The sequence below is a fragment of the Lissotriton vulgaris genome, unplaced genomic scaffold (genome assembly GCF_964263255.1).
Source record: "Lissotriton vulgaris unplaced genomic scaffold, aLisVul1.2 SCAFFOLD_945, whole genome shotgun sequence".
Classification (NCBI taxonomy): Eukaryota; Metazoa; Chordata; class Amphibia; order Caudata; family Salamandridae; genus Lissotriton; species Lissotriton vulgaris.
The window spans coordinates 48,576-192,754 of record NW_028255629.1 but is presented as its reverse complement, the minus strand read 5'-3'; the positions used below and the strand labels follow the sequence as shown (position 1 = coordinate 192,754).

The 144,179-nt window shown below is 47.5% G+C and overlaps 1 protein-coding gene across 1 annotated transcript; it reads left to right on the top strand.

Annotated features, from left to right (window-relative positions):
- Positions 1–63,793: 63,793 nt before the first annotated feature.
- LOC147659047 (NF-kappa-B inhibitor beta-like) lies at positions 63,794–123,646 on the top strand. Its single transcript, XM_086952011.1, has 6 exons — positions 63,794–64,369; positions 82,226–82,331; positions 84,702–84,918; positions 99,505–99,593; positions 101,013–101,246; positions 121,943–123,646. The coding sequence occupies exons 1-6, from the start codon at positions 63,969–63,971 to the stop codon at positions 122,003–122,005; spliced, it is 1,110 nt and encodes a 369-aa protein (XP_086808137.1). The 5' UTR covers positions 63,794–63,968; the 3' UTR covers positions 122,006–123,646.
- The last annotated feature ends 20,533 nt before the right edge of the window (positions 123,647–144,179 follow it).

Here is a 144,179-nt window from a genome sequence, read left to right as displayed (position 1 = left end):
GGTATCCTGTCATAAGGAGGTGTGACTACCTCTCAGACAGGGTTTAGTGTATTGGGGCTGGGTGGGAGCGCTTGTCAGCCCCACCCAGTCTGCTTGAACAGCATCTTTGGTGCCTTCCTTGCATAGTCCAGTTCAAACCAGCTCAGGTAGCCCATGGCTCCCGCTTAGGCACAAAACTGGACAAAGGACATGGGAGTATCCTCCCCACTGCATGGCCCCTCCCCTGGGAGGGAACCCTGAATTGTCCCAACCCTTTCCTTAGGGTACTTAAGGGCTTACTTGAGGGTGGGTCCCTAGATTCGTTGTGGGACAAGATTCATTTCAAGATGCCACTTCTTCTTTGACCGTCTGTGCACTCTGAACTTCGCTCTGGGCAACAAGGCTGCAACTGGGAAGACTCCTGCTGCTCCTGATCTCATAGCCCTGCTTGTCTACTGTAATTTCTGTGCCTGTGCTCCATACAGAAACTTCCCAAGGCATGTGGGCATCCAAGATACCTGAATGAATCTCTCTTGAAGTGAAGAACTCCGAAAGGCTCAGCAACACAGGTGGTGGTTCTTCACATCCTCGAGGCCTGCCCTATCCTATCTCCATGTTTGAGGCCAGTATACCTTGTCAGAGCTGCAGGAACCAAACCTCTGTGCACTGCAATGACTTGCTGTTGCAAAGGCTTGTTGGCTTCCTTTCTCCAAGAAATGCAGGCTCCAAGTAGCCCCAACCTCAAGCACCTCTTGTGACCAAGATCTTTGTCCTCACCACATCACTTGCACTATGGGCATGCATCTTTTGTGCGCTGCTGAAGGTCCTCTTGTGACTCCAGTGCCTCTGGCCTGTGGTTCCTCCGGAGGGTCCCCTTTGATTTCTACATTCTCCCCAGATTGCTTGGGCCTGCCCTGACTCCCCTACTTGTGGTGAGTCACCTGGACCTTGCTGGTCCCGACACTGTACCTTCTTCACTGTCCACATTGGTTGCACTTGCAAAGGCTTGTTGGTGCTTCTGACAAACACTGACCCCTCAACTCTTGACATCTAACATGGGACAGCTCATGCACGGCTCCTGGTTGTCCACTGCATCACCTAGTCCGCACAGATGCAGTTTCAAGGTCACCTTCAGCTCTCCTGCAGCACTCGACTTTGGTGGGCATTCGTCTTCCAGGCCTCCTGGTCACTTCTAAGTGGCAGAGACTCTGTCCCTTCTGCTTACAGATACTTCTCATCTTGAATCCACCTTTGGGGTCCACGGGACACTTTCACCTTCACCAGCAGCTGCGTTTTCCTGAAGTCCTCCTTTGAGTTTGATGGCGGTTTCTGACGCCACTTCACACCTATGCACCCAGCTTCCCTGGTGTAGGTGTCCTGGTTCCTAGGGTATCCACGGGTGGGGTGGCTCTCCAACCTTCTGTCTTCCACAGGGTTGCTTCATGGTCCACTGGGAAGAGTCCTTCTTTAAAACTGCAACTGCTGCTTACCCATTGACTTGTATTGAGCCTGCGGTCTTGTTTCCGCTCTGCACACGGTCTGGTTGCTTACCTCTGGAGTCCCCAACACTTCTATGTCTTCTGTGTATAGTCTCGACTCGAGTCCTGGTTTGCATACCACTATTTTAGTATATGGTTTGGCCTCCCTTGGCGACCACTTTGTATTTGGGCTACTTATCTGTTTCTATCGCAAATTATTGTGTGCATTGTGTATATCTCCAGCTAGGAGATATCTGTATCTGTTACAGAGAGTCTTATAATAAATACACATTTTTATAAATATACTGTGCGGTTCTTTTTCACTTAATCTAAACCAATAAGATAATGCTCTGGTAAAACAAGCTGTTTACACTCCTTCTGGACTAAGCCTGAAGGCTGCTCTCCACAGCTACCACTTAGAAAACTTTCTACGGTTGTCTAAGACCACGAAAATCACCACGAGGGTTGTCTGGATTGGTGCAGGTTTAGTTCCTATATTCCCAATAGGCTCTGCGCATTGGAATAACATATACTATAGATTTGACTTAGGACTGAGGTCTACTAGGTCTCTATCGAATATATTAGACTTAATTGTGAGTGCCTACCCCGGTGTACCTAACCTAGGTCTAGTACGAGGGAAGAAGTAAGTGAGGGGTAGCTTAAGTTTAGTATTCTTTGCCAAGAATCTCTCCAAGGGCAGCCTGGAAACACTGGAGCTGGATTTCTCGGCAGGAGAAGAGACAGCGTCTCTCAGTGCGTCTGCTGGAGGGGTCTGCATTCTTCTGCACTTGCTGCGGTGAGCTGTGTCGTGTAGGTAGATAGTCGAACTGCTCCAAACCACCGTGCGTTTGACTGAGCAAGTGTGGGCATATTTATACCTTGAAGGTGCCTAGTTTGACGTAAGGTTGGACATAATAACGTCATCAAAGACTCCGTTCTTTGAAAACTCCATGTTTTCTTGGATAAATTTAATATTCACGCAAGGGGAAGTCCCTGACTGCTGAAGGCAGGTTTTTCCAAGAAATCGTTGTGGATTTTCGGAACTAGTGGAAGTAGCCATGCCGTATTTGGACTGCATAGGCTAAGTCTAAATATGGTTATGATTTATATGCCTATATAAGGATAGGTTGATTTATACCTACATATGGGCATGAATCGGGAAAATTACACTAGGGTCCTAAATTCATATACAACACAGGGTGCCCACTTAAATAAGTGTGCACCATATACCAAGCCAGCTTCTCACACCTACTTTGACCCCAAGTTACATACCGATTACCAGCCGACGGGAGCCCTGTAGGGCTGGGCCCAATCCTTGCTCAACACAATGGCCATCCGAACTCTCAGAGACATTTCATGGCCTATGCAAGTCGCAGCCTGTCTGAAACAGAACATGCCTACTTTCAGCTTGAGAAGGAGAGTGGCTGTGGTGTGGTCCTGCGAACATTTTCAGGTATTCCTTAATAGAAAATAATTCACCATCATCGTGGATCAGCAGGGATTGCTCAAAATGTTAGGAAACCTGAATGCTAAGATTCCACCTCACATAAGACTGCAAGTGTACAATTGAGATCATTCACATAGAGGGGATGGATCAAAACCTGGCAGATTGCCTTTCACAAGTGCCACTATCTCATCAAAGTTCGACCTCAAAGACAGCTGAAGCAAATCTCAACTTTATTATGAGATCCAGCACACCAGTGGCTCTGTCTGTGAAACAAATCATTGCTGCCTCCAATGCAGATAAAGACATGCCTGTCATCAGAGAACTTACTACCACACACTCCTGGAGGAGAAGTACCCGGCCCCTTGCCTATGATGTGGAATTCCAAAACTTCAAAAATGTACAGGATAAGTTAGCAGTCACCCAAGAAGGCGGAATACTGCGAGGCTTCAAGAATAATCATACCTGGAAGCCTAAGACATCGGGTCATCTAGCTGGCACATGAAAGACAACGCAGTATTGTAGCGATCAAAAAAACCTTAAGGGTTTGAGTATGGTTCCCTTGGCTAGATGAGCCAGTCGAGAACAAGCCGAAAGCGTGCCACATTTGCAACTTTTTGTCTCCCAAGGTGACATAGCACCCAGTGACAATGTCGGACTTTCCTGCCCATGCTTGGGAGAGGGTGGCAGTTGACTTTTCTGGGCCTATAGGAAATGGGCACCACCTTATGGTAATCCTAGATGAATATTCACATTTTCTTTGGAGGAAGACCAGTCTTCGACAACTTATGACAAAGTCATACAATGGCTTGATAACATCTTTGCAACGTGGGGCATCTACGAAATTCTCAAATCTGATAATGGCCCGTCCTTCAACAGCAAAGTGTTTCTTGTCTGACTCAATGTCAAACACCAAAAGAGTACACCCATCTGTCTGTAAGACAATGGTGTAGTTGAACGATTCATGTGCACCATCAGGAGGGTCATTTAACGAGCATTCATGGAGGGAATTGATCTGAACCAAGCTATGTGTCAGGCCCTCCGGACCTATTGATCAACTCCTCACTCCACAACTGGTGAGAGTTCATCCACCTTGCTATTTGGGAGAGCCATCAGAACTAAACTACCTCAATGGATCCTGGATTGATCAGTGAATACTGACAAGGTTCGAGGCACCAACGTGACTCGGAAAAGGAAAATGTATGCCGATAAGTATAGCCATGTCCAGGAGCCAGTCTTTGACAAAGGAGACTGGGTAGTGGTTAAGCAGAAACTAATACGGAAAATGGACACTCCTTTACTGCTGATCCTCTACAGATAGTGGCATGCAATCGTCATTTGGTGACAGCACATCGTCCTGGACAATCCGTCACTCAGGACTCATCACATTTTAAACACCTACTGCGACACCTGTCGATTCCTGAAACCACGCTTGAGGCGACCCCATGAGCAGATCGAGCTCAAATGCCTGAGCCTATGTCACCATTGCCCAATCAGGGTGGACCTCAATCACCTGAGCTGGCTGACAAATGGGAGCGTTTCGCCAACTAATTGAGGTTAAAGTGATTTTAGTGATGTCTGCCACTTTTTATTTAACAAAGGGGGGGGGTGTAGCATATTAATGCCATGCGCACTTGGACCCTTGTGGTTCTAGTGGACTCTGAAGAGGAAATACGTAATATGCAGGGATGTGTTAGAGTGTGGTTACTGTAAAGTATGATGTAATGCTCAGTGTTTGAGTGTATGCTGAGGAATAAAGTAACGCTTGATAGCAGCTCTGGCGTGGCATATCTCCTCTGCATGTTCCTGGACTGGGAAGAATCTACAATGATGAACCCATATTTCTATTCCTTAATCTAACCAGAAAATGTGTTTTAAAATTCACCACTTGACCTAGTTTATAAATATCATGTTTCAAAATAAAGTTCCATGAGAGAACCACCCTTCAAGCTTTCTTGATGCTAGACCCAGTTCTGACCAATTGTATTGCTGACCGCAATTAAAATGCACAATTAGCAAATTAATCTACAATAGGTTTCTTGGTGGAGACCACATAACACCTCTGCAAATCAGCACTTAAACCATACCTGTTTAGACTAATATTATTTCCCCAATTTATTTTAAAGTACTCTATTTCACACAAATTATTAAAAGTTCCTGGGGGAGGTCCTTCAAACATCCATGTAAATTCTCTGAGCATAGCAGTTCTAATCAATTTTAGAACAGTTTTTCCATGATTTACAAAGAAATTTTGGCAGAAATGTTAAAGATCCATTGACCATGAAAATTGTCTATTTTCCACTGAAGTTGATTTTAAAGTGATCCATCAGTTGTATCTAATGCATACATGCTAACATTTTAGGGCAGGCAAGTGGGAGATTTTAAAAAAATAATCTGGATAATGTATGTCGCCCCCTTGCTCTCGAGAAACATGCTGCGAACCATTGTTTCAGCAACCATAGTGTCTAGAATAGACTATGGCAATGCACTGTACCTCGGCCTTCCAAAAAATACCATCAACCGTCTTCAGGTTATCCTGAATGATGCAGCACGATTGATCTTTGGATTGCCGAGGAGGACTCATGCCTCCCCTTTGCTCTATAGGCTACATTGGCTGCCTATAGCGCAGAGAGTCGAATTTAAGAGTATGTGTATCTGCCACAAAGCAATCCACGGACAGGCGCCAGCCTACATAAAAGAAAGGCTCAAGATATACGAACTCAAGCGCGCCCTGCGATCGTCCGGATCTTTTCTATTATCCTGTCCACGCTCCAAGTTAGCGACAAAAGGAGGCAGATCTTTTTCAGTTCAGGCCCCTACCATCTGGAATAAGTTAACGGAGGCGCTTCGCAGAGAACCTAATCTTCTCCATTCTAGGAAGTCCCTGAAAACCTTACTCTTCAAAGACGCTTTTCCATCTCAATAGTCGGCTACTAGATCAGACACCTTTATACTTTTATTCCATCTTTGTTGCTGTACTTGGTCAGTAGCGCTTTGAGACCTGTCGGTGAGTTGGCGCGATACAAAACACAGTTACAAATTGACAACAAGGGGTGGTGAGGGACAGAGTCTCTGAATTAAGCAGAAAGCTCTCACCCAGTCAAGAGATCAGGGCTAGATCCAACACCGTTTTTTAGCTCACTGCACCATCCCAGTTTCAGAACCTGGCTGTATGCAAATTAGTCTGTTCCTGTCCCAGTGCATGATGGGAACAGGGCAAACCAAACTACAAAAGCCAATTCTTACACTGGGAAGGAAACAAGCTCCCGGGGACCGGTTTCTGGCATTACAGCCGTCTTCGGCCCGGTTTGCTTGAATCCTGATGGTGCAATGAGCAAGGGTCTCACATCTGAGAATACCCTTCCACGCTTAGGGTGGACAAAAATATTTACAACAAGGGGTGGTGAGGGACAGAGTCTCTGAATTAAGCAGAAAGCTCTCACCCAGTCAAGAGATCAGGGCTAGATCCAACACCGTTTTTTAGCTCACTGCACCATCCCAGTTTCAGAACCTGGCTGTATGCAAATTAGTCTGTTCCTGTCCCAGTGCATGATGGGAACAGGGCAAACCAAACTACAAAAGCCAATTCTTACACTGGGAAGGAAACAAGCTCCCGGGGACCGGTTTCTGGCATTACAGCCGTCTTCGGCCCGGTTTGCTTCAATCCTGATGGTGCAATGAGCAAGGGTCTCACATCTGAGAATACCCTTCCACGCTTAGGGTGGACAAAAATATTTACAACAAGGGGTGGTGAGGGACAGAGTCTCTGAATTAAGCAGAAAGCTCTCACCCAGTCAAGAGATCAGGGCTAGATCCAACACCGTTTTTTAGCTCACTGCACCATCCCAGTTTCAGAACCTGGCTGTATGCAAATTAGTCTGTTCCTGTCCCAGTGCATGATGGGAACAGGGCAAACCAAACTACAAAAGCCAATTCTTACACTGGGAAGGAAACAAGCTCCCGGGGACCGGTTTCTGGCATTTCAGCCGTCTTCGGCCCGGCTTGCTTGAATCCTGATGGTGCAATGAGCTAGGGACTCACATCTGAGTCCCTGGCAGGGTATACTCAGACATGAGTCCCTTTCTCACTGCTCCATCAGGATTCAAGCAAGCCGGGCCGAAGACGGCTGAAATGCCAGAAACCGGTCCCCGGTAGCTTGTCTCCTTTCTGGTAAAGAATTGGCTTGGTAGTTTAGTCTGCCCTGTTCCCATGATGCACTGGGCCAGGGACAGACTGATTTGCATATAGCCAGGTTCTGAGCTGGGATGGGGCAGTGAGATAAATAACGGTGATGGATCAAGCCCTGATCTTTGGACTGGGTAAGAGTGGTCTGCTCAATTCAGACACTCTGTTCATCACCACCCCCTTTTGTAAATCGATTTTGGCCACTATAGGTGTGGCAGGGTATACTCAGACATGAGTTCCTTTCTCACTGCTCCATCAGGATTCAAGCAAGCCGGGCCGAAGACGGCTGAAATGCCAGAAACCGGTCCCCGGTAGCTTGTCTCCTTTCTGGTAAAGAATTGGCTTGGTAGTTTAGTCTGCCCTGTTCCCATGATGCACTGGGCCAGGGACAGACTGATTTGCATATAGCCAGGTTCTGAGCTGGGATGGGGCAGTGAGATAAATAACGGTGATGGATCAAGCCCTGATCTTTGGACTGGGTAAGAGTGGTCTGCTCAATTCAGACACTCTGTTCATCACCACCCCCTTTTGTAAATCGATTTTGGCCACTATAGGTGTGGCAGGGTATACTCAGACATGAGTCCCTTTCTCACTGCTCCATCAGGATTCAAGCAAGCCGGGCCGAAGACGGCTGAAATGCCAGAAACCGGTCCCCGGTAGCTTGTCTCCTTTCTGGTAAAGAATTGGCTTGGTAGTTTAGTCTGCCCTGTTCCCATGATGCACTGGGCCAGGGACAGACTGATTTGCATATAGCCAGGTTCTGAGCTGGGATGGGGCAGTGAGATAAATAACGGTGATGGATCAAGCCCTGATCTTTGGACTGGGTAAGAGTGGTCTGCTCAATTCAGACACTCTGTTCATCACCACCCCCTTTTGTAAATCGATTTTGGCCACTATAGGTGTGGCAGGGTATACTCAGACATGAGTCCCTTTCTCACTGCTCCATCAGGATTCAAGCAAGCCGGGCCGAAGACGGCTGAAATGCCAGAAACCGGTCCCCGGTAGCTTGTCTCCTTTCTGGTAAAGAATTGGCTTGGTAGTTTAGTCTGCCCTGTTCCCATGATGCACTGGGCCAGGGACAGACTGATTTGCATATAGCCAGGTTCTGAGCTGGGATGGGGCAGTGAGATAAATAACGGTGATGGATCAAGCCCTGATCTTTGGACTGGGTAAGAGTGGTCTGCTCAATTCAGACACTCTGTTCATCACCACCCCCTTTTGTAAATCGATTTTGGCCACTATAGGTGTGGCAGGGTATACTCAGACATGAGTCCCTTTCTCACTGCTCCATCAGGATTCAAGCAAGCCGGGCCGAAGACGGCTGAAATGCCAGAAACCGGTCCCCGGTAGCTTGTCTCCTTTCTGGTAAAGAATTGGCTTGGTAGTTTAGTCTGCCCTGTTCCCATGATGCACTGGGCCAGGGACAGACTGATTTGCATATAGCCAGGTTCTGAGCTGGGATGGGGCAGTGAGATAAATAACGGTGATGGATCAAGCCCTGATCTTTGGACTGGGTAAGAGTGGTCTGCTCATTTCAGACACTCTGTTCATCACCACCCCCTTTTGTAAATCGATTTTGGCCACTATAGGTGTGGCAGGGTATACTCAGACATGAGTCCCTTTCTCACTGCTCCATCAGGATTCAAGCAAGCCGGGCCGAAGACGGCTGAAATGCCAGAAACCGGTCCCCGGTAGCTTGTCTCCTTTCTGGTAAAGAATTGGCTTGGTAGTTTAGTCTGCCCTGTTCCCATGATGCACTGGGCCAGGGACAGACTGATTTGCATATAGCCAGGTTCTGAGCTGGGATGGGGCAGTGAGATAAATAACGGTGATGGATCAAGCCCTGATCTTTGGACTGGGTAAGAGTGGTCTGCTCAGTTCAGACACTCTGTTCATCACCACCCCCTTTTGTAAATCGATTTTGGCCACTATAGGTGTGGCAGGGTATACTCAGACATGAGTCCCTTTCTCACTGCTCCATCAGGATTCAAGCAAGCCGGGCCGAAGACGGCTGAAATGCCAGAAACCGGTCCCCGGTAGCTTGTCTCCTTTCTGGTAAAGAATTGGCTTGGTAGTTTAGTCTGCCCTGTTCCCATGGTGCACTGGGCCAGGGACAGACTGATTTGCATATAGCCAGGTTCTGAGCTGGGATGGGGCAGTGAGATAAATAACGGTGATGGATCAAGCCCTGATCTTTGGACTGGGTAAGAGTGGTCTGCTCAATTCAGACACTCTGTTCATCACCACCCCCTTTTGTAAATCGATTTTGGCCACTATAGGTGTGGCAGGGTATACTCAGACATGAGTCCCTTTCTCACTGCTCCATCAGGATTCAAGCAAGCCGGGCCGAAGACGGCTGAAATGCCAGAAACCGGTCCCCGGTAGCTTGTCTCCTTTCTGGTAAAGAATTGGCTTGGTAGTTTAGTCTGCCCTGTTCCCATGATGCACTGGGCCAGGGACAGACTGATTTGCATATAGCCAGGTTCTGAGCTGGGATGGGGCAGTGAGATAAATAACGGTGATGGATCAAGCCCTGATCTTTGGACTGGGTAAGAGTGGTCTGCTCAATTCAGACACTCTGTTCATCACCACCCCCTTTTGTAAATCGATTTTGGCCACTATAGGTGTGGCAGGGTATACTCAGACATGAGTCCCTTTCTCACTGCTCCATCAGGATTCAAGCAAGCCGGGCCGAAGACGGCTGAAATGCCAGAAACCGGTCCCCGGTAGCTTGTCTCCTTTCTGGTAAAGAATTGGCTTGGTAGTTTAGTCTGCCCTGTTCCCATGATGCACTGGGCCAGGGACAGACTGATTTGCATATAGCCAGGTTCTGAGCTGGGATGGGGCAGTGAGATAAATAACGGTGATGGATCAAGCCCTGATCTTTGGACTGGGTAAGAGTGGTCTGCTCAATTCAGACACTCTGTTCATCACCACCCCCTTTTGTAAATCAATTTTGGCCACTATAGGTGTGGCAGGGTATACTCAGACATGAGTCCCTTTCTCACTGCTCCATCAGGATTCAAGCAAGCCGGGCCGAAGACGGCTGAAATGCCAGAAACCGGTCCCCGGTAGCTTGTCTCCTTTCTGGTAAAGAATTGGCTTGGTAGTTTAGTCTGCCCTGTTCCCATGATGCACTGGGCCAGGGACAGACTGATTTGCATATAGCCAGGTTCTGAGCTGGGATGGGGCAGTGAGATAAATAACGGTGATGGATCAAGCCCTGATCTTTGGACTGGGTAAGAGTGGTCTGCTCAATTCAGACACTCTGTTCATCACCACCCCCTTTTGTAAATCGATTTTGGCCACTATAGGTGTGGCAGGGTATACTCAGACATGAGTCCCTTTCTCACTGCTCCATCAGGATTCAAGCAAGCCGGGCCGAAGACGGCTGAAATGCCAGAAACCGGTCCTTGGTAGCTTGTCTCCTTTCTGGTAAAGAATTGGCTTGGTAGTTTAGTCTGCCCTGTTCCCATGATGCACTGGGCCAGGGACAGACTGATTTGCATATAGCCAGGTTCTGAGCTGGGATGGGGCAGTGAGATAAATAACGGTGATGGATCAAGCCCTGATCTTTGGACTGGGTAAGAGTGGTCTGCTCAATTCAGACACTCTGTTCATCACCACCCCCTTTTGTAAATCAGTTACAAATTGAGGCAAATACAATCTGCCTGAATCTGGCCTATTGGTATGTATGGTGACAAACAATCATCATTTCATTTTTGACAGTTTAATAACTTAGCGCAACCAAAACTGAGTTCTAAACTCTCTTTTTGTTTGCGCTATGTTAAGCTGCCAAAAATAAAATTGTTGAGGCCTGTCTCATGCTCTAATCTGGGAAATAACCTTACAACAAAACCATTACAACGCACTACACTTACAAAGCAGGCATTACATCGCAAATTCCTTTACAACGCAGGCATTACAACGCATACCATTACAACGCATGACACTACATTGCATGTCACTACAACGCAGGCATTACAACGCATACCAATACAACGCATGCCATTGGAGTTAGAATAGTAATTTTTAACCCCTACATTATCCTACACTTACCCTACTGTTGCACCCCCTGGAGTTTGAATAGTAATTTTTACTCCTACACTATCCAACATTTACCCTTCTGTTGCACCCCCTGGAGTTAGAATAGTAATTTTTACCCCTATACTATCCAATACTTACCTTAAATGCAATGTAATGGTATGCATTGTAATGGTATGCGTTGTAAAGGTAGTATACAATGTAATGGAATGACTTGTAAAGGTAGTTTTTTAAAATGTGATGTAGTGTCATGTGATGTAATGGAATGCGTTGTAGTGGATATTGCGATGTAAAAACTGTGTTGTAAGTGCATGCGTTGTAAATGTATACATTGTAACATCATACATTCCTCTAATCTCCCCTCCAAGAATTAAGATAAAGTATTAGTTAACCTTTGATGTCAGAGGTAATTCTTTGAGGGGGGATTAATTACCTTGTCAAATGGTGTTTGTTGTAATTTCTCTTTAAGGTTTGTATTCTGTGTTAGGAATGATGTGACATCAGCGAGAACATGTTGCTCGAGCTGAGTCACAGAGACTGTCAGTTAATGGAGGCGCAGCCACAAGCTTATCGGTGGGTGCAAAATAAAAGTGAATATCTTCTCTTCCACAGCATCTTTCGTTTTATTACTGGCGACGGGATTTAGACGCCCACCGAAGAACCCAGCGTGACAAGAAAGAAAGATTTACATGAAAAAGGATCAAGGTTGGTGAGAGTTTCACATTTCAAGTCGAGTTAATTGTTTATTTAACGGAAGACTTGCGGAATAGACTAAGTTAACTAAGCGTTAACTGGATTTGCTTGTGGCTGAAGGGGAAGCTATAAATTATAGCGCTAGCAAGAAGTTTACGATTTACCTTTGGCAGCTTGCAGCATGCGCGTTAAAGCAGCATCTTTTGAAGTATGCGCGTGAAATAATTACAGAAGATTCTTACCGCACATTGATGAGAGTTTGGCATTGTGTTCTCTGTGAGTGCCGTTCTTTGAAGTGAACGCGAGACGGGAAGTATTTCCAGATTATATTCAGTTAAAAAAACGTCAGTTTGTAGTAGAACATTCAAAATTTGATAACATTCGTGACAAGAATTTTCAATTCTATTAAGGACAAGGAGGCGAGGATTATGCTAGTCTCATTTCTTTATTTAGAAATGGCCAGCAGCCATGTAAAACTACAATACCCAGAAACACTTGGGTCATAACCATAGAGTCTGTACTATAAATAGCCATGAAGACAATCCCACTTCCTCTTTCTTTGGTGAGAAGTTATTCCAGGATACCAGAAAATAGTACATGAAAAGTCAATGCAAAACAGCAAACCCCGGTCCAGGGCAACGAAGGAAAGTTCAGCACTGCAACGGCCGAAGGAAGAACAGGAAACACAATCCTCAAAGAAGAAGGCAGGAACATCCACGCCGCACTGTAGGGACGTCATTTGGGATCAGATCCTGAAAAGAGACACAGAGCCGTAATACATGTCCAGCATACCCAGGAACATGTTAAAGAAGGGTGGGTAGAAAAAACAAGTCAATGGTAACATTTGAACATGAATCAAGCCTTGAACATTTATCAGTAAGAATAATGTACATACAATGGGTGGGATAATCCTCGCCTCCTTGTCCTTAATAAAATTGAAAATTCTTGTCACGAATGTTTGCAAATTTTGAATTCTATTTCAGGACAGGAGGCTCCGATTATGCTTGTTTAAAGCTTATCCACCACAACAGAAGCAACATTAGCAATAGGTTTAAAGTAAAAGGTCTTTAAAACAGAATCCGATGATCATAATGTCAAACAAGGTGACTCCCAAAGAGAAGGCCTTAGAAGCCATGGCACCTCGTGCAGAATGAGCCTCAAACACAGACACATCAATGCCAGCTTCCCCCATAAGCCACCGTACCCATCGAGCCAACGTAGCCGGGGTAACGGGGCGAAAGGGCTTCTGCAACGCAATCAACAATTGACCTTGCATATCAGAGCGAAGAAGCGACTTACTCACCTCATAATCCTTAAGGCATTGGACAACACAAAGGTTAGGACGAGCAGGAAAAGACAGGTATGAAATGACCTCGGTATTGGTCTTGGTGCGCCTGGAGAGACGAAACGTAGCGCCCTCAGGAGTGAAACTACGTCCGGCTAAATCTAAAGCTCGGACATCCGACACCCGTTTGCAAGAAAGCAAACACAGCAACATAGTAAGCTTGGCCGATAGTTGTTTCCGAGATAATAAAGAATTGAGCGGCCAGGCTTCCAAAAAACGTAAGACAACCGAGACGTCCCACAATTAAACATATTTGGGACGTGGAGGAGTGGCCAGACGAATACCCTTGAGGACCTTAGCCACTAGAGGATGTTCTCCGACAGGTTTACCGTCCACTGGAAGGTGACCTGCAGAAATAGCGGAACGGAAATTGTTCACTGTGCGGTACGCCAAACCAGAAGAGGATAAAGATGCCAAAAAATTGACCATCAAAGAGACATCCGCTGATGTTGGATCAACTTGCCGTTGAGCACACCAATCCCTCCAACATTTCCAGGAGCCTCTGTAACGTTTGTGAGTACCAGGGGCCCAGGCGTTGCTGATGAATCTGGCAGCGTCCGCAGAAAGGCCTGGGACCACCCATCGTTCCCCGAAATCCGCCATGCCAGAAGAAGGAGAGAGCCTGACTGAATCAGGGGATGCGGATTCTGAAGCGGATCTAGCAGGAGATTCCACTTCTGAGGAAGAAGGAACGGTACTGCACAGGCCATCTCTAGTAGAACTGGGAACCACAGCTGAGCCCTCCACAGAGGAGCAATCAGAATCAACTCCGACTGGTAACGTGTCGCGTAAGCCAGAACCCTGGGGATCATCATGAATGGGGGAAACGCATAACACAGGGATTCCGGCCACGGTTGAAGGAAAGCATCCGTGGCAAGAGCCTCCGGATCCGGCCTCCAACTGAAGAACTGGGAAAGTTGGATGTTGAGGCGGGACGCAAAGAGGTCGATCTGACAAGGGCCCCAAGCCCGGTTGAGCTGGCGGAACACACGAGAATGGAGCCTCCAGTCGCTGAAGTCCTTCAGATACCTCGAGTTCCAATCCGCCACAAGATTGCGACAACCAGGAAGGTACTCCGCAATAACCGTGATCTTGTGTTGCAGACAATAATGCCAAAATTCCTTGGCAATCTCCGCCAACAACCTCGACCGAGTCCCTCCCAGTTTGTTGATGTACCGTCCTGCTGATACATTGTCCATCCGGAGAAGTATGCAGCAGTGGGACTGAAGAGGTGATAGGAACTTGATCACGAATTACCCCGCCAGTAACTCCAAACAGTTGATGTGGAGTGAAAGTTCCTGGGGAGACCACCGACCCCTCGTCGAGATCGGACCGCAGCGGGCCCCCCAGCCCCAACGAATGGCATCCGATTCGATCACAATTTCCGGTGTGGATCCGAAAAGTGCCCGACCGTTCCAGGCCTCCAAATGATCCAGCCACCATTGCATTTCCGACTTTGCCTCCTCTGAAAGAGGAATCTGATCCGAATATCGGAGGCCTTGCTGGAGATGACGAATCTTCAGACGCTGCAACGCACGGTAATGCAGCGGAGCCGGGAAGATCGCCTGCAGGGAAGAAGCTAAGAAACTGACAACTCATGCTAACGATCTCAATGACACAGTCTGACTCGAGATAACGGAAGTCAATTCCCGTTTGATGTAACGAATCTTCTGATGGGGCAAAAGAAGCTGACAAGTGAGGGAGTTGACCCTGAACCCCAAGAAATCGATCACTTGAGTTGGATATAGAGCAGACTTGGGAGCATTCACCAGAAAACCGAGGGACTGAAGAAGGTCGACAGTCCATGCCAGATGGGACATCAGCTTGATTGGACAATCCGCCAGAAGGAGAATGTCGTCCAAATAAATAATCAATTGAACCCCGCGACTGCGGAGCGACTCCACAACCGGCCGCAACAGTTTTGTGAAGCACCAAGGTGCTGACGACAGGCCGAAGGGTAGAACCTGATACTGATACCAAGTCCCCAGCCACTGAAACTGAAGGAAGCGGCGATGGGGACGGAAGATCGGAACAGAGGGGTAAGCGTCTTTGAGGTCCAGGCGAACCATCCAATTCCGTTCCCGCAGGAGATCCCTCAACAGATGGATGCCCTCCATCTTGAAGTGACGGTAGATCACTCCCGCATTGAATTCCTTCAGATTGAGAACTAACCACGATCCCCCTCCCTTCTTCTCCACAAGAAGGACCGTGCTGACAAATCCCTGAGGATGATGCACGGTCGGCACAATCGCCCCTTTCAACACAAGTGACTTGAGTTCCTCTGTGATGAACTCTTGATTTTGCTTTGAGAAACAAAGGAGAAATGGAGGATGGGACTGACTCAGGGGCTGATAGAACTCGATTTTGTACCCCTGAACTGTCTCCAGCACCCATGCATCGCTGGAGATTAAGTGCCAATTGTCTAGGAAATGGCGAATCCTGCCCCCCAGAACAACACTGCATGCAGGAATAAGTCTCACCTGAAATGGCAGAATCCTGATATCCGCCGGAAGTGCCACCGGAGCGTTCTTTCTTATATTGGCCACTGCCTTTTCTGGAAGGGTAGAAATTGGAACGTTGGGCGTAGCCAGAATCCTGTTGACCTCCTCTATGGGACTGAGACCCTCGTTGATTGGGTGGCTGTTGACCACGGCCGGACGAGCGTCCCCTGTATCGTCCGGCCCTGCTGAAAACAGGACTCATGGCCCGCTTCAGTAACGCTTGGGCTTTGTCAATGCCGCTAAAAGTACTGACAAATTGTGTAAGCTCCTTCAAAAAAGGCTGACCGAAAAGCAGGCCTTGAGCCGCAGCCCCGACTCCGATGCTGAAAGCTCCGCCAGTTTGGGATCTAACTTGAGGAGAATGGACCTACGTCTCTCACTAGAGAGCTCGCAGTTGGCGTTTCCCAGCTGGCAAATTACCCGCTGCGCCCATTCAATCAATTAATCTGGGTCAACTGAGGAAGAGGATTCCTTGGCCACGAAACCAAGATCTAAAATCTTTGTAAGTGGGCCAAGGAGATCCAGGACCTTGTCCTGGCAAGCCCGCCAGGACCGATCCAAACCCTTCTTAGGGTCCTTTGCAAATTTCTTTAAATAGGTCACCATGGTGGGGTCCACCTCTGGCGTGTCCGCTAGGTTATCCGCCAAATCAGGTCTCGGACACTCTGAGTGCAGACATGCACGAACCTCTTTATCAAACGGTTGACGGATAGGTTGCTGTACATACTCCGCCACAGCCGGGGAAGGAAGCCACGCAGTGGAATGCGGATGCACAATGTCAGCAGGCTCGAAAGTTAAAACTGGAGGATGACTAGGAGCATCCACAAAATGCTCTTTGCATTTCCTCTTCTTTGGCGGCGGAGGGAGAACCCAAGAGGATAACGATGAGCGTTGGTCATCACTGTCCACTTAAACCGCAAAGGTCTTAGATTTAGAAGAGGATAAGGTCTGTGCTAACCTGCGAAAGTCAGAGGTATGGGGGCCAGGAGATGATGTGGATTTCTTCGACGCAGGCCCCCAACCCTGTTGCTGCGCATATTTTGTCAAATGGCGCTTAAGGGGCGTGATGGCGCGAACAAGCGCCTTATTCATTGAGTGTTGAACCCCTTTGTCCAGGGCCTCTACCAAGTCCTGCTCAAGGAACTCCGGCCCCTCTTCCTCATAGTCACCTTCCTCATCATAATAATAGGAATCACTCATGGCACACTGGTAGTGTGAAATCAAAAGCCCACTTGGTGACTGAAATATCCTGTTTGCCGAAAGCAAAATTCTGAGGGAGTGAAAAAACCTTGCAGCAAGCAAGACAAGGCAGACAAAACTGCACCAAAAACTGTTAGAGGGTGGAGGGAGGGCTTGCCGCCAACAAAAAATTGCTCACTCTCGGCAAAGACTATGCAAATTATTCAACCGGGACCTTTTACCAAGCTCAGGTGTCTGAAGGGAACAGCGTGAGGTCGTGGCCGTGTGCGTCCTCTAGACGAACTCTCTAAGCCGGCGTCGCACTGGAAACAAACTCCAAAAGCAATTGGAAGGCGAGCCGCGCATGCGCGGTGACCGGCGTGCCCCACAGTCCGGGAACAGCGCGTGCTAGACGCGCGCGAGGCAATTCAATCCCTAAAGCTCCTCTCCACAAGAGCGGAACACAGGCGACACGCGCCCTGACCCCGGGAGGTGACACACGCTCCCTGCCGCGAACGCCGCAAATACCGGAAAGGAAGCGGCGACAACAAACTGAAGCGGTAACGGCGCGAAACGAATCACACAACAACGCGGCAGGCAGCGCGAGCACAGCGCTAATGAAATAAGCACAATACAATCATCAAGTAAGTAATATGGAAAGAAAGCACTTCTCTGGCTGCGGAGCAGCAAAGAAAGAGGAAGTGGGATTGTCTTCATGGCTATTTATATTACAGACTCTATGGTTATGACCCAAGTGTTTTTGGGTATTGTAGTTTTACATGGCTGCTGGGCATTTCTAAATAAAGAAATGAGACTAGCATAATCGGAGCCTCCTGTCCTGAAATAGAATTACTACGTGCTACTCAAAAGGAAAGAAGGAGAATATTCTATACTTATTAAAGAAAAAGGACCAGCATTTTCAAGATAAGTTATTTGTTTTAATTTATTTTGTTAATTATTATCTTGACTCTTTTTAAAAAATGTAGCTAACATGAGGATTGTGACAACTAAAGGAAAAGAAATATAATTTTCAAATATTTGATAATGATATGCTGAACAACTTTTCAAAGGATCTAAGTTAGCTTGTTATTTTATTCCTTATGTTGAATTGTTTTTTTAGATTCTTTTTTTAGTCTGTTTTATTAGTTTGTTAAGTTAATTTTCCTTACAGGATGGCTATGACAAGCGGAATGAGTCAACCCCCTCAATTCTTGAGCGAACAAGGTGAACCTGTCCTCCCATGGAAAAAGTGGAAACCACTATTTGATGCCTATCTGATTGCCATTGGTGGGGAAAAAATTTCTGCTGTAAGGAAGAAAGCTGTTTTGTTGCACAATCTTGGCATCGAGGGTAGTAATATCTATGACAGTAGATCCTATACCTATCGGTAGAGGGGGCAGGAGAACCTAATGATGTTTATGAAATGAGTATTCATTTGCTACAAAAACATTTTGGAGCATGTTTGAATGTTGTTATGGAAAGACATAAATGTTTTATGCGGGTTCAAGGAAAAGGAGAGAGAGTTGGAAATTACGTTGCAGCTCTCAAGTCTTTAGCACAAACGTATGAGTTTGAACAATTGACAGACTCCCTTATTCGTGATCAACTTGTTCGATGCACTAATGACCCAAAATTGAAGAAAAATTGTTGTCAATAAATCCAAATTTAAAAGAGGCAATAACTGTTAGACCTGGCACCTTGGCGTGAGTCTCCCTTCCACTTTTTGCTGATGTGCCTCCGATGTTTTGCTGGTTTTCCGATACTCAGGGCACTGCGCCACGGCTGATCCGTGCCGCAGTGCAAGTGCTCCCTACTGTAAAACTGTACATACGATTGGTATCCATGATTGGTGCATTGGATTTACTGTCAGTCCCTAGTAAAGCGCACTAGAGAGTGCCGGGGCTTGTAGATGCCAATACTGCTGGTGGGCCTGCAGCGCTGGTTGCGCCACCCACCAAAGCAGCCGTAAAGTTGTGTCTGGGAACTGCGACCGCAGAACCCGCGTGCGGTCTCGTACTGTCACGCTAGCTGGGCAAGTACACCCACTTGCCAGCCCCTGAACCTTCCCTTGACTACATATTAGTCACCCCTATGGTAGGCCTGCGGGCGGGGTGCGTTGTAGGTGTAAGGTAGGACAAGCCCTGATGTGTGTGGCCTTTCCTAGTAGTGACTTACAACCAAGACCGTATTTCACTATTGAAGGCTACCTGCTCCCTTAGGCCAGACTGAGCTGCGAGAATTATTACACCCTATAATTCCCGCAGGCTCAAGGAGCATGGTAGCGAGTCATGTTTAGTATGCCTGAACTCAGGATGATAAAGTATTTCTTGTAGTCAAGTTTATTTTAGTATCCTGGGCTTGCAAATGCTACTTTTAGAAAGTTAGCATTTGCTTGCTTAACCATTTCAGCCCGCCTATGCTGGTATGTGTATCTGAGTGTCTGGGATGTGTGAGTGACAGGGCTGGAGGGATGACAGGTGGTGAATGCGCAGATTACACCTTAGTGGGAGGTAGGAGTGCCTCTTGACTCGAACTGTAGCTGTGCTCGGCCACCACAATGCTGGCTCCACCCTCCTGGGGAGCGGCGGATGACTCTGCCGGCACCTGGCCCAGGAAGGGCGAAGCCCCCATCAACAAGGTACTCTGGCCGCCCCTGTCCGCACAATGCTGGCTCCACCCCCTGTGGGGCGTCTGATGCGCCTGCCCCTCACACTGAAAGCAGAAGCCGGAGTACACCCGCCGGGGTACTCAAGGACTGAGAGTGGCTATGCAAAGGCCCCCCTGGCCTGCAAGAACAAAAGAATTGGCCTATAAAAGAAGGAGCCCTGCTCCTTGAAAATTAGATCCTGTTTGGGCCACAGAAGGACTCTGCCCTACGAGAAGGACCGTGAGAGACAAGGAAGGGTGCTGACTCTTGCCTGTGTCTGGTGCCTTGCTGCTGAAGGAGAGAAAGAAGAAAAGACTACGAGAAGACTTTTGCTTTACTTTGTGCCAAACTCTGCTAAAGAGATCTCCAAGGGCTTGCTGTGAACTTGCCCCCTGACCAGCGTCCCAGGACCAGTGGACGCTACCCCCTGAAGGAAAGCGACTGCGGGTGCTGACCATCGCCGCAGCACCGACGGAGGAATCTCCTCCAAGGCAACAACATCCACCTGACCACCGTGACCGGGGCCCAAAGCAACAGCGAGAGCAAAGCAAGGACCAGCCGCTGCTGGCCCGAACACCGTGACCGCACTTGCACCGGGAGCCCGAGAGCAAAGCGAAGGAGGACCCGTCCGGTCCGAGCTCTCGAGGTGACTGCATAACGAGCAGTCACTCACCTGCAAAGACGGACAGTTGCCCTGTGAGAATCCGCAAAGTCGGTAACCTGCCCGACAGCCCAGCTGTGAGCGCACAGCTGCACCGGCACGTGGCTGGGTACGTCCTGCACTTGGGGACCGTACTGCCACCTGCCACCACGCACAGCCGCCGCCGCCAGGGTCGGAGCGGACGACGAAGAGAGGACCCTGCCGCCACAGAACACCGCTGCCCCGGATGACCAGTGACCTGCCCGGCTGAAGAGCCGCAACGATCAGCGACCCCGGGAAGGCAACGCGACGTGGGACAGATCCCCTGGAAGCCGCCGGCTCCACAAGAACTTTGGTTAACACCGGCCTACGGGCCCAAAGAGAACTGCTATAAGAACTGTGGTAACCCGAACTGAGTAACTTGCAACCGTTATCATAAAGTACGTTGACTGTATTCACAAGCCTGCTTAAAATCTATATAAAGATATATATTTTTACAGAATACAGTCTGGTCTCGTTGTGTGGTAGGTTGGTTGTAAAGGTGTACTATTGCAAGTGTTTAACCTATATGCCCCAAAGATTAGCCTGCGACTGCTTAAGCCACACTACCTAGAGGGTAAGCAGAGGTTGTCTGGAAGGTAACCCTCAGCCCTGACGAGGAAGAGGAGAGTCCCTGCTTGTCGCTAGTGTTGCACTGCGCCAACTAGAGACTCCCCCTTCCTACATTGGACGCAGCGGTGAGGATTTTTCGAATTTACACTTGCGATATCTATACCTGAGCTTCTGACCACTACACAAGGATTACGGTCCGGTTACTTAGCCACAGACTTTGCTTTTTGAATTTTGCCGAAAGAAGATTCCGAGTGCGAAAACCATGCCGGGCACAAAGAGCCTGGATGGAGCGGAGTCCACGACCTCCGAGGTGTTTGAGGTCGAGTGGGACGCCGCGAAGCTGGATAAATACTCAAAGAACGAGCTGAAGTTTTTCTGTAAGAAACTCAAGGTTCCGCACGCTGGTTGCAAGAATAAGCCAGAATTCTACAAGGCCCTGAAAGCCTGGGTAGAGTCCAGAAAGGCCCCGGAGGATCAAGATGCCCTCGCGGAGCAAGATGCAACGGAGGAGCAGAATGCACTTGGGGATCTGGTGGATCTCGAACGACAAGACAGCGTGCACAGCTTTGGTAAAGGCCTGTCGCCAGAGGAGCTGGCGGACAAGAAGGAAACAAGGAATCACGAAAGAAAGCTGGCAGAATTGAAAATCCAACTGGAGCTTGAAACAAAAAGAATGGCGCTGGAAGAGCGAAAGCACCAAATGGATTATGAAGTAAAAATGAGGGAGATAAGTCTCAAGGAGAGAGACTTGGATCGTCCTCCCTCTGGTGGCAGCACATCGCCAGTGCAGGTAGAGTCAAGAGTGCACATCCCGAAGGACGTAGTCAAGGAGTTCTTTAAGGGGGATGACATAGGACAGTGGTTTAGGGCATACGAGGTAGCCATGTCCTCCCACCGGGTCCCTGACAAGGATTGGGGAGCGGGGTTGTGGGGAAGGTTCCTTAGCGAAGGGAGAGATACCTTGCTAGATTTGCCCGTTGAAAATCAGAGATCCTATGCCCACATGAAAGAAGCTTTAATGAACAGGTACGGGCTTACCCCTGAAATGTATAGACAGAAGTTTAGGGGATGTACTAAGCGGCCTGGGAATACGTATGTGGAGTATGTGACTTACTTTTGCAGAGCACTGGATGGTTGGGTGAAAGGTAACGAAGTTAATGATTTTCAAGGTCTCTTTGATTTAATTGCATGGGAGCACTTGTCTGATCACTGTTTTCCTGAGTTACGCCAACACCTGATCGATAGCAAGCTGTCCAACCCGAGGAAGCTTGCTGAGGAGGCGGACCGCTGGCTCAGCACCAGGGTCCACAAGGGTCCCGTGGGAGACTCCGCCAAGAGTGGGCAGGGTCCCCAGCAGAAGAGTGGGGGGGACAAAGGGGGAAAACAGAAAGGGTTCCAGAAAGACCCCCAAAGTAGTTCCCAAGGGAGCCCGCAGCAGGGTTCTCAGCCTCCCCCACCTCCGAAGCAGAATGGGGCCCCGACAGGTAAACCTGTTCCAAAGGGGCCCTTCAATTGTTTCAAATGTGGCGAGCCTGGGCACATATCCAGTGACCCCAAGTGTCGCCTGTTTGGAAAACCCGCACCCACTGGTGCTCCGCCCCGACAAGTGACTAGCGTTCACCTGGGAGAAGAAATGATGGTCCCGGGGGGGCGGAGATCCCGTTCACATGACCCTGGTCTCGCTAGGAGACAGTGAGATGATCCCTACGAACTACCTGCCCTCTAACACTAAGAAATATGGGCAGGTGGTGATCATCAATGGTAAGGAAGCTGAGGCTCTTAGAGACACAGGAGCCAGTGTGACTGCAGTGAGGCAGCACCTGGTGTCTCAAGAGCAGGTTGTACCCCATGCCTACTGTAGGGTTATCAACGCTGATAATTCAGAGAGTCAGTGTCCGATGGCTCAAGTTCCCTTCGAGTGGGGGGGGGGTCTCTGGTACTCTGCACAAGACCAACGCGACAGGGTTACCTTCTGCTGCACGCTGCATTGTCTGCTTCCCTGCTTGCCTCCGCCGCCGCAGGACACACGCGGCCGCCGAGAGGGGCGAGCAGCTAAAGACTACACTTCCCAGCGTCCCCTGCTTCGCGGGGACGCCGATTGCCAGCTGGGGCTTCCGCCGGGAGGGGTATAACACCGAGCCCTTCCTCCGGTGGAGCGGGGGACAAGACCAACGCGACAGGGTTACCTTCTGCTGCACGCTGCATTGTCTGCTTCCCTGCTTGCCTCCGCCGCCGCAGGACACACGCGGCCGCCGAGAGGGGCGAGCAGCTAAAGACTACACTTCCCAGCGTCCCCTGCTTCGCGGGGACGCCGATTGCCAGCTGGGGCTTCCGCCGGGAGGGGTATAAAACCGAGCCCTTCCTCCCGCGTCGCGGGACGCGCGCGGGCAGAGCCCGGGCAGAGGGCGGGCCGTCTGTGGCCGTCAGGGGACGACAGAGGACATGACAGGCCGGTCCTCTAACATCTACAGTCCAGAAATGGGTAAGAGAAAACTCCAGACATCGCTCACAGGGGGAACCAGCAAAGTTAAAATTGCACGTAAAACTAGCGCTCCCGAAAGTATCTTGACATACCTTACATCTGCTGTTGGGAAACTTAACAAGGAAATTGCCGAGACTGAACGGGAACTTGGTTTGGAGGGAGCTTCGATTGAACACAATGAGTTAAGGGTACCCTTAGAACCCAATATTGTTATTAATAGTGCCTGTGACAATCTACCCAATGCTCAACAGTCAGCGCATCAGGAGCACTCCACTGGGGTATCTGACCCCCCTGTGCGTGCCCAAGCACTAGTGGGGGATGCCAAGATATGTAAAACCAGGAAAAGAGCAAGATCTTATAAAACTCTACCCTTACAATATAGAGCGACAACCAAATCACGACAATCCTCAACTAAACTTGAAGGCTCTATTAAGGACATGATAGAAAGGGTATTAACTGATACTATTGAATCCACACTCATTAAGATCTCAAGTGACATAGTAGAAACCCTGAAAGATTGTGTAGCAGGTATTATAACCCGATGTGAGAGGATGAACTCCCTGTTGCTCCAAAAAGTGGCAGAGCACCTAGTAAAGGATCCACAGCATCCCACAGGGCATAACAGCCAACCCATGGAGGTGACCAATACTGGAAATACAATGCCCAAAACAGTACACCTGCCGCTCATTCCACCAGTGATTCCTGCAAATAATCCCAAAGCTGCCGGAAATACTCTGCACCCCAGCAGACAGAACAACCTGGTCTCCAATACTTGTGAGGTAAATGAAGGGGCTACAGACAACACATCACACAAGAGAACGGGGCATGGACTGTATCCGAAGCCCATGGTGAATCTACCCCCTGAGGCAACTCCTTTCGTGGCAGTTCTGGTGAATGTCCCAAGACTAACTCCGGGAGAATCAGAAACTCAACTAACTCTTATGGAAAACGTAAAGAGTTGGTGCGACAAAAACTGCACAGGCCCTAGTGATGTTTCTGCACATGTTAGCTTGGCGAGAAGGGTCACTTGGCTGGGCCCGACGGCCAAACGCTTCCCTGATGATTGTGTCATCATTAACTTTAGGAATCCACACGTCTGCTCAAGACTCTTTTGGGATGCAACTGATATTATCAAAGGGCAAATACGTGCAGTCCCACTGGGCTTTTTCTATCCTCGCCCAACACAACATACCTCCCGGGACTTAGCTCTTGGGAAAGATACCCCAAGACAAAAAGTGCATTTAGCCAGCTGGGCTACTCTACCCCTTAGCTCACATCTTTCCCTAGACAGTCATCACCAAGCAGCTCTGACCCCAGGTCTGGAGCTTAGTAACCGTTTTGATGCTCTCACAAACCTGGACACAAACATCTGACTGGGCACCAAGATGGGGCAGCAGGAACCTTCTGGGTCCATAGGGGCTGTAAGAACCATGAAGCTAATGACTTGGAATATCTCTGGCCTACAAACTAAAAGAGAAGACAAAGAATGGCTTGAAATCATTAAGCAACATGAAGTGATTGCACTCCAAGAAACATGGGACACCGAAGGCAATTTTTGGGTAGAAGGATACGTATCGCACTTTAAAGCTGCACAAAAGTCTAATAGAGGCAGAAGTAAGGGAGGTCTTGCATTATTAACCTCAGTAAATCATATGGGGGTGATGAAAATTATTTTTTTTTTTGAAATATCTTTATTCGGCAATTTTATCACCATAAAAGAGCACATATACATATACAATTCACATTTACCAATAAAAATTTGTAAAATACATAAGAACAGGGAGATCTCATTTTGATAGATTTACAACACAACCAGATTAGTATCGACCAGTAGGGCCCCCCGGGGTTTTAATAAACGGGAGCGTATCCGCCATGCATTTCCCAAAAATTTGGCCACCCCACAGATCATGAGGGCAGACGAAGAGTCTGTAGAGAGGACACGGAGTGCCTGTTTATGGCACCTCAGCCCTAATTCCCTACAGACCGGTTTCAGCCAAAGCTTCCTCGCCCCTTTATAGGCTGGGCATGCAAACAACAGGTGGGCCACCGATTCCTTGGGGGCCGCACAGCCGGGGCATGTACGTGAGAGGGCATCAGAGGCCGACCAACTTGCCGTGAAATCAAGTACTGGAAGCGTCCCATAGCGCAGTTTCAGGTACAGCGATCGATCCCACGGTTTAGTTATTAGGTCTAAAAAGGGTTCCAATTTCCTTACACTCTTAATTGATAAAAATTTGTCCGTAAGTGAACCCACATTCGTAGCCCTCGTGGCCTCACTCTGGACCCAATCCCAATAAAGTTTTTTAATAACGGCTTTGGGTGGCGGGGATTGAGACTCCCATGCCTCTCTTAGACCCAGGTTGATGGCCAAATCCTTCAGTTTTTTTAGCCATCCTATTTTATTACCTGTGTCCAGCAAGAGTAGATCATCCATCCCTTCTGCATACTTAGCCAGCTCCTCAGTTCTTCTTAGTCGAGACCAGAAGAGCAGCGGGCGAAGCCTCACCAGGTCTTTTAACGTTCTTCTGCCCAAATCTAGTCTTAGGGGGATCATTGGTGTTGAAGCAGGGAGAGCAGCCACTTTCCTAAAGAAATTATTTTCTGCCACCATCAAATCTGTAACCCCTTCAAACCCCCAAAGTTCGGAGCCATATAATGCTGAAGGAAGAATCTGACCCTCATAGATGGCCATAACTGGAGAAACCGGTTTACTAGAAGATTCCCGGAGTTCCTTCAGCGTCACCCCGGAAACTCTATGATGACTAAGGAGCATTTTGGAAAGATGATCTTTCCAGGTCATACGGCTGTTTATCCGGACTCCAAGATAATCAAAAGATGTGACCAGCTCAAGGGGGGCACTATTGAGCACGAGGTGATTTTTAAATCTTTTGGAGGGGGCAAAAGCCATCAATTTGGTTTTTGAAGTGTTAATGGTTAAGCCTCGAGTAGTACAAAAGGAGCTAAACAGGTTCAAGAGTTTTTGTAAGCCCACCGGGGATTTAGAGATTAATAGGGTATCGTCCGCGAAGAGAAGTGTGGGGATTTTCTCCCCCGCCAGGGATGGGGCATCCGTCTCTTCCCCCTTCAGATGATCCACAACTCCGTTTACAAATAGGGAGAAGAGGGTCGGAGCCATAACACAACCCTGGCGTACTCCTCTCCGCACAGGGATCTTATCTGTTAATTGTCCCTGCGATCCCCATCTAACCCGCGCATAATTCCCCTCATGCAGCTTCGTTATTATATGCAGAAGGCTACTGGGAAACCCCATTTCGCCAAGTATTTGCCAGAGTTTTGCACGAGGGACCAGGTCGAAAGCAGTCTTGAGATCTATGAAGGCCATATACAAACTGCCTTTCTTGATGGTAACCGCCTTCCAATAGATTGCAAAAAAGCGAAAGACCTGGTCCATCGTGCCAACCTTCTTTCTAAACCCCGCCTGCAAGTGGGAGAGAACACTAGCCTCCTCTATCCAGTCGTCAACTCTCGAGATGATGACCCTGCCAACCACTTTCTGGATGATGTCAATCAGACTAATGGGTCTGTAGTTCGCAGGGTCATCTCTTGCCCCCTTCTTGTGCACAGTAACTACCTCGGCTCCTTTCCAGGAGTCTGGTACTTGATGACCCCTCGTGATCAGATTCATAATACTGACAAAAATTATAGATATCAACTCCCCTAACTGTCTCATTTTAGAGGTCCTGATGAATACGGGGGAGAAACTCCTATATGTTAATTTTTATAATTCAACAGAAGGGTTACAAGGAGGTGAAAACATCCTAATGTTGACTGATTTTTTAAACAATTATAAGAAGAGTCAAACTACTCTGGTTTATTACATTATTTTTGGTGATTTTAACATTCATCTTTGTCAGCTTAACTGTTATAATGGGAATTTCTATGATGATGACTATTTGACTCACCCGCACTTTGAACACTCTGCTAAGGGGGGCACTTTAGAAGAATTGCTGATTGATATGGATATGTCTGAACCCGCTTTTGCGAACCCGAAAGACAGAGTACCGACATATAGTGCGAGAGGTAGTAACACTATCATTGACTATATCTTTGTGTCACCTAGCATCCTCATGAATGTTATTTCATATAACGCCATTATAACAGCATTTAGTGACCATAACCCGGTCGTCATGGAATTATCTAATATAAACCCTACTGTAATAAATTATGACCAACAGTCAATATACCCTACAGTAGTCCGGGCCCACGACCAAGGTAGACGGGTTAAATGGTCTAAGATTAATGCAGAGGAATTTTTTACTAATTTATGTGACGAATTAAGTGTTGAACTTAACATTTGTAGGGATCCGCTGTCAACGGGAGGAAATGTTACAAATGCTTTTGGTACCATATGTAAAAGTGTTGCAGAGTTTCTCACAATCAAATCATCTGATAAACCACGATTGGCACAGGGATGGTTCAATGCCGATTGCTCAAAGGCGCATAAAAAACTTCTAGAAGCCCTTAAATGTAAGCCTCGTAATATAACTGAAGTGGCTCTATTGAGGAAAGATTATAGGAGGACGATTGAAGCTCGTAAAAAAGAACTAAAGCATAAGGCCTGGGAAGCACTTTATGATAACCTTACTTTAAAGGACAGTGCAAAATTTTGGAAAATAGTGAACTCTCCTTTGTTTAGTGGTAATGAAAATGAGATATTAGAGGCTAACATCACCGAGAAACAATGGTTAGATCACTTTGAAAACATCTATGGAAGTAAGTCCATTACTATCCCTTATACCCCTATAGATTCTGTACTTACAGACATGCCATTAAGGGTCTCGGTAAAAGAAGTCTTAAATGCAATCGAAAATACTGCCGGCGGGGAAGCCCCAGGCCCGGATGGGGTACCATCCCCACATATGGTCTATAGTACTCGCGAATGTTTTTAATTTAGCATGTATGAATCCGACTGACACTCCCACCACTTGGTCACACTCGGTTATTATTCCAATTTTTAAGAAGGGGCAAAGGGGTGACCCCAGGTGTTATAGACCTATATCGTTACTCGATTCTTCATTTAAGATTCTTGGCAAAGTCATTTTAAATAAAATCAACTTATGGGAAAAGGAAAATGAAATTTTATGTGATACGCAATATGGATTTAGATCAGGGAGGGGTACTGAGGAGCAGTGCCTTAACTTGTATATGACTGTTTCTAAATACACTGCTGCTTCCAGCGGGTCAATCCACCTTGCTTTTATGGACCTGTCCACAGCGTTCGACCTAGTAAATAGGTCGAAGCTGTGGTCAATTCTCTCGGAGTTGGGACTAGACCCTGCTCTGATAAATTTCTTAGCCTTTTTGCACAGCGACCTGACGGCATCGGTTCGGATGACTACAGGTGGCAAGTGCACCAAGGGGTTTAGATCAGTTAGAGGTGTGAGACAGGGGTGCATTTTGGCCCCCATGTTATTCTCCTTGTACATTAATTCCCTGTATTCCGTCTTAAAAATTGCTACCCCAGATATACCTATGATGGGAGGATCACCGTTGCCCGTACTGATGTACGCCGACGACACGGTCCTCATCGCCAGAACCCCTAATGGTCTACAACTGCTCCTTGACTCGTTTGGAGCATTTATGAAAAAACTAGACCTGGTTGTAAATATGGATAAATCACACGTTATGTCCATAGGGAAAGGAAAGAACACCACCAAAACCCTGTTATGTAATGGAGTGATTTTAACCAAAGTTAAAACATTTACATACCTAGGAGTCATTTTTGATGATACGGGCACCTGGACTCCACAGGTGGTTAATAAAGCAATGGCGACCCGGCGGTCATTTGGAGCGATACAGAGCTTCGCTAAAAGACTGGGGGGTAAACCAACGGAAGCCATCCTCAAGTTGTATAGAGCCAAGACCCTGGCTCTGGCTAGATATGGGGCTGGGATTTGGGGTTTCAGGGATCTGGCCCTGATACAGAAGGAGGAGAATAGGTCCATGCGTTCATTATTAGGCTTACCACAGTCCACACCCATCTTTTCTGTTTTAATAGAATTAGGGCAAGGATACATTGAAGACACCCTTAACCTGGCCCCACTACTTCTTTGGGTGAAAATGTGGTTGAACCCGAACCTGACGTTAAATCGTCAAATTATTACTGATTGCATGGGGAGAGACAGAGCTAATGATATTAAATGGCTGAGATATATTAAGTCTGCTGCTACCCTTCTGGGCCGTGTTGACTTGTATAGTAACCCCGAGAGGCTGTGTAAGGAAGATGTTACATGGATTAAAAAACAATTTTTAGAGTTTAGGAATATGCGGCGAGAAGCACAAGAAATAGAGAAAACTACTGTGAGGGCTCACTATATTGTTGTATCTACCATGTCCATCCAGCCTTATTTAAGGGTGGTGAACAGGCCGTATCATCGGTGGCTTCTCACCAAATTCCGATTCAACCAGATGCACTTTCTTCTGGGAGAATACCAGAAATGGAATAAACCAAGGGATAACATCCCATGTAAATGTGATTCCTTTTCAGACCAAGACCTGACCCATTTTGTATTTTTCTGTCCCTTTTTTGCGGAGGGGAGAAAAAAATACATATTACCACTGATGAGAAACAGGGGATTTATGCAAGTGAAACCCGCATTGCTGTTTTTACAAATTATGGAGTCCCCTGTTGTGATGTATGGGGTCGCAAGTTTTTTGGTAGCAGCCATGAGAGCTAAACGTCTCAGATCAATGAACCCCTTAAATATCGATTGAACCTCATAAATATAGGTGTAGTATATTACACAATCTATGTCTGTAGATTTGTATAAATAACTTGCACCATATAGTTTTTAAATGTTTTCTGAAATTGCCAATGAATGAATTTCTTATTGAATATAAATGTAATGTCTTATCAAGGGGTTTGATTTACCGTAAAAAGTAAATGTAAAAAGTATAAAGTAAATGCAAGAGTAACACCTGACCCTGATTTCTGCTGCAAAATTGTTCTTTTTAAATGTTTTTTAAAATATTTTTTATATGTATACCACATCCCTGAACCGTATTGTTGAAATAGGAATGAAATGCCATCCCCATCTCTATATTTCTTTATATGTTCATATGCCTTATATGCTTTATATGTGCTTATATGTGTTTATGTGTGTTTGTAGTATACTTTTATGATTTTAACTAATCGAATAAAGTATTTTTGACTCACTCTGACTCTGACTCTGACTCTACTCTGCAGGTCTGTGTGAGAAAAACCATGCCTGTTGACTGTTTGCTAGGGAACGACTTGGAGCACTCCCCTTGGGAAAAGGTGGAGAAGACGACTCACCTGCGGATGGTGGGTCTGCCTGACTGGGCGTGCGTGACCACCCGGTCAATGGCAGCCAGTAGGGGTGATCGAGAGGTCCTGGGGCCTGAAGGAGAGGCCCAGGAACCGGCCTTAGGGAGAAGGCGCAGGGGGCGCGGGAAACTGGCTCCTGAAGTTCCCATGGTCCAGGAGGAAGCAGACCTTGAGGGGGATGCCCTGGAGCCTACAGGGGAACAGATCGCCGAACTGGGGGACCTGCCTGAGCTGACCCATTGGCAGCAAGAAGGAGGACCCTCCAGGGAGGAATTCTGCAGGGAGCAGAAAGAATGCCCTTCTCTCGTGGGTATGCGGCAGCAGGCTGCAGACCAGGCCAATGGTGTTCAGGCCAAAACACATTACGTGTACTGGGAGAACGACCTCCTGTATTCGGAGCCTAAGGCTGCTGAACCTGGGTCAGCCCGTGTGCTGGTGGTACCCCAGAAGTTCAGAGCCTTCCTACTGGGTCTGGCTCATGATGTGCCTTTAGCAGGACATTTGGGGATGGACAAGACCTATGACAGGCTTGTCACCCACTTTTACTGGCCCCAAATGCATAAGAGTTCAGATGCTTATTGCAGAACCTGTCCGACTTGCCAGGCAAGTGGGAAGACGGGAGGGAAGAACAAGGCTCCCCTCCAACCCTTCCCTGTGGTCGGTACGCCATTCCAGCGGGTGGGTATTGACATCGTTGGGCCTCTGGACCCCAAGACAGCCATGGGCAACAGGTTCATCCTGGTCTTGGTGGACCATGCCACCCGGTACCCTGAAGCCATCCCTCTGAGGACAGTGACGGCTCCCGTGGTGGGGCGTGCACTGATGGGAATTTTCTCACGAGTAGGATTCCCTCTACAGGTGGTGAGCGACAGGGGGACCAATTTCATATCGAAGTATATGAAGTCCCTTTGGCAGGAGTGTGGCGTGACGTATAAGTTCACCACGCCCTACCTTCCCCAAGGTAACGGGTTGGTTGAAAGATTCAACCGCACCCTAAAAGGCATGATCATGGGCCTGGAAGGTCCGATGAGGCGTAAGTGGGACGTCCTCTTACCATGCCTGCTCTTTGCATATCGCGAGGTGCCACAGAAGTCCCTAGGGTTCAGCCCCTTTGAACTACTGTACGGTCACCCCGTGAGAGGACCGCTGAGTTTGGTAAAGGAAGGCTGGGAGCAATCTCCCAGGAAACCTCCCCAGAATGTATATAGCTACATGCTGGCCTTCAGAAACCAGACCAGACGCTTCAGACAACTTGCCGAGGCAAATCTGGAAGCGAGCCAGGAGGAAATGAAGCGGTGGTACGATCAGAATGCCACTCTGGTCGAGCTTCAGCCTGGACAAGAGGTGTATGTCCTGGCCCCAGTGGAGCCCTGTGCCCTTCAGGATAAGTGGACAGGACCATTTGAGGTTGTGGAGCGCAAGAGCCCCGTGACATACTTGGTGGACATGAAGACGCCCAGGAACCCTTTGCGGGTCCTACATGTCAACCGCCTCAAGCCCCACTTGCGAAGGTCCGAAGTGGGCATGTTGTTGGCAACCGATGACGGAATGGAGGAGGAGTCGGAGCCTCTTCCTGACTTCTTGGTGGCCTGTGAGAAAGATGGGTCAGTGGATGGAGTTAACCTCTCACCCACCCTGACCGCCGAACAACAGGAGGACTGCCGCCAGTTGCTGGGGCAGTTTCCAGACCTGTTCTCCCTGGTTCCGAGTGTCACAGATTGGTGCGTCCATGATGTGGACACTGGAGACAGCTTACCTGTGAAGCATAAGGCTTACAGGGTGACTGACAGGGTCCGGGCCTGCATCAAGGAGGAGGTCTCCAAGATGCTTGCCCTCGGGGTGGTTGAGTCTTCCAGCAGTCCTTGGTCCAGCCCCGTGGTCTTGGTTCCGAAGGCTGCTGCGCCGGGAGCCACACCCGAACTCCGGTTCTGTGTGGACTATAGAGGACTCAATTCAGTCACGAAGACTGACGCGCACCCCATCCCCAGAGCTGACGAGCTCATTGATCGGCTAGGGGCTGCCCGGTTCCTCAGCACGTTTGATTTAACGTCTGGGTACTGGCAGATCGCCTTGACCGATGGGGCAAAGGAGAGGTCGGCATTCTCTACACCAGATGGGCATTTCCAGTTCCGGGTTATGCCATTTGGAATGAAGAATGCCCCTGCCACCTTTCAGAGATTGGTCAACCAGGTGTTGGCTGGACTGGACGAGTTCAGTGCCGCCTACCTGGATGACATCGCAGTGTTCAGCGGTACCTGGCCCGAACACCTGCGACACCTCTCGGAAGTGTTGATGGCCCTGCGCAGAGCAGGCCTCACAATCAAGGCAAGCAAGTGCCAGATTGGGCAGGGTTCTGTGGTGTACTTGGGACACCAAGTTGGGAGTGGCAAGGTAGCCCCCTTGCAGCCCAAAATCGAGACCATCCTGGCTTGGGAACCCCCCAAGACCCAGACTGCAGTGAGAGCCTTCCTGGGGCTCACTGGGTATTACAGGAGGTTTGTCAAGGGCTATGGCACGATCGTGACCCCCTTGACAGAGCTGACTTCGAAGAAGCAGCCCAGGAATGTGATTTGGACTGACACCTGTCAGAAGGCTTTTGACACCCTGAAGACTGCCATGTGCACGGCGCCCGTGCTCCTGGCCCCTGATTTCTCCAAGGAGTTCATTGTGCAAACAGACGCTTCAGAGCATGGTGTAGGGGCTGTTCTTTCACAGATGACTGAGGAGGGCTTTGACCAACCCGTAGCCTTCATAAGTAGGAGGTTACTTCCACGGGAAAGTAGGTGGAGTGCAATAGAGCGTGAAGCATTTGCTGTGGTCTGGGCGCTGAAGAAGCTAAGACCCTACTTGTTTGGGTCTCACTTCCGAGTTCAGACGGACCACAGGCCCCTCAGATGGTTGATGCAAATGAGGGGTGAGAACCCAAAACTGTTGAGGTGGTCCATTTCTCTACAGAGTATGGACTTTACGGTGGAACACCGCCCTGGCACCGATCACGCCAACGCTGACGGTCTGTCCAGATTTTTCCGCCTTAGTGATGTGGAACTCCCTGGGGAAGGGTAGTTCCCCCCACATTTCAGCTGGAGGGGACACATGTTAGACCTGGCACCTTGGCGTGAGTCTCCCTTCCACTTTTTGCTGATGTGCCTCCGATGTTTTGCTGGTTTTCCGATACTCAGGGCACTGCGCCACGGCTGATCCGTGCCGCAGTGCAAGTGCTCCCTACTGTAAAACTGTACATACGATTGGTATTCATGATTGGTGCATTGGATTTACTGTCAGTCCCTAGTAAAGCGCACTAGAGAGTGCCGGGGCTTGTAGATGCCAATACTGCTGGTGGGCCTGCAGCGCTGGTTGCGCCACCCACCAAAGCAGCCGTAAAGTTGTGTCTGGGAACTGCGACCGCAGAACCCGCGTGCGGTCTCGTACTGTCACGCTAGCTGGGCAAGTACACCCACTTGCCAGCCCCTGAACCTTCCCTTGACTACATATTAGTCACCCCTATGGTAGGCCTGCGGGCGGGGTGCGTTGTAGGTGTAAGGTAGGACAAGCCCTGATGTGTGTGGCCTGTCCTAGTAGTGACTTACAACCAAGACCGTATTTCACTATTGAAGGCTACCTGCTCCCTTAGGCCAGACTGAGCTGCGAGAATTATTACACCCTATAATTCCCGCAGGCTCAAGGAGCATGGTAGCGAGTCATGTTTAGTATGCCTGAACTCAGGATGATAAAGTATTTCTTGTAGTCAAGTTTATTTTAGTATCCTGGGTTTGCAAATGCTACTTTTAGAAAGTTAGCATTTGCTTGCTTAACCATTTCAGCCCGCCTCTGCTGGTATGTGTATCTGAGTGTCTGGGATGTGTGAGTGACAGGGCTGGAGGGATGACAGGTGGTGAATGCGCAGATTACACCTTAGTGGGAGGTAGGAGTGCCTCTTGACTCGAACTGTAGCTGTGCTCGGCCACCACAATGCTGGCTCCACCCTCCTGGGGAGCGGCGGATGACTCTGCCGGCACCTGGCCCAGGAAGGGCGAAGCCCCCATCAACAAGGTACTCTGGCCGCCCCTGTCCGCACAATGCTGGCTCCACCCCCTGTGGGGCGTCTGATGCGCCTGCCCCTCACACTGAAAGCAGAAGCCGGAGTACACCCGCCGGGGTACTCAAGGACTGAGAGTGGCTATGCAAAGGCCCCCCTGGCCTGCAAGAACAAAAGAATTGGCCTATAAAAGAAGGAGCCCTGCTCCTTGAAAATTAGATCCTGTTTGGGCCACAGAAGGACTCTGCCCTACGAGAAGGACCGTGAGAGACAAGGAAGGGTGCTGACTCTTGCCTGTGTCTGGTGCCTTGCTGCTGAAGGAGAGAAAGAAGAAAAGACTACGAGAAGACTTTTGCTTTACTTTGTGCCAAACTCTGCTAAAGAGATCTCCAAGGGCTTGCTGTGAACTTGCCCCCTGACCAGCGTCCCAGGACCAGTGGACGCTACCCCCTGAAGGAAAGCGACTGCGGGTGCTGACCATCGCCGCAGCACCGACGGAGGAATCTCCTCCAAGGCAACAACATCCACCTGACCACCGTGACCGGGGCCCAAAGCAACAGCGAGAGCAAAGCAAGGACCAGCCGCTGCTGGCCCGAACACCGTGACCGCACTTGCACCGGGAGCCCGAGAGCAAAGCGAAGGAGGACCCGTCCGGTCCGAGCTCTCGAGGTGACTGCATAACGAGCAGTCACTCACCTGCAAAGACGGACAGTTGCCCTGTGAGAATCCGCAAAGTCGGTAACCTGCCCGACAGCCCAGCTGTGAGCGCACAGCTGCACCGGCACGTGGCTGGGTACGTCCTGCACTTGGGGACCGTACTGCCACCTGCCACCACCGCACAGCCGCCGCCGCCAGGGTCGGAGCGGACGACGAAGAGAGGACCCTGCCGCCACAGAACACCGCTGCCCCGGATGACCAGTGACCTGCCCGGCTGAAGAGCCGCAACGATCAGCGACCCCGGGAAGGCAACGCGACGTGGGACAGATCCCCTGGAAGCCGCCGGCTCCACAAGAACTTTGGTTAACACCGGCCTACGGGCCCAAAGAGAACTGCTATAAGAACTGTGGTAACCCGAACTGAGTAACTTGCAACCGTTATCATAAAGTACGTTGACTGTATTCACAAGCCTGCTTAAAATCTATATAAAGATATATATTTTTACAGAATACAGTCTGGTCTCATTGTGTGGTGGGTTGGTTGTAAAGGTGTACTATTGCAAGTGTTTAACCTATATGCCCCAAAGATTAGCCTGCGACTGCTTAAGCCACACTACCTAGAGGGTAAGCAGAGGTTGTCTGGAAGGTAACCCTCAGCCCTGACGAGGAAGAGGAGAGTCCCTGCTTGTCGCTAGTGTTGCACTGCGCCAACTAGAGACTCCCCCTTCCTACATTGGACGCAGCGGTGAGGATTTTTCGAATTTACACTTGCGATATCTATACCTGAGCTTCTGACCACTACACAAGGATTACGGTCCGGTTACTTAGCCACAGACTTTGCTTTTTGAATTTTGCCGAAAGAAGATTCCGAGTGCGAAAACCATGCCGGGCACAAAGAGCCTGGATGGAGCGGAGTCCACGACCTCCGAGGTGTTTGAGGTCGAGTGGGACGCCGCGAAGCTGGATAAATACTCAAAGAACGAGCTGAAGTTTTTCTGTAAGAAACTCAAGGTTCCGCACGCTGGTTGCAAGAATAAGCCAGAATTCTACAAGGCCCTGAAAGCCTGGGTAGAGTCCAGAAAGGCCCCGGAGGATCAAGATGCCCTCGCGGAGCAAGATGCAACGGAGGAGCAGAATGCACTTGGGGATCTGGTGGATCTCGAACGACAAGACAGCGTGTACAGCTTTGGTAAAGGCCTGTCGCCAGAGGAGCTGGCGGACAAGAAGGAAACAAGGAATCACGAAAGAAAGCTGGCAGAATTGAAAATCCAACTGGAGCTTGAAACAAAAAGAATGGCGCTGGAAGAGCGAAAGCACCAAATGGATTATGAAGTAAAAATGAGGGAGATAAGTCTCAAGGAGAGAGACTTGGATCGTGCTCCCTCTGGTGGCAGCACATCGCCAGTGCAGGTAGAGTCAAGAGTGCACATCCCGAAGGACGTAGTCAAGGAGTTCTTTAAGGGGGATGACATAGGACAGTGGTTTAGGCCATACGAGGTAGCCATGTCCTCCCACCGGGTCCCTGACAAGGATTGGGGAGCGGGGTTGTGGGGAAGGTTCCTTAGCGAAGGGAGAGATACCTTGCTAGATTTGCCCGTTGAAAATCAGAGATCCTATGCCCACATGAAAGAAGCTTTAATGAACAGGTACGGGCTTACCCCTGAAATGTATAGACAGAAGTTTAGGGGATGTACTAAGCGGCCTGGGAATACGTATGTGGAGTATGTGACTTACTTTTGCAGAGCACTGGATGGTTGGGTGAAAGGTAACGAAGTTAATGATTTTCAAGGTCTCTTTGATTTAATTGCATGGGAGCACTTGTCTGATCACTGTTTTCCTGAGTTACGCCAACACCTGATCGATAGCAAGCTGTCCAACCCGAGGAAGCTTGCTGAGGAGGCGGACCGCTGGCTCAGCACCAGGGTCCACAAGGGTCCCGTGGGAGACTCCGCCAAGAGTGGGCAGGGTCCCCAGCAGAAGACTGGGGGGGACAAAGGGGGAAAACAGAAAGGGTTCCAGAAAGGCCCCCAAAGTAGTTCCCAAGGGAGCCCGCAGCAGGGTTCTCAGCCTCCCCCACCTCCGAAGCAGAATGGGGCCCCGACAGGTAAACCTGTTCCAAAGGGGCCCTTCAATTGTTTCAAATGTGGCGAGCCTGGGCACATATCCAGTGACCCCAAGTGTCGCCTGTTTGGAAAACCCGCACCCACTGGTGCTCCGCCCCGACAAGTGACTAGCGTTCACCTGGGAGAAGAAATGATGGTCTCGGGGGGCGGAGATCCCGTTCACATGACCCTGGTCTCGCTAGGAGACAGTGAGATGATCCCTACGAACTACCTGCCCTCTAACACTAAGAAATATGGGCAGGTGGTGATCATCAATGGTAAGGAAGCTGAGGCTCTTAGAGACACAGGAGCCAGTGTGACTGCAGTGAGGCAGCACCTGGTGTCTCAAGAGCAGGTTGTACCCCATGCCTACTGTAGGGTTATCAACGCTGATAATTCAGAGAGTCAGTGTCCGATGGCTCAAGTTCCCTTCGAGTGGGGGGGGGGGTCTCTGGTACTCTGCACAAGACCAACGCGACAGGGTTACCTTCTGCTGCACGCTGCATTGTCTGCTTCCCTGCTTGCCTCCGCCGCCGCAGGACACACGCGGCCGCCGAGAGGGGCGAGCAGCTAAAGACTACACTTCCCAGCGTCCCCTGCTTCGCGGGGACGCCGATTGCCAGCTGGGGCTTCCGCCGGGAGGGGTATAACACCGAGCCCTTCCTCCGGTGGAGCGGGGGACAAGACCAACGCGACAGGGTTACCTTCTGCTGCACGCTGCATTGTCTGCTTCCCTGCTTGCCTCCGCCGCCGCAGGACACACGCGGCCGCCGAGAGGGGCGAGCAGCTAAAGACTACACTTCCCAGCGTCCCCTGCTTCGCGGGGACGCCGATTGCCAGCTGGGGCTTCCGCCGGGAGGGGTATAACACCGAGCCCTTCCTCCCGCGTCGCGGGACGCGCGCGGGCAGAGCCCGGGCAGAGGGCGGGCCGTCTGTGGCCGTCAGGGGACGACAGAGGACATGACAGGCCGGTCCTCTAACATCTACAGTCCAGAAATGGGTAAGAGAAAACTCCAGACATCGCTCACAGGGGGAACCAGCAAAGTTAAAATTGCACGTAAAACTAGCGCTCCCGAAAGTATCTTGACATACCTTACATCTGCTGTTGGGAAACTTAACAAGGAAATTGCCGAGACTGAACGGGAACTTGGTTTGGAGGGAGCTTCGATTGAACACAATGAGTTAAGGGTACCCTTAGAACCCAATATTGTTATTAATAGTGCCTGTGACAATCTACCCAATGCTCAACAGTCAGCGCATCAGGAGCACTCCACTGGGGTATCTGACCCCCCTGTGCGTGCCCAAGCACTAGTGGGGGATGCCAAGATATGTAAAACCAGGAAAAGAGCAAGATCTTATAAAACTCTACCCTTACAATATAGAGCGACAACCAAATCACGACAATCCTCAACTAAACTTGAAGGCTCTATTAAGGACATGATAGAAAGGGTATTAACTGATACTATTGAATCCACACTCATTAAGATCTCAAGTGACATAGTAGAAACCCTGAAAGATTGTGTAGCAGGTATTATAACCCGATGTGAGAGGATGAACTCCCTGTTGCTCCAAAAAGTGGCAGAGCACCTAGTAAAGGATCCACAGCATCCCACAGGGCATAACAGCCAACCCATGGAGGGGACCAATACTGGAAATACAATGCCCAAAACAGTACACCTGCCGCTCATTCCACCAGTGATTGCTGCAAATAATCCCAAAGCTGCCGGAAATACTCTGCACCCCAGCAGACAGAACAACCTGGTCTCCAATACTTGTGAGGTAAATGAAGGGGCTACAGACAACACATCACACAAGAGAACGGGGCATGGACTGTATCCGAAGCCCATGGTGAATCTACCCCCTGAGGCAACTCCTTTCGTGGCAGTTCTGGTGAATGTCCCAAGACTAACTCCGGGAGAATCAGAAACTCAACTAACTCTTATGGAAAACGTAAAGAGTTGGTGCGACAAAAACTGCACAGGCCCTAGTGATGTTTCTGCACATGTTAGCTTGGCGAGAAGGGTCACTTGGCTGGGCCCGACGGCCAAATGCTTCCCTGATGATTGTGTCATCATTAACTTTAGGAATCCACACGTCTGCTCAAGACTCTTTTGGGATGCAACTGATATTATCAAAGGGCAAATACGTGCAGTCCCACTGGGCTTTTTCTATCCTCGCCCAACACAACATACCTCCCGGGACTTAGCTCTTGGGAAAGATACCCCAAGACAAAAAGTGCATTTAGCCAGCTGGGCTACTCTACCCCTTAGCTCACATCTTTCCCTAGACAGTCATCACCAAGCAGCTCTGACCCCAGGTCTGGAGCTTAGTAACCGTTTTGATGCTCTCACAAACCTGGACACAAACATCTGACTGGGCACCAAGATGGGGCAGCAGGAACCTTCTGGGTCCATAGGGGCTGTAAGAACCATGAAGCTAATGACTTGGAATATCTCTGGCCTACAAACTAAAAGAGAAGACAAAGAATGGCTTGAAATCATTAAGCAACATGAAGTGATTGCACTCCAAGAAACATGGGACACCGAAGGCAATTTTTGGGTAGAAGGATACGTATCGCACTTTAAAGCTGCACAAAAGTCTAATAGAGGCAGAAGTAAGGGAGGTCTTGCATTATTAACCTCAGTAAATCATATGGGGGTGATGAAAATTATAGATATCAACTCCCCTAACTGTCTCATTTTAGAGGTCCTGATGAATACGGGGGAGAAACTCCTATATGTTAATTTGTATAATTCAACAGAAGGGTTACAAGGAGGTGAAAACATCCTAATGTTGACTGATTTTTTAAACAATTATAAGAAGAGTCAAACTACTCTGGTTTATTACATTATTTTTGGTGATTTTAACATTCATCTTTGTCAGCTTAACTGTTATAATGGGAATTTCTATGATGATGACTATTTGACTCACCCGCACTTTGAACACTCTGCTAAGGGGGGCGCTTTAGAAGAATTGCTGATTGATATGGATATGTCTGAACCCGCTTTTGCGAACCCGAAAGACAGAGTACCGACATATAGTGCGAGAGGTAGTAACACTATCATTGACTATATCTTTGTGTCACCTAGCATCCTCATGAATGTTATTTCATATAACGCCATTATAACAGCATTTAGTGACCATAACCCGGTCGTCATGGAATTATCTAATATAAACCCTACTGTAATAAATTATGACCAACAGTCAATATACCCTACAGTAGTCCGGGCCCACGACCAAGGTAGACGGGTTAAATGGTCTAAGATTAATGCAGAGGAATTTTTTACTAATTTATGTGACGAATTAAGTGTTGAACTTAACATTTGTAGGGATCCGCTGTCAACGGGAGGAAATGTTACAAATGCTTTTGGTACCATATGTAAAAGTGTTGCAGAGTTTCTCACAATCAAATCATCTGATAAACCACGATTGGCACAGGGATGGTTCAATGCCGATTGCTCAAAGGCGCATAAAAAACTTCTAGAAGCCCTTAAATGTAAGCCTCGTAATATAACTGAAGTGGCTCTATTGAGGAAAGATTATAGGAGGACGATTGAGGCTCGTAAAAAAGAACTAAAGCATAAGGCCTGGGAAGCACTTTATGATAACCTTACTTTAAAGGACAGTGCAAAATTTTGGAAAATAGTGAACTCTCCTTTGTTTAGTGGTAATGAAAATGAGATATTAGAGGCTAACATCACCGAGAAACAATGGTTAGATCACTTTGAAAACATCTATGGAAGTAAGTCCATTACTATCCCTTATACCCCTATAGATTCTGTACTTACAGACATGCCATTAAGGGTCTCGGTAAAAGAAGTCTTAAATGCAATCGAAAATACTGCCGGCGGGAAAGCCCCAGGCCCGGATGGGGTACCTGCCGATATGTATAAAGCACATCCCCACATATGGTCTATAGTACTCGCGAATGTTTTTAATTTAGCATGTATGAATCCGACTGACACTCCCACCACTTGGTCACACTCGGTTATTATTCCAATTTTTAAGAAGGGGCAAAGGGGTGACCCCAGGTGTTATAGACCTATATCGTTACTCGATTCTTCATTTAAGATTCTTGGCAAAGTCATTTTAAATAAAATCAACTTATGGGAAAAGGAAAATGAAATTTTATGTGATACGCAATATGGATTTAGATCAGGGAGGGGTACTGAGGAGCAGTGCCTTAACTTGTATATGACTGTTTCTAAATACACTGCTGCTTCCAGCGGGTCAATCCACCTTGCTTTTATGGACCTGTCCACAGCGTTCGACCTAGTAAATAGGTCGAAGCTGTGGTCAATTCTCTCGGAGTTGGGACTAGACCCTGCTCTGATAAATTTCTTAGCCTTTTTGCACAGCGACCTGACGGCATCGGTTCGGATGACTACAGGTGGCAAGTGCACCAAGGGGTTTAGATCAGTTAGAGGTGTGAGACAGGGGTGCATTTTGGCCCCCATGTTATTCTCCTTGTACATTAATTCCCTGTATTCCGTCTTAAAAATTGCTACCCCAGATATACCTATGATGGGAGGATCACCGTTGCCCGTACTGATGTACGCCGACGACACGGTCCTCATCGCCAGAACCCCTAATGGTCTACAACTGCTCCTTGACTCGTTTGGAGCATTTATGAAAAAACTAGACCTGGTTGTAAATATGGATAAATCACACGTTATGTCCATAGGGAAAGGAAAGAACACCACCAAAACCCTGTTATGTAATGGAGTGATTTTAACCAAAGTTAAAACATTTACATACCTAGGAGTCATTTTTGATGATACGGGCACCTGGACTCCACAGGTGGTTAATAAAGCAATGGCGATCCGGCGGTCATTTGGAGCGATACAGAGCTTCGCTAAAAGACTGGGGGGTAAACCAACGGAAGCCATCCTCAAGTTGTATAGAGCCAAGACCCTGGCTCTGGCTAGATATGGGGCTGAGATTTGGGGTTTCAGGGATCTGGCCCTGATACAGAAGGAGGAGAATAGGTCCATGCGTTCATTATTAGGCTTACCACAGTCCACACCCATCTTTTCTGTTTTAATAGAATTAGGGCAAGGATACATTGAAGACACCCTTAACCTGGCCCCACTACTTCTTTGGGTGAAAATGTGGTTGAACCCGAACCTGACGTTAAATCGTCAAATTATTACTGATTGCATGGGGAGAGACAGAGCTAATGATATTAAATGGCTGAGATATATTAAGTCTGCTGCTACCCTTCTGGGCCGTGTTGACTTGTATAGTAACCCCGAGAGGCTGTGTAAGGAAGATGTTACATGGATTAAAAAACTATTTTTAGAGTTTAGGAATATGCGGCGAGAAGCACAAGAAATAGAGAAAACTACTGTGAGGGCTCACTATATTGTTGTATCTACCATGTCCATCCAGCCTTATTTAAGGGTGGTGAACAGGCCGTATCATCGGTGGCTTCTCACCAAATTCCGATTCAACCAGATGCACTTTCTTCTGGGAGAATACCAGAAATGGAATAAACCAAGGGATAACATCCCATGTAAATGTGATTCCTTTTCAGACCAAGACCTGACCCATTTTGTATTTTTCTGTCCCTTTTTTGCGGAGGGGAGAAAAAAATACATATTACCACTGATGAGAAACAGGGGATTTATGCAAGTGAAACCCGCATTGCTGTTTTTACAAATTATGGAGTCCCCTGTTGTGATGTATGGGGTCGCAAGTTTTTTGGTAGCAGCCATGAGAGCTAAACGTCTCAGATCAATGAACCCCTTAAATATCGATTGAACCTCATAAATATAGGTGTAGTATATTACACAATCTATGTCTGTAGATTTGTATAAATAACTTGCACCATATAGTTTTTAAATGTTTTCTGAAATTGCCAATGAATGAATTTCTTATTGAATATAAATGTAATGTCTTATCAAGGGGTTTGATTTACCGTAAAAAGTAAATGTAAAAAGTATAAAGTAAATGCAAGAGTAACACCTGACCCTGATTTCTGCTGCAAAATTGTTCTTTTTAAATGTTTTTTAAAATATTTTTTATATGTATACCACATCCCTGAACCGTATTGTTGAAATAGGAATGAAATGCCATCCCCATCTCTATATTTCTTTATATGTTCATATGCCTTATATGCTTTATATGTGCTTATATGTGTTTATGTGTGTTTGTAGTATACTTTTATGATTTTAACTAATCGAATAAAGTATTTTTGACTCACTCTGACTCTGACTCTGACTCTACTCTGCAGGTCTGTGTGAGAAAAACCATGCCTGTTGACTGTTTGCTAGGGAACGACTTGGAGCACTCCCCTTGGGAAAAGGTGGAGAAGACGACTCACCTGCGGATGGTGGGTCTGCCTGACTGGGCGTGCGTGACCACCCGGTCAATGGCAGCCAGTAGGGGTGATCGAGAGGTCCTGGGGCCTGAAGGAGAGGCCCAGGAACCGGCCTTAGGGAGAAGGCGCAGGGGGCGCGGGAAACTGGCTCCTGAAGTTCCCACTGTCCAGGAGGAAGCAGACCTTGAGGGGGATGCCCTGGAGCCTACAGGGGAACAGATCGCCGAACTGGGGGACCTGCCTGAGCTGACCCATTGGCAGCAAGAAGGAGGACCCTCCAGGGAGGAATTCTGCAGGGAGCAGAAAGAATGCCCTTCTCTCGTGGGTATGCGGCAGCAGGCTGCAGACCAGGCCAATGGTGTTCAGGCCAAAACACATTACGTGTACTGGGAGAACGACCTCCTGTATTCGGAGCCTAAGGCTGCTGAACCTGGGTCAGCCCGTGTGCTGGTGGTACCCCAGAAGTTCAGAGCCTTCCTACTGGGTCTGGCTCATGATGTGCCTTTAGCAGGACATTTGGGGATGGACAAGACCTATGACAGGCTTGTCACCCACTTTTACTGGCCCCAAATGCATAAGAGTTCAGATGCTTATTGCAGAACCTGTCCGACTTGCCAGGCAAGTGGGAAGACGGGAGGGAAGAACAAGGCTCCCCTCCAACCCTTCCCTGTGGTCGGTACGCCATTCCAGCGGGTGGGTATTGACATCGTTGGGCCTCTGGACCCCAAGACAGCCATGGGCAACAGGTTCATCCTGGTCTTGGTGGACCATGCCACCCGGTACCCTGAAGCCATCCCTCTGAGGACAGTGACGGCTCCCGTGGTGGGGCGTGCACTGATGGGAATTTTCTCACGAGTAGGATTCCCTCTAGAGGTGGTGAGCGACAGGGGGACCAATTTCATATCGAAGTATATGAAGTCCCTTTGGCAGGAGTGTGGCGTGACGTATAAGTTCACCACGCCCTACCTTCCCCAAGGTAACGGGTTGGTTGAAAGATTCAACCGCACCCTAAAAGGCATGATCATGGGCCTGGAAGGTCCGATGAGGCGTAAGTGGGACGTCCTCTTACCATGCCTGCTCTTTGCATATCGCGAGGTGCCACAGAAGTCCCTAGGGTTCAGCCCCTTTGAACTACTGTACGGTCACCCCGTGAGAGGACCGCTGAGTTTGGTAAAGGAAGGCTGGGAGCAATCTCCCAGGAAACCTCCCCAGAATGTATATAGCTACATGCTGGCCTTCAGAAACCAGACCAGACGCTTCAGACAACTTGCCGAGGCAAATCTGGAAGCGAGCCAGGAGGAAATGAAGCGGTGGTACGATCAGAATGCCACTCTGGTCGAGCTTCAGCCTGGACAAGAGGTGTATGTCCTGGCCCCAGTGGAGCCCTGTGCCCTTCAGGATAAGTGGACAGGACCATTTGAGGTTGTGGAGCGCAAGAGCCCCGTGACATACTTGGTGGACATGAAGACGCCCAGGAACCCTTTGAGGGTCCTACATGTCAACCGCCTCAAGCCCCACTTGCGAAGGTCCGAAGTGGGCATGTTGTTGGCAACCGATGACGGAATGGAGGAGGAGTCGGAGCCTCTTCCTGACCTCTTGGTGGCCTGTGAGAAAGATGGGTCAGTGGATGGAGTTAACCTCTCACCCACCCTGACCGCCGAACAACAGGAGGACTGCCGCCAGTTGCTGGGGCAGTTTCCAGACCTGTTCTCCCTGGTTCCGAGTGTCACAGATTGGTGCGTCCATGATGTGGACACTGGAGACAGCTTACCTGTGAAGCATAAGGCTTACAGGGTGACTGACAGGGTCCGGGCCTGCATCAAGGAGGAGGTCTCCAAGATGCTTGCCCTCGGGGTGGTTGAGTCTTCCAGCAGTCCTTGGTCCAGCCCCGTGGTCTTGGTTCCGAAGGCTGCTGCGCCGGGAGCCACACCCGAACTCCGGTTCTGTGTGGACTATAGAGGACTCAATTCAGTCACGAAGACTGACGCGCACCCCATCCCCAGAGCTGACGAGCTCATTGATCGGCTAGGGGCTGCCCGGTTCCTCAGCACGTTTGATTTAACGTCTGGGTACTGGCAGATCGCCTTGACCGATGGGGCAAAGGAGAGGTCGGCATTCTCTACACCAGATGGGCATTTCCAGTTCCGGGTTATGCCATTTGGAATGAAGAATGCCCCTGCCACCTTTCAGAGATTGGTCAACCAGGTGTTGGCTGGACTGGACGAGTTCAGTGCCGCCTACCTGGATGACATCGCAGTGTTCAGCGGTACCTGGCCCGAACACCTGCGACACCTCTCGGAAGTGTTGATGGCCCTGCGCAGAGCAGGCCTCACAATCAAGGCAAGCAAGTGCCAGATTGGGCAGGGTTCTGTGGTGTACTTGGGACACCAAGTTGGGAGTGGCAAGGTAGCCCCCTTGCAGCCCAAAATCGAGACCATCCTGGCTTGGGAACCCCCCAAGACCCAGACTGCAGTGAGAGCCTTCCTGGGGCTCACTGGGTATTACAGGAGGTTTGTCAAGGGCTATGGCACGATCGTGACCCCCTTGACAGAGCTGACTTTGAAGAAGCAGCCCAGGAATGTGATTTGGACTGACACCTGTCAGAAGGCTTTTGACACCCTGAAGACTGCCATGTGCACGGCGCCCGTGCTCCTGGCCCCTGATTTCTCCAAGGAGTTCATTGTGCAAACAGATGCTTCAGAGCATGGTGTAGGGGCTGTTCTTTCACAGAAGACTGAGGAGGGCTTTGACCAACCCGTAGCCTTCATAAGTAGGAGGTTACTTCCACGGGAAAGTAGGTGGAGTGCAATAGAGCGTGAAGCATTTGCTGTGGTCTGGGCGCTGAAGAAGCTAAGACCCTACTTGTTTGGGTCTCACTTCCGAGTTCAGACGGACCACAGGCCCCTCAGATGGTTGATGCAAATGAGGGGTGAGAACCCGAAACTGTTGAGGTGGTCCATTTCTCTACAGAGTATGGACTTTACGGTGGAACACCGCCCTGGCACCGATCACGCCAACGCTGACGGTCTGTCCAGATTTTTCCGCCTTAGTGATGTGGAACTCCCTGGGGAAGGGTAGTTCCCCCCACATTTCAGCTGGAGGGGACACATGTTAGACCTGGCACCTTGGCGTGAGTCTCCCTTCCACTTTTTGCTGATGTGCCTCCGATGTTTTGCTGGTTTTCCGATACTCAGGGCACTGCGCCACGGCTGATCCGTGCCGCAGTGCAAGTGCTCCCTACTGTAAAACTGTACATACGATTGGTATTCATGATTGGTGCATTGGATTTACTGTCAGTCCCTAGTAAAGCGCACTAGAGAGTGCCGGGGCTTGTAGATGCCAATACTGCTGGTGGGCCTGCAGCGCTGGTTGCGCCACCCACCAAAGCAGCCGTAAAGTTGTGTCTGGGAACTGCGACCGCAGAACCCGCGTGCGGTCTCGTACTGTCACGCTAGCTGGGCAAGTACACCCACTTGCCAGCCCCTGAACCTTCCCTTGACTACATATTAGTCACCCCTATGGTAGGCCTGCGGGCGGGGTGCGTTGTAGGTGTAAGGTAGGACAAGCCCTGATGTGTGTGGCCTGTCCTAGTAGTGACTTACAACCAAGACCGTATTTCACTATTGAAGGCTACCTGCTCCCTTAGGCCAGACTGAGCTGCGAGAATTATTACACCCTATAATTCCCGCAGGCTCAAGGAGCATGGTAGCGAGTCATGTTTAGTATGCCTGAACTCAGGATGATAAAGTATTTCTTGTAGTCAAGTTTATTTTAGTATCCTGGGTTTGCAAATGCTACTTTTAGAAAGTTAGCATTTGCTTGCTTAACCATTTCAGCCCGCCTCTGCTGGTATGTGTATCTGAGTGTCTGGGATGTGTGAGTGACAGGGCTGGAGGGATGACAGGTGGTGAATGCGCAGATTACACCTTAGTGGGAGGTAGGAGTGCCTCTTGACTCGAACTGTAGCTGTGCTCGGCCACCACAATGCTGGCTCCACCCTCCTGGGGAGCGGCGGATGACTCTGCCGGCACCTGGCCCAGGAAGGGCGAAGCCCCCATCAACAAGGTACTCTGGCCGCCCCTGTCCGCACAATGCTGGCTCCACCCCCTGTGGGGCGTCTGATGCGCCTGCCCCTCACACTGAAAGCAGAAGCCGGAGTACACCCGCCGGGGTACTCAAGGACTGAGAGTGGCTATGCAAAGGCCCCCCTGGCCTGCAAGAACAAAAGAATTGGCCTATAAAAGAAGGAGCCCTGCTCCTTGAAAATTAGATCCGGTTTGGGCCACAGAAGGACTCTGCCCTACGAGAAGGACCGTGAGAGACAAGGAAGGGTGCTGACTCTTGCCTGTGTCTGGTGCCTTGCTGCTGAAGGAGAGAAAGAAGAAAAGACTACGAGAAGACTTTTGCTTTACTTTGTGCCAAACTCTGCTAAAGAGATCTCCAAGGGCTTGCTGTGAACTTGCCCCCTGACCAGCGTCCCAGGACCAGTGGACGCTACCCCCTGAAGGAAAGCGACTGCGGGTGCTGACCATCGCCGCAGCACCGACGGAGGAATCTCCTCCAAGGCAACAACATCCACCTGACCACCGTGACCGGGGCCCAAAGCAACAGCGAGAGCAAAGCAAGGACCAGCCGCTGCTGGCCCGAACACCGTGACCGCACTTGCACCGGGAGCCCGAGAGCAAAGCGAAGGAGGACCCGTCCGGTCCGAGCTCTCGAGGTGACTGCATAACGAGCAGTCACTCACCTGCAAAGACGGACAGTTGCCCTGTGAGAATCCGCAAAGTCGGTAACCTGCCCGACAGCCCAGCTGTGAGCGCACAGCTGCACCGGCACGTGGCTGGGTACGTCCTGCACTTGGGGACCGTACTGCCACCTGCCACCAGCCACCACCGCACAGCCGCCGCCGCCAGGGTCGGAGCGGACGACGAAGAGAGGACCCTGCCGCCACAGAACACCGCTGCCCCGGATGACCAGTGACCTGCCCGGCTGAAGAGCCGCAACGATCAGCGACCCCGGGAAGGCAACGCGACGTGGGACAGATCCCCTGGAAGCCGCCGGCTCCACAAGAACTTTGGTTAACACCGGCCTACGGGCCCAAAGAGAACTGCTATAAGAACTGTGGTAACCCGAACTGAGTAACTTGCAACCGTTATCATAAAGTACGTTGACTGTATTCACAAGCCTGCTTAAAATCTATATAAAGATATATATTTTTACAGAATACAGTCTGGTCTCGTTGTGTGGTGGGTTGGTTGTAAAGGTGTACTATTGCAAGTGTTTAACCTATATGCCCCAAAGATTAGCCTGCGACTGCTTAAGCCACACTACCTAGAGCAGGGGTCTCCAACCTTTTGTGTAGTGAGAGCTACTTCTGACCAGTGAACATAGTCGTGAGCTACCGAACCCGAATCAACTTGTGCATTTTTCCGCGAGACCCCCCCACGCCTCGTTTCATTGCCTTTAAGCCTAATTTCATCAGAGCCCATACTGTGGTTTGAACAAAATACCCAAGACAGGCCTAGAACACCAAAAGGAATGACTTTGGATTTGTGACGCTTCAAGTCATTTCAATTAACAGGTCCAAAATTAAGGTCCAAAATTAAGACCTTCCAGTAATAGTGGTCATTGAAATAATCATTGTAATGCGGCTCAATTAACAAACATACATGGAAAGCGATCTTAACTTCAATGTGGAACTGATTCGTTTTTATGCTGCAAATAATCATTTGGAAACGTGCTCAAGATTCTTCTCTCCAGCTAAGTTTTATTGTGTTTGTAATACAGGCCTGCAGTACACATTGCATTGTTCTTGTTCAAATACTAAAAAAGCTTTGCAGGAGGCTGAAGATTCTTCTCTGCAGCGACTTTAATCTTGGTTTTAATAATTAAACAGATTTGTCATTTCCCCAGGAAGTGCGACTGAACAAGTATTGATTACGACTACATACAAATAATTTCAGTGAGAGACTTGACACTGCATGGTGTCCAGTAATGCCTTGTAATCTGGGTGTAGTTTGAGAGGGCAACTCTTATGGAGTCATTTAAATGTTCATCAGTCAGACGTGTGCGAAACTTAGATTTTATGAAGTTCATATCGGAAAATGCAGATTCACAAAGATAGGTAGAGCCAAACAGGGAAAAAAGTTTCAATGCAGCTGTGTGGATGTTCTTAAACTTTTCTGCATCCACAAGACTCCAGAAATTAATGTCAGATTGCCTTGATTTCAATTCAATGTCATTTTGAAGTGAGACCATCTCCATTTCCATGGTGTCAGAGTCAAGGTTCAGAAGAACACTAATTTTCTCTGAAATGTCACTAAGATCCACTTCCATGAAGGGGTTTGTAGTGAACATCACACAGGGCTCCAGTTGCTCAAAATCACTAAACCGGTCACTGAACTCTTGATTAAGCCTCACGAGGAGGTTACTGTATTTTTGTATGTCAAGGATCCCAGCCTCAATGTTGTTTTCTGACAGGATTTGGAGCACTGAGGGAAAGTGCTGAAACTTTCTTTTCTGTACATGCTGTATGAAAAGATTAAGTTTTGTTTTGAATGTTTTCACAGAACTAATCATGTTGGCTATTGTCTTGTTTTTGCCTTGCAACTCGTAGTTCAATAAATTTAATTTCTCTGTGACATCTGTCAAAAAAGCTAAATCGAGCAACCATTCAGCGTTTGACAGCTGTGTGGTATCTTCATTTCTAGACTCCATGAAAGCTTTGACTTCTGGCAATAGGGAAAGGAATCTTCGCAGTATTCTTCCTCTGCTAAGCCATCGGATCTGAGTGTGCAGTAAAAGGTCACCATACTCAGCTGAAAGTTCTTCAAGGAACAATTTGAAGGTTCGGTGCTGCTTGGCCTTTGCACGAATTGAATTAATAATTTTAACAACAGGAGTCATCACATGATCAAACCCCATTACCTTTGCACATATTGCCTGTTGATGTATAATGCAATGGTAGTTTAATAACGGAGGGAAATCTGGATCTGCTTTACAATTGGCAATGAAGCCAGAATGACGCCCTATCATTGCGGGTGCACCATCAGTTGTTATCGCCACTAACTTTTTCAATGGAACATTTTGTTTCGCAAAATAATTTTTCACCTCATTGTGGATGTCAGATCCTCTGGTTGTGGTTTTCAGAGGCAACAGAGTTAAAAATTCTTCTTTATACGTGAAATCTTCAAAAACCATTCTAACAAAGATAGCCAACTGTGCAATATCGCTTGCATCAACAGATTCATCACATTGCAGAGAAAAATATTTACATGTCTTTAAATCCCGCTCCAACTGCTCTGTCACGTTGCCCGATAATGCAGATACCCTTCGTACCATAGTGTTTGCCCCCAACTGCACATCTGAAATGCCAGACATAACTTCAGGGCTAAATTTAAAGTCTTTGAATAAAGAGTGGGCCATTAGAAGCATTGCTTCCTTCATAATTGCTCCATCTGAAAATGTTGCTTTGTGCTTGATCAAGTGATGAGTAACTACCAATGATGCTTCAGTTGCCGCAGTGGCTTTCTTCGTTGGCTTTGTGAAAAAAGATTGCTGTGTCTGCAATGCAGATTTCAGTTCATTTACTTTTTGTGACCTCAGGCTGCTTCCCTTAGGGAACTTCCTCTCAAAATGCATGTGCTTTGTTGTAAAATGCCTCTCAACATTGCCCTTTTTCCCCACTGCAACTTTTGCTCCACAGATTAAACACACACAGTTGTCTTTGATTTGTGTAAATAAAAATTCGTTCTCCCACTCTTGATGGAAGTTGTAAGTCTTCGGCCTTTTGGAGGGACCTGGCTCTTGACCCATCATTGGCTGTTGATGCTGTAGCAAGAGTAAAAATGTTGATGAAGTCCACATTCAATCCACAAAAGGCAAGAATACCACATGGACAGTTTTAATAATGCTGTAATCAGGGGCGGCTGGTGACATTTGAAAGTGATGAGGCGTAAGTGATTGTGGTATTGCACTGAGGCAAAAAAAATGAGTTTCAAGCAAATTTGAGGAAGCAGGAAGATTGATAAAGCACTTGCGAAAGTGTTATAACAGGATCTGTAACAACATCTTTATATCCATCAACTTCACCCCAACACAAGTACAAACACACACTTAAACACTATCAAGTACACACATAAAGCAAGATTCAAGAACATTTGTTTAGGCTTAAAGACCTGTACTCAAAAAAGTACACAGAGGCTTCTGCAGTTGCAAGCAGACGTTGAAATACTCGATTTGCTCACATAGTGACAAACACAAAACCCGAAGCCAGACATACTGCGCCCTGTGCCACCTCACAAGCAACCCCCTGGTCACACCTTCCCCTTTCTGGGAGCTTCCATGAGACTCACTGGGCTGGATGAGGAAATACTGAGTGCTTGTCCCAGCAAGTTGAGTGTCTACTTGTGTTAAAAAATGACCACCTTCCTTTCTCTGCATCCCACTCATTTCTGTGTTTCAGTGTCTTTGTGTCTTACACCCTTCACCATCTCCGCCACCCTCTCTCATCTGCATCTCTGTCACACCCTCTCATTGCCACTCGTTCCCCTCCCATCTGTCGCTTTCTCCTCTGTGAACTTCTCTCTCATCTCCATCCCTGTCACTCTCCTCTCATTGTGACTCTTTGCACTCCCCTTTGCTCCCGCCCTTTCCATTTCTTACTTCTTCCCACTCTCCCTTTCCCTCTCTCTCTCTCTCTCTCTCTCTCCTCTTACCCCATTTCCCCACTCTGCATATAACATGTCACTCCCTATTATGTTTCCATTTTGTTTCTTCATCTACTTTTCTCAGTCGCCAACTTTTTCACTGATATTTTTTCTTCTGTGCCTCTGCTGCCCTATTCCTTTCCTACATGTCCTTGCTTTTCATCTCTCAGCCCACTTCTTTTTAGTCCGTCCTCATCCCAGCTGCATCTCGGTCAACCCTGATTAGTCAAAGTACACCTTTATCAAATCTTCGCTTTATAGCCCGCAGGACAGCTCATGCTGGGACTCCCAAGCCCACATTTCTGGCCATCCAATAATGGATTGCCTGCCCCAGGTGCGGTGTCTGCTGTAGTGAAAGTAATTCATTTGGTTGATAGCTTGCGTGTGTAAGTAACATACCTACATGCACATGCTACTTTGAACACGGCAAACATACAACTAACCACAAACTACCCAATGCTCAGAAGCCTTACCAAGGTTATACCACTCACTAGTTCGATATAAACTGTGCAATCGAGTGCATGCATTACAAAGCAGGAGAACTTTATGGCACCAACTTGCAAAGTAATTAATAAATGCGCAGTACAATAAAGTAACAATACGCCTCGCAAACAAAAATACATTTCACTCAAGCCTTCCTCATTAGGGGTACGTAATATGAAAAACATGCAAATGAAGCCCAATAAATGATACAAAAGCACACTAGTTTACTTTACAGACGGCTCTGTGTACAATGTGACTATAAGGTGAGGGAACAGCAGCCCGGGAAGGGAAGAGGAGCGGAGGCAAGGAGGAGGCCAAAACAGCAGCCTGGGCTGGGGCAGAGTGAGGGGGCCCTGGCTACTGGGAAGAGAGGGAGCGGGGCATGGCAGGAGAGCAGCCCGAGCAGGGGTCAGCGGGAGGAATGTTAAGGCTTTAAAGGTGTTTAAAAGCATGTATAACAAGGCTGATTATTTATAACCACGGCACCCTGCCCCAGCCCCATAGAGATCACTTCCCATTTCAATCACAAATACTGCTCTCTGGGGTGGGGTGGGTATTGATTTGACATTGGTGAAGGAGGTTTAGCTCTTTCCTCTTCGCTCACCTGTAACCTAGGAGAGCAGCCCGAGAGGGGGTCTGGCTGCTGGGAAGACAGGGAGCGAGGCAGGAGAGCAGCCCGAGCGGGGGTCAGCGGGAGGGGGTCTGGCGAGGCAGGAGAGCAGCCCGAGCGGGGGTCAGCGGGAGAGGGTCTGGCTGCTGGGAAGAGAGTGCACATTAAGCATGACACAATTACAAGTCTCACTTGTCCCAAAACGAATTTGCACACTTCGGTCTCAATAACAATGGGCCCTAAATAACCAGGCCTGGCTGTACTTCTGCAGGGGGTGTAAGAAGCATCCCAGCCGGGTCCCCAATTATCCCTACAGCAGGAGTCTTTAAAATGGGAGCAGGCCGAGCGGGGGTCAGGGGAGGGGGTCTGGATACCTCCAATACACAGGGTTGATTTTTCCCTTGGACTCTCGATGAAGGAGAGTGCATCTTTTGCTGTAATGATTATATGCGCAGTCAATGGGGTTTCGCACTTAAAAGCTGCCTCATCTGAGCCATTGCTTCCATTTATTGAAGCCCTGACTGACACCCTTATGGGTACTTCGGTGAAGCCTAGCTCTTGCCCACCAGTGAACAGGCAGGCCGCGAAGTGCCGCAGACGGGCGCTGGGTGACCCGACTTTCTCCCGCAGCACCTGAATCTGGTGGTCCAAACAACCACGGTATTAAAGCCAACGCTTATGCATTTTCCCATAATTATTCCATACAGAGAATCAAAAAGGATTGAGGTGTTCAGGCCTGTCTGTACTTCTGCAGGGGGTGTAAGAAGTACAGACAGGCCTCTCAGATTAAATTTTTGCACCAATGTATAATTCGTTACATTACACGAATATGCAGGAGTACAACTGTAGTGAAAATTCTACAATTTTTTTTAAGAGCTCAACAGCAACAGTTACATGTATTCTGACAGTATGAACATAGGTTTTCTATTTCTAAACCAGTAGAATTGTGAAAAGGTAAAATGTGGAAATTATGGTTGAAGCACAGTAAATCGCCAAATTTCAATTGAATCTACTTTTCCGTGGCAAGCCAGGACGCTCCCGAAGGTTTCCTTCAGTTGTAAACTTTTGCCTTTCAGCCACACCAGGACCATAATTAAATGGTGCAGATCCGCTTTCAATGGGTCTTTCAAATGGAGGCCGTTCATAGCGCCTTTGGTTTTCAGTCAGTCCCATAGAAGGACCATATGGGGCAAATCTGTCTCCTGAACTGGGCTCATCTGAAATACGCATCCTTTTACCTGAAGCAGGATAGCCTGGCCCACTTTCTGAATAATGTTCAGGTGGAAAACTGCTTTGTGACTGGCTTTCAAATGCTCTTGGTCCTGGTCTGGTATAACTACGATCCTGCAATTCTCTTGGATTGTCATATATAGAATATTGCCTTTGACCAGACCCGTTATTAGGAAAACCAACCTCTTCTGGGTTTCGATCACGAGGAGTAAAGTCTTGGAAAGGTTTTCCTCGTCTTGCAACACCACTGCTAATAAAATCTGCATCTTCGACCTCAGATGACCTCAGATGTGATGAACGACTATCGGGAGGAAGTCGCATTCTTAGTTGATTTTCATTGTAAGAAACACCAGGGTTCCCAATCTGAGAGTCCATTTCTAAATCACGTGACTGGGGGCCATGAAATGGCCTTTGACCAATATTGCGATCTGAATAAAAGTTATCTCCTGGGGTTCCATCATTCTGGTTGCCATGGGATATTGAATGGCCATAAGGTGGCTCTCTACGCTGGTAACCTCTTTTTGAGAAATCCTCTTCTGCTTGCACTGCTTCAAAAGGACGAACTTGAGGCCCACTATAACGTCGTAATTCTTGACCAGGGCCATAGTTTGAAAATCCACCATCTTCAGTCTGTGCATCCATCTGGCGAGGCAGGAGAGCAGCCCGAGCGGGGGTCAGCGGGAGGGGGTCTGGCGAGGCAGGAGAGCAGCCCGAGCGGGGGTCAGGGGGAGGGGGTCTGGCGAGGCAGGAGACCTGAGCGGGGGTCAGCGGGAGGGGGTCTGGCGAGGCAGGAGAGCAGCCCGAGCGGGGGTCACGGGGAGGGGGTCTGGCGAGGCAGGAGAGCAGCCCGAGCGGGGGTCACGGGGAGGGGGTCTGGCGAGGCAGGAGACCTGAGCGGGGGTCAGGGGGAGGGAGTCTGGCGAGGCAGGAGAGCAGCCCGAGCGGGGGCCAGCGGGAGGGGGTCTGGCGAGGCAGGGTAGCAGCCCGAGCGGGGGTCGGAGGGAGGGGGTCTATCTGCTGGGAAGAGAGGGAGCGAGGCAGGAGAGCAGCCGGAGCGTGTTCAGCGGGCGGGGGTCAGAGGGGCACCAGATGTGAGGGGGGGGGAAGAGGCACGAAAAGAACGAGCTTACCTGCAGCAGTGGCGGCTTCTGGCGGTGGAAGTCACTCTACAGCTCCGCGCTGGCACCCGTAGCACAGTGGCAGAGAGTGCGATGCCAGCGCGCGTTTTCAATTGGCGATGACGTCAGACTCTCACGAGAGGAGTCTGCAGCTCCCGGAGAGGAGCGTCATCGGAGGAGCGTCATCGGGTCATCCGCTTCGCCCGGCCCGCCCCATCCACAGATCTCCTCCAATCAGAGCAAGGGCCAGGCGAGCTACTCCCGGGGTCTCCGCGAGCTACCGGTAGCTCGCGATCGACCGGTTGGAGACCCCGGACCTAGAGGGTAAGCAGAGGTTGTCTGGAAGGTAACCCTCAGCCCTGACGAGGAAGAGGAGAGTCCCTGCTTGTCGCTAGTGTTGCACTGCGCCAACTAGAGACTCCCCCTTCCTACAATAACCATTGTTGAAAGTGTGGAACACACTTCTCATTGGGTAAAGGAAATACGTAAGAGTCTGGGGCATGTTGAACCTGTTGTCAATTTAAGGAAAGATAACCAAGACAGTGTATCCTCTGAAAACCAAGTGGCGGCTATCAATAAAGCGACCAGTAAGCAAGAGAAAAGCTCTATTAAAACTGATAAACAGAAGTTCAATTTTAATACGAATAAAGATGGGAAATTCAAATGCCCAAGGTGTGGGAGCCAATTTCACGGGCCTAATTTTCCCAACTGTAATGCCAGAAGCACAAATTGCAGAAATTGTGGGGAAAAGGGCCATAATGCTTGTATATGCAGGAACGCAAAGGTAAATTTCATTGATGGCGATAAAGAATTTACGCAACAGGGAATTCATTGTATTACTGATGGTACATCTGAGAATATAAATGATGTAAAGTCTGTGGACTCTGACGTGGTAACCATGCCTCAATGTGATGTATACATTAGAGATGAAGTTGTGCCTGTACTAGCTGATTCTGGTTCTACTTATACTCTAATAAGTGACAAATTTTGGTTTCACACTTTTGGCAACAAGAAAATTGAACTTGTGTCACCGATATTAATCCTGTGGGTTATGGAGGTACAAAAATTGACTTGATAGGTTATTCCATGCAAACTATTTTGTTTAAATATAGGGAAACAATGGGTAAAATGTATGTGGCCAAGCGTGGCAATAATCTCCTAGGTTGGCGCCGCTAAAGAAATCTTGGAATTGTACTGAATCCCAACGCACCTGAACAAGTCATGTTGGTTTCTCAAAAGAGTGATGCCCAGGACATTATAGACAAGTTTCCCGGAGTTTTCAGTGGAAACCTTGGCCTTTTGAAGAGTTTCAAACACAAAATAATCTTAAAGGACAGTGCAAAACCAACTGTGCATAGAGTAAGGAAGGTACCTAATCTTATGTTGAAACCACTTCAGGAAGAAATTGAGAGACTACTCAATTTAGGAGTTATTGACGAAATTGAGACCTCAGAATGGCTCGCTCTCATTGTTTTGGTCTCGAAGGATAAAGGAACTAAAATTAGGATGTGCGTGGATTTAAGAAGTCTAAATAATTCTATTTGGGTTGACAGACAACCATTTCCCAATATTAACGAGACTTTGACGAAACTGGGTGGTGCTTCTTTGTTTAGTGTTATGGATTTATCAGCAGCTTACCACCAGATTTTACTTGATGAAGATTCAAGACCTCTAACATATTTTGTAACCCCTTTAGGTGCTTACAGATTCATTAGAATTCATTTTGGTCTGGCAAGCGCAGCAGTTTGTTTCCAAAGGGTGATGAAAAATGTTTTATCAGGCATTGATTCTGTCCTATTATTTCAAGATGATGACATTCTTGTCCATGGACAAGAGTCAGCTAAGCATGATGAAGTTCTTTTTAAAGTGTTGTCTAGGTTGGAAGAACATGGTCTTACCTTAAAGAGTGATAAGTGCAAATTTAGAGTCAACTCTGTGTCATATCTGGGGCATTATATTTCGGGCGAGGGTATCAGTCCGAAAATTGACCTTGCAGAAGCTATATTACAAGCACCACCTCCTTCTAACAAAGAACAGGTTAAATCATTTCTTGGTTTAGCCGAATATTATTCGAAGTTTGTGTATAATTTTGCAAGTGTTATGCAGCCTATTAGGTTATTGCTAAAAAAGGGTGTGATTTTTCGACTGGAATGATGAATGTTCAAATGCTTTTACTAAGGTAAAGAGTGAAATTGCAAGGATGCCAACTCTGGGTCATTTTGATGTGCACAAAAAGACCATTTTGACCACTGATGCAAGTGTGCGAGGTTTGGGGGCTGTCCTATCTCAGATTGTTGATGGAAAAGAAAAGGTCATTGGTTTTGCTTCACGGTCATTAAAAGGAGCAGAAGAGCGTTACTCTGTAATAGAACCTGAGGCTCTTGCCTGCTCATGGGCAATTAGGCACTTCAGATTTTACTCGTGGGGTTTGCCATTCTTAGTTAGATCAGTTCACAATCCTCTTGTAAATATGTTTTCCTGCAGGAATGTGGAGAGCACCACCCAAAGAATTAAGAGATGGATTGAAGGTCTTTGGCAATATAATTTTCATGTTGAGTACTTGCCTGGACTTAAAAATGTTCCTGCAGATTTTCTGTCGAGAATGCCTTTCGAAAAATACTCTGCGTGCAATCTTGATTGTGTAAATGTTTCTTGTGTAAAGGAGTCTGCTAGTAACCAGGAAGAATGGCAAGCTAGTTTAGTAAGTGACGAGGCAAGGTCAATAGTTATGAATTTTACTGTCAATGGCTGGCCTTGTTTGAAAGAAGTTCCTGACTGCGCCAAAGATTACTGGAATATTCGAGATGAGTTGAACATTGTGCAAGGTGAGCTCTTGCGGAGTGATAGGTTGATACCCCAACTTCAGGTGCGTGAGAAGATTATTAACCCTGCACATGAAGGGCATCTTGGCAGCAGTCTTACCAAGGCCAGGATCCGAGAGTCTTATTGGTGGCCTGAGGTTGACCGCCATGTTGAAGAGATAGTCAGGGACTGCACCAGCTGTGCTGGGAATGACAAAACCAGGAAAGTAAGGTCTACTCTTCTTTCTCCTGTTGCTATACCTGAACGTCCCTGGTCTAAACTTGCAGTTGACATAGTGGGTCCATTTGACAGTTTAGCTCCTTCTGAGAGATTTGTTGTTGTTCTAGTGGATTATATGTCAATGTGGGATTCTGCTGCTTGTATGAGTTCAGTTGGGACGAAAAATATCATAGAATTTCTAAAAGACTCTTTTACATGTGAGGGTGTTTCTGATATTCTTGTTTCAGACAACGGAGTTCAGTTTACTTCTCAAGAAATGTCAGGTTTTTTTTAAAGATATGTCCATCAAACATCAAAAAACTGCTCTTTATGCCCCTCAGGCTAATGGTTTGGTTGAAAGCATGAATAGGTTGATTAGAGCTTCTGCACAGACTGCCTTAGAGATGAGAGTTCCGCTTAAAACCATTCTTAGAGAGAAGCTTTGGGCACATAGAAATACTCCAAACAGTGTGACTGGTTATTCGCCTTTTAAGAAACTCAAGGGTAGAACCGCTGGTTCTAAGTTTATGGTTGAGTATAAAAGACAGAGGTTGTGTTGTTGACAACTGGAGAATTAGAAGATATCAAAACAATTATAAGCAAAGGTTTGATATTAAAATGGGAGCAAGGAAAGGTGTTTGGAAAGTGGGTGATCTTGTTTATGTGAAGAAAGCATGCTGGTCACCTAAGTATTTTGGTCCAAAGCGCATTATTAAAGTTATGAGGAATGTTGTTATGCTTGCTGAAGAGGCAATGTTTGGAGCATGTCTTGTTTGGCAAAGTGTACGAAGGGGGATAATAATAATAACAATAATAATAATAATCCATATTTGTAAAGCGCACAATCACCCGTAAGGGTCTCTAGGCGCTGAGGGAAGTCTGGAAGATTAAGCAAGCTATTGCCCAGAGTCACATGGTGCTAGGCTAATCTGCCGCCGGTGCCGGGGATCGAACCGTGATCCCCAGATTCCGGAGTCAGTCGCCTTAGCCAAGGCTAAATCTCGCTATTTTCATTCCAAGTATGGTCATGGTCAAGACAATCTTCAAAGGGATCATATTTGTGATAAATGTAAATCCAAGAGAAGTCTGCCACAAAATGATGTTCCGCAGAGTCTTAACAACAAAGTTGGTTCTGATTATTTTTCTCGTAGTACCAGAGCCAAGAAGTCACAATTGTATCTTCAGGATTATTGTCTTAAGTAATTGTTTTATTGCTCTGTTTATAGTTCTGTGTATTTGTTTTTTTTATTAGTTCTTTCTATCTATTTTATTTGTCATTATTATAAAAGGGAGATGTGTTGTCATTTCTCTTTAAGGTTTGTATTCTGTTAGGAATTATGTGACATCAGCGAGAACGTGTTGCTCGAGCTGAGTCACAGAGACGGTCAGTTAATGGATCCGCAGCCACAAGATTATCGGAGGGTATGTATGTATGTATGTATGTATGTATGTGTGTTCTTATATAGCGCTCGACTTACCCTTGGGCATCTCGGCGCTTGCATTGGGAACCCGTCCTGGCTTTTCCCTGTGAGATAACCGTACTGGGCATCCCCAGGATGAAAGCCAGGCATCCCGCCGCGGGGGGCCGTAGTGGAGATTAAGCAAGCTATTGCCCAGAGTTGCAGAGTGTGAACCCGTGATTCGAGTAGGCACCGAAGTGAGAATTATCGAGTCCGTTGACACTTGGGTTCAGACCCTGCCGCGTCGGGAATTGAACCCTGGTCCCGGGTCTGACCTCTGCTTCAGGGTATGCCTCCTCTAACCAGTGAGCCACTGCAAAATAAAAGTAAATTTTTTCTCTTCTACTGCATCTTTCGTTTTATTAGTCTTTAATTTGTATTCAGATCAACGTTCTTGGTCTGTTTTGCTTTAAAATGCACCTGTATTTCAAATTTTCCATTATAGGCACAACCTTTTAGTATCATTCTCATGTTTGTCGTGTAACGTTGCTTGATATATTTCATACATCCACTCATCAACATCGTTTGTCAGCACACAAAAGCAGAAAAATTATATAACAACATTATGAAAAATCTTATGACATTGTAGGGAGTCTGTTGGCGTTCAGTGTCGGTTGTTTGGAGCTATGATGGTGCATGTGTTGGCATAGTAGAGAGAGACACAGCTATGTAGTGTGCGCTCTAGGTCTTTGGTGTGCGCGTGACGTCACACGCCGCACGTAACCAGCGAGCGCTGTGCGCACGTGCGAATGGCGGTTCGTGCGTCAGAGCGTGGCGGAACGAGTAAGACGCCCGGCGCTCTTCCTGTAGTTAATTTAATAAATAAACACACGTCTTCTGCTCCAGATTTATCGTGTGTGTGTCATCATTTGGGGGTGTGGCCAACAACATTTCAGTGGCGACGAGGAGTGGGATACCCCACAGGCAACACTCACCCCACCCATTAAAAAAATAAATAAATAACGAAAACGAAGGCACAGAACGGAGGGAAAGACGGAGGATCCAGAAGACAACACATGTACAAGCTTACCGTCCGTATAAGAGGGAATCCAACGGCAGAGGGCGCAGGAAGAGCGCGGCAGAGGCGCACAGGAGAGGGCGACCCCCACCAGGTGCACTGAGCCAGACAGCACTACGTCCTATGAAGAAACAAGGTAGGAGGGTGGCAGCGCCCCCGTTATGGCCCTGGCGGAGAAGGGAGACCGCGGTGAAGGGGGAGGAAGAGAACCCCATCCCGACACATCACGAGAGGAGAACGCCAGAGCGCCAGGCAGCCCCAGGAACCAGAGAGGAAACGTCAGCGCGCCTGGCAGCCCCAGGAACCAGGGAGAGGAACCAGAAAGACTAGCCAGAATGAGCAACCAAGCGTCCTCGCTCACTGCGCTGATCCCATTTCTACCCAAACCAGGCGTACCCCAGATGAAATGGGAGGACTGGAGGGAGTATTTCAAGAATTACCTCGAAGCCCTAGAGGATGAAAGTGGGGAAGAATTTCCAAGTGCAAGAAGAAAACGAATACTTCTACACAACTTGGGCCCTGAGGGAATAAGAGTGTTCTCGAACATAGTGCCTGCGCCTCGGCAAGCAGCCGATGATGACGTCTTCAAGCATGCTTTGGAAGACCTAGACACTCAGTACCGCCCAGCAGTGTGTGTTTCCATTGATCGTTTCAACTTTCAACAGAGGAAGAAAGGAGAAGGAGAGTCCATAGACGACTACGTTGCGGCCTTAAGAAGACTAGCGATCACTTGCAAGTATGGGACACTCCAGGATGACTTTCTCAAGGATCAGATCGTAATGCACACTACCGACAAGACTGTTCAGGACAAGTTGTGAAAAAACAGTGGTCTGAAGTAATCAGAAAGAAGCTGGAACTGTAGGTTCTTAAGTTACTTTATTAGTTAAGATGTTAAGTCATAAGTTATAGCGATAACCCCATCAGGAGCAGCTGTCCTGCTGCTCAGCCCTCACCCAACTGACATTCACAGCACACCAACATTCCAATCATCTAACATTCCACACGTCATACATACAAGCTGAGCAGCAGGAAGATGTAAGATACAACATGGTCCCTACTCGTGGACACAATGGTATACTGAGCTAATAATCACACACCTGATAAGTGTTATGTCTTTTGTCCAACCGGACAAGGAATTTATTTAACAATTTTCTTAATAAAACTGAATGAACAGATTAATAACAAATGGGCAGAGCCGTGACCCACAGCATTCAGACAAAACAACGAACAGAATGGTAAAAGGAGCAAAGAAAAATATGTCTGTGTACTTGTAGTCAGTGTTACAGACAGAGATTGTTATAACCACACCATTGCATTTCACAATATTTTAAATGCCATATTGCATAAGGGGGTTTTTTGGTCGACGACGTTTCGATGCCCAAGTTAAACCACCCCCTTTTATGAATCGTTTTTGTCCACCATAAGCGTGGAAGGGTATACTCAGATGTGAGTCCCTTGCTCATTGCACCATCAGGATTAAAGCAAGCCGGGCCGAAGACGGCTGAAATGCCAGAAACCGGTCCCCGGTAGCTTGATTCCTTCCCAGTATAAGAATTGGCTTGGTAGTTTGGTCTGCCCTGTTCCCATGATGCACTGGGCCAGGGTCAGACTAATTTGCATGTAGACATGTTCTGAGCTGGGATGGTGCAGTGAGCTAAAAAACGGTGATGGATCAAGCCCTGATCTTTGGACTGGGTAAGAGTGGTCTGCTTAATTCAGACACTCTGTTCATCACCACCCCCTTTTATGAATCGTAAGTTAAATGAGGGGCATCATCATCAGGACAAAAATATAGTCATTGTTGTCTTTAAATATTACACTGCCTTTTAATGCAATTGCGTATTACAACAGGCAAATCATCGGTCAGACCCGCACACCTCAGAGACTTTGTAGTAGAAGACTGTTGAACCATGCAGCATAGTTATCGTGTGCATGAAAAAGGGGAGATATGTTGTGTGCGCTCTAGCTCTTTGGTGTGCGTGTGACGTCGCACGCCACCAGCGAGAGCTGTGCGCACGCGCGAACGGCGGTTCGCGCGTCAGAGCGAGACTGAGCACGGAACGAGTAAGACACCCGGCGCTCTTCCTGTAGTTAATTTAATAAATAAACGCACGTCTTCTGCTCCAGATTTATCGTGTGTGTGTCATCATTTGGGGGTGAGGCCAACAACATTTCAAGCTATCAATCTTAAACACACATTTTTTTGTAGCGTATAAAATGAATAACGTATATAATCTTGTTTTAAGATCTATTTTCTCACTTCATATATAGCTTTAATTGGCAGTGATTCCTATCCTCATTTAGTGTTAAAGTGATGTGATAATCTACCATGGTGGACTTCTGTATTATATTCAATCCTATCAGGTTTATTTAGTACAATAATCGCCATTCCAAAACGGCCGCCGTTTACAGCTATGGAATGAGCTGTGAGATGTGGGTCCCTTTTCTATTTCCATGAATAGGTTGTTCTGTAGATTACTTTAAAATAGCTGCGGCCGCCATCTTTGTTGTGCTTCCGCCTCGCAGTGAGCTTCTCTGTCATTGGTTTGAGCTGGGATGAACTGAAATAGCTATTGGACGGGTTAATGGGGAATTCCCAGGTTACATAAAAATACCCCGTTTGGGGGGAATCCGGTAGCGAAACGACAGGGCTGCTCGGCGCAGTCATGTCGGGGAAACGGCTTGACGAGGATTGTTGCGACAGCGGCCTTGGCTCCTTGTTGGAGGGGCAGCTCTTGAGCCTGCCCGACTCCCTTGGTTGCCTTCCGGTAACAAATAACTGGGAGAGAGAAATCAGGAGTCCTAAGTCTACTGATAGTTTTTCGAGGGCTGGGGAGCTTCCGGGGATCAAGAACCCAAAACCTTGGAGTGATGAACAGACCCACAAAGTCTCAGTGGAACAGGAGTTCGAACGCTTTGACTCTGCTTTGGGCGAGTCGTTACAGGATGAGGATGCGACTGTCGTGGAGGTGAGGGATCTAGTGCAGGCCATCCGCTTGGAACAACGCGCAGACCCCGAGCCCTGGGCCGTGGAAGTTTTCGGATATCTCTCAGACGAGGGAGACACGTAAGTATATGGGGCTTTTTTAATATGGTGTTGTGTCACGATTGCCTGTCCTCTCACTCGCAGTGCAAGCTTTAACTTGGCACCCTCCGCTGCTACAAAGTTCTCTGAGATACAGTGGTGTGGGTGACTGAATACGACTGCCAATGGGCTGCATCCGTGCCATGGGGTGTACCTTCCTGTACCACTGTGCATATTGTTAGTTTAGAAACTTGCAAAGTGCCCTCGTTTGTGAGGTAACCTAAAGCGACACAGTGATGGTTATGCTACGTATACTTTATGGCTTACAGCTCAATGTACTGAAGCACATCTATGAAACTCAATAGGATATTCATTTACTTAGTGCAAGTGGATTTGCCCTATATTGGATCTGCTTTTCTGTACGTACAGCACACTGGCACGTCCTGTGTAAAAAAAGAAATACAAAATACACTATACTGTTTGCCTGTTGCTCAACCCTTTTCTTGGCCATACGGTCTTTAAAGTGAATAGTGTTTGTAATTGACATCCCACTTCTACATTTTACTAGGGATTTTAGTGACTGGCTGTTGTATAAGACGAGCATAAATACTGTTTTGAAAAGGAAAGGACAAGCTACTGCGTTTAATCTGTGCTCAATGTGATGTCGCACGCACCTCAGCAAGCTACCGTCCACTCCTTGGCAGGTTAGTCACCTTTCGGCCACTTCATTATGGGGATATTCTGGTTTGTTTCTCGGGTGATGCACAGCCTCTTTAATCGTAGTGTTGAATTAAGAGGGTAAACGTCTGAACCAAATCCTCCACTGAATGTAATATTAATCGCAAATTCTCATCGTATTCCGCTTGTTGATACAGAGTTTCGAGAAATTGGGCTGTTCTCAACAATTAACCTCGGGTCCCTGTGAGGACTAATACGCATGTGCTTTAGTTTGCAGCCCTCTTACACCAAGGTGTTGTAGTTTGGCACCGCTGCAAGCACTAGGTTATTCGCCCCGTTACGAGAAGGATGTCATTGCTAAAAGGTTGTTTGGAGTCTAGCTCGCACCCTTCGGTGTGAGAGATGCTCATTGAAAGGAAGAAGTATTTGGACTTTCGATCGTAAGCTCTTAATACTCTATAATGCTAAATATAGTGCCCGCTGAGCAGCCGGCTAGATTTTCTTTTTTTTTTTATTCTTAATCCGTCAAGTGTAAAAGGTATTGCAAATATCAAGGTACCCTCGCAGTAGAAACGAACACAGGCGCTGCCACTTCCCCGTCCATCTCTACGCCATTGCCCTATGACCTGTGATTTGCATGCAAGGCTTTTTGTTTTCAATTCTGTATAGCTAAATTATTATTATACCAGCGTGCGACGAGTTGAATGATGGACACCAGGGTGTTTTTGGCGTATTTGTATTGCCCGTTGATCTCCTTCCCATTCCCTTGTGATAAATCGATGTCCTAGATGTATCGTGAAAGGAAATCTAAAACTCGCATATACGGAAATTAATATGGGACCCCCAGAATGTGCATCAGTAGATCTTGCACAGTTACTACGGTTTGGTTTTGTAGTGTGAATATGTGAAACGTCATGTTAATTCCATTCACTCCTCTACCGAAACATTTGTGTATGTCAATGTGTTTGGATACTGCAGAGTAATAGCAGTATAGCAACCCTTGAACCTGTTTATCACTACATAGTGGGCACATCACTGCACAGTAGTGATCAGAAGTTTTTGCTTTTCGCATTCAACACCTACGTTGTGTACTCGGTATTTCTTTTAACAACTCCTGGTCTAGTCCATCGATACACCCCTGCACTGGTTTGTTATCTTTAGCTGATGTGGGATTTTCCCTCGCACTACAGGAGGAAGCCCAGATCACCCTGGAAATTCCTGAATTGCATTGGTGTCCATTTTCATTCCAAAGAACGCGTTTCCGCCTTGGTGATTACTCTGAAGTCTAAAATAAAAATACCCTGAGGGTGTTTGTTGCATTTTTAGGTCTCGCCTACTAGACATCGCATGCGTTGTTTGTTGCTATACTTTTGTTAGCTTCTAGTGTACTTCTATACGGCCCTTTGCCGAACATTGGGAGGCTTCATTGCCACTCATTTGCTTGCTTGTTAGTTAGCATGTGCGGGCTTTCCATCCTCTACTTTTGCTTGTTCATTCTGCGCGATATTTCAGATGCTGTTTTTTTTCACTTTTGTGTAAGACTTCTCAAAAAGTTCATGGTGTGTAGTTCATTATTATTATTATTATTTTTGCTGTCTCCCTGGTGTGCTTATCTTTCGCTCTGCACACTACGGTCACGTGTGATTCTTCGGCCTCCCCTCTGATTAGTTAACCCTCGTGCTCTTCCCCACCCCCGGGCATGTTGCTTTCTTTCGTGGGTGCTTCCCCGCCAACATCCTCAAGGCGCTAGCTAGATTGCTGATAGAGATGATGCAGGTTTGTTTAGTGCACATTCTGTGAGAGGTGCCACTACTTCGAAGGCTTGTATGGTGGGTGAAAGTTGGCAAGCCATTGTGCGTTGTGCTGATAGGTCATCTGAATCTATGTTCAGACAAATTATTTTAAGCCTGTGGAGAATACAGCTAGATGCTTAATTGCTAAGCTTTAAACTTGCATAATATTGACCGGGTCTTGACATAAAATTTAGATTTTCCACATCCATGGTGGGCTGGAAATCTGGATTTTATTAAAGACACTTAGGCTATTATTATCCCTCCCAGTATAAACCCAAACACTGGTATTTTTTTAAATATTTTACAACAGGACAAGTTTAAAATCTTTGTTAAGTATTGGTGGAAGAGGTTATTTTTTAAAGAAGTTTATTTTCCAAGTTGTGGATCTTATATGGAAATACCTTTACAGTTCTGGTTTGCAGCTCTCAAAAGGATGAGGACTGGCTGCTGGGGGGTTAAGTTTGGAATGTTTCAAGATTCTAAGTTCTATAAGATTCAAAGATGCTGTAGAGTGGTGGCAATAACGAGATTCATTGCAAAATATTAGCCTCCGTGTCTTTATTAGAATCCAGATCTTCAGCCCACCATGGCTGTGGAAAATCACAATATCTATCTTTTAACCTTTTTATGCTTGCCAGATCAGCCATCTCTGTTCAGATCACCTATATTGATGATTCTGACGACACCTTTTGTGATGCTGCAACAACACCGCCATTTGGCCTCCGTTACCTGATGTGCACTCACTTTAGAACTGAAGCAAAGCTGAACTCTACGCCTTATGACATTCAAGACTGTATTTTTTCATCACTGTTGCACCTGCAAGGCGAGTGAGTGAACTTCAGGCGCTATCTGTGCAACAGCCATAGACTTCTTTCTTCCTAATAAGTTAGGTCCTCTAGATGAAAGCGGCATTCTTTCCGAATATATCTACACCTTTCTACATGAGGCAGTCCTCGCCATAGTGGCTTTTATACTTCGCTCACTCACTCTGTTGAAGAATGTCTTGAGCCTAAGAGGGTCCTCAATTTTCACATTGATCGGATTAAAGACCATCGTTTGGATTACCAGCTGTTCATGGGCTTCTTTGGTACTAAAAAGGGCAAAGTGGTTAAAAAAAAATTACCCACCCCCTGATGGATAGTTCTATGCATTAAGATCTGCTATGGGCTAGCCAGAAAACAGCCCCAGAAGGCTGATGTGCAGTATACCTGTCTTGGACATCTGCCAGTCTGCTACGTGGGCTTCCCTCCCCATGTTCACAAAGCACTATTCCTCGGATAAACCAGGCCCGGTGGCATGTGCATTTAGCTCTATTTTCCTGCAGGATTTCTTGGTCTGAAGCATTCCACAGACCCACCTCTTGGGGAGGTACTGCTTTGGTATCTTCACAGCGAGGAATCTTCAGTTAGAAGTCTTTGTCCGAAAAACAAGTTAGTTACCATCGGTAACTCCTTTTCAGGGCTCTCCTGCTGATGCGCTTGCGCATAGCTGGCGAGCTATATTGCAGCTTAAACAGAGCTAAACCATCTCGGCGATTTGTTGCAGTGCCCTAGAACGCGTGCACATCAAAGCCACCAGCCTCCTCCGGCATCTCCAGCTTCCCCCAGCCGGCATTTCTCCTCACCTAATTATTCACTGCACGGCCAGCCGGCACATCAAAGGCTGCTGCTCCTAGCCCCTATTCTTCCCTTCTTGCCTCTCCCCGCACCCCCTTCCCACCACAGCAATGCCGAGGGCTTGTTTATATTGCTGCCTAAACATCTCGCACGCTGCTCTTGAAACAATAACCGTTGTTGGTCATGATATATTTAAACGCTCTAATTATTTTATCAGCACCACACAATTTTATAAAGTGTTTTGCTGGCATTTTCGTTTTATGCTGATTGTTATTTTACACCTTTTACATGCTGGCGATTTGCTTCAAACGAATACATTCATCCTGAATCCCGTTACTAGAGCTTTCTCCTCTTCTACTATATATGGGTTTTAGTTGAATTTCATTGATCTCTTTTACTAATGATTTATAAAAAGTGCCACCCACCACACAGCTCCACCGATGCATCCACCACACAGCTCCACCGATGCATCCACCACACAGCTCCACCGATGCACCCACCACACAGCTCCACCGATGCACCCACCACACAGCTCCACCGATGCACCCACCACACAGCTCCACCGATGCACCCACCACACAGCTCCACCGATGCACCCACCACACAGCTCCACCGATGCACCCACCACACAGCTCCACCGATGCACCCACCACACAGCTCCACCGATGCACCCACCACACAGCTCCACCGATGCACCCACCACACAGCTCCACCGATGCACCCACCACACAGCTCCACCGATGCACCCACCACACAGCTCCACGGATGCACCCACCACACAGCTCCACAGTTGCACCCACCACACAGCTCCACAGATGCACCCAGCTCCACCGAGGCACCCACCACACAGCTCCTCCGAGGCACCCACCACACAGCTCCTCCGAGGCACCCACCACACAGCTCCACCGATGCACCCACCACACAGCTCCACCGACGCACCCACCACACAGCTCCACTGATGCAACCACCACACAGCTCCACCGACACAGCTCCACTGATGCACCCACCACAGATCACCACAGATGCACCCACCACACAGCTCCGACGCACCCACCACACAGCTCCGACGCACCCACCACACAGCTCCTCCGACGCACCCACCACACAGCTCCACCGACGCACCCACCACACAGCTCCACCGACGCACCCACCACACAGCTCCACCGACGCACCCACCACACAGCTCCACCGACGCACCCACCACAAGGCTCCACCGACGCACCCACCACAAGGCTCCACCGACGCACCCACCACAAGGCTCCACCGACGCACCCACCACAAGGCTCCACCGACGCACCCACCACACAGCTCCACCGACGCACCCACCACACAGCTCCACCGACGCACCCACCACACAGCTCCACCGACGCACCCACCACACAGCTCCACCGACGCACCCACCACACAGCTCCACCGACGCACCCACCACACAGCTCCACCGACGCACCCACCACACAGCTCCACCGACGCACCCACCACACAGCTCCACCGACGCACCCACCACACAGCTCCACCGACGCACCCACCACACAGCTCCACCGACGCACCCACCACACAGCTCCACCGACGCACCCACCACACAGCTCCACCGACGCACCCACCACACAGCTCCACCGACGCACCCACCACACAGCCTCGACGCACCCACCACACAGCTCCACTGATGCAACCACCACACAGCTCCACCGACACAGCTCCACCGATGCACCCACCACAGATCTCCACAGATGCAACCACCACACAGCTCCACAGATGCAACCACCACACAGCTCCACCGAGGCCCCCACCACACAGCTCCACCGAGGCCCCCACCACACAGCTCCACCGAGGCCCCCACCACACAGCTCCACCGAGGCCCCCACCACACAGCTCCACCGAGGCCCCCACCACACAGCTCCACCGAGGCCCCCACCACACAGCTCCACCGAGGCCCTCACCACACAGCTCCACCGAGGCCCCCACCACACAGCTCCACCGAGGCCCCCACCACACAGCTCCACCGAGGCACCCACCACACAGCTCCACCGAGGCACCCACCACACAGCTCCACCGAGGCACCCACCACACAGCTCCACCGAGGCACCCACCACACAGCTCCACCGAGGCACCCACCACACAGCTCCACCGAGGCACCCACCACACAGCTCCACCGAGGCACCCACCACACAGCTCCACCGAGGCACCCACCACACAGCTCCACCGAGGCACCCACCACACAGCTCCACCGAGGCACCCACCACACAGCTCCACCGAGGCACCCACCACACAGCTCCACCGACACAGCTTCACCGATACACCCACCACACAGCTTCACCGATACACCCACCACACAGCTCCACTGATGCACCCACCACACAGCTCCACTGATGCACCCACCACACAGCTCCACCGAGGCACCCACCACACAGCTCCACTGATGCACCCACCACACAGCTCCACCGACACAGCTTCACCGATACACCCACCACACAGCTCCACTGATGCACCCACCACACAGCTCCACCGAGGCACCCACCACACAGCTCCACCGATGCACCCACCACACAGCTCCACCGACACAGCTTCACCGATACACCCACCACACAGCTCCACTGATGCAACCACCGAGGCACCTACCACACAGCTCCACTGAGGCACCTACCACACAGCTCCACTGAGGCAACCACCACACAGCTCCACTGATGCAACCACCACACAGCTCCACTGATGCAACCACCACACAGCTCCACCGACACAGCTCCACTGATGCACCCACCACAGAGCTCCACAGATGACCCCACCACACAGCTCCACCGAGGCACCCAAGACACAGCTCCACCGAGGCACCTACCACACAGCTCCACCGAGGCACCCACCACACAGCTCCACTGATGCAACCACCACACAGCTCCACTGACACAGCTCCACCGAGGCACCCAAGACACAGCTCCACCGAGGCACCTACCACACAGCTCCACCGAGGCACCCACCACACAGCTCCACTGATGCAACCACCACACAGCTCCACTGACACAGCTCCACCGATGCACCCACTGCACAGCTCCACCGATGCACCCACTGCACAGCTCCACCGATGCACCCACTGCACAGCTCCACCGATGCACCCACTGCACAGCTCCACCGATGCACCCGCTGCACAGCTCCACCGATGCACCCGCCGCACAGCTCCACCGATGCACCCGCCGCACAGCTCCACCGATGCACCCGCCGCACAGCTTCACCGATGCACCCGCCGCACAGCTTCACCGATGCACCCGCCGCACAGCTTCACCGATGCACCCGCCGCACAGCTTCACCGATGCACCCGCCGCACAGCTTCACCGATGCACCCGCCGCACAGCTTCACCGATGCACCCGCCGCACAGCTTCACCGATGCACCCACCGCACAGCTTCACCGATGCACCCACCGCACAGTTTCACCGATGCACCCACCGCACAGCTCCACCGCACAGCTTCACTGATGAACCCACCGCACAGCTCCACCGACACAGCTCCACCGATGCACCCACCGCACAGCTCCACCGACACAGCTCCACCGATGCACCCACCGCACAGCTCCACCGACACAGCTCCACGAGGCACCCACCACACAGCTCCTGCGATGCAGCCACCACACAGCTCCACCGACACAGCTCCACCGAGGCACCCACCACCCAGCTCCACCGAGGCACCCACCACCCAGCTCCGCCGAGGCACCCACCACCGCCGAGGCACCCACCACCGCCGAGGCACCCACCACCCAGCTCCGCCGAGGCACCCACCACACAGCTCCGCCGAGGCACCCACCACACAGCTCCGCCTAGGCACCCACCACAGCATCACTCAGCGCAACCACAGCATCACTCAGCGCAACCACAGCATCACTGGTTCAAATATGTTCTTTCAATGTTTCAAGCTGTTTTCAAGCTTTCACGCTTTATTACAAATCGTAAAAAGATGTTAATATTTCACTTCTGTTCTTGGATTTTCGTCACAATAAAAAACACTGAACATAATCTTCACAAAAGTTATTTACAAAAGTTTAAGCTATTGCCATTACAAATTAAATACATTATTTAAGTATTAATTATTTAAAAAAATTAAAAGCCATTGTCACATTTGCGAAAGTTATAACTATTGGCATTGTAAATGACAAAGCTATTAATCTAGCTATTTAAATAAATAAACACATAAATAAAAAAAATCATTTATAAGACCAATAGCTCAAACTTAACTAATCGGAGCCCTATTACATTTCCAATGCTTGTTTTGGTACAAACTGTTTAACTGTACATTTCTCAACGTCAGTTTTCTTTAACTCCCCTACCTGTCCATCTGCACAGCTAACGACGAGGCATATTTATTTGGTGGCATTCAGAATCATTAAAAAAACTTTTTTTTCCGCCTGTATTTGTTTTTTCTGTCTGGTTATGTAAATGTTAGCCAGAAAAAACCTAGGAGCTTTATTTATGTTGAATGTTGTGGTTTGGATGCATGAGTTAGCGGAAAAATGTGTTTGGAAGGCAGTCGTGTTAGGTCAAGATGGGGTGTTTGGTGCTGTTCTAGGATGGGGGTGAGAGAAAGTCTGGTGTCAAAGGATTGCCTTCATGGTATTGGATATTGAGATGAGGTGCAGTTGGAAATTGAATGTGTTTGGTGGCCTTGGAGAAAGGCGAAGCTTGGGTACGGGGAATGTTGCAGGGTGGAATTCCTCTATGGGATATGTTTTTAGTCCATTTCCATTTAAGACACTCATAGCAGTTCTTTGAGTGACCTTTTTATTGTTGTGTAATATTGGTTGTGAGGGCAGTAGTGTGAAGCTGACGTCACTATTTGGCTCAGGGGTTCCAGTTCGTATTGAGTAGTTAGTCACTCGCTGATTATTGGAGGTTCCAGATCTGTTAGATAGTGTCCGAGTTGCTTGGTTGTTGATTTAGGAAGTGGTCCTTATAATTAATGTTGTGCAGCAGAAGCTTATCTACAAATAATTGGTAATAGGAGGTTGGCGTTTATGAACAAGTTGCCAGCTTACAATTTAGAAATCTGAAGCTTACTTGTCATTGAATGGAAGTAATAGTTTACAATATCTCTAAAGTTAGGCTTTTCTTGCTGACATTAAGTTCTTGATGGGGGCGGGTCACACAGTAACAGGTGATTGGGTCTTTGATTTTCAGAGAGATTGGTTAGCAAGTATGTTAAGTTGAACGTGTTGCTATGGTGCAATGATAATTAAGCTTCAAGGGAGGAGTAGCCTCTTTGCAATTGTTTAGTAGCTATACTTTGCAGACAGTAGTGTGGTGTAAGAAGACTTTCTGGGCCGTAAAAAAGCTTTGCATAGAAGATGCATGGCAGGATAGCGATCTGTTGCACTGGCAACGTACCCAGCCTCTAACTGTAGAAGATCTCTAATACCTACTCAATTGGAGTAGAAGTGAGTAAATTAAACTCTAACATCTGTGTAGTAGGTGTGAGAGATATACTTTTGTGTGTAATGGGGGACAGACCAGAAGGGAACATTGGTACTACAGTGGAAGATCTGTTAGGCTTAACCAAGAGCAGAGTAGAACGGAAATATGGGGGCGGACTAAGTTGCTGTAGTAATAGGTTTGACAGATTCATGCTTGTGTGGTGAAGCGATAACCCAGAAGAGGACCTAGAAATAAGGTATTTCTGTGATTCTGACCCAGAAGTAGAGTAGTAACTGAGGCATGTGGAAACCTTGAAACTGTAGTAGTAGTTCTGAGAGAGGCATATTATTGTGAATGGAGAGCAAACCATGAGGTATCTACTATAGTAGTAGATCTGCTAGACCAGCCCAGAGGTAGACTAGAGCAACATATAATGTACTATAATCACCAAGTGGAATTAAGTCCGTCCGATATCCTTATTCAGTGGTGCATCAAAAACATTTGTTAGAGTTTAAGATTATTTTGGAGTGATCGGTGCACAGTTTGTGCGTTGGCTATTTCCTGGCCCAACCAGGAAAGGCTCCCTTAACGTCTCTGTTCTTCACCTCGATTCCCAGGGAGGGTGGTTCCCTGATGAGGAAGGCTCCGTTAGAGATGGGCAAGCCACTGAAAGTTCGAGCAAAGCTCGAGCTTAAAGCCTGGCTCTGCTTGAGGTCCTATTGGAACCTCAAGCCCATAACAAGGCGAGCTTTCATGTCGTTTCTGCCTGCCATCCTCCCTTTACCAAGGATGTGGTGTTTTGGCTAGAGCTGCCGATTTTATTAACTTGGGAAGCCCTGCCTCTGCATCGGTTCAACATCCTGTGATTCTAGGCAAATCACGTAACCTCCTTGTGCATTTAAAATACAAATGTGACCATGTGTAATGTGACGTACTGTTATCAAAGCTTCCACATGCCCATACACTTTTTTGGGTTTTGACGGGACTGTCGTATTTTACGTGATGGTTTTTGTATGACTTAACAAAGCAAACATTTTCAGGGCTTGGCTGGTGCACAGGCTCGAAGATCCGAGCAATACCCTTTGCTTGGCTGTCCCTTTAAGTTCTGGGCTTGCCAACCTCTAGGCTCCATTGACCAGAAAGATCACATGACCCTGACCGAGCCTCCACTCTTCAGTTCGTGTTTTACGCAGGCTAATGTTGCTGGCAGTCCCTGTATCCTATCTGAACTAAAGAGAAAACCGGGCAAAGGCAAACAAAGCCTGTACTTGGTTACGCACAGTGGTGTCTGGCTCTCCAAAAAATCTATGCTTTTGATATTCTTTCTTTTTCTGCATTTGTCCCCATATTACGACAAGCATTCACTATGTCAATAGGTGTAGCTCATGAATGAGTGTGTTTTTGTGTCATTGATGGGATTAGGCTATCAAGTCGGCATACGTGCACACTATTGCTCATGTTTGCAGTCATTCATTCATCCATCTAGCCATCCTCTGATTCATTCTTGTATTCGCCCTCTGACACAATCACAATAAAACACACACCAATTCAACAACATATACAAGATAAATAAAATAAATAAATAATACAAGTAGGAAAAACGAAACCTGTTGCAGTCTAAACATGGCCTGCATTTGCTTTCAGTATTGAAACTAAACATAGCAGCAGGTGTCTGTCTTGTAGCGGTATTGTAAAAAGTATATAGTGGTAATGTTTATAGCATGGCTACCTTTAGAGCCACTGTTTTGGCCGTCTTGAAATAGTAAAACATTGATACACTGTGGACATCAGCAGTTCATAATGACTACCTGATTTCGAGGAAGGGGCCATGTGAGATGCGACGCCCGGCAGATGGAGTGAGCGGCAACCAAGTGACCTGTTAGCACTGCCTGGATAGCTGTAGTAAACTGTTATGAAACATTTAAATAAAAAGATGAGAAACGAAAACGAATTATGAAAGGAAAAATAAATAAAACTAATGGTCTGGACAACCAGCCCGGTCATTGAAAAATACTCCTGTTCAGGTGGATATACACAGATATGATTAGTAAATGCGGTCATCCGTAGGGCAAGAGAGTTCATCACTGATGTAGACTAAGCCATTACCCCTTTCAGTACACTGTCATGGTATGATGCAGGGTGTAAATGACACTCAGACAAACCAGTGCCAGAACAGAGCTGAACCAAAGGCCCTTTGTGTATCTCTATAAATATATATATGGATGTATGTATTTAATGATTTATTTTATTACATGAGCCTTGCAGACAGATGGTAAGAGATTCTAGCAAGAGTTATAGCAAAACTCTTCTACCCTTTCAATTTGTGAGAGGTGGTAAACCACACTAAATCTATGCCCTACAAAGGTAATCTGTAAAAAATGATGCAGCAAAATACCTATCTGAAGACTTTAATACAGAGAAATAACAACCCATCCTTAAAAACCCATTTACTTTAACATACGCCTTTCACAAGCAATAAGTTAGGCCTGCTACATATATCAAGGCTTTTCATAATTCATATATCTGACCTGTGGCATCAGAAATATTTTATGTTTGAACAAGTCCAGGCTCTGGCTACTTTCAATGGGTTATTGCCATAGCCAACTGAGGCCTCCTCTGCTGCACTTAACCTTTCATGCAAGGCAGCCATCAGCCATACAGTCTACAATTACATTGTGTACAAAATTCGCTATTCTATATCTCCTAGCTGGGCCTAGCAAGAATTCTAAAATCTAGATTATCTGAGGAGATAATCAGCACGAAACTCCTAACTACTATGATAAGCATTTTGTTTCATGGAATCTTACAGATTATTAGTAAACTTTAATACAGAGTAATACCAATCTATCCTTGAATGCCTACTGTCTTTTAGACATGCATTTCACGAACGATGTGTCAGGCCTACTGCATTTATCATAACCGGTTGTTAACAATCAGACCCATAACTTTTATCATTCACTTATCACCATAACCAACTCAGACATACTATGTTGACCGTAAGCCTTCCCACAAGGCAACCATCCGATATACTGTAATAAAATTACGAATGTGTACAAAATGCCGTTGTAAAAACTAGATAAAATCTATTTTAATAGAGCTGAATAAGGATTACCATAGTGCTAATCGTCTATCCCCATGGTTTGTTAGAGTGGGTCACCAAAACCTTTGCCTACTACCAGTAGTCTGCAAGATCTCATATAAAAAATACTTTTACACGTTTTGAGGCTTTAGCATAGTGTAATAACAACCCATCCTTAAAAGCCTATTGCATTTAATACATGCTTTTCACAGTAAGTAAGGCTTAATTGTGCGCTTTTTCTTCTTCTTCATAAACAGATCACACCTAAGGAATCTAACATATCTTCTCCCAGAGAACCCATAAGGTCTCAAGCCGTTACCAATCGCTTTACACTATGCACTACAGAGGCCAGCTGAAGCGCACATAAACTGGCAACTACCAGGCATATATTTCTAAATGTACAAATCTATCCAAAATTACAGCTGGCAAAACATATGGCACCTCCTAACCAGGACTAGAAGGAATAGTTACACTGTAATTCTACTCCCAGGGTTTGTCAGTGTGGGTGAACATAAGCTTTCCACAAGACAGCCAACCTGCATACAGTCAAAAAGTGCAAATATATATAATTTTATAGAGGTCAAAGAAACGTTGTATTCCCCATGAGAGCGTACCAGTATTATTGTAGTGCATATCTTGTATTCCCATAGTTTGTTTGGGTGGATTTCCAAGACCAAAACACTTGCAAACTCTGGTAATCTGTGAAATTCCATGGAACAAAATACTTGTTTGCAGGCTTTTGCACAGTGTAATAACAATCCATCCTTAAATGCCTATTGTCTTTAATAGACACCTTTTACAATTATGTAGGTCTTGCCTACTGACTTGGTTAGTGTTTCATAATAAACCTATCAAAGCTGGCATGACTTTCCCTATGAAACAAAAAGGCCTATTCGCTTTACCATTGATTTTGCACCTTATACAACAACTCTCTATTCAAGTCCACATAAACTGGCAACCATCATGTTTTCCCTAGGAATCCATTCCGCCCATTGCTTTGTGTTTTGTAACTCATATTTGCCTGCTTTCTGTTAGCTGACTTTATTTGTTTTTGGCTGTCCAGCATGTCTCTGTCCCTCCTGTTTAGCATAACCTGTTTACCACATCCCTCCCTCCTGTGGATCATAGCCTGTTTACCATCTATCTAATTGACTCCTTGTAGTCTTCCACAAGTGCTCGCTTTCTGGGAGGCACTCCTAGAGAGTATGTGTTCTCTCCCTTGTATGTTAGTTCAGGAAGTAATAAACGTGCTTGGCTGGTTTTTATTTCTTTTAGGTCTCGCCTGGCGTTGGAGTGCATGCGCTCCTCGCCTGCGAGAGCTATAGTAAACCAGTTACTTATTAGAAGGGGACTCAAGCCCCGCCTCTCCTTTTCATTGGGTTGTGTCGGCGTTTATGGTAAACGCCGGCTTCCCATCGGAAAGGAGGGTTTTTAGTTGCCTCCCTTTTGGCTTTTTGGTGGACTGCCTCGCCTTATTCATGGCTGTCGTGAAGACTTTTCTTATCTTGTTTATTTAACAGGCAGATAAGAAAAGGCTTCACAACTGCTGTGATGCAGGCATGGAGCTCAGAGGTGCACTGGGTCACGGGGAGGACAAGGCAATGGCGTGCACTTGTTTAAAAGTTCTGCTTCCAGGGGTTCTTCATAGCAGCAGGCCCCTGGCACCATCCTCCGTTCCTTCTCCTCGTGAGACCGCAGCGAGAATTAACCTTTAATAGAAAGGGCTCCAGTGTTTGTCCTTATATCGACATCTACGCTATGTAGCCTGTAAACAAAAACTGCTTTCTAATGTAGTTTCTCGCCTGCCGATTGGTTTAGTTTTCGGACAAGTGTTTTTTTTTTTTTTAACACAGGGTTCTCTTAAAAATACTGATCAGTCATTGAAGTCGCAGGATTGTCGGTCGCCTCTGCCGCTGACACAGGTGAGATGGTGTGTGGACAAGACTAGGTTGTATCATTGTCGCAGCGGCGCAGCAGATCCCGTGACACCGGAACTCACATGTGTTTCGGTCCCATTGCACCCTAATGGTAATGTCTTTAACTACCCAAGTAAGGCTGGGGGCCATGGAATCATTACTTCCACCACACTCCCTTTGCCCTGTAGTGTAGAGCGCTACGAGGCATCTGCGCCTCTCTTCAAAAAAATTCTCAGCACTTAGTGTGGGGAACATTCAGTGAGACCCTGTGCGTTGGGGCGATGGGGCAGGCGAAAATTCCGGAAAGAGACAAAACAGACTATTGTTTAATTGTAAATTTAAAAGGTGTGCTTTAACTTGAAAAAGGAAAGTAAACACAATGTAAAAACCGTTATAAGAGTACTGGAATTATTTCACAGTGAAAATACAAATAATTGACCAAATTCTCATTGGTTTCCGCACATTTCGGGCACAGGAACAACCAACAAAATATCATTAAATCAGATGTGGAGTGTAGCAATTAAATAATAGAGATTAACGCATTTGATTCCCCTCCAATTTCTGCAGACGAGAGAACTTCCAGCGGGATAAAACGATTTGCTCAGGATCACACATTTTGGTGAAGTACAGAATCCGGTATTACAACTCTGGTCTCCCTGGACAACAGACTACAGTCTGGCAACTAAACCACGCCACTATAAGCAGATAAACCTTTAATAAATGTGCGTCACCCCTAAAACTATTTACCACTGACAAGGTGGAAAGCTGCGCACGCATGGCTATGGCGTACGTGTACCGTGGGAGCACGAGGCTCGTGGGTGCCACCATCGAATAAAAGGTTGAAGAAAACACCAGAAGACTCGCAATGCACCCTTTACCACCCTTTATTCCCCTCGTTTTGTACTAAAAATAAGACCGGTCACAAGTTCCCGGATGTCATTTGTCCCCTGCAGGTATAATGGCATGCTAACATTAAAAACTTAAATTAATGTACATATGCACTGTTCTTCATTCAATGCTGCTCTACTGCAGTTTGACGAATTTCAATTCAAGTTAATTCATTCACTGGTTTATCAACAAAAGTACTCTTCACGGTACCTGGGGGCTATTGTTACATACTGCACTAATCATTTAACTAGCCTTCCGTTTAGCTTTCCTATTGACGCCTTTTACTGCCGAAATACTGCAATTTATATTCTATGAACACGTTACACTCAGCAGGTACACTATTAAATCAAGGATAACAAGCCTGCAATGAAAGCGAACGCCTCTTGTGGTAGTTAGATATTTATTCAATATGATTTCTAATGTGTTTTCTTCCACTTTCTGCACAATGCTACCCGGGACGGTGGTACTTGCATTGATAGCCCTCGGAATGGTGAAAGTCTGATTCACCCCTTTAACGATCTAAACACTTGTCTGGCCAGCGTTTCATATCAAAAGGTAACATTGTTACCAATGTATGTGCAGGTGTATTACACTGCATCAACACCCATTACACCATGGATAATTACATTGTCTCGCACTACATAAAGTGGGTTACCACAAGATTAATTTACCACTGCGTCGTCCACCACTACTACATCGACCCTATCAATGCCATCATATGTTTTTATTTTTTAATTAATTTTAACTGCCAAATCTTTTCCCCTCTCGCTCTATAAATTCATTATACATCTATAAATATGCACCCTGCATAGTGAGGACGGTGCTGCAGGTGATTGTATTTGTGGAACACTGTATACACAGGCTAGTGCAGGAGCGTGGAATGAAAGAGAAACAGCCCTGTGTATAATTTGATTTGAGCACATGCCCATGTCAACATGGCTACCATTTGGAGGAGTCTGGAGACTCGGCAAGGACGCTCAACATTCAGTGATTCTAGGCAAATTACGTATTATCTCACCTCTGCCTAACACAAGCATTGGCATAGCCACTAGGTCCCGCCTTTAGGAACTTATGTCTTTAAGCTGTGCTGTACAGAAGTCCGCAGCATGCTGAAAAGTTATAATAAAGAAGTGTCAGAAGCATGTTTGTTACCTTAGATATGACCAAAAAAGCCTTATGTTCAACTGAACGACCATATTAACAAGCATTTGCAATGCATTAGGTTTCGCATTGACGCGAGTTTGAGCTATTGACATTGCAAATAACAATGCCTTTTATTTTTGTTGTCTTTTTAAAAACATAAATAAAAGGCATTATTTACAATGCCAATAGCTTAAACTTACGTAACTGCGAGGCCTATTGCATTGCAAATGCTTGTTTTGTTTCCTGCCTCCTATCTCTCTGCTAGAATGGTTCGCTTTATCTTTGTCACCACCAGTTTATCAGTCTTTCATGAAGATGAGAAGAGCAATGTTGTCTGCCAACTTGTTTATTTTAGTCTGTGGACTTTACTAATTGGCATAACTTCAGCAATCCCCTTCCCCAATTTCAAGCCTATCCTATTGGTGCTTGAAGTAGGGGAACGGAAGATGCGGAAGCACTTCCAAAATAACCATGCTGGAGTTCAGAAGTGAATGAGCGATAAAACCTGCCTTTAAATTTTGTTTTATCTCGTTACATTTGCTGTGTATTCAAAACCAGTTAAATGTTACCTTCTGTTTTCCAATGAAAGATGTTTACTTTTCTTACTCTGACTGCAAAGTGAGGTGATTTAAGTGGCAAACTTGCTGTGTCCTGTGGGGTTTAAAGGAAAATCTGTGGAATGCTTATTTTTTTTCTAGCTCACAATAAAATTGAAATGCCAGTGAATTAATTGGACAAATATTTCTGAAGATATCCAAATTAGAAAAGCACACATGAAGCACATTTTTTGTATATCTGATGTGTGGTGGAAACAAATATTTTAATACAATATGAACAGATTAATACACAATGAAGTAGTTTCTGCACGTTATGGTTTGTGCGCTATGTAGTTTGATGTCTGTGCAAATGTAATGGTAATTTCAATTGAAAATGTGTTGTCTGTGATAGCCTTGTGCTGCCACAACATGCATACTCCACACTGCGAGACTCTGTGGCGCTCTACTCTACGGTGCTAACTTTGACAAGGCCAATAGATCTTGTAATTGGTGAGACCTATTGACCTTGCCAATTCTTATTGCCATTTTTGAGACATCACATGCCTTTTGTTTGATGCACTTCCAGCATGACTGGTATGGATTGAATATGAATGTCACTATACTTATGTCATTGTTCAAAACAATTTCCTGCCTATGACTTTGGCCATTTTGCATTGATTTTACTGTACTTTGGAAAGCCAAATCTTTACCTGGTTAAGTTTTTGTGTTCTATTACGAATGCTTTGTCAGGGTAACATTTCTGTTTCATATTCATTGATCTCTCTCAGTGTCATTTCGTTGGGTGTGCTTAAGTGGTCTCTGTGCTGAACAATGCACTTACAGGGTGTTTTGTCTATCTAGAGCTCTACACCTGGCTGTTATTCATGAGCATGAAACCTTTCTTGATGCTGTTCTGCAGTGCATGGGGAGAACTGAATTCCTGGACCTACAGAATGATTTGGGACAGGTCAGTCTTGATTGTGCATCATGATTTGCATGCTCCCATATACATTGACAACAGATCCCACATATTCTATGTAAGGTGGATGATTCGATGCTTACAAACATTTATCCTCTTCTTTCTGAAGACTTTGATACTTTGTCATGAGAAAGCTCTCCAACTCTTGGAATAGGCCCATACTTACAAACACTGTGGTTTGGCCTGCTTTATTGTGACACTTTGTGCGTTTATGTTGTGCCAACTTAGCTTTGCATAAGTCCTATGGATAAAATAAACCCACGTCTAAATTGTCTTTGAACCCAACAAATGCTTTTTAGTTGACTTTCTATGGTTCCATCGGAACTTCTCCTAGGAGAAAGAAAAGAATGCCTGTGTAGCTGGAAGTCATAACCTTGAGATTTGGTGCCCCTTGAATCCCAAACGATGGCTGTTGTCTCCCATGCCTATTTTCCGTAATGGATAGCATCACGTTTGCATGGAATAAGTGCTCTGACACCAGATTTCACATTTACCTAATTTTAATCCGTTTTAATGACATTGAGTGGCGTTATTGGCTTTCAGCTCCCCTTTTCCAGCTGTTTTTTAGAACCAACTCCTCCGAGTAGGGATTGGGCTGGTAATTTTCGTGCCATTTAAAAAAAAAAAAAAAAACTATTTGGAAACTGTATGTCAAGGTTTTTTCCAAATGTGCTTTTTTATGAAATTGTACATAGGATATCGATCTGGTTTTTCAACTCCCAGGAACGTAACTGGCAATTACTCAGTAGGGATTTTGTAGGAAATGTACAAAGTATTACCATCGGGTATGTACTAATGCCCTTGCTAAGAGAACTCACCCACATGGTCTGATATCCTTAAACAACCGATCTACTCTTATTAATTTTGGGTCAGTCTAATAGTCTCTTGTATTACAGTTGATGAGAGTCTGAGACACGGCTTCAATTCAAAGCGCAAATTACTATACTTTTGTTTTAAACCTGCAATTGAATAAAAATACAAAAACTCTTAACCGCATTATCATCAAACAATTTCAATCATCACTATTGTGGATTTGAAGTGGTTCCCTCCAATTGTAATACAGGACAGTTGGAAAAACCAGAGCATGTTCTCCTTTTGGATCACTTTAAGTATAAATTTAAAATTAAGCCCCCACATACACCGGGTTGCAGGTTTTTTTTTTCTCCATTAAATGCAGAGCGATTTCCCCGTCCAATGGCATCTGTACTCTCCTACCTGCAAGAATTACGATATTATAAAAAAAGCTTGCCAGGGAAAATATGCACTTGAAAATCCGATACTGTGTATGCTTTTTAACTTGACCATTGAAGGCAAGGCTCTATGGTGCATGATTTATTTTCTCTTCCCCTCTACCTAATTCTATTTACAAATTCTCTGTCTGAGTACACGTTATGGGTATGTGTAGCTTGGCAGTACGGGCTGGACTGTTCCCATGGGGCACAGGGTCAAGACTGATTTGCATATGGCTGGGTTCAAACTGGAATGGCATGGTGAGCAAAAAAACGATGGATTTAGGCCCAGATCTCTGTACTGGGGTGAATGTATGACATTATTCTGCATTCTATCCATCAACAGTTGTTTTTGCATTTGTCACCCCGAGTGGGACTGGTATGCTCCGACGTGAGTCCCGTTCTCTCCATGCCACTGGAATCCACTATCCAGGCTGATGAGGGCTGAAAGCCCGAAACCGTTCCTTGGATGCTTGTTTCCAGTCCAGTGAGGGCCTGGCTTGGCAGTTCGGGCTGGACTGTTCCCATGGGGCACAGGGTCAAGACTGATTTGCATATGGCTGGGTTCAAACTGGAATGTCATGGTGAGCAAAAAAAGGATGGATTTAGTCCCAGATCTCTGTACTGCAGTGAATGTATGACATTGTTCTGCATTCTGTCCATCAACTGTTGTTTTTGCATATGTGTAGTATTTCACACTGTCACTGGTGAACCCAAGGGTCATTTCATCATTGCTTGAATCTACCTGGGATCCAAAACGTGGTGATGATGCCAGACGGTGAATTTGAATTCAGAGGTTTGAGAATACGGGATTTGTGGATGAAACGGAGTTGTAAATTAGGGCAGCATTTAGAGGGGCGGTATTGGCTGAGGAAGAGCTCGGAGGAAGTGGGAGACGTAGGCCTCTTTTAATGGATAAGTTTTCACAGTTCTTGAACTGAAGTTGGAGCGTTTGACCTACACACTTGGTAACTGAGACGGCCTGTGCTCGCTTGACAAGATTTCTAGGTCTGTTAATTTCGTCTGACTTTGCACTACAGAGTTTTCCTTTCTGCCAAGTCCCTTCAAATCTTTGACTTCTACTTTTGGTACTATACGTTTCTCATTGATTTTTCTCATTATTTGGCAGACTGCTCTTCACATTGCTGTCATCATTGGACTGCCTGTATTCACCAGCAAGCTGATTCTGGCTGGAGCCAGCCTATGTGTTCCAGAAAAGGCAGGGAACACAGCTTTGCACTTGGCCTGCAAAGAAGGAAGATATGACTGTGCGAAAGTGCTCTTGTTTCCTACGACTGGTAATCTCAATGATATCCAGAAACTTTTGGACTGCACCAACTATGACAGTAAGGAAATATATCTTGTACTTCACACTGTCCCAGGGTGTTGAGCCTGTTTGGCCGAATGAACTGCATGAAGAAGCATTTATCATGCCTAAGGTGAACTATGCATGCATAATGTAGTTCTGGTCTGGGGGGGGGACTGAGAAGCAAGATAACCTTTATCCCATTCCCTAAATAGTATTTTTGACATACAAAATGGTTTCAGACATGCACAGCATTGATGTGTGTGCAGAGCTGGTGTGTGCTGGCTGTCAGGATATTCCATTCTAGAAGTTGTGTGACCATCAAAGAGGATGTGAGAAGGTCCATAGCGCTGCAGAGGGCAGTTTAAGGAATTCTCGGCTGGTGTGAGTGGTATCTGGTGGTGCTTTGATGAGAGCTAGGTAATGATATGTGCATGCAGACAGTGTCTGGAGATGTTGTTTCTGCACTTATTAATCGTGCGAACAAGGAATATCACAAATATATTGCCTTTATTATAGTACATTGAATTCTGGTCATTACCTCCCCCCCCCCATATTCCTTACGCATTGAGGCATCCCTGCCTTACCAGACACCCATACCACATGATTTATCACGCGGTGACTATAAGTAGCCCCCACCCCCCTCAAACCTCCTGTTTTTCTCTTGTCTCACCTGTTGAGACGCGTGTACCACGCGCTGGCCGTTTGCGGTGCTGCGGTCTTCTAAAGTTCGTTGTTTGGATTCTTTGTGGGCGGTCCTCTCCCTCGTTGTTCTCTGCCTGCTGGGCCTGGCAGTCCTGGCCTGGGCAGCCCGATGCCTTCCCTCGCAGTGTCTGGAGTAGCAGGGTGCTCTTGGCGACGGAGCGGGCGGGATCCGGCTGACTGAGTCACCGGTCCTGTGTGGCCGGGGATTTCTTTCCGGGTTGGAGGCCGGAAGGGGTAGCGGCAGCGGTGGGGACGGCAGGGTTCTTCGGCTGCCTGTTTGTGTCCCTGATTACAGTAAGGGCCTCTTGTGAGGCCGTTTTTTATCCTTTATTGTGGGATTGCTGCTTGAGTTGTTTTTTTTAACCACTTTGGCTCATTTCTGTACCTCCCAGTTGTTCGGCTCCCTATTTGATTCGGGACTCGATCTATGTTGGCTCAGCACCTGGGCTTGGATTGGCAACTGGACTCTGCTCAGTCTTTCCCCAGAGTCGCCTATGGGTTCATCCTCTTCTCCCCCCCCCCCCCCCCACGCCCTCCCGACTCAAGACTCGAGGAGGGGGGGGGGCACCTTCCGAAGTGACGTCACCCGGTGCCTGCTCACATTTCCATTATGTGGTCAGGACGCGCAGCCACTGTCGGACAGCTGTATTAATGAGGTTCTCTGCTGTGCTTCTAGTGTTTGTTTCGTTCTTGTGCCGTTTCCTTCCGGGCGCAGTCTTCTGAGGTACTAAATGGACATGTTTGAGTCTGCTGTGGCTCACACTCTGGGAGCCAGGGTCCCTGCTAAGCGCTGGTCTTCTCATTCTGCAGTGGTTCCGGTGGACTCGCCATCTGAGGGCTCTTCTTCTTCGGGAGCTGCCAGGCCTTCTACCTCTTCCGGGCAGTTTGTTCTTAAGGAAGAGGTTCCTGCAATCCTCCGACCCTTTGGGGAATGCTTGGGGTTTAAGTCTTTCTCTGCTCCTGAGGGGTCGATGACGTATTTCCGCTGTATGTTAGGCCCCGCGTGCTCGCTGTGCCCTTTCATGGTAGCATGCTCAGGGGGGGTTCCGGCAGTGACTGTACACCCTAGTGGAGGGGGGGGGGGGGGTCTCTCTTCCTCCCTCTGTCATGGCTGTCTTTATTCATCTTCGGCGCAGTCATTGGTGTCTTTGGGTGACTCGCCATGGCTATTCATGTGGTGACTGACTGCTCAGGCTTGCTTGTCCACACGGTGTAGCGGGCCATTCTCCTGGCTGCCGTCTTCAGCTGTGCCTGGGTCCCTGTGGATGCGTGACAGGAGGGCATATTCTTCGGAGGAGTCTTCTCTCCTTGAGTTCCCCTTTGTTGGCTTGATGCTTTTTGATGTGCATTTCTGGATTCTGTCTCAGCTTCATCCGTTCTTCCCGGTGGTCCTCTGATCCTTTTCAGGACCGTTGGCGTACGTTCCTGACCATAACGGCGTCTGCCGTGGCGAGTGCGGCGAGGCAGCCTCTTGGCCTGTGGGCGGGAGGCTGTTGTCTTTTCTAAATGCTTGGTGGCTGGATGTGTGGGTTCTCTGTGCATTGGATATTGTCGGGAGTGGTTGTCCTTACGACTTTTCGCTGTTCCACCAGGTTGGGTCTCCATCCGTGCACCTGTCCCTTGGTCCCAGGCGCCGTGGTCTACTCTTCTGGAGGGGGTTCGGGATCTTCTGGCGCAGGAGGCGTTCGTACCCGTCCCCCTTGCGGAGCGGGGTCTGGGTTTTTCCATTTTGTTTCTGGTCCAGCCGTTGTCTGGGTGGGGGGGTTCCGGCTGGTTCTGGTCCTCGTCCTCAAGTGGGTGAATGTTTGGGATCGGACCGTTCACTTCAAGATGGTGACCTTGCAGTCCTTCCTTACATTGGTGGGGGTCCTGGACCTCGTGGCTTCTGACTATCTGCCGGACACCTATCTTCCTGTTCCAGTGACTCAGGTGCATCAGGAGTTTTTGCGTTTTGCAATTGGCGTCTCCCTCTTCCGGTTTGTGGTTTTGCCATTTGGTCTGCAGTCGGCTCCGCGGGTCTTCACCATGCTTCTGGCTCCGTTGGTGGCCTTGGTCCACGCCCTGGGGTTGTTCTCCATCCTTGCCTGGACGGTTGGTTGGTTCATGCTCCCTCTTTTCGTTTGGCTCTCAGTCACACAGGAGTGGTTCTGACCGTTTTGAGGGGGGCACAGCTTTCTTCTCTATGTGGGGGTGTTGTTCCTTGTTCCATCCCAAGATTGTCTCTTCGATGGGACTTGGTTTCGGACAGGTTTGGGGGTGGACAAGTTTATTTCTCACATCCTGTCTCTTCTGTCCGGTCCTGATGCCGGCTCATTGGCTCCGGATGCAGGGGGGCTTGGCGGCCACGGTCTTTCTGGTTCCATGGACCCAGTTTCGTTTGCGCACACTGATGGCTCATGTTCTGGCGCGTTGGTCTTCCCATTGCCTCCTCCTCTCTTCTCTGTTTCCGGTGTCCCCTCCGTCCTGGACTGCTCTGTGTGGGTGGATGGTTCGGGATCATCTACTGTGAGGGGTCTCCCTCTATCCTCCGGCTCCTGAGGTGGTCGCCGTGGTTGCCGGCCTCTCTGGGTGGGGGGCCTGGCTGGGGGGCCTGGCTGGGGGGTTCTTCGGACCAGAGGCTTCTGGTCCCCCTCACAGGGCTGGAAGTTATCGTTTTGGAGTGAGTTTGGGACAGTCCGTTGGCTCTGTTGACCGTCTCTCTGTTTCTGCTGAGCTCCGTTCTAGTCGGGACAGGCTGCATTGTTGCCATGGCTTACGTGCACTGGCAGAGGGGGGCTAGATCCTATTCTATGGCTCTGGTGGTCCTGCTGCTGTTCAGTTGGGAGGCATCTCTTCTGATTGCACTCTCTGCTGTCCTGTTCCCTGGAGGATGCTCTCGGCAGGACCATCCCATCCTCTGTGGATTTCTGCCTCCTTCAGGGGTTGTTTGTGGATCTCTTTGCATATGTAAGCAATGTCTAGGTGACCCGATTTGTCTCCCTCGCTCAGGAGGGTTTGGCCTGGGCGGTGGATGCTTTCTCCTTGGCCTCGTAGGCTTCTGAATGCCTTTCCTCCCTTCCCCCTTCTTCTCCGCTTCCTTCTGATCCTTGGGGGCACCGGTGATTCTGGTGGCACAGGATTGGCCTCGTGCCTCCTGGTTTCCTCTCTTGGTGGGGATGGGGTCGGGGTAGAGTGGTTGTGGCCTCTTTCTCTGTCAACTTTGGTGTTCCTGGTGTTGCTGCGGGATGTTCTGGCCAGGATGCGCTTGGCGAGCTGGTGGTTGGATGCTTGGGTCTGCTACGTAAAGAGGTTCCGGCTGGTTTGACCTCTACTCGGCTGGCGACTGGGTGCCTGTCTCCCGACTAGTTTTACCTGAGGCTCTGGCGTTCTTTCGGTCGGTGGTGTTGTGACATGGGTTTGGTCCCTCCTTCCTCTTCTTTGTTTGAGGTGATGCTGTTTTTCCGGGAGGGGTCTGCCTTGGGCTTGCTGGTTTCTTCCCTTTGTTTGCTGTGAGCTGCAATTCGAGCGATTCGGCGCTCTTGGGGCTCTCTCTCGGATCCTGATGGTTTGGTTGATCGCCTTTTTGAGGATTTGGGTTGTGTTCTTCCTGCCCCTTGGCGGCTTTTTCCCTTCTGGGATCTGTCTCTGGTTTTGGACACTTTTTCTGTCCCCTCCCTTTGAGCCCTTGCTTTCTGTGGCCCTACACCTTTTGTCCTTCATGGCCTTCTTTTTGGTGGTCATTTCCTCCGCTCGCCACCTGGGTGAGCTGGGTGCTCTCTCTTCCTAACCCCCATTTTCTCTGTTTTTTGAGTGTAGGTTCGTTTTGAGTCCGGTGCTTCCCTTTCGTCCTGAGATGGTTTCTCGGTTCCGCACGGGTCAGGGGTTGGTCCTTCCTCCCTTTTTGTTTTGATTACCAGTCATCGGAGTCTGGGGTGCGTTTTCAGTTTTTGGATGTTTGGAGGGCTCTCCTGGTCTATTTGGGGCGGGTCGCTCCTTTCCGTCTATCTGATTCGCTTTTTATTTTGGGCCTGTGTGTCGGGGTTTGCGTCCTGCTGCTCCTTCTTTGAGTTATTGGGTCGGTCTCCGATTTCTTTGGCGTGCAAGGTGGCGGGGCACCTTTTTCCTTGGGGGTTCAGGGTTCTTCAACTCTGTCCATGGCGGCATCATGTGCGGAGGTCATTGGGGCTTCCATTTCTGTGTTTTGCCAGGCTGCCGCCTGGGCTTCGCTGTTGTCGATTGGCCGAGATCTTGACCATGCTGAGGGTTTTGGATCCAAGGTTCTTTCCGCTATGGTTCCTGTGTAGTGCTTTTCCTTGTTGTCTGGGTTTTTTGATTAGCCTGTTTTTGCATACCTTCTTTGGTTGTCCTGTTTGGCTTTGTACATCTCAATGTTTAAGGAATGGAAGTGAGGGAGGGAGGGACGAGGAGGTAATGTCTCAATTACTTACCAGTAATTGCATTACTTGGAGTTCTACTCCCTTGCTTCCATTACTTAAATATATCCCTCCCTCCCTGGTAGTCCAGGCCAACCTTTTGGTGTGGTTTTGGTCTCTGTGGTATTATAGGTGGTTTGAGGGTGTGGGGGCTACTTATAGTCCCCGCGTGTTAAATCATGACTCAGAGTAATGCAATTACCGGTAAGTAATTGAGACCTTAAGTTATTTGGATGGTCTTTTATTAATTGCATTAATTCAGGAGTTAAAATCCTAGAAGTGCATGAATGTTTTTGATATTTGGCTGCGAAAAAATATTCGTGTACTTAACAAATATAACATCTTGGATTCACCGGAAAAAAATGGTTAAGGGCATTCCATAAAGCTCAACATATAGGTTTCAAACTATAATAAGAAAGCTGGTGTAGTTTTGTGACACTTTATGATCACGTAATGGATCTCTGAACTCCACCGTAAGAAATTGGGTAACCTTTGGATGGGCCCTACTCGGTTTATTAGTGACCAAACTGCTGATGGCCCGAATTGCCCTGGGCAGTTCCTTTTGACTGTTGCTAACTAACACAGTGCCTGGTGATTAGCCTGGGTGTGTAAGAGGGTGGTGGGTGGGCGCAAGGGGGTAATACAACCGTTTCGATTATAGAGAACAGGCTGAGTGCCCAAGGGTTTTGCACTGGTCTTAACATCTCTGGTGCTGGGTGTGCTGGATGCTTTGTGAGTTCTAAGGACAAATTTCAGGTCTCATCTGAGAGTTTGGGCGGTGGTAGGACCTGCTGATCTTTGAAAGAGTTGAGGTATGAATCTGCCCCAAATTTCAACCTAGTTAGCAAAGTAAGAAAGTGCTACTTTCTCGTGGTGTTTTAAAAATTCCAGAATTCCCAACATCCCAGCCACTGACCAAGAAAGATTTGAAAATATGGCAAGTGGTGCATTTTAGAGCATACATTACACATAAAAGCATAGAATTGAAAGGACATGTGAAATATTTCAATACTTTCATGATGTGCCAAATAAACCTGACCATCTCTAGGAATGATATGGGTTCACCTGCTCTAGGAAAATTTGACCAAAAGGTTACAAAATTGTGCTTTTTCTGCGGATCTTCCCTAAAAAGTCTGCAACAGTATAGATGAGAGGCTAGTTTATGAATGGTTATTTTACGTAAATTATATTTCTATACTGCACACGCAGCCAAAAAACCATCATAACCTAAAACTCCTCATTAAGAGGAGCTGGGTGGGAAAAAGGAGGTCCTGCAGTCTTGCGTAGTATATAGTTCTTAGGTAGACAGATTTTTAGCAGTTCATAGAATTAGAATGCCTGTATCAAAATATGCACCTTTCTATAAATTTGCAATTATCCTCTTAGAACACTAAACTCGATTGTCCAAAATAAAAGCTTATCACTTTAAAAACAAGTATTTGCAATGCAATAGGTCTCGCATTTATGCAAGTTTAAGCTATTGGTATTGTAAATGACAATGCCTTTTATTTGTTTTAAAAACGAAAACAAAATTAAAAGGCTTTGTTATTTGCAATGTCAATAGCTCAAACTCTCATAAATGTGAAATCTATTGCATTGCAAATGCTTGTTAGATTAGTGAGTAGAAGCGCTCCCTTTCGGCCCACGTGGCAAATGAATTAAATAAAGCAGCGCAGCCGCTAAAGCCCTTGTGGGAGGTAACAAATGGGGACAGGGCGGTAAGAAGGAGGGACTAACAAGCCTCATTATCAATCGGAAGCCAGCATTTACCAAGGACCATGACACCAGCCAGTCAAAAATATTGGTGGAGAGAAGGCGAGGCTTCCACAGCATATTAGACTACTGCATGCCTTGCAGAGAGAGCAGTGCATGAGCGCTGCCGCTAGGCTTGACCTAAAAAGAACACAGGCAAAGCCAATAGGTCTCCCTTTTCAAGTGCTTGTTTGTGGTACTGACTTGGCCAAGGCTTACATCTAACTGGAACCCCCATACATATGAGGGAGGAATAAAAGAGAGAGCAGGGCCACCAGGGATTGCTACCACCTTGTCACGAACAAAGACACAAAAAGCAGTCTTGGTGTCGAGGATACAAATGGAAGCACAGAGGACTTTATACAATTAGAGGTGCAACGTGTGATACCATGACAGATACCCTTGGGGCAATGCAGTTTTTTTTTTTTTTGGGAGACCTCACATCTGCCCAGGTGTCATGCATCATTCTGTGACTGCCTCAGTTGCCTTGAATTATTATAATGGCGAATGGATTTGCCACTTAGTAGGAAGCACCTAGTAGAGGATATAAGATTGGGGGTCCAAGGCTTGTACATTGGCGTCGCAAGCACCAACAAAGCCATTCTTGGCGTCTGGCCATTTGGGAATGTTATTTTTCAGCAAGCATTGACAAAGCTAAAACAGAACCAGACACACTTCTCAGGAACTCCAACAACCCCTTCCACCTCTATGCGGATGACAAACAACTTTATCTGGAAACCACCTCGATTGACGACATACACAGACTAAATGTCACGCTCAAAGAGGTTCAACATTGGCTCACAGTGAACCACCTTAAACTCAATCAAGGGAAAACAGAAGTTCTCCTCATCTCCAACAGAGACGAAAACCCCCAAATTGAGGAATGGCTCAAAGCCATGGACTCCCTCAATGGTGCCCTCACGCCAACGGACTCAGTGAAATCTCTAGGTATTACCCTAGACCCCAAATTGGACATGAAAAAACACATCTCCAGATCTGCCAAAAGTGTGTTTCTCAATCTGACTGCGAGAACCAGGGATCAACGCGCTCGGTGAACGCAGTGCATCTGGTGTCTCTTCCCGCCCCCTGCTCCTCCCGGCTACATACAGCTCGAGGCCCCCGCTTCGCGGGAGCCACTCACAGCCGCTTTCTGGGACAAAGGACTCTGCAATAAGGACTCTGGGCTGTATCTGTGCCCCACGGAGCCTGCAATCACTAAGGAAGTCTCCCGCATACCACCTATCGGAGCAAGCTGACAGGTGCCGGGACTGCGAGAACCAGGGATCAACGCGCTCATTGAACGCAGCGCACCTGGTGTTTCTTCCCGCCCCCTACTCCTCCTATTTGACCACGCCGAGGAGCGCGATCGCGGACGCGCGCGGGACTCAGCCCGGGGCTAAGCCCGGGCAAAGGGCGGGCCGTTTGGGGCTGTTAGAGGTCGGTAGAGACCGACCGGGCCTCCTCCCTTTCAGCCTTTCTCCAGGAATTCTTTGCTTCTTACCGTGCCCAATGATGACTACGATGGAAACAAAGAGCAAAAGTACACAGGCGGCTATTAGTCAATAAAGGTACTTTGGACAATTATTTTGTTAAAGCGGGGTCACTATTGATTGACGAAATTACAATACTTGAAAGGCGCATTTCCCAAGAAATTGACTGGGTGAGAAGGTCTTCTATGGGCCCCCTTGCACAAGCCAAGACCCCAACCAACATACCCAATTGTATTGAGTCAACTGGTACTAGCAATGGGGCAACTAGGCATAGCGAGCACAACATGGATTTAGACTTATCCATCTCTAGCTCACACACTAGTTTAAAGGAAGTGAGTGACTTTGATGACCTGAGCCTGTTAAACCTCCCATTAGTCCAACTCCAGCCAGGCCAAATTTCCAAACCCGACCACGACTTAGTAGGCACGAATGATAGAGTTACACTGCAGGGGCTAAGGGAAGGAGCAGTACCTAAAGTGAAAAATAGGGCACAGAAAAGTGGTGGGAGGAAGACAAAAACAACAAAGAAAAATCCCAACCCGAAAATAAATAGTCAGGGATCAAGCATAGTGGGGACTACGCCCACTGAGGGAGCAGAGGCAATCCTACCAGAGTCTCAGACCGCTGTGTCTTTAGAACATACCACAATCAATCCCCATGACACCTCGGGCGAAGATATTACTTTGGCCGACATAGGATCACTTTTGAGAACCCTATTGTGCCCTCTAGAAGCACGGCTTATTAAAACGGAAGCCAGGCTAGTGAACATTGAGAAATTTACGGCCCTATTAGCCGATAATCCCAAAACTCACAGTAAAATAGAGGACAAGGGTGGCAGACCAGGGACAGTGACTAAGACTAATACTAAGAGTGGTGCCCCAGCCAACAGCAAGACGGGGAAAAGCACAGGTCCCTTAATACAGCAGGACAAACCAACTGCCCCCTCAAATAAGACCGTGCAATCTAGTATTAGCATACCAACCCCCCAACCACCCACCGGTCCCTCCTCCCAAAACCATTTCTAACCAGCCTAAGGCTAACATTCCTGCCTCTAGCCTACCTCAAAAAGGAGTCACACTGACAGATGAGGTTCTAGTGAACAAAAAAAAGCCAAGAGTAGTGAACTTGCCGCCGGAGGCTAGCCAGTACACAGTAATCTTAGCGGGGGTGCCGGAGTTAAAAACAACGCTTATAGAATCCACTGCCTCCCTCAAGAACAAGGCGTTGGACTGGCTATCCAAGTACAGACCTCTACCGCAGGGTATAAGTAGTGATGTCCTTATGGTAAGAAGGGTCCCATGGGTGGCACTACTAGAAAAACTATCAAAGGAGATTGTGTCCTGGTTAGCTTCAGAGACCCAATGACCGTTTCTCATATATGTAGCTGGCATTATGAGGATCAGGGAACCAACAGTCAGTCCCTACCTCTATCCTTTTTCTATCCCCGGTTGCCGTATACATATGAGGAAGAGGGATGGGGGAGCCCCCCTGAGGCAGGTGTGAGAGGAGACTTTTACTACCCAAGTCGCCACCAACAGGTGTATTATCCCCCAAACACCGAAAAAGAGGGATGGGAAATGAGTCAAAGAGGGTGAGGCGGTTGGAGGAGAAGAGAGAGACCTGATTGTCGCCACCCCAGACTCCAACATCATACATATCCCCCCCCTGTCCAATAGGTACAGTTACTTGGATATGATAGATTGATAGTCCAGGCAGAATGTCACCGGGGATAACTTGTATCTTAGGGAGGGTGCGGAGGAAGATTTTATTCTTCCTGGACACACATTTGCCCCAATTTTAGATTTGGGCCAGTCTGTCAAGAAAAGTCGAACTAACGCAGACACCCCCCCTACAAACTCAGAGGCAAGGGTACTCAGAGATACTTGGTCTCCTAGTGGTGATCGGACCCCAGTGGTAACATGTGTGGCCAACTCAAGCAACAACGTTATGCCCCCAAAACTGGTACCGACCTCAAAACCACCACTCCTGAAGATAATTTCGTGGAATGTGGCTGGCTTGGGCAATAAGTTAGATCTACAGGAATGGACCGCCTTTGTGGATACCGGGGATGTATGTATGTTCCAGGAGACCTGGGCGAGGGAAGAATATTCCAGACTGGGTTACCTGGCATTTTCCATTCCCGCAAAGTGGGCGGGAAGGGGCTGTCCTTCTGGTGGACTCACAACGTGGGTGGCGACCCATTTGGGCTGTCAGGCAGTACGTTTTCCTCTGGCATCTGAGGACTTACTAATGGTTTTGTTGAAATGGCCTAACTCAGCCAGACTTGCTGTGATAAATGTCTATTCAAGGCCGGTCAACATTACACGTGAATCACCCACCATTGAGGAATTATCGGCTTACCTCAGTGAAATTCCGAGGGGCACCCCATTTCTGGTTGGTGGGGACCTGAATTCACATTTTGAGCCCCTAGCAGGCCTCTTGGATGGTTTTTCCATGGAAGAGGATGGAAGGTGGGCGGTTCCCCCCCGTAGTGGCACCTCCTCCCAGAGCTTTGACACCTCTAGCCTTACAGATTACTGCCCTAACTCTTAAGCACAGAGTTAGAGCCTGCAATGGGCGTATCAAATCTGATATACCGAGCAGACATACCTACAATAGAGTGGGAAGGGAGTCTCGCTTGGACTACGTCCTTGTACAACTTTCTGAATGGTCGCATATCCTTGATTTTAGGGTAGCAGAAAGAGCTGACAGCGACCACAATGCTCTAGAACTAGATTTTGCCCACCCTGGTATGGAGGTCAGTGATCAAAGTATGGCGGCGACTAAACCTGAGCTTCTCCTTGAAAACAACAGAAGGAGAATTAGGTGGGAAAAACTAGTTGTTAGCCGAGAGAAGCTTCCAAAGCTCTATGCTGGAATAATTCCAATCTTGGAAAAAGTGGGTGTCTTAACCGATGAAATCTGCAATGAGGGCACCCACAAATTAATATATTTGGCTCACGAGGATCTTATTAGGACCATGGCGGATGATCTCTTTACCAAAGTCCAATGCAAAAGGGGGGACCACATTGTAAGTCCTCATGGTACAGTGCCGCATGCCGCAAGGCAACGGGAGAGCTCCTCTTATGTATCAAGGAGAGCAAAGGTAGAGGGGAGATACAGGCGAGTAGACGGGCATATAAGAAACTAGGGACCAGATGTAGGTAAAAAACATTTACCGATTTTAAAATACCGAATTGTACCGATTCGGTATTTTCAAAATCGTTAAATGGTATGTAGGTCCCAACATCTGGATTTGTTACCGAATCCTTAACAATCCTTTAATTACCGATTTGGTAAATACCGAATCGGTAATGCCCATTCATTCCTATGGGCTTTGAAGCCCATAGGAATGATTAGGCATTACCGATTCGGTATTTACCGAATCGGTAATTAAAGAATTCACAAGGGTGCAGGGGGTGTCACTTTGACACCCTCTGGCACCCCCAAAACAGGCACAGGTGCCATGTGGCAGGCATACCTGCCCTAAGGGCAGGTCTGCCTGTCACATGACATAGGTGTGCATGCACACATGTGCATGCACACCGGAATCGGTATTTTACCATCAAATTGGTTTTGATGGTAAAATACCGATTTGTTAAGGCCCCTGGGACTCTGAAGAGTCCCACCTACATATGGGTGGCTTCAAATCGGTAAATTTACCGATGTTTTATTTTACCGATTCGGTAAAATTACCAAACCGGTAATTTTACCGATTCGGTAAAATATTGCCCCCTACATGCCAAATCTTGTAAACCGGCCGGTATTTTCGGCCGTTACCGACCGACCTACATCTGGCCCCTAGTTGCCCAGGCCAAGATTGAATGGGAGGAGGGCCAGTGGGAGGAACTCTCTAGCTCCCTAGCTACCAGGGATTATCGCAAGTTTTGGCGAATTGTCAATGGGGGCTCTGGGCACTTACTTTCAGCAATTGAACCAAATATTGCAGCAGGGGTTTGGCAGGCGCACTTCCAGTCGCTCTACACCTCGGATGCTGGGGACACTTGTAATCCACTCCCAAGTGCTGAGTGGGACCCATGGTTGGAGTCAGCACCGAGGCGAGAATTATCGAGTCCGCTGACCATGGCCCAAGACCTTGCCGCGTGGGGAATCGAACCCTGGTCCCGGGCCGATCTCTGCTTCCGGGTCTGCCGCCTCTAACCAGCGAGCCACACCAATCAATAAAGATTGAAACTTGAACTTGAAACTTGTATACAAAATAAAACCCTTCCTTCCCCCGAAAGATCTTCAACAGGCCACCCAGGCACTGGTGCTCCCTAGAATTGATTATGGAATCGCAGCCCTGACCGGGACAGCAAAATCCCACCTAGGTCCCCTGATAACTACTTTCAATGCTGCAGCAAGAATGGTCACAGGAACTAAGAAATTCGACCACATCTCTCCAGCACTCTAGGATCTTAACCCCTTCCATGCTCATGACGGAACGGTTCCGTCATGAGCATAAGGTGGCCTGTGCTTATGACGGAACCGTTCCGTCATGGTTCCATAGACCCAATGGAACGTTCAGCACCGGGGGAAAATCCGCGCAGCACAGAAGGGGTTAGGTGGCTCCCTATTAAACAATGAGCCAGCTTCCAAACAGCCTGTCTCAAGTGCAAAGCCCTGCACACAGGCAAACCAGAATACCTGGCCGCCAAACTCAAAAGGCCCGGCCAGTCCAGGAACCTCAGAAGTTCCAACATGCTTCTACTCATCCCACTGAAATATCGGACACAAAACCACAAATCTTTTGCGGGAAATGCACCTAAGATCTGGAACTCTATTCCCCCACATCAGAACGACCACCTCCTTCCCGAAATTCAAGGTCCTACTCGAAGCCCTCTTCATAGAGCGCTCTCGAACGTAACGAGAAAACCACAAGATACTCCGGAAAGTGTTCAACACCGCACCATAACTTCAATGCGGACTAATACAGTCTTCTTAAAACTAAAATCGATGGGATTTCCCGCCGTACCACTTCTTCTTTGATAGACACCCCACTCGCTATCGGCAAACTAACTCCTCTTCATGAAACCCCTCAGCCTCACCCCTCTTGTTCGACCTCAAGATCTGTATTGTAATAATGTCTATAATGCTGTTAAGTTTGTAAGTTGCTGATTTTGTCTTTACCAAAAATGCTCATAATTGTACTTTTTTTGTGAAGCGCTCGGATACCCTCGGGGCCAGCTAGCACTATACAAACTTCTAAATAAATAAATTTATAAGGTAAATCATTTATAGCATAAGGTCTATGACTGACCGCTTATCCGGTCAGCAAGCGAGAACTAAAAATGATCCTCAAATATTCATACTTTTAAAGTGATATTTATTGAGCACGTATTCACTATTTCCATCAATACGCACATTTGCCTTCACCTACATATACACATATGCCTGCCTAATTTGAGATTTTTTACAAATTTTGCTTGCCCTCTGCTACCTAATAGGCTTCTGCTTTTCCTCAGCTGGTGATGTAGGGTCCCTCCCAGGAAAGTTACATGCACTTGAGGGGCCTGGAGTTACATGTACGGTGTGATTGTTAATGCTCTTTCTGAATGACCTGCTCTGACTGAAAGGTGAAAATAGTGGTGTAAGGCATTAATGCTGTGCAACCTTGATGGGTGAGCTGCCACTACTCTGAAGGTGAATGTCTTCAGATGTGACCAAAACCTCTTCTAGATCATTTTGTTGCAAATCGCTTTGCACCAGTTACCTCCTTAGTAAGGGTTGGCAGACCCTGCCTGTTCAATGAATTTAAGTGTTTTGGCACAGACTTCTGCTTTGGTCCTTGTGGTGTTGATAGTTCACAATGGACCAGATGCACTGATATGCCACTCGCTCAGATGAAGTAGCAAATATTTAGCAGCACACTGAAATCACTAACGTTGGCGAACGCGATCAGACTCTGCAGCATTGCACTAGATTCCTGTGGGGCATTGCTGAATTTATAGGCAAAAGAAACACAGTTGAATCAAATCTTGTGGGTTGCTCTCTTTACTGGGTCTGGCATGTAGCGGAGCAGTGGATTTAGTTGATTTGAGAGCAATTGCGCAAACGCTTGTCTGAAAACTATATGTTAACGTTTGGGCTTAAAAAGTGACAAACCAGAGCTTGCTTTATTTTCCATCTCCCAGAATCTGATTGTTGCAATTTGCTATCTCTGGGCTACCTACAATGGTACTTGGAACTCTTTATCCTATGCGATATATTAACCGTACAAATATTTTCCACATCTTCCGGTGAAATTGTTTTTTTCTCCTCCTTTAGGTTTCACTGCCTTGCACATTGCTGTCATCCGCAAAGACTTGGAGATGGTGAAACTGCTGCTGGATTCAGGAGCTGACCTGAACAAACAGGTTAGTGCTGCGGTCAGTATTGCCGAAAGAGACTAGCAAAAGAATTCTGATATGAGGCGAAATGTAGACGCACAATTTTGTTTGCTGGCTACAGGCCTACTTTGGTTTTAAGAATTCAACTTTCAAACCTCGTGATCTAGAAATGCAAACCTTGATACGTTGCTGACCTTGAGGATTCCTTTAAACTCCGACCCCAAGTGTTTGTATTTTTTTTCTTTCTTGATCTTGTGAAGGTTGAACATAGTAAACGCTCTCCTAGGCAGAATGGGAGCCAGTGGAAGCTCGACTCTAAAGATCTGAGACCTCTCTAGAGGTAGCATTGGGCTCTTGGCATCTTTTCCAGAATCCCATCTTTTCAGGATAATTTTGGTGGCCCTTAGTTGAATATTGTGTCCGTCTGTAGCGAACAGAATGTTTTTCATAGTTGGATTTTAGCATCAGTCTGCTGTACTGTTCAAAATTGCCCCCATGGCTCGTTGCAACACTACAAGCCACTCTATAATAGCCAAGAGGTTTTACTATCCAGTGCATGGTCTCAAGTAACAGTAGAGGAAAATTACAGTTTTAGTTTTAATTACCAGTGAAACAGTGTTTCCCCCTTTTATCTTCTTATTTCTCTAGGTACAGGATAAGGAAGGATAAGCCTAGATAAATGCCCTAGTTCCAAGCGGAATTTATGCCTGATTGAGAATGATGGGCCTAACTAACACAAGCACCTGATTTTCACTTTTGGAGCAGCTCTTAGTAGGAGGCTTTATGTGGTAACCAATTTACCATGATCAAACACTGACTTATTGTTGTTGTATTAAAGTGATTGCTGATCTAGAGTACAAGTGTGTGAATTACAGGGAAACCTAGGCTGATTATCTTGTAGCAGTTAACCGGCCTTTGTGTCTGTCTTGTTCATTTGTTATAGGTATAACACCTTGTGTTTAAGGGAGCCTTAGACTTTGTTTTAGATTTGATAATTTATGCAGTACTTAACTTTTGATGCCGCAAGCGCTAGGACCCCAGGTATGCTGAAATAGAAACAATATTGATCTGATTAGCTTTCAATGCTAATTGAATGTGATGAGGTCTGGTGAATGGTATTTCTTGAAGGGGGGATTGCCGCCGATTTCAGTTGCAAGGGGAGATCCGCGTGGAACAACTTTGGTGGTGTTGGTTTATGAATTAACTGTTTTGAATATCCTGCTTCCATCCTCCTCATTATGCATACCTTGATCACTTGAATATGTTATAACATATATTTTCAAAATAGCGTTGAACTGTTTCAATTGTTAATTCCTCTTGAGAAACTAACTTACTGAGTAGTGTCGTCATTTTAGTATATATATAAGTAGTTGACTGTGAAAAAATGCTCCTCTTGATCCAGGAGGCTTCAACCCTCTTTTGCACTTTTTGATCTGTCTTCCTTAGGAACTGAGCTGTGGCAGAAGTCCCCTCCATTTGGCAGTAGAATCTCAGTGCCCTGAAGTTGTGGAATGTCTGCTGCAAGCTGGGGCAAACAAGGATGCCCAGATGTATGTTGGCTACACCCCTTTATATAGTGCCATTTACCGGCAGGACCAGCGCATTCTTCAGCTGTTGAGGCGTTTTGGATCCAGAGAACCTGAGTGGGAGTCTGATGAGAGCTTGGATATGAGCAGTGATGTAAGTAGCAGAGTTGAACTCTTCGTGAAGTTTTGGCATAATGGCGACACATTAAGTTGGTATTATCAAGAAAATGGGCAATGAAGCAAGTCACTGAAAGTTGGAGAGAGATGGACTTTTAAGTTCAGTTTTGCTTCTATTCCTAATCAACCCCTTGTGCTACCAGTTCCAGGAGGCATGACCAAAAAGCTTCTCTGAAAGTAATGAAATGTTTTTGAAGCTCTCCGTGGTCCACACCATGGGGGGGGCTAGGAGTCGGTAGACCTTATATTTGAATATTCTCTCTCCCACCCCACAAACACTCCCTTTGAAGGATGCCCAGTCTAGTGTTCTGAACCAGATAATTAGTACTGATGCTAACTGTGCCAGTTGTAGCTCTAAGAATATTCCAATAATTCCCATTACTGCCCTGGTCCACTTGTGATACACTACAGTGGATGCAGGGCAAGTATACCAAAATCAAACCAGTACTACCAGACCCATCTTTAGAAGTCCATGTCTCTTTTCAGTGTCATGAAGGAGTTGGAGTCCGGATAAGCCACAGAAACTGGTCCCAGGAACTTCTGTTTTTTATGCCATCTCTAAATATGCTACATGGCTGTAGTGAAGTAGCATGCTTTCTATTAATGAGTATAGTGCAACCTGTCTTCTCTTGCGGGCAGAAGGTAAAGAATAGGTACTTTTAGCAACAAAAATGGCTACATAGCACCATCCTTATCTCACGATACTGCACAAGCCAATCCAGTAAGTAAAGAAAGGAGTGAAGGCAGCCCAGTAACACCAGAGACGGTGGGACAGTCAAAATAATACAAGACGGGTGCTTTCAGGGGAATCTTTTAGTATTTAATAAACTTTTATCCAAAACAGTCACATCCACATGGGCCAATTTTCATAGGGGAAGCTGTAAGCAAGTAAATACGTTTATATGATTTTAATTTAAATGCAAAAATGAATTAAATGTTTAACCATAGAGGGAGAATCCCACAGGTACACTATCATGACAAATCCATAGGAGCACAACATATGACAGTTTGACAAAGGTGTGTAAAAAGGACCTTACTCTCTAAACAAAAATCTTGTAATACTGTTTTGTCTAGTAGATTAGGAATGTAGGATCGATATAATAGGCGAAAGCAAAGGTCATTGTCAATGTTTTGGTATCAAAGGCCATGATTGTAATAGACCATCCTCTGGACAGCAGACCTCTGTAAATTAATCATGTAACTGAATATAATTACCGAAGGCTTGAACCAAGCAAACTACAACATTAAAAAAGTGAAAAACTTGTAAGTAAACCAACCCTGACAACTCCATACTAGTCGCACATAACAGCAAGCCAATGTGCATATGGAGTCCTCCATTAAGCATATTAGTGTCGCCACATGAAGGAATCCAGTAGCAACTGACATGTTAGCACAAGGCATGGCCTTTGATGTGCAATTATTCTAGTCCGCGATAAATGACCTGCATGATCATGACCAGCATGACCAAGAATGGGACACTTATGTCCCAACTGAAGTCCCCAGTCTAGATCCAACACAGAGATGCACCTCCAGATGACCCCAATCACTTCTGTTGCCTTATAGATGGGGTGTCTCAATCATTTAACATTCATATTGTCATTGGGACCAGAGCTTAAAATCAAATAAGAAATAAATCCTTACCACAAAGATCATTTGGGTCTTTTCCTATTCCAGGCTCCTGTGAGAGGAATGTTAGACCTGCTTGAGAAATCAAGCCACAGGAGCAACATTAGTTTCTTGACTAGAGAAAGTACTGGGCTCCGCATTATGTACCGGCATGGTTGTTTAATCAAATAAAAATGGATTCTGTAATCCTAGCAATGCAAGGAAGCTCAGAAAACCAGCAGTATCTGGTTTGATTCATAGGGATCATGAGGGTAAGCTGTTTGTAACAAGGAATAAGAAAATTAGTGCATTTGCAAAGATTTCAGATAAAATAGCGACTAACACCGTCATATTGTCCAGCTGTAATCTGCATCTGTGGCATGACATTGCCTTCTTCATGGAAACATGGCCTCAGGAATATCATGACCTAGTTAAACCAATTATTGAAGAAGGTCGGTATATTTTAGTGGTCCTTATAGATATCTCAGAACCAGAGTTTCCCAAACTGGGTCATCAGACGATTTTTGGTGGGTCGTGAAAGAGCTACAAAGATAGAAGGCTTACATTTTGTATTTATCTTGACCCATTTGCTCTTCTTTAAAGCCAGAGGTCAAATGTCAGGCTATATTTTCTGACAAATTGCTGCTTATTCTTTTAACATGGAGATTTGTGTATGTCTGTGCAAATGTAGTGACCATTTCAGTGCAAAATATGCTGTCTATAAATTAGTGCGTAACTGCACAATGCTTTAGTAATTTATGTGCGACCATGTCCTCCAATATGCACCACCAACTACATCGGCCGCGGCTCGTAGAGGGAGTTCCGCGGGGCAGGGTTGGGGGTAGTAAACACTGCAATATGGATGTACGGAGGTAAGTAAACATTTAAATAAATAAAACTAATTATGTTGTGTGCGCTGCATTGCATTTTGCGATGCAGCGTGCGCAACAACATTTGTTTTATTTATTTAAATGTTTACTTACATCCATATTCCGGTGTTTACTACCCCTCACCCTGCGCCTCACCGCCCCACGGAACTCCCTCCATGGGCCGCTGCTGAGCTACATATTACACCCATACCACGCTCCTGCTGAATATGTTTGCTACACCTTCTGTGATTATAGAATTTTTCACAGTCCTTATGACTTCAGTGACGAAACATTGATATCCGCACCCCCACTCTGAAAAATTGTTCCTGCACCATTGGTACAAAGTTCCTGAACTATGTACCCAAGTCCAAGATTAAAACCAACCCTTGCAAGTATTCCTATCCAAGCTTCTGGGTGAACCTTCCAGTATTTCTTGCTGCTGTGTATTTTGTTTACTTTACAAAGCCTCTTCAGTAGAGAATGTGCTTACTATGTCATCATACACCACCAACCCTCTTGTGTATGACTTTCACACTTGAAATATGGGTGTGGTTTAACGGCCAGAGCTGTTGACTTTAGACCTGGGGAATGTGATTAGAGTCCTGAACCCGGAAACGTCCTTTCAGACTAACCCGGATTGACACTAGGCAAACACATCGCCTGCAATAGAACGAACGCGGCATTAGCACGCATTCGTTTAGCACGTACGTCGTAACAACGCATTCAGGTGGAATGGTGTTCCTCCCTACTGTTGCACAGACTGGAGTTGGAATAGTAAAAGTAACTATTCCAACATCCAGCACCCCCGCCCTCCCAAAAGCAAGTCTTTAAAACGACTTGCGTGCTGAACTAATGCCTTCTAAAGACACGTTTGTACAAAAGACTGGATTCTGAACGCATGTGTCCTACACTCATGCAGCATACCGTCATACATTCATCTCAGCGTTGGCTCAGAGTAAATCACGTAATCCCCTGTACTTAAAATTAATCTGACCGTATGTAATGTAATCTGGTGTTTATCTAAAGCACTGTAATGCTCTTTGGCAGTGTTCACCTTATAAAAACTGCAAAATGTGTGTATGCATGTAATGCACCACTGGGCCTTGTTTTAGCACAAAAATGGATATGGGACCATACCTCATCTGCTGCAGACAGGGTATTTCAAATTTGCTAAAATAGCTGGTATCAACACCACAATTTTTCAGAAGCCTTGTGATTTTATTGAGTAGATACCACTGGCCAGCACCCCTTCTTAAAAGGTTTCCAGCTCCAATGCAGTTTACCATCTGCCACTTTTCTGGACAGCTCCATAACTTGGCCGCAATCCGATAAAGACATATCGATGGGTGTGGTCATGGTTGTGACATTTCCAAGCAATTGCTATTCTAAAGGAACCCAAAAAATTGTAAAGATGGATTAGTTACTTACCTGTAATCCTAGTTCTCTTCCAGGGGTATCCTCATCAAAGTCATAAGCATTAGAATATTCCCGCCCATGCGCGGGACCCCGGAAACACTGTATTATATGTGCCCCACATATATAATAGCAGCAAAATAACATCAGAGCTGAAATATGCTGTGAAGAATTTCCACCATACATGAATAATGTGCATTAGAAACATGAGAAACAACACCAAAGATTGTTTAGAAACTGTTTTAATGCTCAGAAAGCAGCAGAAATTCTCATAACTCAATGAAAGCATAGAAAGCTCCCAGGCTGCATTGCAAACACACAGTCTAAAAGACTGAAAAGCTAACCTGTAGCTGCATAGCAATAAACTGACACCGTGCCTTTAAGGCACTCATGACCCCCTGTAACCCATCATGCCTCAGGGGTGAAAGTTAGGTCAGTTGTTCTTTTCGGAGACTGAAAAAAACAAGTAACAAATAGGTTAACAATATCTCCTTATTAAAGAATGTCCTTTGCCCTGGGAGGCGGGAGGGTTGCTTAGGACTTTGATGAGGATACCCCTGGAAGAGAACTAGGATTACAGGTAAGTAACTAATCCTTCTCTTCCAGGGGATCCTCATCAATAGTCATAAGCATTAGAATAGAATAGCGAGCCTCTCCTCATCCCTGCGGGCAAAGGAATAACAAGACAGTAATCTCATCAACAAGCCTGAGCAGGCCATAGGCTACCCAAACAGATTCCTCAAGGAGGCTTGTCCTACTTGAGTATCGGCCCTGGAATCAGATTCTAGACAGTAATGCCTCGTAAAGGTATGAACTGATTTCCAGGTTGCAGCCTTGCATATTTCTGACATTGGAATGTCGTGCAAGAAAGCCACTGTGGCCACTTTCCCTCTGGTAGAATGTGCTTTGGGTGACACCAATAAAGGCTTGCCTGCAAGCTGATAGGCCAATTTAATGCAGGAGACAATCCATCTGGAGATGGACCTCTTGGCCACTGGAAAGCCCGTTTTCATTGAACCATAGTTCACAAACAGCTGAGCCGACTTCCTGATTTTCTTGTTTTTTTCCAAATAGAACTTGAGCACTCTCTTTAAATCCAAGGAGTGCAATGAACGCACTGCTGGGGTCGCTGGATTTGGAAAAAAAGAAGGGAGGGAAATGGACTGATTTATATGAAAATCAGAAACCACCTTAGGCAAGAAGGATGGATGAGCCATCAGGACCACCCTATTGTGATGGAAAACAGTATATGGTTCCTTCGCACAGAGCGATTGTATCTCGCTTATTCTGCGCGCTGACGTAATTGCCACTAAAAAGGCTGCTTTCCGAGGTAGATGTTGCAAAGAGGCCTTGCGGATAGGTTCGAAAGGAGGGGACATTAACCTGGATAGAACCTGGTTCAATTCCCAAGGAGGAGAAGGATTTCGCACAGGGGGATAGACTTTTTTCAACCCCTGGAGGAAGTCCTTAACCACCGGAACCTGAAAGAAAGAAATCTGATTAGGTGATTTCCTGTACGCTACTATGGCTGACAGATGCACTCTAATGGAAGCATATTTCAAACCAGAAGTTGCCAAGGAAAGGAGGTTTGGCAGAATTACCTCCTCCTGCCCTTTAGTAGGATCTAGGTGATGATCCCTACACCATATGTGAAATCTTTTCCACTTGAACGCATAGGACGCCCTCGTGGAAGGTCTCTTAGCCTCCTTTAAAATGTGCATACATTCGGGAGGCAAGTTCAGATGTCCATATTGCAGGACCTCAGGTGCCATGCTGTTAGGTTCAGTGATGGGAGTTTGGGATGCAGTATCCTCCCGTTCATCTTGCTCAACAGGTCCGGCCTGCAAGGAATTAGTCTGTGTGGACACACAGACAGATGCAGAAGGTCCGGGTACCACCACTGCCGAGGCCAATCCGGAGCTATCAAGATAATCTCCATGTCTGACCTGAGGAGCTTGGACACTACCTTCGGAATCAGAGCTAGGGGAGGAAACGCAAAAGCAAATGTTCCCGACCAATCCATCAGGAGAGCATTACCCTGCGTCCCTGGCCGGTGGAACCTGGGCGCGAAGGCGTGGCATTTGGCGTTTTTGTCGTCTGCAAACAAGTCTATGGCCGGACGACCCCAGCAACGAAAAAGCTCTTCTACCACTTTGTCGTTTAGCACCCAGTCTGGCTGATCTTCGAAGTGCCTGCTGAGTGCGTCTGCTTTGACGTTCAATTCACCTGGAAGGTGCACCGCCACTACTGAGAGGCCTCGAGAGAGAAGCCAGTGCCAGATGGTTTGAGCCTCTCGGGAGAGTGGGCATGACCAGGTGCCTCCTTGCTTGTTCAGATAGAACATGGTGGTCGTATTGTCCGTCTGAACTAGGACTGAGTTGGACTAGATTGCTGGAAAGAAAGCTTTGAGAACTAGAAACACCGCTCTGAGTTCCAGCATGTTGATGTGGTATGTCTGCTCCTGCGCAGACCACTGACCCTGAATCTGAAGCGGACCCATGTGCGCTCCCCAGCCTTGCAGAGAGGCATCCGTCACTATAGACTGGGACGGTAGAGGTTGGTGAAAAGACACTCCCACCAGCACATTCCTCGTCCGAGTTCACCATTTGATGGCATCCTTCGTTGCTTGGGAAAGAGTGATACGATCTTCCCAACGCCCTGTCGCTTGGTCCCACTGGTCTTCGAGAGCCGTTGCAGAGGCCGCATTCTCAGCCTGGCGTTTGGGATGCGAAAAATGCAGGATACCATGGAACCCAGCAGGGATGCTACCTGTCGGACTGTTGGTAACCGAGTTTCTAGTAGAATCCCACATTTGTCTCATGGAAAAAAGTCTCTCCTCCGAAGGAAACACTTTTCCCAATTGTGTGTCCAGAACGGAGCCTAGGTAGTGGATGGGCTGTCGGCCGCTGGACTGACTTCTCCAGATTTACATGGAGACCGAGCCTGTGCAACTGGTGCAGGCAAAGTTGCAGATTGTGTGCTACTCGTACCGGAGATGGTCCCTTTAGGAGCCAGTCGTCCAGGTACGGATAGATGAAGAGTCCCTTTTTGTGAAGAAAAGCCGCCACTACTGCCATGCATTTGGTGAAGACTCGTGGTGCGGACTTTAGTCCGAAGTGTAGCACTTTGTACTGGTAGTGTTTGTTTCCTACGACAAACCTCAAGTACTTGCGATGCCGCAGTGCAATTGGAATGTGAAAGTATGCATCTTGCCGATCCACCGAACACATCCAATCTCCGGTTTGAAGATGTTGGCATATTTGGTGAAGAGCTAACATGCAGAACTTTTCTTTGACAATGACTTTGTTTAGGAGACTAAGATCGAGTATGGGCTGAACTTGTCCTCCTTATCTCTTTTGGGGACAAGAAAGTATCTGGAGTAAACTCCCTTTCCCCTTTGAAAGGGGGGAACTTCCTCTATAGCTCTTTTTTGTAGCAGGATTTTCGCCTCTCTCCTGAGCAAGCTTAGCTGGTGAGGGCAAGAGTTCTTTGGAGGAATGTTCTTTGGAAGCGCACGGAAACTTAGCATGTATCCATTGCGCAGTATATTCAGCACCCACCGATCTTTTGTGATGCTGACCCACTCTGCCAGGTGTTGTGAAGCACTTCCTCCCACTGGAGTGGGCAACGGCACCAGCGGAAGCCACTGCTCAGGCCTTTCCTCCTCTCGTGGTGGTAGAGGACTGCTGGTGACCTCCTCTACCTCTTTTGGATTTGCCTAGAAACTGGGATTTCCCCTGGTTCTTATTTTGGGACCACTGAGGGGTTTGAACCCTCTGTTGAGCCCCTTTTCCCTTGTTGGTCTCAAAACGACGTTTGAACTCTTTTTTTTCTTCTCCAAATCCACCGCTTTTACTGTATCCAGCTCTGTCTTCATACGAGTCATCTCTTCGTCAGCATGTTCTCCGAAGAGAGAGGACCCCGAAAAAGGAAGATTTAGGATGCGATGTTGAGCATCCGGCTTCAGCCCTGTGAGACGCAACCAAGCTGACCTCCTGGCACAAACCCCATGTGAGTAGGAGTGTGCCGCAAGAACTGCACCGTCCGCTGTAGTGCTTATCAACTGGTTCGTCACCAGACATCCTTCTGTCATTGTTTCTTCGAAGTCCTTCTGGTCTTCTTTTGGAAGCTTGGACTTAAACCTCTCCATGGAGTCCCATAAGGCTCTGTCGTATCTACCCAACAGTGCGGCCGCACTTGAGACCCTCAGTATGGAGGCAGCTGAATTGCAAACCTTGCGACCCCACGAGTCCTGTGATTTGCTGTCCTTATCTGGTGGCACTGAAGAGGAAGCAGAAACTGCATGCGTCTTCCTTGCAGCTGCTACTATCACAGAGTCTGCTGGAGGGTCAGATTTCACAAAAACTGGGTCGGAGGAAGCTGGTTTGTACTTCTTCTGAATGCGGGCCAGCACCGCTTTGATGGTTGTTGGAGTTAGGAAAACGTCTAACCCGATCCATAATCCCCTGGACCAAAGGCAGCAGCAGCGGGCGAGAGACAGATTTTTTTGTGCAAAGTTAAAAAAATTACTGTCATAGCCACCTGGGGGACAGACATCTCAATGCTCAGCTTCTGAGCTCCTCGTTGTAGGACATCTAGATAAGTGCCAAGTCATCCACTGGAGAGGATCTAGAAACAGGACTATCCGTTAGCGTAGGAGAGTAATCCCTCTTGGAAGACCTGGTAGAAGAAGTATATGAAGTAGACCGAGTTCTTCGACGTCTACGGTGCGCACCGTGCCTCCTCTCCCGTGATCTTCTTGGGTGTTCTTCCCTTCTAGGAGAACGAGATCTGACCGGATCTTTTCTTCTGGGTGACCGAGATCTGACCGGATCCTCCGTTCAGGGAGAACGAGATCTAACCGGATCCTCTCTTCTGGGAGAATGAGATCTAACTGGATCTTCTCTTCTGGGAGAACGGGATCTGGTTGGCCTTCTCACAGGCGATTTGCTTGCCTGGCGCCTGGGAGGACTGCGTCTGTCCACTTCCTCCACCAGCCTCTGGAGAGGAGATCTGTGCTGAGGACTGACATACTCTTGCAGCCGTCTGGTAGCCCCTGACTCTCGCTAATGATCCAATGACCTGTACCATCTAGGTGACCGTCTGACCTCCGCAGCCGAAGGATCTGGCTGCCGCACAGGAGATCTGCGGACAGGGCTTCTGGATCTTGAAGATGTTTTCGAGGAGCCAGAAGACTGTGATGTGGAATGGCGAGAAGCTGACTCCGTACCATGATTACATAGTTCCTCAACGACTATCGAGCTCTTTCTGAATGTCTCGACGTCTAGCATTACGGCGTCGAATGCCTTTCTCTCGACGTCGAATGCCTCTTGGGAGTCGGCGGGACCATCAATTTTGACGTCCAATGTTTCGACGGCGATCGATGCGAGGATCTACGATCTCTCGACGCCTAACGGTGATTAACAGCCGACGGCAGAGCCTCCCTCGACGCCGAACGGCGATGACCAGCCGTCGACTGAGTCCTCTCCCTTGACGGCGAATGCCTGTGTGACGACGACGGAGGGGTATTGGCCACCCTCGACGCCGAGCGTCGACGGAGACTGCCTCCTCGACGCCGATCGATGTTTAGTTGTCGACGGCCGAGGGGTCTTGGTCCTCGACGCCGAACGTCGTTTCTTAGACGACGGCGGAGGGGTCACACTTCTCGACGCCGGTCGTCGCCTGGATGACGGCGGAGGAGCAACCTCCCTCGACGCCGGTCGTCGCCGGGTTGACGGCGGAGGGGCCTTGGATCTAGAAGCCGACCGTCGCCTGGTTGACGGTGGCAGAGTCACATTTCTCAACACCGAACGTCGCCCGGTTGACGACGGCAGAGGAGTGACCTCCCTCGACGCCGATCGTCGCCGGGTTGACGACAGCGGAGGGGATTTCGCCGACGGAGCTGGATTCTTCGACGTCGTTGACGTACCTGGTCTTCTTTTCGATGGCGAGCCCGCCGTCGACGGTAGTTTTGAAGATAAATGACCCACCGGTGGTTCTTTCCTCAGCGCCGAGCCTGACGCTGAAGCTGAAGGGTGTGAAGACTTCTCTTTTGAAGATGTTCTAGCTTTCTTGGAGACCTTCCTCTGGATGACCTGTGAGCCAGGCCATAAATGCGAATCCTCTCCCTGTCTTTGAGAGTTCTTCCTGACAGGTGCTCGCAGTGAGGACAGGTGCTCGCAGTGAGGACAGGTGCCTGGATCATGTTCCTCGGGCAGACACCGGATACAAACGTCGTGGTTGTCTGATTTGGCCTTCTTGTTGCCACAAGAAGGACATTTGTCAAAAAGTGAAGGCATTCTCAGTTGAAAATGCTCACTAAACTGACTTAAAAGACAGTTTATTACTTGACTAGATGTAAAATGTCAAAGTAAGTAAAAAAAGTTGTTAAAAGTGAAGTAATTTTCTGTCAAAAAACAGAAATTAGTGGAGCTGTGTAACCAGGATCCTTCCTGAAGGAGCCGGAAAGAACTGACCTAACTGTCACCCCTGATGCATGATGGGATACAGGGGGTCATGAGTGCCTTAAAGGCACGGTGTCAGTTTATTGCTATGCAGCTACAGGTTAGCTTTTCAGTCTTTTTAGACTGTGTGTTTGCAATGCAGCCTGGGAGCTTTCTAAGCTTTCAGTGAGTTATGAGAATTTCTGCTGCTTTCTGAGCATTAAAACAATTTCTAAACAATCTTTGGTGTTGTTTCTCATGTTTCTAATGCATATTATTCATGTATGGTGGGAATTCTTCACAGCATATTTCAGCTCTGATGTTATTTGGCTGCTATTGCATGTTTTTATATATTTATATGTTTTTTTATATATATAGGCTGATTTGCATATAGCCATTGTCTGACCTAGGGTGGTGTGGAGTGCAAAAAAAACGATGGAGTTAGGCCCAGATCTTTGTACTGGGTTGAATGTAAGACATTGTTCTGCATTCTGTCCATCAACTGTGTTTTTGCAACCGTTTGACAGTGGTCATAGTAAAACTGGACCTAGTCTCAATTCAAGGCTGACCGTGGTGCAGCAAGGGTCGGATACATTAGCCAGTATTGTCCTGGTCAAAGATGTTTCTTCTTTAAGTCTCAATCTTGTGGAGAAGTGTGGCTCACTGGTTAGAGGAGGCAGACCTGGAAGCAGAGGTCAGCCCGGGACCAGGGTTCAATTCCCGGCTCGGCGGGGTCTTGAGTCCTAAAATGTCCATGGACTCGACCATTCTCGCTCCGGTGCCTACTCGATTCACAGGTTCACACTCTGCAACTCTGGGCAATAGCTTGTTTAATCTCCACACCGGCCCCTCGCGGCGGGATGCCTGGCTTTCACCTTGCGGATACCCTGCTGGGGTTATCTCGCAGGGGAATACCAGGACGGGTTCCCTAAGCAAGCGCTTAGAAACCACTGGTGATTTCCGCTATATAAATACATGTACATTTTACATTTACATCTACCACATGAATACACTTTAAAAGCCCCCAGGCCCTCAGAGGAGGCACTTCTAGGCTCCCAGAATGACAGGCAGCCCGAATGTTCATGCAACTCATAGGGATGAAGGCCTCGTCAATGGAACCAGGCTCTAGGTCACTTAACAGACCTAGTGTTGGTAGACGGTCGAACTCCTCGCTTTCTGCAGTGGTGCAACACCAAAAACCTTTCCAAGGAACAACCGTTCCTAGAGCCAGTTCCTCAGATAATCTTGACTGCGGACGCATCACTCTCCGGCTGGGGCACCCACCTACTGCAACACACGATGCAAGGCAGGTGGACACCGCAACAAAAATGACTCCACATCAATCATCTGAAGTTACTAGCAATAATCTTATCACTAAAAGCTTTCCAGAAGCAAGTAGCAAACAAAGCTATGTTAGTCCGCACAGACAACATGACAGCAATGTAGTACATACAGAAGCAAGGAGGCATGCACTCCCTGCAACTATCTCAATTAGCACAGGAAATATGGAGGTGGGCAATACCTCAGAACATATTCCTTCTAGCCCAACATGTCCCAGGAGTAAAAATACTATAGCGGATCTGTTAAGTCTTCAAACACAACAGACCCACAAGTGGGAACTTCATGTGCAAGTTCTTCAGCCATTCTTTCAGTTGTGGGGACAACCTCAGATAGACCTATTTGCCACCCACGAAAACGCAAAATGCCCAAGCTTCGCCGGCAGATATCCACACCCACTGTCCAAAGGCAATGCAATATGGATGAACTGGTCAAACAGATTTGCGTACGCTTTTCCACCTCTACCACTCATGCCACTAGTAGTACGCAAACTACAGCAGCATTCTCTGACTCTCATCCGAGTTGCTCCAACTTGGGCCACCGCACCAAAAATTACCCGTCTCCACACCACAGAACCGTGGAGAGATCAGACACCCGGACCCAGCTCAGCTCAACCTAGCGATCTGGCTCCTGAAGTCCTAGAATTTGGATATCTGAACCTTCCTCCAGACTGCATGAATGTCATTAAAGAAGCTAGACGTCCTACCACTAGGGCGTTATGCAGCCAAGTGGAAACTATTTGTAATATATTGCCATAACAACGATATTAATCCCATGGATGTGGCCATTCAACACATTATAGGTTACTTATTGCATCTCCAAAGATGTAACTTAGCCTATATGCCGATTAGACTGCATCTTGCTGCAATAGCAGCATATCTGCAAAACCGACATCTATCTCTTTTCAGAGTGCCTGCCATTAAAGCCTTTATTAAAGGCCTTAAGAGAATAATTCCTCCCAGAGTACCACCTTCACCTGTATGGAATTTAAACGTCGATCTCACACAGCTAATGGGGCCTCCCTTCGAACCCCTACACAAATGTGATTACAATTTTTAACCTGGAAGGTTGGGTTCTTAGTAGCTATTGCTTCCCTGCGCAGAGTTAGTGAATTACAAGCACTAACCATTCAAGAACCCTTTTTGCAAATGCATCAAAATAAGGTTGTTTTGCGTTTCAATCAAAAATTCCTGCCTAAAGTCATTTTTCCATTCCATCTCAATCAATCTGTGGAACTGCCCGTTTTCTTCTCGCAACCACAGTCAGTAGCAGAAAGAGTTCTTCACACTTTAGATGTCAAAAGAGCATTGCTACACTACATAGAAAGAACACCACCCTTTCGTAAGACAAAACAACTTTTTGTGTCTTTCTCACCACCACACGAGGGCAATCCCATTTCAAAATCTGGAATAGCTAGATGGATTGTGAAATGCATACAGATTTGCTACCATAAAGCTAAACGTACGCTATCTGTTCCTCCTAAAGCCCACTCTACCAGAAAGATAGGGGCTTCAATTGCATTTTTAGGGAACATTCCCCTAGATGACATCTGCAGATCAGCCACATGAGCTACACCGCACACATTCACGAAACACTATTGTGTAGATGTACAAACCAAACAACAAGCTAATGTGGGCCAGGCTGTTCTCAAAACATTATTCCAAACTACTGCAACAGATAGGGGCGGTCGCCGCTAAGAGTGGGTACTGCTATATAATCTATGCATAGTGTACAATCTGCAGCTCATATGCCTCGAACGGAAAAAGCTACTACCAGTATGCATCTGTTCTTGGCATGTATTTATTTATTTTTGAGATGTATACAGCGCACTGTTACCCGTAGGTGTCCTGGCGCTAAGTAATACTCCAACGCAGAGGCCAAGAAGAGATTAGAGAGTAAATAGCCAAGTCTTAAGACCTCTTCTAAAGTAAATCAGTAACCTTCCTAAGAGCCAGGGGCAGGGCGTTCCGGGCCTTGGCTGCTCCCAGCACAAAGGTTCTGCCCCCCCCCCGTGCTTTCCTAATTCGAGGCACCGCAACCAGCCCTGCCTCAGATGATCTGAGGCGTCTTGCAGGGTGATACCATCGAAAATACTGCTGAAGAAAAAAACGGACCTAGACCTCGCAAGGCCTTGAACACCATACAAAGAGTTTTGAAAGAGATCCGCTTTCTCACCGGGAGCCAGTGAAGTTTAACAAGCTCCTGGGTGACAGAGGCATACTTAGGAATGCCTGTAATTAAGCGTGCTGCTGCATTTTGCAGAACCTGCATTTTGTTCAGGATGCCCTGTTGTGCATTAAGAAACAAGCTGTTGCAGTAATCCAAGCGCGATAGAACCAGCGCAGTGACTACTGTTTTCTTGCAGCTTTCTGGAAGGAAAGGAAGGATTTTATGGATTGTCTTGAGCAGGAAAAAGATGGAGGAGGACAGTGCATTGACCTGAGGTCCGAAGGAAAGCTGGTCTTCAATCAGTACCCCTAGGTTCTTAACCTTAGACACAGGGGTAGGGACCTTGCCCATGCCTTCAGGCCACCAACTTGAACTCTAGAAATTAGCGTTTGAACCAAACACTAACTTCCGTTTTTGCCGAGTTCAATTTAAGGCAATGTCCGACCATCCAGTTTCCCACTGCCAGCATACAATCCTGAAATTTTTTGCTACTCCTTGCCCAGTAACAGTGACACCACTATCTGGGTAGAGCTGCAGAGTTGTACACGCCTCCCCGGCTACCCTCATCTGTTCCAGTATTATCTTAATTAGATTCAAATTACACGGGCATCCTTCCTGTACTTGCAAAGCTCCATCATTTCAACTAATGGCGAAAAACAATCTGGGGATGGTGCCGATGCCCATGCGCAATGTGGTCCTAAGGAGGAGTCTCCTATCTCGTGACTTCCAAAGGACTTTTCAGGACAACAACAAACTGCAAACATCCAGGCCCAACACTAGGTGGTGATCTATGCATAGTTTACAACTCTGCAGTTCTACATGCCAAGAACAGATGCATACTGGTAAGTAGCATTATATATATATATATATATACATATCCTGCCGCTCTTGTGATTTTGGCATCAATACAAGATCATATGTCACCCCCTTTGATCCGAAACCCATTAACATCAGGGCACATTTTACCTGCAGAACTGAGCTGGCAGTGTATGTCCTCACTTGCACGTGCGGTTTACGGTACGTTGAGAGCACAAAATTGCCTGTGCACCAACGCATCTTACAACACCTAAGAGCAATAACAAATAATGACCAAAGTTACCCTGTTGCTCGTCATTTCCACTTACACCACAATAGAAATTTATCACATTTAAAGTACTATGTGATTGATGCAGTGAGAACCTCTAAGAGAGGGGGAGACTATGAAAAACAACTCAGACGTTTGGAATCTAAATACATTGTTCGGCTGAACAGTAAGACCCCGGGGGGGCTCAACATGGGTGAAGAACTCAGTAACTTCCTGTAATCCCCATATCAGTTATACACAACCTCTTCACCTTCTGCCTCAACATTAGACCTTATATGAAGTAGTAGTCTAGTACCTTTTTGTCGCCTATTGTTTAGAGCAAGGCAAGAATTCCTTTTATTTTAATTTCATATGTGACATTAGCACTGGTACACGTTTTAATCAAATTAAGTTAAGTTTCATTTGGCACCATCATGGTTTATACCCATTCACACTCCTTCCCCCACCGTTACTTTATGTTTACAATTTGTTATCTGATGGACATTTAATTAACCATGACAAGTTGTGCGCTAGTCCCACAAGCACAATATTGCATCTTTATTCTACAGAACTTACAGAGGCATGTATCAAATATCATAGACTACATGAGACTAGCTATAAGTATGAGATAGCTTTGTAACACTTTTATAGAATTCATAGTCTGCCTAGTAGATCATTAAAACGCCAAAAGAGATTTGTGTGATTATATATGGTTGAAGTAATATCTACCATCAATGTGATAGCATTTCAAATTGCGTATTTGCACAGTTATAAAGTTTACATGGCACTTTGCACCTTTATATAAATACGTATTTAAATATATAAATAATGTCTGTTTAGGCATTACGTATTTGCACGTGGCACTTTACAAACTTGCTTATTTGCACATTAATTTGCGTATTTGCACGTGTCTTATGTTTACATCAATATTGATTGATTATAATGCTATTTGCACTAATATGATCACCATTGGTATTGTTTTTGTGCATATATGAGTGAACAATATATGTTTCACCACTTATAAATGGCCGCTATGGACGTTACCCATTATCAGGTTTTAAGTCATTAGTCCTCTGTCTATGTCAATCATTGTGTGTGTACTGGCGCGCTTTTTGAACATTTGTGTTATTATTTAATGGTTACCATGTCCACCTTCTCGCTGACAGTGAGCAAGGGCTTCCGCGCCCGAAACGTGTTTGTTTGATGATTCCTGCACCCTGCACCTTAATGGCAAAATAAAAGAAGCTATTTGTCAAGCCTGACTCCGGACGATCATTGTTGTTTGTGCGCTGGGAAAAGAGGCAGAGGCGCTGCCGTTTTTCAAGTCGGAGAGTAATATATATATATATATATATATATATATATATATATATATATATATATATATATATATAATCTCCACAACAATTTCAATCCTTCATTGAAAACAAGTAGGAAAGCACACTCTCGAGTGATTTTTCAAAATTACAGCGACTTTATTTCACGCTTGCCAATAGCCCAACGCGTTTCACCTTATCACAAGGCTTGTTCACGGGTACTGAGCCATAGCAGACAAACTTTTTAAAAAAAATATTTTCATCATGAGGTCACTTCCTCTTTTTTCGTAACAAATTTACAAGTGCATTATGGTGTTAGTAGTTTGTAAGTTACATTTTCCATGTTTTGTGCTCAGTGATTAACAAAAAAAAAGGGTTTAAAACTTTTACACATTTAGGCAAATGTTCCTGTGGCATTTTATTCAAAAACTGTCAGTTTTGTCTTTCTTATTGCTCATTGGTGAGAGGCAATAAAAAGTTGATAATGTCGGATGTTTCTTGTTTAGATATTTGTATTCCTCTGTATCAATCAGACCCTTTTTGTACCATTCTGTCAGGTGAACCTGTAACTTGTTTTGCAGTTCTATGGTTGGGTCTTTTTGTAGTTGAATATAACAATCCTTATCTGAGAGTTGTCTTTGTGCCACCATGATGTACTGTTTTTTGTCAAGAATCACAATATTTCCGCCTTTGTCGGCCGATTTTATTTCAATTGTTTTGTTATCTTTCAAATTTTTTAATGTTTCTCTTTGTCTTTTGGTCAGATTATTCTTTCCTGTTTCCGGTGTCATTTTATATAATTCTACTCTCTATTGAAGCCTCGTGAAAAATGTCTATTTTATTCCCTGGTGGCAGGGTTGGATAAAATATTTGGACTTCGATTTTAAGCCACTTTCACTCGCTCCTTCTCTTGGTGTCATTTCTTCTAGTTGCAGTAATGCATTTTCTTCTTGGGATTCCGTTATCGTGCCCATTGTTACTAGTGTTTGTAAACTGTCCAGATCTTAAGCCATAAGTGGGGTTTGATTACCATGTTCAGGATAGGTGTTCCTGGTATACTTTTGTTTTTCTGCGTAGAACTTCGCCAGTTTCAATTTCCTAGTATATTTGTATAGGTCTACTCAGGTGTCTGCTGCATTTAAGTGTGCAGTGGGGCAGAAGTTGAGGCCTTTTTTCAATGTCTCTTCCTCCATTGGATTGAGTTTTCTTTGTGATAAATTGATTATGTTTAGTTCTTGTGTCTCCAGACCCTCAGTATCTACCTCCGGGGTTGTCTCAATCTTTCCTTGGACCAGGTACCTGTTGGTTCCTCTTCCCTGGCCTCTCTTGTCTCTTCTGGTTTTCCTCTTCCTCTTTTGGGATATCCCCTGCCTCTGCCTCTCATTGTTTGGCTATTGATGTTTTGCAGTTCCAAAGCCTTTCTCATTTCCTCTAAAAAAAAAAAAATTGTTCTTTTTTGCTTGTTCTGCGTTTTCACGTAACCTTTGTGGATTATCTTCTGCCTCGCTCGCATCCGTGCTTGATCGCGAGTCAAAGCTGGAAGTATCCTGGGTGGTAGATTCCTTTTATATTTTATTTTTCCTCACTTCATATTGTTTCCCGAAGGTAAATATTCTTCCTTCGTCGAAGTTGGCCTTATCCCTGAGGAATGTGGTGGTTTCTTTGTTTTACCCTTTCCTCATGTTTGTCTAAGTTTTTCAAGATGTGTTTTTTTCAGTTTTTGTTTTTCCTCAGTTAAAGATAGTTTATTTATCTCTTCTACTTCTTTTAGTTCCTTTCTTATGTCTTTAAGCATTTTTTCAATGTGTTTAATAAGAATGATCATAAGTCCTGTTGAGGAATTTAGTAGATGCTTCCCCCATTCTTGTAGGAGGTCACCACTGGTGTCCTGGTGGCTGGGCATTAATGTGAGGCACAGGCCCCTTGGTATCCTTTTGACTTTCGCATACTTCTGTAGACTTATTAACTCCCGTCATTTATTTCTTTCTTTTTTGGAAAGTCTTTCCTAATATCTTAATTTATCTTTGTTGTCATTTGATGTTAGTATTTGGCCCCTTTCAATTCTTGGTTTGCTCACACTCTGAGCTGTGAACAGATTTGACATTCCAGCCACTCGTTTTGCCTCCCTTTCTTCCATGGCAAAAAATGTGTTTATTTATTTTTTAATGGCGCGCTGTTTTTCACTCGAGTCCCCTTTTATACTTCTAGGCACATGTTATCCGATAATTATTTTTCCAATACCGGTTTTCTTCTACTACCAGCTGTCCTGTGGTGTGCTTTTCAATTGTTTTCCTTCAATTATCCCTTTTGGGACTTGAATGGTGGCTTTGCCTTTCAGTATTTGAAATACTACGTTATTACGTTGCTTTTCCGGGGCGTTAAACTCGCTTAAAATACATTCATGAACCTTTACTTTCAAGCCCTTGGGAAGTATATTTCAGCAAGGCGGCAATTAATCATTCAACTCTTACCCGATTATGTGAAGTGCTCCTCTTTTCCTCGTCCCTTTCTCAGCGTTCAGCACGATTCTTCGGTTGCCGAGCTCTGCTCCGCCTTGTATCCGATTTCCCATCGTTTTCTGAGCCACAAAGTATTTTTATCTTTCAACAGCAAGGGCTGCCATGCGTTATTCTTTTATCAACCAAGTTGACTCCTTTGTTTAAACGCCAGTACCTGTGAACAAGCCTTGTGATGAGGTGAAACGCGTTGGGTTATTGGCAAGCGTGAAATAAAGTTGCTGTAATTTTGAAATTCACTTGAGTGTGCTTTCCTGCTTGCTTTCAATGAAGGATTGAAATTGTTGTGGATTTACGATAGGCTGGACTCAACTTGAGATATATATATATATATATATATATATATATATATATATATATATATATATATATATATATATATATATATATATATATATATATATATATATATATATACTTATACTTCCTGTATCCCTAGGAACTGCATACTTTTTTGATAGAATTAGCTAGTCGGTGTTAATGACCCATAGGAATACCCTAATCTATGGGGTAGAGGTTCTCTGAGCCAACCATACCCACTTTTGGCTTTTTCAAGCTGGCCGAAGTCTTTGGCCATACTAATCTTGTGCTTAGAGAGCTGGTTGTGTGTGTGTGTATATGTATGTATTTTATGGCAATCCTAGTGTCCCCCAACATCTAACAATAATAATCCACATTTGTAAAGCGCGAACAATCACCCGTAAGGGTCTCCAGGCGCTGGGGGCCGTTGGGAAGATTAAGCAAGCTATTGCCCGGAGTCGCATGGTGCTGGGCTAATCTGCCGCCAGCGATCGAACTGTGATCCCGATTCCAGCGTCAGTCGCCCTGGCCGCGGAGCCACACCTCTCCCCAATAAAATCCACTTTGAAGCAGGTCCATTACCCACAACAACTTCCGAGAAACCTGGGAGGAAAAAAAACGAATTTTTCATAAGCAGACGCTGATAAGCACATTATTTTGGCATCATGTTTCCCAGTGCCCTAAATTTTATATTTAACCCCTACAGAACTGTCAAACAGACTTTGATACTAATGTCAACAAGAGAACTACTGTTATTGGGGCTTGACTGGCTGGGTGAACAAAAAAATGGCCCTTTGCTAGTGTCGGCTAACATTTCACTGTGATAGTTGAAGCCTTTTTAAAGTGTGCCCCAAGTGTCTTATGAAACCCCCACCAAACTGGTCAAACAGGATGCAACATTTAAGAAGGATTTGACACTTTAATGTTAAAACGGGTCCTCACAGCCCACCCTGCATATTATGTCAGGTTCATATGAGTCATCTCTGCCTTTTCAGATCACACTGTCTGCTCCTGAGTGCAAGATCACACCTCATTCATACCTATTAAAATGCAAAATACAGGCTAGCAGAAGTGGGAGAGCAAATGTAGATCTGTCTTCCAGATACTTCAGACAGGGCAAATATAACTTTCTAAATATTACTTTTCCATAATTTTTAGAAAAATCAGTTTTCAGCATTGAATTGGTTTTTAATAAATATTGCATAGTTTAATTTTCTCTTGCAAGTCCCATTCCAGAGACTGCCGAAACAGAGGACATTAACATCATTGAAAGTTAATTCAAAAGCACTTTCTTATTCTCCAAGTTAGTACATTAAAAATGTATGGCGAAAGAACAAACTGGTTGTTCGTCACTACTGATAGTTCGTCACTAGTGATAGTTTGCAGGCCGTACGTATCCAAGCAGTAAAAGTACCTCTGCTTAGTTTACATTTCCAGCACAAGTTAGAAATTAAAGCTGTGGTCCAGCTAGCTCTGATTGTGAGCTCCAGATTGACAGCTTTAATAGGAGCTGCTAGCTAACTGACTTAGCCGAGGACTACATATGAACAGGGAAAGGAAGATTTGTTTGTAGGTTTTTGTTTTGTATGTTACTTGCCTATTTCTTAACCTCATATATATATGTATTTTTTTTAACTTCAGGAGGAGGAGCAGGATGCAACCTATGATGACTTTGTTATCAACACTATTCAGTGTAAGAACTGAGCGAGCCGGTCGTTCACTGACGGCAAAGAACAAGAGTGATGAAGGTGTGCGTTCTCTAAGCTGTGCTGGTCACCCTCTCCCCTCACACACTGATGAATTGAATGTGGCTGCCTAAACTGAGATGAGGCAGCTGGGGGATGAGGGAAGTAATCTTTTGCAGCGACAAAAGTGTCAACCACAAACCGAAGTCACCAAATGCTGGCTCCAAAGTGAGCATCCTATGCTATTTGAATGCACTTTCCTAAGGAACCTCAATATATATATTTTTTTCTTGAAACCACCTGACTGGCAGCGACTCCATACCGACCCATTTGTTAATGCATCTCTAATTTCCCTATACTTTTGGATTGTTTTCTTACCACTCTACAGAGAAGAACACTTCTGTTACACATGTTTGCCCTATGCTATTGAGAGCTGCCTGTCTACAGACTTTCTTTATCAACGTGACAAGCAATATATTTTCCTGCTGCTGGCTGCCTGCATTACAGACATTCTCCATAAACTCACGTAATGTAGCAGATTGCTTTGAAGTAGATTACAGAAGTGTGTGTTTCGTATTTGTGGGGCAATGGATGTCCTGCTTAAGGCTACCTGTGGCACACAGCTGTTAACATTATTTTTTGGAGCTAAAGGCACTTCCTAGTTTATTGTTCCAATAATGGTATGAGCACTTTGATGACCGGGACCTGAAGTCTTCAGGCTGCTGGATATATGGCATGCATTCTCTGCACCTCCGCTTTATGGTGTAGCACAAAAGCATGTTGTGATATTGACCGAGGACGTGAGCCTGTATACTAGAAGGTGTTAGTGTGACATAGACATTAGAAGTCCATGAATAACCACATCTGCCAGTGTTCCACAAGGCAACCAACTTTAAGAAGGGGCTTCTGGAATTCATCAAGATAATTGTGTTCTAAAGATGGAAAAAGGCGTGCTCCTATGAAAAACATTTAAGTGTTCTGCCAAGAGCTCCAAAGAATGAGGCCATGGAAGATGTTAGTGTTGCACCTTTTTAGAGAGACAAAAAAAGTTGTGTAGCTGTAAAGTTATCTAGTGTTACAAGAGAGACCCTGGAATATCTGAAAGTGCATGTAATATACTAATAGCTAAGAAATGAATACCTGGAATAGCTGTGTACTAGTGTCAGCAGAGTAATTGGAGTAAGAACGAATGCTTAAAGTAATCGTCACACAATTATTTGTTAATAAAAACCAGATTTTTTGTGTGCTTGTCATGGTTAATAGCATGGAGTTGTATCTAAAAGTAATTCAGGAATTTGCTTATCTTGCAACACCAGGTACATTTATTTAACGACTTGAACAATTTGGTACCCAAGAGGCTTTAAAAATGCTGGCAAAGTACCTCCAAAAATTGCCTTTTTTATATCTTTCGAGAGCAGTTTATGTCCTGAGCTGAAAGTTGTTTCTCACCTCATTTTGCAGAAGGAGTTCTAAGGTGTAGTTATGTTAGCATATGTGATGGTGTTGAATAGACCTGCTTAAAAATTGCACAGATGTCCATGTTAAAAACTGTAGCAATTATTTAAGGTGTGTGCCACATGATCCATGTCTGAACTTTCAAAAGTTGCTCGGACTTAGTCTCTTTATTATCTTGTCAATAAAAAGGATTTCTCATCTCTAACATCTTTTGTGCTCTTTTCTCATTGTGAGGCATTCTAGGCAGCCTCTAGTGACCCCAAGTTTCTAACGTTGCACCCATTACCAGTGAGATTGATGGTACATGCTTCCTGTTGCAAGATTAATCCTAATGCTTTCTGTTCTACCTTCCTGGAAAGGTCGACTAAGCAGATTGATCAATCAATCAATCAATCAGGAGTTTGTTAAAGCGCGACTACTCACCCGTAAGGGTCTCAAGGCGCTAGGGGTGGGGGGGGGGGGGGTGGGGGGTGCAGGTTCCATTCCATCAAGGAGGGGGTCTGTCGAAGAGCCAGGTTTTGAGGTTTCTTGCGAAGATGGGGAGCGATGTTGTCTGTCTGAGGTGGAGCGGAAGGGCGTTCCATGCTTTGACCGCGAGGAAGGAGAAGGAGCGGCCTCCCGATCTGGTCTTTCTGGTGCGGGGGACCAAGGCGTAGGAAAGCTGGGCTGATCGTAGGGTCCTTTGGGGTGCGTGGAATTTGAGTCGGCTGTTCAGGTATGCTGGTCCGGTGCCGTGGAGTGCCTTGTGTGCGTGGGTGAGCATCTTAAAGGTGATTCTCGCCTCGACGGGGAGCCAGTAGAGTGTGCGCAGGTGCTGGGAGATGTGGCAGTGTTTTGGCAGGTTGAGGACCAGTCTTGCGGTGGCGTTCTGGATGTTCTGTAGCTTGCGGATGAGGTTTTTGTTTGTTCCAGCGTAGAGTGCGTTGCCGTAGTCGAGTCTACTGGTGACCAGCGCGTGAGTGACTGTCTTTCGGTGTTCGAGGGGGATCCATTTGAAGGTCTTACGAAGGAGGCGAAGGGTGTGGAATCAGGAAGATGAGACAGAGTTGATCTGGCGGTCCATTTTGAGCTCTGAGTCCAGGATGATTCCTAGGTTGCGTGCGTGGTCTGGGGGTTGGCGGGTTTCCGAGGGCGGTGGGCCACCAGGTGTCGCTCCAGGCGTCGGGGTTTGGGCCCATGATGAGTACTTCTGTTTTGTTGCTGTTTAGTTGAAGGCAGCTGTTTTTCATCCATTTGGCGACGGCTTCCATTCCTTCTCGAAAGTTGCGTCTGGCGGTGTTGGGCTCGTTGGATAGGGAGAGGATGAGCTGGGTGTCGTCTGCATATGACACTATGTAGAGTCCGTAGGTTCTGACGATGGGGGCAAGTGGAGCCATGTAGACGTTAAAGAGCGTCGGGCTGAGTGAGGAGCCCTGGGGGACTCCGCAGGTGATCGGTGTGGGGTCCAAGAGGAAAGGGGGGAGTCTTTCCGCTGCGTCCTGCCGGAGAGGAAGGAGCAGATCCAGTCGAGGGCCTTGTCCTGGATTCCTGCATCTTAGAGTCTGCGTATTAGGGTGCGGTGGGAGACTGTGTCGAACGCCGCTGATAGGTCGAGGAGGATGAGGGCTACTGTTTCTCCTTTGTCCAGTAAGGTGCGGATGTCTGTTGCGGCTAGGAGGGCGGTTTCCGTACTGTGGTTTTTTCTGAAGCCGGATTGGGAGGAGTCGAGGATGTTGTGTTCTTCAATGAATGTGGCGAGTTGGCTGTTGATGGCTTTCTCGATGACTTTCGCTGGGAACGGGAGCAGGGAGATGGGTCTGTAGTTTTTGAGGTCGGTGGGGTCCGCTGAGGGTTTCTTTAGGAGGGGGTTGACCTCGGCGTGTTTCCAGTCGTCGGGGAACGAGGCGGTCGCCAGGGAGCGGTTGATGGTTTGGCGGAGCATGGGTGCGATGGTGTTGGCGGCTCTGTTGAAGATGTGGTGGGGGCAGGGGTCCGTGGGGGCCCCTGAGTGGATTGACTTCATTGTCTTCAGTGTGTCTTCGGTTGTGAGGGCTGTCCAGTCATCAATCGCTGGTTTCCGGGTGTCGGGGGTGGTTGGTGATGGTTCAGTGTGTTGGTTGTCTTTGTCGAAGTTGTCGTAGATGCTCTTGATTTTGTGGTGGAAAAAGATGCTGAGTTTGTCGCAGAGGTCTTGTGAGGGAGGGATGTCGGTAGACTCGCTGGTGGGTTGGGCGAACTCCTTGATGATGCTGAAGAGTTCCTTGCTGTTGTGTGCGTGGGTGGAGATTCTGTCTTCAATCGCTTTTTTCCTCGTTTCTCAGATGAGTTGATGGTGGGCGTTGGTGGCGGCTCTGAAGTTGTTGTGGGCTTCTGTGGATTTGGTGTTTCTCCAGGCCTTTTCGAGGCGGCGGCATGTGCGCCTGGACTCTCGAAGTTCGGTGGTAAACCATCTGGCTTTCTTGGCACGGGTATTGTTTTTCTTGAGGGGGGCTATGGTGTTGGTGCTGTCCGAGATCCATCTATGCAGGGTTCGGGCTGCGGTGTTGGGGTCGTCGTTTTCCGCGATGGTGGGGGTGGAGTTGTTGAGTGAGGAGGTGAGCTGGTCATCAGTGATTTTGGTCCAGTTTCTTTGTGGAAGCAGGTGCTGGTGTCTGTGGATGGTGGGTGTTCTGAAGGTGAAGTGGACGCAGCGATGGTCGGTCCATGGGAGTTTGGTGGTGTGGCTGAAGGTGATGGAGTTTCCTGTAGTGAAGAGGGGGTCGAGGGTGTGTCCTGCTGAGTGCGTGGGCTCGGTCACGATCTGGCGGAGTCCAATGTTGTGGAGGTTGTCCAGGAGGGATGTGGTGTTGGGGTCCAGTTGATTGTCGAGGTGGAAGTTGAGGTCTCCCAGCAGGGTGTAGTTGGTGGATGCGATGGCCTGCGGGGATATAATGTCCGTGATGGAGTTGGCGAAGGGTCCGCGGGGTCCAGGGGGTCGGTAGATGAGGGCGGCGGTGGGGCTGGCCAGTATCTTGAAGTGAAGGTGTTCCATCAGTTCTGTGGACTCGTCAGGGAGTGTGCTCAGGCGGAGGCTGGATTTGTGGACGATGGCGATTCCTCCTCCTGGGTGGATGGGGCGGTCCTTCCTGGAGATCTTGTATCCTTGGGGGATGGCGATGGCGATGTCCGGTCCCGAGGTGGTGTTGGTCCAGGTTTCGGTGAAGAATGCTACGTCTGGGGTGGTGCTGTCGAGGAGGTCCCAGATTTCTGTTGCGTGTTTGTGGAGGGATCGGACAATGAGGGGGATTCATTGCAGGGTCTTCGGTTCGGTTGTGTTCTTGTGGGCGGGTTGTGCTGGATCCGTGTTCTTGGCGGTGCTGCAGGTGTGCCGGCAGCGGTGACAGCTGAAGGGTCCATGGGTGTCGGCTGGTGATGCTAGCTTGCAGTTGTTGTTGCAGCCTGGGTTGAGTGCGTGGAGTGCTGCTGGGTCGTAGCGTTGGCGGGCGGAAGTCCAGGGTTCCTGGTGCTGGTTGCGGACGGGTCGCAGACGGGCGCAGACGTGCTTGCCTTTGATGCGCCTTCGGTGCACCAGCGGCGCGCCCGCGGCCGCTGCGCGGCCGCGCAGTGGCCGCCATTAAGTAGGGGTCGGGGAGGGCTGGACAGCTGGGGGGAGGGGAGCTGGATTGGGCTGGTCGTGCTGGGGGGGGGAGGGGCCGCGGGGGCAGCAGCGGCGGGGAAAGGTAAAGGGAGGAAAGAAGGGATAAAGAAAAAAGGGAAAATAAGCAGAAATAAGGCACAAAAGAGCAGAGATGCAGAAAAGAGCAGAAAGGTGAAAGATAAAAAGGGTAAAAAAACGAGTGAAAACGAGTGAAGGAGCAGAGGGAGAGAAAGGGAAAATGGGCAGAAATAAGGCACAAGAGCAGAGGTGCAGAAAGGTGAAAGATAGAAAGGGGAAAAAAACGAGTGAAGGAGTAGAGGGAGAGAAAGGGAGAATGGGCAGAAATAAGGCGTAGAAGAGCAGAGGTGCAGAAAGGTGAAAGATAGAAAGGGTAGAAAAACGAGTGAAGGAGCAGAAAGAAAGAAAGGAGACAGAGGTCCACTGGACCACCAGGGATGAGGCGCAGGGAAACCTGCGGGTGGAGGAGGGCCTCGATCACCAACACCGAAGAGGGCAGGGGCACCTCACTTAATGGTGGAGCTGCGAGGGTGGGAGAGCAATTTCACTGACAATGAGTCAGTATATTGATTGTACTGGTGAAAAGATTTCTCCTTGGGATTTTTGGCCACTGCTGTACCCTTTGGCTATGATGGCAGACCCACGTGCGCCATTTTTCTGAAGATGTAAGCGCTTCTTTTTCGCAGACTTTTCAAGATGTTCACGGTGCGGACAAGCATATTTTGCACTCTGCTGTAGATTACACAGATTTGGTTGCCCGTATTATGGGAATCACACAGAATGTTTGAGCTTCAGGGGCTGCAGCTGTGCCAAAAATAGTGGGAAAAAGCAGCATTAATCTTTCTCTTCACACAGCACCCTACCAAAACTTCTGGTGATCAGCTCCACGTGGACTGGGACAGAGCCCTCTTCCACCCAGTAGCACCACTTCAACCCATGACTGGAATGTGCTGGACATTCTCACCAGCTCGAAAAGGTTGGTGCCTCATCTCTCTTGCGACAATACTGACAGGAGAAGCTGTACAGATGAGATCAAAAAAACACATTGTGCTCATACATATATCTATTGTAGAATTATTGAGCTTGTCACCATTGACAAAGCCGTCCTAGTCACATCTGCTTCTGAGGCACCTTTAAGTAATTGCTAGAGTGCTGCACAGTGAGGTGCAATATGGAAGGTGTTGGGTGAAGTGCCTCCAGTTTGAAAATATGCTCAGAGGGTCGTGCGGCCACTGCTTATTAGCATGAGGTGCTGGCAGTTGAGGAAAAGTAAGAGCAGAGTAGACACTGTTGTTTATGCGGATGCTGCCATTTTATTAGGTCGTAAGTGCAGGTTGCTTTAATTTTCTGATGTCGAAGATCTTTTGTGAACAATACCATTGTTATTTGTAGTATCAATACATCTAAGTCACGTAAATACAAAACCTGTTGCATTACAAATGCTATAGGTGTCACATTTGCGAAAGGTATGACTATTGGCATTGTAAATGACAAAGCTATTAATTTCGCTATTTTCAAAACCAACACATAAATAAAAAAATTGTCATTTACAAGACCAATAGCTCAAACTTTCCTAATGTGAGACCTATTGCATTGCAAATGCTTGTTTTTTCTACTTTCACAGATGGGATATACAAATTATCCAATTTCTTTATTCCCAGCCCTTTCAGGATGCTACTCCTCACATCCCTCCTGTTCTTACAGCGGTCTCTTCTCCATAGAAGTGTTGACGTTGCTTGCCAATATTGCAGTCGAGCTGACGCCAGAAGTGGAGCTTTAACAAGAATACTATTCCCATAGCATTCGTGTCAAGAAGAAGAGAGCTTAAGACTCATGTTGGACTTTACTGTGTTGAAATCCTTCCTCTGGAAGGAGTACCTCAGACTGTTGTCCCTTAGTTGTTGGCCTTGAACCACAAGGACAGGATGGTGTCCTTGGACTTGCAAGATGCATACTTGCACGTACCTGTGATGCAGTCTTGTAGCAAATGCCTATGTTTTTGGGTTGGTTCAACTGACTACCAATTTGTGGACCTGAACTTTGGTCTTACATTAGCCCATCGGATCGTCATGCAAGTCATGTGGGTGGTTGCTCCTGATCTTGACAGCTCAGGAAAGCATGTGTTCCTGCTTCGATGACTGGCTGTTGAAGTCAAGCTCACCTCAGGTGTTAGACTACCTGCAGAGCACTTTGAGCCACTGATGTAGAATCCAAATGCTGAACAAGAGAGACAAAGTATCCTCTCCAGCTCTTGTTGGGTTCCTTCTTGGTTACAGTCACCCCTGGGGTCTTTTGACTATTTCACCATGTCCTAGTCATTCATCCTATCTTTGTGATCTATCAAGTGAAAGTTCTTCCTGCATCAAACTTTTTGTAGCAGCTGTACCTGTTAGCCTCCTGCATTGGATTGGAGCCCTTTGTGGTGTGGCTCTAAATTTGAACTCGTGCCCTCAGTGGGGTATGCTCAAGGGGTGCTTATGGGACAAGATCTGCCTCTCTAGAGAAGCCTCTCTGGATCTGCATTTGTGGATGACAAGACCTCAATATGACTTTAAGCAGGTACTTATGCTTTCCTCCGCCAGTAGTTCCAGTGCTTATGCTGCTTTGTTCCTTCTCTGGGTGGCCACCTAGTCCCAAGTAGAGGTTCTAAGTCTCCGCTCCCCATTGATGTGGCACTACCACAAACCTCTGTTGAAACTATCTGCTGGTGGTTTCACCCTGCTGCAGATCAAAGGCAGGTCAATTTAGGTGTCTATTGACTTGAGGGCAGTGCAGGCTTGAACGTCTCTGGATACGCAACGGCTATGTTGCTGCCTAGCGCTCTGCAAGATCCTGGTGTTGGTAAGTCATCTGGTAGATTACTTCAAGATCGGGGCAGACTAGCTCAGCAGAGACCATCTTCCCAACCAAAAATGGAGTCTCCACCTGGAGGTAACTCAGGGCAGTCTTCTCCCAGTGGGTTATGCCCTCGACTGACCTTTTTCAACCTTTGAAAACTGCCTAGCTTTTGCCCTCTTTAAGTTCCCTTAATATCTGTGGATGACCGATCCCACCTCATGGAACTTTGGCATTCTGTACACGTCTCATTGTTTCTGATCCTGCCTGTTTAAGGAAGGTGGTGAAGCGGAACAGAGTACAGATTGGGCTTCAGGATTTGTTACTTGGAACCCCTGACTCTGATCATTTACCATCCTTTTTGGTTTTCCCTTTAGGAGAATTTGCTGCCCTCACAACCGGGGCTAAGTGTCCTACCAAACCCTCCACAGTGTGCACCGTCATATGTGGAGCTTGAGCAAGACCAACTGAAAGGCTTTGACTTTCTGGCTGAGGTGTTGGATGTCATTCTCGCCATGTGCTGTCCCTTTACCACTGCAGAGTACTCTCATCGCTGGCTTGTCTGCCTGACCATCTCCCTGTTCTATGGAGTGGACTTTTGAGAATGAATACATTCCAATTTAGATTTTGCTTCCAGCCAGTTGTCACTTCAGTCATATCTGTGTCTCGACCCTGCATCCAGAGGTGTTGCTAGAGTCCAAAGCTGTTCGAAGTCTCTTAGTGACCTGATGAGATCCCCTTTTGAGCTGTGGGGTCATGCTTAGGACAGCTGTGCAGAAAAAGTATTTCAGAAGGTAAGTAACTCTTCTGCCCTTGGTCCATTGCCATCACCCCTTTTGATTGTGGTGAAAGTAAGGAAATCGGGCATTCAGAACTCCCGCTTGCCCAAGCCCATGGTATGACTTCCAGGGAGAGCACATGAAGCTACTCTGTAACTTGTTTGTCTCTATTTATGCTGTGACTTTGGTGCACATCAGAAAGGTGAGTGTTGAAGAGCCATTATAAATTAGTGTAAGCCTTTGGGTCCAGGGTCTCTCTTAGACTCATTGGCGGTCAGACAAGTGTCCCAAAATGGCACTCTGATTGGACCCAATCAGCCTCAGAGGCCCAGTGTTTGGCATTTTTTAGCTCAATGGCTTATTTGAATACCTCCCAGGATTGTGGAGTAGGAAAAGAAGAGGGACGTAGGAAATAGAGGGAAAGTGATGATGAGGTAATTGGAATTTTTATGGTCAAGTTATGTCCCCTAACGAGTACCCCATCGTCTCCATGTAAGAGTTAAAGTGCATGTAACTTCCCTCCGCAACCGAATTTAAAGACGCAAATACATTTGCGTCCAACGTTAACATGTCCTCTTTCAGATCCACCATGAATGGATTGATTATTCAGTTCCTAAGTATGCCGTGCCACCGTCTTTACATGGTGCACTTTCACGTTTTCCTGGCTCTGCCGAGTTAGGCCCTGATTCCTGCCATTGAACCACTTTTTCCGCCTCTGTCTCCGAAAGCTGCAACGTGGAGATGAGATGCATCCCTGACCTCTGCCTTCCTTCCTGCCAAGCGAGCGGTGCCCGGCTCGGCCTGCTCTGCCTGCCAAAAACAGTATTTTGCCTTCAAGTTATCAGCGTAGCCAGCTCAGCCTCCTCGAACACATTCCTGTCTAGTAAAATAAGTAAACAATTCCCCGACTGCAGAGTAAAGGGCCAAGCCTTCCTGTCCTCCTCATGTAATTCATTGCTCCCGTTACCATGGTAGGCCCCGGCTCTGCGCATCTGCACCTAGACACGCATACATTCAGTGTAGCATAGCCTCTGCCCGAAAGACCTTTTCCTCCAGTATAAACATCCTCCAAACACAAGATATCAGATATGTTTCAGGAACAGGTCGATCTGACATACCAGACTTATGTCTTCTCCACTAGTGTTAAAAGTCAGACTCTTAGCTTACTCCAGACACACGTCAACCACACGTCATATTAGCTGCGCGCGCATCCAGGCCATAGGTTTCAGCTGACTCCGCAAGAATTCACTAAGCATCCACCCACTTATGACACCTTTCTGTGACGTTTCTAGTTCACGCCTCTGTGCACACCCACGTTCACGCCTTTTTGCTACGCACATGTGTTCTTATCATATACATTTCACTAGTCACGCCTACTTATGCAATGCTATTGTGTCATTTTACTATATATGCCATGTACTGTGAATAAATCGTTGAAATCTTTCCTGACATCTTCCCTTGCATGCTCGAACCCTTGTATTGATGGAACAGATCTCCATTGACTCGAGTCATTTCTGAATTAAAGCCCTTTAAGACTCAGACACCCCGGACTCTGCCTTTCATTTGATTGAGCTATTCTTGTACCTGTAATTATATGGCAAAAACGATACGGTAAAATATTTACCACATAATTTGGCGCCCGAATAGGGACCTCTCCCCCACCCCACGCGCCGGAGATGCGTCGCAGGCCTAGCCCCCTGCCTCGGCCGTGACGGACCCCAAGCGCATCCGCAGGATTTCCTGTATCTCCCTCAGGCCCACGGAGGTGACGGAGACTGCGATCGACATCCATACGAGGCGGTGAGGAGTGCGGAGGATCCCGACCAGAGCCCAGCCGAGAGAGCAGCGTCCGAGGTGTCGAGAGGCCCACCTGTAGTGCCGAGGCGCATGCGTAGTGCGCAGCAGAAGCGGTGACGTCAGTCCAGTCGAGTTTCCGAGGCCTTCCGTTCCGTGCTTCCCGGTGAGTACCGTTGCTGGGGACGCATCAAGACGGGTGCATTGATTTGTATCCGGTCAAGACGGGTTTGGGTACACAGACCCGGTCTGCACTGTTTTAGCAGTGTATCTGTACTGTTTAGCAGTATATCAAGTAATTCCTGTATACAACGGTTCAATTTTGTTCTCGTTATAGAATTAGTGGGTTGTCAATTTATGTTCAAAATGTTTCAATGTGTTTGATGTCGTGGTATGAGTGACTGTTTGCATATTATATTGTGTTCATTGTTGTCTTGTACATTCCAGTGGCAACAATGCCTTTATTCTCGAAATTACGACAGATAGGGACTAGAAAGGGGATACTTGAGGAAGCTGTTCCCATCCCACCCAGGGACACTCCTGGTCATTTTATGTACCACAAGCACGGCTTAGATGCCATTTTATATCTCGACTTGTGGGTGGAATACACGAAAGACTTAGCAGAGAATCAGAGATGGCCCGTTACAGGGACATGGGATGCCGAGTGCATCATGAGAGTAGAAGAAGCGTTGTGGAAAAAGAAAGCCAGACAGTCACAGAAAGATGCCATTGAATTATGGCGTAAAGAATCACATAGACGGACGGAGAAAGCGCTCAGAAAAGCAGAGAAAAGTAGAGAGGATTCCGAAAAAGCCAAAGAAAAAGAACTAATAGAAGAAGAACGAGTTAGAATGGAACAACACGACAGACAGAGTAATGCCATTATGACAGGACTGTACCCAGTTCTGGCCGAGGGCCTGCCCAAGGCGACCCCGGAAATACCGAAGGACCTGCCCCCTCCATTGGTTCCGACTAAATCACGTCATAAGACCGCAGCAGACATTTTCCTTTCTTCCTATTTAAACGATGTAGCTCCCGCATATACTACTGCACCTGCCCATGTACCACCTGCACCTGCTGACGTTAACCTACCCCACGATCATCTACCTCCAGGTCCGCAACAGCAAACTCCGCCTGCACCACATCCTGCTCCACAGCCTCCACCTGTTCCTCCACCACCTCTTGTCACTTCCTCGGTAGTTTTCCCTGGTGGTATTAATCCACTTAATCCTTTTGCCCAGGGTCCATTCCCGCCACAAATACCGACCCTACAGTCAGGTTATGCTCAAGCCTCCGCCTCTGGAGGTGCTAGAGGAGGATTCCATACCCCGCCACAGGTACATCGTATAACAATGAGAGATCTCGCAATGTCACGAACACCTAAAGGAGCTCCAGCTGAAACACTTCAAGAACAGCTTACTGATTGCAGATATGATACAGTGCCTGGTAGAACAGGACCCATGTTAGCTTCCCTACGTTTAAGACGTGTTACCGATTATTTAGTTTTACTGCCAGAAATGCCAGAACATCTAGACAATATGTATCATTTTATTAGAACAGGAGAAAGACCGGAGTCTGTTGGTGACGCCATGTCACGTCAAAGTTGAGAACAAAGGTTTAATAATGCGCTTTTTGGTTAATTGTTTAATAAGGGAACAAGATCAGGCAGGTTTTCCACAAGATGAGATGAAGAGACTGATCAGATGGAGCCAGAATATTGCTGAGGGTAAACATGATAAAGAGAAATGTGTACATGCTATGGTTAGAAAGATCTGTAAAGAAATAATAGATATACATGCCCGTCGAGATCCTGAAGAGCTACTTGAATCAGACGACCCAACCTCCTCGCAGGAGGAGGATGAATCAGAGAATCTAGCAGAAACCTCACAACAGGCAGCGAGGAAAATAATAGCATATGTAGGTAGAGAGAAACTTCCTGGACCGTATCCTATTGATAGGCCCTTCGATAGACCCATTCGTAAACAAGAAACGTTCGCAAACAAGAAACGTTACCTGTGTCCGATACCAGAGCGATGTACCCTTGAGCATGTATTCCAGATGACTGACAAAGTACTGAAAGAAAGGATAGGTTACCAAGAACTCAATACCCTACGTGATCAGGAACTAGCCCGGTCCGCAGTACAGTGGGCCGGAGATGACAGTATCTATAAAGACGATTCAGTAGTGCAAACGTTTTTAAGTCTTACTCCAGAAGAACAGCGACTAGCTGGTATATACATGACACAACACCTTATTATACAGTACGAAAACCAAGCATCTGATCCAGGTCCGTTATATAGTTTATTGCAAGACTTACTCCTGAGACGATGGAGAGGTCTAGGTACCGATCTAATTGAAACGATTTTAGAACAACGTCACAAATATAGAACGTTCTTGACTCCACATCTTGTTTCCGTTCCACCCCCAGTCAGGCAATCATATAATTTTGACAAGTGCACGTTCCCACTCCCGATTAAAGAAAGAAGAACAAAAGATGTTATACGAACAGATAGATGGCCTCATGAAAATAGATATATCCTAATGGGTCCGTAGGGGACAAGGAGGGAATGAGGTAATTGGAATTTTTATGGTCAAGTTATGTCCCCTAACGAGTACCCCATCGTCTCCATGTACGAGTTAAAGTGCATGTAACTTCCCTCCGCAACCGAATTTAAAGACGCAACTACATTTGCGTCCAACGTTAACATGTCCTCTTTCAGATCCACCATGAATGGATTGATAATTCAGTTCCTAAGTATGCCGTGCCACCGTCTTTACATGGTGCACTTTCACGTTTTCCTGGCTCTGCCGAGTTAGGCCCTGATTCCTGCCATTGAACCACTTTTTCCGCCTCTGTCTCCGAAAGCTGCAACGTGGAGATGAGATGCATCCCTGACCTCTGCCTTCCTTCCTGCCAAGCGAGCGGTGCCCGGCTCGGCCTGCTCTGCCTGCCAAAAACAGTATTTTGCCTTCAAGTTATCAGCGTAGCCAGCTCAGCCTCCTCGAAAACACATTCCTGTCTAGTAAAATAAGTAAACAATTCCCCGACTGCAGAGTAAAGGGCCAAGCCTTCCTGTCCTCCTCATGTAATTCATTGCTCCCGTTACCATGGTAGGCCCTGGCTCTGCACATCTGCACCTAGACACGCATACATTCAGTGTAGCATAGCCTCTGCCCGAAAGACCTTTTCCTCCAGTATAAACATCCTCCAAACACAAGATATCAGATATGTTTCAGGAACAGGTCGATCTGACGTACCAGACTTATGTCTTCTCCACTAGTGTTAAAAGTCAGACTCTTAGCTTACTCCAGACACACGTCAACCACACGTCATATTAGCTGCGCGCGCATCCAGGCCATAGGTTTCAGCTGACTCCGCAAGAATTCACTAAGCATCCACCCACTTATGACACCTTTCTGTGACGTTTCTAGTTCACGCCTCTGTGCACACCCACGTTCATGCCTTTTTGCTACGCACATGTGTTCTTATCATATACATTTCACTAGTCACGCCTACTGTATGCAATGCTATTGTCATTTTACTATATATGCCATGTACTGTGAATAAATCGTTGACATCTTTCCTGACATCTTCCCTTGCATGCTCGAACCCTTGTATTGATGGAACAGATCTCCATTGACTCGAGTCATTTCTGAATTAAAGCCCTTTAAGACTCAGACACCCCGGACTCTGCCTTTCATTTGATTGAGCTATTCTTGTACCTGTAATTATATGGCAAAAACGATACGGTAAAATATTTACCACAATGAGGAAATGAGACAATAAAAGGAGCGATGAATTGCGAAGTGGATGGAACTGGGGAGATGGAGAAAACCAGTCAAGATCATCCCAGTGATGGTCTTGTCAAAGGAACCACTATGTCACCCCAAACCAATACCATATTGGGCTCCGAACAGCCAACTCCATAGTAATGGGCCCATAAAAAGTAGCAACAGCATTTTCGGTCAGCCAGTGTTGCATGAGGTTCGCCATAGACACTCTTCCCGTATTTGGTCCAGCTGTCGTTGACCTTACCCCCAGCATTTGCACATGCCAAAAAAAGGAAAGAGATGGAGGTGGAAGATGAAGACCTCCAATTTGTATATAACCTTATTGTTAGAAGGCGACCTCAGGGAAGGCAGGGAGTTTACCTGACCAACCTGGGACCCACCCCTTTAGGAATGTAACTGAGCACTGGCGGGAGACTCCTCAGGGCAAGAGTCTCGTATCTAGGATCGTACGCGCTGCACAAGTACCACTCAAAACTCCGCGAGTCACTCAGCAGGGCTCAAGCAAGGGTTCAGAGGTCTTACGATCTTCAGGAGAGCCGCGAGTCACTCAGCAGGGCTCCAGCAAGAGGTCGGAGGTCTTACGATCTTCAGGGGAGCCGCGAGTCACTCAGCAGGGCTCAAGCAAGAGGTCGGAGGTCTTACGATCTTCAGGGGAGCCGCGAGTCACTCAGCAGGACTCAAGCAAGGGTTCGGAGGTCTTACGATCTTCAGGAGAGCCGCGAGTCACTCAGCAGGGCTCAAGCAAGAGGTCGGAGGTCTTACGATCTTCAGGGGAGCCGCGAGTCACTCAGCAGGGCTCAAGCAAGGGTTCGGAGGTCTTACGATCTTCAGGAGAGCCGCGAGTCACTCAGCAGGACTCCAGCAAGAGGTCGGAGGTCTTACGATCTTCAGAGGAGCTGCTAGTCACTCAGCAGGGCTCAAGCAAGGGTTCGGAGGTCTTAAGATCTTCAGGAGAGCCGCGAGTCACTCAGCAGGGCTCAGGTGTTCCCAGGTTGCAAGGGAGCCGCGAGTCACTCAGCAGGGCTCAGGTGGTTAGGGCAGAAGTCCTTCTCTGCCAGGAGAGCCGCGACCACGTCAGCAGGGCTCTTGTCGTTCCGGGATCGAATCTGCCCGATAGTCCCAGAGCCCCCCTTGTTATAGGTTCCCGATCTGGCACTTGCTGGCTTTCACTGTGAGGCCTGCCTGGCGCAGGGCCATCAACACTCTCCGGAGGTGCTCGCTCCATTCTGAACTGAAAACCGCGATATCGTCCAGATATGCGGCGCTGAACTCCTCTAGCCCGTCCAGTCCTCTATTTACCAGTCGCTGAAAGGTGGCCGGGGCATTTTTCATCCCGAAGGGCACTACGCGAAAGCGATAGTGCCCGTGCGGGGTGGAGAAGGCGGACCGCTCCTTGGCTCCCTCTGTGAGCGCAATTTGCCAATATCCGCAGGTCAAATCGAGGGTGCTGAGGAAATGAGCAGACCCTAAACATTCAATGAGCTCGTCTGCGCGGGGAATGGGGTGAGCGTCGGCTCGGGTGACTTCATTGAGCCCCCGGTAGTCCACACACAACCTGAGTTCTGGGGCGACGCCAGGGCCAGCTGCTTTCGGAACCAGCACCACTGGGCTGTCGGAGGGTTCGACCACCCCCAATGCTAACATCTTTGAGACCTCAGCCTGGATGCAGGACCGGATTTGGTAGGCTCTGTGTCGCACCGGCGGGCTGTCTCCGGTGTCCACGTCGTAGACACACCAGTTGGTGACTTTGGGGACAAGGGAAAACATGTCGGAGAACTGCCCCAAGAGCTGGCGGCAGTCCTCGTGTTGTCGGAGAGTGAGTGAGGGAGAGAGGTTCACTCCTTCCACGGAGCCATCCTTCTCCTTGGTACACAGGAGGTCCGGGAGAGGCTCCGTCTCCTCTTCCGCCCATCCTCTGTGGCCAGCAGCAGGCTCAACTTTCTCCGCACGAAGTGAGGTTTGAGGCGGTTCACGTGCAGGACCCTTAGGGGGTCCCGAGGGGACTGAACGTCCACCAGGTACGTGACTTGACTCTTCCGCTCTGACTTTGAAGGGCCCAGTCCATTTATCTTGGAGGGCGCAAGGTTTTACTGGGCCATGACCCATACCTGCTGGCCCGGCTGGAACTCAACCAGAGTGGCAATCTGGTCGTACCAGCGCTTCATCTCTTACTGGCTCGCCTCGAGGTTGGTCTCGGCCAGCTCTTGGAACTTCCGAGTCTGGTTTCGGGGGGTCAAAATGTATCTGAACACATCTTGCGGGGGGTCCCGGGGTGCCGTCTCCCACCCTTCTTTGACCAGGCTGAGGGGGCCCCCGGACGGCATGTCCGTAGAGTAATTCAAACGGGCTGAACCCCAATGATTTCTGGGGGACCTCCCGGTAGGCGAACAAGAGGCTGGGGAGCAGGACGTCCCACTTACGCCGGAGGGGCTCTTCTAGGCCCATGATCATCCGCTTCAGAGTTCGGTTGAACCGTTCTACTAGGCCATTTGCTTGGGAGTGATACTAGGTGGTGAACTTATAGGATACTCCACATTGCTGCCACAGGGACTTCATATATCTGAAGATGAAGTTTGTCCCGCGGTCGCTCACGACCTCTCGGGGGAAACCTACCCGGGAAAAGATTCCCATCAACGCCTGGCCCACTACGGGGGCTGTGACGGTGCGTAGGGGGATGGCTTCGGGGTATCGGGTGGTATGGTCCACGAGGACGAGGATGAAGCGGTGACCTTGAGAGGTCGGTGGGTCCAGCGGCCCTACAATGTCGATTCCGACCCGCTCAAAGGGGGTACTGACAACGGAGAAGGGTTGGAGGGGAGCCTTGCGCTTTCCTCCACTTTTCCCACTAGCCTGGCACGTGGGACAGGACTTGCAGTAGGCCTCTACGTTTGTTTTCATTTTTGGCCAGTAAAAGTGAGTCACTAGGCGGCTGTACGTCTTGTCTTGGCCCAAATGGCCTGCTAGGGTTACATCGTGGGCCAAGCCCAGGAGGAAGTCTCGGAAGCGTAGGGGTTCCACCAGCACCCGGGCTGAACCTAGCTCTGCCGACTTCTGCTCGCTGTACAGGAGGTCATTCTCCCAGTATACCAAATGGTTTCCAGATTGGTCGCCCGCGGCCTGGGCCTCGGCCTGCTGCCGGGGTCCGACCAGGGAAGGACAGGTGGCTTGCTCCCGGCAGAACTCCTCTCGGGAGGGCCCCCCCCTCGTGGCGCCACTGGGCCAACTCGGGCAGATCGCCTAACTCGGTGATCTGTGCGGGGTCGGGGTGTAAGGGTTCGTTTCCGGCTACATATTCTCCTCGATGGGAGATGTCGGGGGTCTCTGCTGGGTCGAGCCTGTCTTCTTTGCCAGGGGGGTGGTTGGCGGGTTTGTCCTCGACTTCCCCGAGGGGGGGGCAGTCGGGCCGCCATAGATCGGGTGGTGGCGCACACCCACTCGGGGAGACCTATCATCCCTAAGTGGGTCTTGCGTTCGACCTGCTTCCATGGGGAACTCTCTAGGTCATTACCCAGGAGATGGGCTGGGAGGTTCGGAGTGCTACTTTTAATTTGCCGGGCACTCCTCCCCACTCAAACGGCACCAGGGCTACCTTACAGAGGCTCTCGGTGTTGTCGAAGGAAATTACAGGGCAAAAGACATTGGGGAGGATCTGGTCTTCATGGACTAAATGACTGAGGACACCTGTGATGCTCGCCCCGGTGTCGCGAAGGGCCTCTACTTGTTGGCCATTAATCGTCACTAGCTGCTGGTACTTCTGGGTGTTTGTGGGCAGGGGGCTCCCGGGGACCATCTCCCTATCCTCTAATAATACTAAGGCCATAGCGGCGGGTTCTCATTCCTCTGTGTCCTCAAACTCTTCCCCTAGAGCTACGTTGGCTAACTGTCTGGCTGGGGGAGCTGTGGTGGAGGGACGTGGGGCCATGGGACACTGGGGGTCACTGGCGTAGTGCCTGGGCTTCTGACAACGGTAACAATTGATGGTAACCCGGTGCCCCTGTCTACCTGGGCGACCGGAAGCAGCCGGTGGGGGTGCTGGGAAGTTTGGGGGCTGGTTCCTCTGGGGACCGGACTGGGAGTCTTTCTGCCCTCCCTGGTTTCCCCCCCCTCTCTGGCGGGGTGGTCCCTGATTGTCTCGGGGGTAGTCTCCTACGGGTCCCCTGGTGACCCGGGTGTTTACCCAGCGATCCGCTTCAGCAGCCAGCTTCCTCGGATCTGTGAGTTTGCTGTCGAAGTTCCACAAAACGGTTTGTGGACAAGTGTTCCCACAACATGAGGTCTGTCAATTCTTCCAAGGTGGTTACTTTGCTGCCCTTGACCCACCCTTCGAACGCACGGCTAAAAAAGTTCACGTACTCCACCCACGTGGTTCCAGGGATCTTCGTGCAGTTCCGAAACCGCTGGTGGTACATTTCTGGGGTAAGGCCGTACCTTGTTAGGAGGGCCTCCTTCATGTGGCTGTAGGAGGTCTGCATGGAGGACGGTAGGTCGAGCAGGGTGCCTCTCCCCTCGCTCAGGAAGCGGCCCCACAACCTGGCCCCCCAATCCTTCTGTGGAACTCGGTGGGAGGTCATGGCGACTTCGTAGGCCTTGAACCATTGTTGGATGTCGTCGTTTTTGTAGTATTCTTTGACCACATCCGTGGGGATGTGGACCTTTGGTTCTGCTGGGGGGACGGTCTCTCGGGCCCCCGGAGGCCGTGCTTCTTCGCTCCGTGCCTTGAGCTCTATCTCCTTCAAGCCGCGTTCATGTTCTAGCTGAAATCTTCTTCCTTCATGCTCCCGTTGAAGTTTCTTCTCCCCTAACTCGCCTTGTACTCTCATTTGTTCGACTGCTAGCTTCTTCTCAGCTAATTTTAATTCGCCCTCAATTTTCAGTTTGGCCAGTTCAAGTTCGTGATAACGACTTCTTTCTCTGTCTGCTAGTTCTTCCGGGGATAGGCCCCCGTCTGGTACGGGGCTCCGTACCTGGTTGATGCTGCTTCGTCCTTGGAGGAGTCCGGCTTCATCTTGCTGCTCCACCGCTCCTTCTGTGCGAGGTGCTCCGGACTCCACCCAGGTTTTCAGTGCTCTCTGCATGTCTTCCTTGGTGTTGAGACCAGTGGTAGTGATTTTCAGTTCTTTGCAGAATTGTTTCAGCTCTTTGTGCGTGTACTCTTCCAGTTGTTCCGCACGGAACGTAGTACTCGCGTCTGCTTCGGTGAGACTCATGGTGGTTTCTACTGCAGTCTTTGTTCGGTAGTGCGTCAGCCGTTTACTGTACCATCTCTAGATTGCGGGCTCGGATCCCGTCGCTTGCCACCAATGTTAGAAGGCAACCTCAGGGGAGGCAGGGAGTGTACCCGACCACCCTGGGACTCACCCCTTTAGGAATGTAACCGAGCACTGGCGGGAGACTCCTCAGGGGATTATCGTACGCGCTGCACAAGTACCACTCAACAAAGGGACACCACACTTGTAGGTTCTTAAGAACGGATCTTTATCTAATAAGCTCGTGAGATCTTTATGATCAGCAAGATGGATATATACAAGTAGAGCAAGGGCTCAAAGAATCTTGATAGGGGTAGCGGGACAGTCTTTGCGGATCAGAGTCACTGTAGGTGCGTATCCGGCGCGCAGCTCTCAATCCTCGAGCCGGGGAATACGATGCAGTCTTTGGGGTCCAGCCGGACCGAGAGTCTTAGGGGCCGCGAGTCACTCAGCAGGGCTCAAGCAAGGGTTCGGAGGTCTTACGATCTTCAGGAGAGCCGCGAGTCACTCAGCAGGGCTCCAGCAAGAGGTCGGAGGTCTAACGATCTTCAGGAGAGCCGCGAGTCACTCAGCAGGGCTCAGGTGTTCCAAGGTTGCAATGGAGCCGCGAGTCACTCAGCAGGGCTCAGGTGGTTAGAGCAGAAGTCCTTCTCTGCCTGGAGAGCCGCAACCACGTCAGCAGGGCTCTTGTCGTTCCGGCATCGAATCTGCCCGGTAGTCCCAGAGCCCCCCTTGTTATAGGTTGACTCCTCTTTGATGTCCAGAGTCCTCGCCGGCAGGGGTCTTAGCACCTGGGGGCCGCTTGTTGGGGTTTCCTGCCACGCGGCCCTTTGATCCTTTAAAGTCCGGTTCAGGAGGAGTCCCAGACACACAGCAGGCGTGGAGCCAGCCCTCAGCGAGGCCGGAGGGGCGATCGAAACCCATCTCTCACAAGGAGGTTGGAGGTGTGATAGAAACTGCTCCTCCTTCTCTCACTCACTAGGAGTGCTGTCCTACAGCCGGGGTGATGCCTCTAGGCCTAGGTCGCGCTGTGGCTGGGCGGCCATCTTAGGTGCAGGGAAGTGGGCACGCAGGCCTTATGGGGCTGGGAAGATGGAGGGTACGGACAGGGAGGTCGGGTGTTTTCATGGAAGGAAGGGTTGGCTGAGCCGGGGTACCCCTGGGTTGGGTGTGGTGCAAGGGTCAGGGTGTGTCGCTACGGGTCAGGGAGGACCATGCCACGAGGCCGGGTCTAACACTTATGAGACCCTGTTGTGGCTTTTGACGGAGCTCTTAAATGCACAGTGGGAAAAGAATATATCACAAATCCATTCGGAGGTTGTTTGTAAAGTATACTACCTGGAGATACAATTGTCATTAAGGATCAATACTGAAGAAACTGGGGGCTTGGGTTCAGGGAGAGCTGTGCGCTGGCAGTCCTCACTTCAGTGTTTTTTCCTTTGAAGCAGTGTAAGTGTCCTACCTTATCTGACATGCTCTGAACTTGACTGGTTCTTGCTGGGCCATTTTTCTTTCAGTATTTTTTTTTTAGAGGGCTCTCTTCCTTTATAATTTGTGCCTGTATGTTTTGTTTAGGTCTCCTCTGTGTTGTACGAATAAAGCAAACACAAGGAGATGCTGGACGGAGCGTTGAAACTTCTCAGACAAGCATAGATATCAAAGTGTGGCCCCATCATGTTTATGCTAAAAAAAGCTTTACATTTTCTTTCTTCAGACTATTCACAATCAAATTTTACAACAATATCGCAAAATTAAAAAGGTAAGTAGTAAAGATTTACCAAGGTATGCAGCCTTTTGTTTAAGTATTCCTGTTAATCACAGCTTGGGAAGGGGCTGTGATTAACATGAATACTTAAACAAAAGCCCACAATTTCTCTCGCAGCCGCGTTTTACATCCCTGCCAAGTGTCACACATCTTGCGTTACACTAACATTTTAAGTCACATTACTGCATGTAAAAAGATTATCTGAGTGTATTGCCTGTTTTAATGCTTTGTAGAGTCCAAAATGTTGTGAGGTTGTAGGCGGTGCACAGCAGTCCATGCGAGTGCTGTTCTACTTTGCTGGGATCGGGCTGGTTATTGGATTGTCTTTTGTTTGTGTTGTGTATTGCAGGTTGACCTGGCTACCTCCCCCGGCACCAAAAGGTCAGTAGTAGTGCACATGTGCATGCAGCCATGTGGCCTGCAAACACAACTAAGTTTACTATTGCCAGGCAGACCGTCGGTGTCAATGCAGCTAAAGGAAGAAGTTCAGCAGGTGAGTCATGTGGACAGACAGGGACTGAAAGGCTCCAGTCGGCCCAGGCAGGATGTTTTCAATTTCAAATTTTAGATGCAGCCAGCCAGGGCCACCTAGAAAAATTTCTGCAGGAATTAAATTAAAGGAAAAGGAGTGTCCTCCGCACGTGTACTTTCTGAAAATACACACTGTGTTTTTAAACTTGCTCTACTCTTTTGTTAGTAAAGCTCTGTGCGGTGAAGATGGTGGGCTTTTGTTTAAGTATTCAAGTTAATCACAGCTTGAGATGGAGCTGTGATTAACATGAATACTTAAACAAAAGCCCACCATCTTCCCCGCACCGCAAAATACAGCAAGTGCCCCAAGCCATCCTTACCTGCACTCTTGACTCATGTTGACAAAACCGCAGGTAGTGCCT

What these genes read in the sequence shown, in the direction of transcription:
- LOC147659047 (XM_086952011.1), top strand. Translation starts at nt 63,969, where the DNA reads ATGTCGGGGAAACGGCTTGACGAGGATTGTTGCGACAGCGGCCTTGGC. An exon ending in GAGCTGACCTGAACAAACAG is followed by an intron (nt 99,594 to 101,012) that starts GTTAGTGCTGCG and finishes TGTCTTCCTTAG; the next exon opens with GAACTGAGCTGTGGCAGAAG. An exon ending in GCTTGGATATGAGCAGTGAT is followed by an intron (nt 101,247 to 121,942) that starts GTAAGTAGCAGA and finishes TTTTAACTTCAG; the next exon opens with GAGGAGGAGCAGGATGCAAC.